Raw genomic sequence first — 143,710 nt, forward strand, 5'->3', positions numbered from 1 at the left:
ATTCAGAAAACGAAGATCATGCCATCCAGTCCCATCACTTCATGGCAAGTAGATGGGGAAACAGTGGAAACAGAGATTTTGTTTGGGCTCCAAAATCACTCCAGACAGAGATTTTGTTTGGGCTCCAAAATCACTCCAGATGGTGGTGACTGCAGCCATGAAATTAAAAGATGCTAGCTCCTTGGAAGAAAAGCTATAATCAACCTAGACAGCATATTAAAAAGCAGAGATATTACTTTACCAACAAAGGTCTGTGTAGTCAAAGCTATGTATGGTTTTTCCAGTAGTCATGTATGGATGTGAGAGTTGGACTATAAAAAAAGCTGAGTGCCTTAGAATTGGTGCTTTTGAACTGTGGTGTTGAAGAAGACTCATGAGTCCCTAGGACTGCAAGGAGACCCAACCAGTCAATCCTAAAGGAAATCAGCCCTGAGTATTCATTGGAAGGACTGATGTTGAAGCTGAAACTCCAATACTTCGGCCACCTCATGCGCAGAACAGACTCATTGCAAAAGACCCTGATGCTGGGAAAGATTGAAGGCAGAAGGGGATGACAGAGGATGAGATGGTTGGATGGCATCACCGACGCAATGGACATGAGTTTGAGTGGGCTCTGGGAGTTGGTGATGGACAGAGAAGCCTGGCATGCTGCAGTCCATGGGGTCGCAGAGAGACACCACAGAGCGACTGAACTGAACTGACTGCTTATTACAGCCAGAGGCCCAATGTTTTACGCCTTTCATCACATTTACTCCCAGGAGAGGGCGCTAACAGTGTTTACCTGGTCCTGTTTTCACAAAATTTGAAAATATTTCAATTGCTACTGGTTAAGATCCGTTTATAACTCTGGGGCTTCACTGGTGGTGCAGACGGTTAAGAATCTTTCTGCAATGCGAGACGTGGGTTCCATCCCTGGGTTGGAAAGATCCCCTGGAGAAGGGCATGGCAACCCATTCCTGTTCTCTTGCCTGGAGAAATCCCCACGGACAGAGACAGGCAGGCTACAGCCCACAGGGTTGCAGAGTCGGACATGACTGAGCGACTAAGCACGCACATTTAGTGTTGCTACAGTGACCACAGGTAAGTTACAAAGCAAGTTGGGGAGATAGTTGGATTTAGGGATACCTATTCATATGTATTAACATGTTACTGCTAGACCTCCTGTTTTAGGAATCTCTCCCAGGAATACTCCCACCACTCCCTAGTCATGACATGAAGGTGCAGGTCCAAGTTAAATGAAGGCAGGATTCGGCACTGGGATACAGAACCTTGTCCGCTGGTAATCTTAATCGGAGGACTCAGCCCTTGTGGACTCCTGCTTAATTTGGACGCTCTCTCAAGAAAACACTGCATTATGTAGCATACAGACTTATAAACACACTTTATGAATCCTTTTACAGTGGTAATTGAACACAATTTTTCTTATTTCCCGTTTTCACGGTATGATATGCAGATAGCATGTCCATCTCTGAAATCTGCATACCAGCTATCAAAAAATAATTTCACATCTCAGTATTCCTAATTATGTACTACTTTTCTTAAAAGAGAGCTCCCTGAACTATACAAGCATTAAGTCCCACACTATAGAAACAGTATATTAAATCTTTAGCCTCCTTCTGTTCACACCTGTATTATCAGTACAAAATAAAAAAGGAACTTAGAATTGGTCACCTTCCTGTTCACTTCTGCACTTGCATATGTCAGGTTACAAAACGTGAAAATGTCCCAGTGATATGTACTAAAGAACATCCTTATTATATAACAGGATACCTAGATTTTCATAGTATTTACACACATTTATGCTAGGTCTCTAGGCCCTCCTGTGCCTGTGCAGCCTCGGATTGGTCCTCCCGGCCACCGGCCCTGGCCTCAGGCGTGGGTGGCTCCTCCCAGCTGCCACCTCTGGCCTCGGGTTCGTGGTGGCTCCTCAGGGTCACCACCCCTGGCCACGGGCGTGAGGTGGCTTCTCCCGGCTGCCCGACCTCGGACGCGGGGTGCCTCCTCCCAGCCGCCCCTGACCTCGGACGCGGGGTAGCAGGCACAGGAGGGCCTAGAGGAGCTATCCCACGTTGAAGGTCAGGAAAGGTGGCAGTAAGGAGATACCCCTCGTCCAAGGTAACGAGCAGCAGCTGTGCTTTGCTGGAGCAGCCGTGAAGAGATACCCCACGGCCAAGGTAAGAGAAACCCAAGTAAGATGGTAGGTGTTGCAAGAGGGCATCAGAGGGCAGACACACTGAAACCATACTCACAGAAAACTAGTCAATCTAATCACACTAGGACCACAGCCTTGTCTAACTCAATGAAACCAAGCCATGCCTGTGTGGCAACCCAAGACGGGCGGGTCATGGTGGAGAGGTCTGACAGAATGTGGTCCACTGGAGAAGGGAATGGCAAGCCACTTCAGTATTCTTGCCTTGAGAACCCCATGAACAGTATGAAAAGGCAAAATGATAGGATACCAAAAGAGGAACTCCCCAGGTCATTAGGTGCCGAATATGCTACTGGAGATCAGTGGAGAAATAACTCCAGAAAAAATGAAGAGATGGAGCCAAAGCAAAAACAATACCCAGTTGTGGATGTGACTAGTGATAGAAGCAAGATCCAATGCTGTAAAGAGCAATATTGCATAGGAACCTGGAATGTCAGGTCCATGAATCAAGGCAAATTGGAAGTGGTCAAATAAGAGATGGCAAGGGTGAACGTTGACATTCTAGTAATCAGTGAATTAAAATGGACTGGAATGGCTGAATTTAACTCAGATGACCATTGTATCTACTACTGCGGGCAGGAATCCCTCAGAAGAAATGGAGTAGCCATCATGGACAAGAGTCTGAAATGCAGTAGTTGGATGCAATCTCAATAACGACAGAATGATCTCTGTTCGTCTCCAAGGCAAAGCATTCAATATCACAGTTATCCAAGTCTATGCCCCAACCAGTAACACTGAAGAAGCTGAAGTTGAACGGTTTTATGAAGACCTACAAGACCTTTTAGAACTAACACCCAAAAAAGATGTCCTTTTCATTATAGGGGACTGGAATGCAAAAGTAGGAAGTCACGAAATACCTGGAGGAACAGGCAAATTTGGCCTTGGAATGCAGAATGAAGCAGGGCAAAGACTAATAGAGTTTTGCCTAGAAAACGCACTGGTCATAGCAAACACCCTCTTCCAATAACACAAGAGAAGACTCTACACATGGACATCACCAGATGGTCAACACCGAAATCAGATTGATTATATTCCTTGCAGCCAAAGATGGAGAAGCTCTATACAGTCAACAAAAACAAGACCAGGAGCTGACTGTGGCTCAGATCATGAACTTCTTATTACCAAATTCAGACTCAAATTGAAGAAAGTAGGGAAAACCGCTAGACCATTCAGGTATGACCTAAATCAAATCCCTTATGATTATACAGTGGAAGTGAGAAATAGATTTAAGGGCCTAGATCTGATAGACAGAGTGCCTGATGAACTATGGAATGAGGTTCGTGACATTGTACAGGAGACAGGGATCGAGACCATCCCCATGGAAAAGAAATGCAAAAAAGCACAATGGCTGTCTGGGGAGGCCTTACAAATAGCTGTGAAAAGATGAGAGGCTAAAAGCCAAGGAGAAAAGGAAAGATATAAGCATCTGAATGCAGAGTTCCAAAGAACAGCAAGAAGAGATAAGAAAGCCTTCTTCAGAGATCAATGCAAAGAAATAGAGGAAAACAATAGAATGGGAAAGACTAGAGATCTCTTCAAGACAATGAGATACCAAGGGAACATCTCATGCAAAGATGGGCTCGATAAAGGACAGAAATGGTATGGACCTAACAGAAGCAGAAGATATTAAGAGGGGGCAAGAATACACAGAACTGTACAAAAAAGATCTTCACGACCTGGATAATCATGATGGTGTCATCACTCATCTAGAGCCAGATATCTTGGAATGTGAAGTCAAGTGGGCCTTAGAAAGCATCACTATGAACAAAGCTAGTAGAGGTGATGGAATTCCAGTTGAGCTGTTTCAAATCCTGAAAGATGATGCTGTGAAAGTGCTGCACTCAATATGCCAGCAAATTTGAAAAACTCAGCAGTGGCACAGGACTGGAAAAGGTCAGTTTTCATTCCAATCCCAAAGGCAATGCCAAAGAATGCTCAAACTACCGCACAATTGCACTCATCTCACATGCTAGTAAAGTAATGCTCAAAATTCTCCAAGCCAGGCTTCAGCACTACGTGAACCGTGAACTCCCTGATGTTCAACCTGGTTTTAGAAAAGGCCGAGGAACCAGAGATCAAATTGCCAACATCAGCTGGATCATGGAAAAAGCAAGAGAATTCCAGAAAAACATCTGCTTATGCTTTGACTATGCCAAAGCCTTTGACTGTGTGGATCACAAGAAACTGTGGAAAATTCTGAGAGAGATGGGAATACCAGTCAGAACTGGACATGCAACAACAGACTGGCTCCAAATAGGAAAAGGAGTACATCTAGGCTGCATATTGTCACCCTGCTTATTTAACTTATATGCAGAGTACATCATGAGAATCGCTGGGCTGGGAGAAACACAAGCTGGAATCAAGCCTGCTGGGAGAAATATCAATCACCTCAGATATGCAGATGACACCACCCTTACGGCAGAAAGTGAAGAGGAGCTAAAAAGCCTCTTGATGAAAGTGAAAGAGTGAAAAAGTTGGCTTAAAGCTCAACATTCAGAAAACGAAGATCATGGCATCTGGTCCCATCACTTCACGGGAAATAGATGGGGAAACAGTAGAAATAGTGTGACTTTTTTTGTGCTCCAAAATCACTGCAGATGGTGACTGCAGCCATAAAATTAAAAGACGCTTACTCCTTGGAAGAAAAGTTATGACCAACCTAGATAGTATATTCAAAAGCAGAGATATTACTTTGCTGACTAAGGTCCGTCTAGTCAAAGCTATGGTTTTTCCTGTGGTCATGTATGGATGTGAGCTGGACTGTGAAGAAGGCTGAGTGCCGAAGAATTGATGCTTTTGAACTGTGGTGTTGGAGAAGACTCTTCAGTCCCTTGGACTGCAAGGAGATCCAACCAGTCCATTCTGAAGGAGATCAACCCTGGGATTTCTTTGGAAGGAATGATGCTAAAGCTGAAGCTCCACCTCATGTGAAGAGTTGACTCACTGGAAAAGACTCTGATGCTGGGAAGGACTGCGGGCAGGAGGAGAAGGGGACGACCGAGGAGATGGCTGGATGGCATCACGGACTCAATCAACGTCTGAGTGAACTCCGTTAGATGGTGATGGACAGGGAGGCCTGGCGTGCTGCAATTCATGGGGTCACAAAGTCGGACAAGACTGAGCAACTGAACTGAACTGATGCTATTTACCTCTTTGCTACTCTGGTTCCACCTATTTACTTACAAGCCATAGTTTTAAAGTTTCTGCCAAATCAACACGGCTTCTTCAGTTTCGATTTAACTTTTAGAAGTTTATCAGCTATCATTAACTATGTTTGCCTACTTAACACATGCACTTCATTTAAAGTGTGCTTTATTGGTTATAAATATTGCTACATATTTAATTTTAAAATCACTGCACCAGTTTTTAATAAAAACTAATTTTTTTAGTCCCTTATTGGTTGGATGGCATCGCTGACTTGATGGACTTGAGTTTGAGCAAGCTCCAGGAGTTCGTGATGGACAGGGAAGCCTGGTGTGCTGCAGTCCATGGGGTCAGAGAGTCAGATACGACTGAGCAACTAAACTATTGGGCCCATTACAAGAGGACTAACAAGCACTTAATCACAACCAGTGATGTGACATTCCTTACTTAACCAATGCCCTTCAAATGAACGTTTCCCAATTTTTAAAGTATCTCAGTATAGGCTTCCTTGATGCCCTCTCCTGTTTCTGAATATGGCAGAATTGCTTACCTCTGAACTGCTACCTGAGGATATGTAAAGCTCCGTTTTACTTAACAGAATATATTTTTAGGGGTCCTTCTTAACAACACTGTAGAATCTAAAGTATACTGTGCTTAGAAAACACCTTAGGATGAGTGATAGACATAAAAAATATAGGACGTGCTGAAAAAAAAGGGGAGTGACGGTGGTGGGAACAGTCAATATTCAGTTTGAAGCCATACTTTATTTTTAATGTAGCTAGAAATATCCAGTAACTATGTATTTTTAAGCAGAAAAAAATTCCTTTACTTTTCCTTTTTATATAGCATCATTGGCACAAGAAAAGGACATTTCTGGTTTAGAAATGATGATGTTGAGTTCCTACTGAAACAAAGTACGTACTTTATATTAACCTAGAAATCTAAAAGCACAGGATTACATTTTCAGAAAAACAATTTTACTTTTACGCACTTATGTTAGAACACACTTAGGTAATGTATAAATCAAATAAAAAATCCAGCAGTAGCTGGTCCTGAGGTACTCACAGCACACACTGGAAATTTTGAGAATGGAGAACACACATTAACAAAAGGAGCATCAGCAAGCTCATTAAGGTGTATATGCTGAGTATTTCTAAAGGGTTTAAAATGCATGCTCAATCAGCATAGTTTTTTCTCACTTCACTGATGCATTTCTATTTGCTTGTATACAGCAAAGGGTGAGAACCTGAATTAACTTATGATTTCAATGTGTTCCATGGAATTTACATCACTGCTCCTACCACTGATTCCTCAAAGTATAGGGGGTCTCATCCCTTGAAATTTCTGTTCAACACTGGCACTTTAAATTGAAAGATAGCTAAATAGAAACCTAGCAATTCTTGTTAACAGTGCTTGGACTTAAGTCTCATGTAATGTAAGAATTGGATGTACAACAGAAAATCATTTTCTTTATCCTTGGAAGAGAGGAAAGGGGAGTAAAGAGAGTTGCAGTATTTAAAAACTGAACAGAACAATGAATCTTTCACAATGCTGACAACTCCACAATGAAGAATCATCGTGAATCTTGTTAATTCTTTAGTGATTAGGAAGTCAAGTTTCCTCTTTGTGTATCAATTAATTCAAAACTCTCCAAAGATTACTACTACAAGATAAACTCAAACTGCAATAGGTATTTCCTAAGTAGGAGACCAGACATCAAAGGGAATCCCTTCTTTCAAGGTCCTTTGATATGTTACGATTTCACCAAAGAGAAAATCTAACACTTAAATATGAAATCTCTTTGCCAAGTAAGAAACTGAAGCTATTACGGGTATTACCCTACATAGTCACTGTTTGTATTAAATATTAAACCCAGCATTAAATATGCCTGCACAATTATGCTATGAATGATGATAGCAATGATGTTAGTCAAAGAGGACCATCTTTAGGAAGAAAAAACTGAAAACGAGCAGAAAAAGCAGACAAATTGGGCATTTTCTGATGTGAAAAGGACATTTTTAAACACAGAAATACAAAAAGGAAAACATTCCCTTATTTCCCCTATGTGGAAATACGAAACATTTATTTTAGGTATCAGACAAGAACAGAGCTAAGTAATGCAATTTTACTGCAGCATTATAAAAACCATCCCTCCACCAGTGTAAGATTTAACTGCATGTGCGCAAGGGGACATGTGATATAAAATGTAGTATGATGGCTACTGCCCTGCCAAGTACTTCCAGTCCCTCCCCAGGCCCTACTGCAATACTGGTGATCCCAAGAGTTCCAGAAGCAAATCATTTAAGATAGTAACAACAAAGCAATTAAAAAGACAAATCAAAATGCCTCAGTAACCATATGTCCAATTCAAACTTTATCTATTTAAATGTTGTATTTGTCTCCCACTAACAAATCTTTATTTCACTCAAACTTGGAACAATAAATCTTCCACACTGATGTATCTTACTTGCCTAATTAATTCAAAGGAAAAAATAAAAATCATTAGTAAAGAAAAATGTAGGGGTTAATACACCTTTTTAAATATTTTTAAGGTTTAAAAATTGCTTAAAGTTTTAAATTTCTAGTAAGAAAACATTATCTGAATGAATACCCTAATGGCAAACCGCTGTAAAATGTTTTCAGCTGCATCTGGGGCAAAGGGGTAGGGATTATCTTCAAAGCACCCCAGCTTTCTTCATGAGAAGGTCAGAGGTACACTGGTTTGTATTATTGCAACATCCATTAGGTGATCTAAGTTGCTTTTCCTCCAGCAGGGCTTTATGTCAGAAGCGCATTATGCTTGACCTCCAAATTTGGCTGACAATTTACTGATGAGATTCATAACCTTTGGGTTGCTCTGATATTTTGACATATTTGCTGGGTTCTGGGCCACATCCTGGAAGGCCACCATAACTTCTGGATCCTGCAAAGAAAGTTATATGTATATATATTTTTAGTATTTAAAAAATATTCTATGGGTCATCAATTTTATTATCCTAAACCGTATCTCTTAAAGACCTATAGTTCTGATATACGGCAGAAACTGACACAACACTGAAAGCAATCATCCTCCAATCTTCCTCATGGCTAAATCAACTCAGATTTGGACAAACCCCTGAAGCATAAATATCATTAATGCACACTTCAAAGTCAAACTCGACTATGTCACCCAAGACAATTGAAAAAAGAGGTATACAATTTTGATATAAAGATAAGGGCAACTGGATATAATTACCAACTATTGCAGAGTATTCCCTATAGACTGCTTTTTAAAAACTTGAACTACTCATTCTGAAAAACAGAAAATGAACGTCACGACTACATAATAAGCTACTGGGTAAATTCAGCTCAGTAAAATATGGCTATCAGAGTAACCTTAATATGTTCCCACATGGAATTATGAAAGAAAGGTGTTTAATGATATAAAGTTCAACTTTGTTCTTCCAAGTCTTACCTGCATGGCTGCAAGGACCTCGGGATCACTAAGAATTTCATTGAGGCCAGGCATTCCTGGCATTCCCCCTCCCATTCCAGGCATTCCTCCAGGAAAATTACCAGGCATTCCCCCAGGAAAGCCGCCTGCAAGAATAAATGAGAGATCTGTATAGACACCAAACATATTCCCACGTAGTCTGGGAGCATATTATTTCCTCTGATAAAAAACATGTGCATGCACAAAGAACAAGGCTGCTGCTGAACACTAAACAGTCTGAACATTCAAACTGGATGCTACAAGATGTAATTTTTATCATCAAATTTTCTCTTTAAAAATAAAGCTGTAAATACTTTTTCCCTAGTAACAAAACTAGAGAGAAAGCTAATAGTCCCTTGGAATTATAAAACTGTAAAGTCTAATGTTGATATTGGAGAAGGAAATGGCAACCCACTCCAGTATTCGCATGGGAAACCTGTGGACAGAGGAGCCTGGTGGGCTATAGTCCATGAATTCGCAAAGAGTCAGACACGACTGAGCGGCAGAATACACACCAATGTTGATATATGGCAGAAACTGATACAATATTGTAAAGCAATCATCCTCCAATTAAAAATAAGTATTTTTTAAAAAAGAAGAAATACAATTAAAAAGTGTAATAAGTCATCTTGTATTTTCTCAGTCTTTAATATTATTCATCTGTTTCAATTTAAAGTCGTGTTTTTCTTCTTAAAAACAATATTCTTCTAAGCAGTTATTCCTTCAAGAACTACCCTAAATACATGTTATAAAAAGTTGTGGATTTTTGGAAGTTCCCTGGTGATCTAGTGGTTAGGATTTGATGTTTTCATTGCCGTGGCCTGGGTTCAATCCCTGGTCAGGGAACTGAGATCCTTTAAGCCACACAATGTGGCCAAAATTAAAGAGGGAAAAAGAAAAAGCTGATGGATTTTTTAATCTTCACCCAAATTGCATCAAAATTTCTGAAAGTGAAAAAAAAAGTTCTAACAAAAAACAATCTAATTCTAGTATATTTTTAGATTATAAACTCAAATTTTTCTACTCAATTTTTCATTACCATTAATCTTTACATTCACTGGAGATATTCTAAAGTCACAATTAACACACTATAATAATATAGGGACATCCTAAAGAGAAATACAGGTAACATTAACATATTCCATGGATCAAGTCACTACAAGTAAAGCTAAAGAAGAAATATATACAGCAAAGTGATTTCCGTCTGTCTCAACAATTCAAACATGCCCATAAATAACTAACAATCACAGATAAGAAGACCTAATCAGATAAGGAGACCTGAAAACACCTTCTAGCTTCTTACGCTGCTGTGACTTTTTAAAACTAGTCTCCACAAAAATTACTGACCCAAGGCAACAACAGTGAGACAGCCTGCTTGTCAAATCCATGTAATAAAGCCCATCATACAAAAAATTATCTCAAGTGCTAGCCCACATTAGTGGTCATTTTCTAAAACAAGCAACCTGATACGAGGTATTAACTTATAAACAAAAAGTAAGCCATGAGCTAAAATCTATTTTCTTGCTTTTGCTCCAAGTCATCCCCACCCCCTTTTCTAGTTGCCGGCACATGACCTTTCACAACAGCAGCTACCTTTTTCTAGCCTCTGATCACGTAAATTCTAAGTAGAGAGGTGGTGTGTACCTGCCTCTATAACCCTTCACAAGAAAGCTAGTTACTCTGAAGCTGCTGATTCCCCATTACAATGACAAACTCAAAAAAAAAACAAAAACACTCTTCATCTTTACATAAAAGTCACACTGCCTCAATTCAGAAAGTATCCAAAAATATACTGAGTACCTTTTTAACAGCTCTTCTACCTATACTGCAGAGGCCTCTGCTAGTGGCTCAGACAGTAAAGAAGGTAAAGAACCTGCCTGCAATGTAGGAGAACCAGGTTTAATCCCTGGGTGGGGAAGATCCCCTTGAGAAGGAAATGGCAACCCACTCCAGTACTCTTGCCTGGAGAATTCTATGAACAGAAGGAGCCTGGCGGGCTTCAGTCCATGGAGTCGCAAGGAGTTGGACACCACTGAGTGACTAACACTTTCACTGCCAGTATTCAATGCTTATAGGAAAATAATATACTGTATTTCCAATAACAAAATTTTACCAAGAATGAAACTTTCCCAGGGACTAATGGTACTAAATACAATATACACACCTGAGCCCCAAAATGAGAATAATCCCCAATTATCTACAATATTAGGAATTTTAATTTTTCTTTCAAAATACCTGGAAAAGAGCCATACTGAGATCCTGATTGTCTTCTGGCTTCTTCCTCCTTTAATACGAAAAGGAAATAAATTACATAGTAAGAAGTCTGCTGTCCATGCCTACCTTATCCATACAAACCATGAAAAAACCATAAAATAAACTAGCTAGAGGAGGTACAAGAATGACAAGTTTCAAAAGGCAATACTGGGCTAAAGACAACATCCCATCCGTCAAAAAACCAATTTTCAATTGGATTCTCAATGAGGAAGTATTACTTTTGGTGGGCTTCCCAGGTGGAAGCTAGTGGTAAAGAACCCGCCTGCCAATGCAGTAGACATAAGAGCAGGTTCAAACTCTGAGTTGGGAAGATCCCCTGGAGGAGGGCATGGCAACCCACTCCAGTATTCTTGCCTGGAGAATCCCACGGACAGAGGAGCCTGGCAGGCTACAGTAGTCCACAGGGTCTCAGAGAGTTGGACATGACTGAAGCAACTCAGCGTAACTTTTGCTAATGATTTTAAGTAGTATTTTGGACTTGGAACTAAAACTAAAAAATAACGAGTCAATTTTAAATAGCTATGAATTCACTACTAAAACAGAAGGAATCATAAAACTTAAAATCAGGGCATGCATTCTGAACAAAGCAAATAATACTGGCAAGTTTTAAATTAATTACCTGGCCAGGAAGAAGTCTTGATTTTAGGAGAACACAAGCAAGGATAAATTGGTGCCATAAAAACTCACTTAAGAACTTGAAGACTAAGCAATGAAGGGAAGGAAAACCTCCTTTTAAGTAGTATCACTATCCTATAGAACTGCAGCCAGCTCTTTTTATTTTAAAAAAGCCAGGAATTAGAATGATATCCAAAAAAGTCTAATCTACTATATTTCTCTTTAATGGTTTAGGTACAGAAATCTTACCCTCTGGGCTCTCTCATGTTCTTCCCGAGCCTTCTTAACCCTTTCTATTCTTTCTTTGATCTCACGCTCTTCACGTTTTCGCTCATACTTTCTCCGATGTTCAGCAATTTTCTGGGCCTAGGAAAGAAACAGTCACAGAAAAATGTCTTCTCTGAAAATGGAATAAGGTCAACACAAATCAATGGTTTTGTTAAAGAATTATTTTTCTTTGGGAAAAGATTAAACTTAACACAGTTCTGAAAAATTAATTAGGTTTATCTTACAGAAAAAGACCCAACTCAGCCACAAGCAGATGGTGGATAAATTTTGGGTTAATGAGGCCATCATTAAAGGATGTGAAGAGGGAACCATGTCTGGGCAGCTACAGTTCACATGCAGGCAGCAGATCTTAGAGCTACCACGGCCAAGCAGTGAGACTCAGAACCTTAATGATGACATGAGTGGGCTTCTCTGGCAGCTCAGCTGGTAAAGAATCTGCCTGCAACATAGGAGACTCCAGCTCGATTCCTGGATCGGGAAGATCCCCTGGAGAAGGGACAGGCTACCAACTCCAGTATTCTTGGGCTTCCCTGGTGGCTCAGACGGTAAAGAATCCGTCTGCAATGCGGGAGACCTGGGTTCGAATCCTGGGCTGGAAAGATTCCCTGGAGGAGGACATGGCAACCCACAGCATTCCTGCCTGGAGAATTCCCATGGAGGGAGGAGCCTGGCGGGCTACAGTCCACAGGGTCTTAAAATTTTGAGTCAGACACGACTGAGTGACTAAGCACAGCAGAGGCTTATCAATTGTGACGCAGAGAAAAGAGGCTGGGATTTGAAGTTAGAGCAGTGTTAAAAATTTCAAACAATTAACTAGTGCAAAGATGATAAACAGATGTCAAATTGCATGGCAATTCTTGCCCGATACCTGCCATGGGAAGGCAGGGACTGGGAACATATATATCAGTTATTTCCCACAGTTTAATTATACTTAAGTTTTCCTCATCAGTCAAATGAGGGGGCAAGGAAGAGAAGTATGTTAGTTTTAACTATAAGAATCAACCAGGCACTAGTACAGAGTACATGTCAAATACTTGGAATCTAGCATTTGTTCATAGAATAGAAATCTAAGATTCATATTCGACTGTTACTTTAGCTTCTTCATGATTATTTAAGAATTTGCGTTCTAGAATATTTCACTCAATAACCTTGTTGATTTAGCCCTGTTACAAAAAGAAAGAAAATCAAATCATCTGACAGATTAAATTTAATAAAACTTCCACTATCTTAAAAGTCTTTGAGAGTAAATTCTTCAGAGTGGAATTTCACACAAAAGGAAAGATTTGCCATATAGATGCACTAAGTTATTTTAACTAACAATTTTAGACAGAAATACAGACAAGCCAGACTCAATCTTGTGTCACATTTTCTAGATTTTCTGTTTTCTCCTCTGCTATAAAGTTGATGCCCCCTTTACCATTTCTAACTTTCTGGTTATAACTTTGCAGGCCTGCAAACAGAGCTTGCTGTAAATAACTGAATGAGAAATTAAAGCATGAAAATTCAATGAGATTTCCTGAATTCAACACAAATTTAAGTGATTACAGACTGTAACTTCTAATGGTTGTTTCTTTGCATCTGCAGTAAATTTACTGCCAAGGGTTAAGTAACAGAGCCAAGGAGTATCACCGTAATGACTTTCCCTTCTTTTACTTTAACATACCCTTGGTTGAACTTCCTTCAGCATTGCACTAGCATCTTCATCATAATCCAGCTTACAGGCAAGGGCAAGATCATGGGCAGCTTCTTCCCAATGGCCCAGAAGTCTGAAACAGATTTAAAGTAATTTTTGGAGGCCTTTATCCATATTCATTTATGTAGCACAGTGTCTTTCTTATAAAAAAAGGACTGTAACAGAACAGGTTTAAGTTAGATAAGAAACTACAAATTTTCATGAACTAATTATTACATTTCTACTCTATAAAAATTTAGTATGAGTTTATTTCCTCTATGGTAACTGGGAAGCTGTTTTACTAAAAAACATTTAATAACTTAAAAAAAATTCTTTTTAATTCAGAATATATTTTTTAAAATTATCTAGAGCCACAATTTTCAACTCATCAAAAACAGAGTTAAGGGGTGTGGGGTGGCTCTGGGGCTAGGGATGGCGGCGGTCGCTGTTGCGGTGGCTTCAGAACCAGCAGGAGGAGCCCAGGGAGCGCCGTAAGATGGGCCGGCTCCCAAGACAGTGGGGAGGACACTGCTTCTTATTACAGCTGCTCAGAAGCCCCGGAAGCTCAGATGTGGGCGCTCCAGCCAACAGCACAGGGGCGTGCAGGGCAGTCACAAAGAAGCCCCTTCTGATGCCCCAAGGAGTAAACCAACCTTTTCCAGGATCCAGACCACCACAAAGCAGTATGAAATCTGTTCATGAGAGGAGTCAGGAATGCCTTCCACCAAAAAGAGACCTCCCCATGACCAACGAGGATATGGGGAGAACCACCAGCTGCTCAACTAACCACACACCCTCCAGTGATGCCTCTGAATGGTCCCCAGGGGTTGTGGTGGCCGGGCAGAGCCAGAGTCAGCCTGGGGGGCAATGGAGCTGAGGCCACCACTGGTCTGACCGTGGACCAGCATGGCATGCTGTATAAGGTGGCTGTGCCACCTGCCACCTTCTCCCCAGCTGGCCTCCCATCTATGGTGAACATGAGCCCTTGCCCCTTAAAAACAAATAAAAAACAGTTAACATGATGTGTATTTAACATGCTAACCATATGAGATAGGAAACAATACATGTGTACACATTTTATTTAAAATAGAAGATGAATAAGAAACTAAAGTTTGGTGAGTGAGTGAAGTCGCTCAGTTGTGTCCAACTCTTTGCGACCCTGTGGACTGTAGCCCACCAGGGTCCTCCGTCCATGGGATTCGCCAAATGGAGTAGAGGATAGCAATGGAAATGAGACTTCTCTGGGTATACCTATTAACTCAGTTTTGAGTCTTTAAACATGCAAATGTTTCACATACTCAAATAAGAACAGACAGAAATAAAACAAGCCCTAACCCTGAACACAAGCAGAAATAAAAAGAGGCTACTTGTTTATCACATTGACAACATTAACCATGCAGGAAAAATTTATGCAAGTAATTTTTTAAATAGCATTTTGACTGTATCTTAAGTGAGATGTATTCTAAGGATAAGAAAAAACTACCAAAAAACCAAAAAAAACCACTTAGAGCACATATCACTTTTTAAGGCATGATTATAGAATACTGTCAAAAAATACAAAAGGGAAAACATTTAACGCTGAATTTTAATTGAAAATGTCAGTATAAACTCAAAATTTTAAAACTTTTCACCCCAAGAACATTATATTTTTAAGTTAACTGAAATGACAGTGATGATATCCTGGAAACAATAAACATACCTAAGTGGCCAAACTTCAGTTTTCCACAAAATAGTCCCACTAAGACAAACCATGATTTCTTGGAGAAATGGTCTGTTCCAAGTCAAAGTACAGAATGACTTCTTGTACCAGTAGACAAAAGAAATGCTAAAAGACAAATGGGGTCTTCAAGACAATCCACAGCAATGCATGATCTTTCGTATACCCAGAGAGCATTAATAACAATTTTCCAATCTTTTACCTGTATCTTTAACATTGTCTTCATAATCTTTAGAGCTACTTTACTGAGTCACCTAATATAACTGCCAACATCCGCTGGATCATCGAAAAAGCAAGAGAGTTCCAGAAAAACATCTATTTCTGCTTTATTGACTATGCCAAAGCCTTTGACTGTATGGATCACAATAAACTGGAAAATTCTGAAAGAGATGGGAATACCAGACCATCTGACCTGCCTCTTGAGAAATCTGTATGCAGGTCAGGAAGCAACAGTTAGAACTGGACATGGAACAACAGACTGGTTCCAAATAGGAAAAGGAGTACGTCAAGGCTGTATATATGCAGAGTACATCATGAGAAACGCTGGGCTGGAGGAAGCACAAGCTGGAATCAAGATTGCTGGGAGAATTATCAATAACCTCAGATATGCAGATGACACCACCTTTATGGCAGAAAGTGAAGAGGAACTAAAAAGCCTCTTGATGAAAGTGAAAGTGGAGAGGGAAAAGTTGGCTTAAAGCTCAACATTCAGAAGACGAAGATCATGGCATCTGGTCTCATCACTTCATGGGAAATAGAAGGGGAAACAGTGGAAACAGTGTCAGACTTTATTTTTCTGGGCTCCAAAATGACTGCAGGTGGTGACTGCAGCCATGAAATTAAAAGACGCTTACTCCTTGGAAGAAAAGTTATGACCAGCCTAGATAGCATACTGAAAAGCAGAGACATTACTTTGCCAACAAAGGTCCATCTAGTCAAGGCTATGGTTTTTCCAGTGGTCATGTATGGATGTGAGAGTTGGACTGTGAAGAAAGCTGAGCGCCGAAGAATTGATGCTTTTGAACTGTGGTGTTGGAGAAGACTCTTGAGAGTCCCTTGGACTGCAAGGAGATCCAACCAGTCCATTCCAAAGGAGATCAGCCCTGGGATTTCTTTGGAGGGAATGATGCTGAAGCTGAAACTCCAGTACTTTGGCCACCTCATGCGAAGAGCTGCCTTATTGGAAAAGACTCTGATGATGGGAGGGATTGGGGGCAGGAGAAGGGGACGACCGAGGATGAGATGGTTGGATGGCATCAATGACTCGATGGATGTTGAGTCTGAGTGAACTCCGGGAGTTGGTGATGGATGCGTGCTGCTATTCATGGCGTCGCAAAGAGTCGGACACAACAGCGACTGAACTGAACTGAACACAATAGGTCCCAAGCATGTTCATCTCCATCTGCACCCGCCCTTGAAGCACAGAACTTTTCCAATCCAGTAAGACGTAAACAGCACAGGACATTTCACCCCAAACCACAAAGACTTATCCATATATTAAACTTTGCTTTCAGATATGATTACTAATCTGGGTGAAATTCATTTATTTTCCCCCTTATCTGATAGTTCATGTTACCAAGCAGTGATTGAAGTAGTTTCAAGTTATTGTATTCCTTCTTCCATAATATACTGGTTGTTTAATGTTAAGTTACAATGACAAAGTCTTAAAATAAGAGAAAGTTTGTAAGACACTGATATAAAGTTACTCTCTTTTCTTAGAGACAACTTTGAGAAAAATCCTTGGCTACATGTGGCCAAAGATGTTAACACTGATATTCATTGAATGGAAGAAGTAAAAAAGAATTCTTATTTTCTTACTTGTTCCATATGACATAGAGTCTCTCAGTTTTACATATTGAGCATACACCACATCAGGTTTTTCTTTTTTTTTTAATAAAAAGACGGTATACTAAAATACCAGATTTAAATTTAAAGAGCTCTGAAAGTAACTAGGTTCCGTTATTTACCTGTGCGCTTTCCCTCGCCACTTGTATGGCTGAGCTGAATCAGGATTTATTTCAATAGCTCTGTCACAGTCTCGGATGGCAGCATTTGGCTTCTGTAATTTGATGAAGACACTAAAAAATAAGTTTGGTGTTAAAAAGTATTCATTTCAAACAACATCTTTAGGATTGGCATAGAAGCAATTCTATCTAAACAAATAAGCAGAAATTAGCTCCTTTATTTAGATTTCTCACCTGGCTCTCTTGGCATACAGAATAGCCAAACGAGGATTTAGCTTGATGGCATCTGTGAACAAGTCAATGGCTTTCTGTAGTTCACCTAAAGTGAAACAAGTTTATTGAGAAATAGTGGATAAAAAATATTAACTGTTTATCTCTTTTATTAGCCTTTCACATTCCCCTTTTAGTCCAGTAGAAGACTAGTTTCTAAATTAATACACAAAAGTAGCTCTTCAAAGCAAATCTTTACCTATACTGTAAGTCACCCAAGACAAAGAGAATTTTGGGGAACACAACCCCCCTTAAAAATATCAGAATACCACACTCTTGGTAGGACTTATTGACTTTTTAAATTAAGATAAAATCAAAGGCTAAGACAATTTTATTCCATTAATTTTCTTTTATCCATTAAAAGGATAAAATTAAACTTGTAAAGGAAAAAGTACCCATACTACGTTCATGAGGCTGATATAGAAATTCAAAAAAAACTAAACATATCAGAGACCAATAAATTATACATATCAGAGACGGTTCAAAAGCCAAAAAAAAGGGGGGGTGGTGGTGGACTAGAACTGATGAGAGACCATACCCGTATTTTAAATTCATTTTCAGTATCCCATTCTCGTAGTTGGCTTTTGTTTATTAGTACCTTCAGTAAAGTCAGTTAATAAATAAACATAATACACAGGAAACTAGTGAGACAAAACAAAGAGTTTTAAAGTAAAGGCCACAATTCACTATGAAAAATATTTACCCAGTTAACTAAAGTGTTAAGGACCTTAACAGACTCATGAAACAATGCAGAAAAATGTTGTCTTATCAGTTACTCCTACAGATGCCTATTAGAAGTTAGATTTGGATGTCTAACAAGCAATTCACATCTACCACGTTCAAAATGAAACTCTTAATTCCTACCGCATCTCCAAATTTATTCCCCTACCCTACATTCTCAACTAAACACTTTTTATGTATATAATAGGATAACACAAGTAAATATATTAGAGACAAAGATTTTGACTTTACAAACTAAATGGCTCCTTCGTTCAGTCTAGTTTAGAGGTCAGCAACATTTTCTAGAAAGGGCAATTTAATAATTATTTCAGGCTTTGCAGACTAACAATCGTAACTATTCAGCTCTGGAGTTTTAGTGGGAAAGCAGCCTCCAACGAAACATAAATGGGTGTGGCCCTGTTCCACCAACTCTATAAAAACATGAGGTTGCAGTTTGGAAACTCCTGATCTACCCTCAAGCCCCAAATCTTGCAGTTATTCTTGACTGCACAATCTGAAACCAAAACCCCTCTGTCTCTACTTTTAAAATATATCTAGAATCTAACCACTCCTCATTCTGTTAGGTAAACAGAAATCCTAGGGGGTAGGGCTTTTAAGAAAAGATTAGTGTGGAAAAGGAATGGTCAGGAAGAGAAGTGGCTGGGATGAACTGCTGGGTACAAATTAAAAGTTGAAATAGGTGAAGACGACCTTTATACAGAAGCAGTAAAGCATAAGTAAAGGAACACTGAAGGAAAGTGAGAATGGAAGATTAATATTCAAAAAGAGAACAAGGCTGGGACGGCAAATATGGGATCTGACTCTAGCAGGTCTAATGCTACAATTATCTTCAAAACGTATGCAAAAGTTAATTGCAGGTTACAAGCAAAGAAGTGTGTAACAATAAAAACAAGTTCTAAGTAAGAATAACCTAGGAACAGTGATCAGAAAGCAAGAGAGACATTTCAGGTAGACAACCGATTAAGGTAACGGCAATCATATATAGGAACCTGAGTAACAGTCAACACTGAACTCATTCTAGGGCCTTCCCTGATGGTGTGGAAACCATTGTAAAATAAAACTTTTGGTCATCTTCTAAGTCGATGGATGAAGTCCAAATGCACAACAGCATCTATTCAACAATGGCATTGTGACACTACACCACAGTTATGACGGGGTCTGCTTAGTAACCAGTTACTAAATAATTTGTTGTTATACATTTTAAGTAATTAAACAATATACTTATACTATCAGCACTCTCCCATTCTGATAGGATTTTCTGAAGAGGTTCTAACATGCAGAGACTAGAACAAGACTGTTATGTCAATGGACGGTATTTGTTAAGGGTTTTACTATGTAAAAAGTTGAGGATCACTGATCTAATACCCTTTGGGGTGAAGTCGTCCACCTTTTAAAAGCCTCTTGTCAGGCGAAAAACACTCTAGTCAGGAAAGCACAGTCTTGGAGTGACAATCAGGATCTGTCCACACTCTGAGGCAAGACAATGATACTTGAGTGCTCATTCCAGCCTCTCTATCAATGGGCAAGAGCTGAGTGGAGAACAGGACACTTTCTTCTCCAGCACAAAATACTCAAAAAATTTAAATTCCCTTTCACTTTCCCATTATTAACAGTTACTGTAGCAGAAAATTAGAGAAGAGAATATTCAGACTACTACAGAAATACAGCGAAGAGAAAAAAAAAGAACACTCACCATCATTTAGGGCATCAATGGCAGCCACTTTTTTATCATTTGCCTGATCCATCATCTCCTCAGTTATCTAGGGGGAAATTGAAGATCAACTCAGAATTAGTAGAAAAGCAAAGAGAAAGAGGAAACAATTTGGATTTTCTTAGGGGTGTAGTAATCACAACTCCCATTTTCATTCATTCGTCTCTGGTCTTCAGGGAATAAAGAGGATAATTAGTAAGAAATCGTACAAGATACATTTTAATCTTTCATACTAAACAATAAATTTCACTCCCTGTATACTCTGCCCTAGACATGATTTTTGCTCCCCTCCATCCTGATCAGAGCAGGTTTTTGCCAACCTAGTTTTTTCAAATCTTTTCTAGTTATTCACAAGTATAGGCATAGCTTTTTAAAAATTGTACTTTGCAAAGAAACACTGCACCTTTTACAAACTGAGGGGTTTTGGCAACCCCAGGAGTCTACAGAAGGTATTTTTCCAACAGCACTTGCTCACTTTGTGTTGTATTTGCTATGGTGATCTGTGATGTTACTACTATGACTTGCTGAAGCCTCAGATGGCCAATTTTTTTTAGCAATAGGGTACTTTTAAATTAAGGTATGCACATTTTTAAAGACATAATGTTATGGCACACTTAACAGACTACAGTATAGTGTCAAGATAACTTCTTATATGCACAAAAAATTTGTGACTCACTTTATCCTAAAGGTCTGAAACCTAACTCACAATATCTTGGAGGCATGCCTGTACTATAAAACCCGGTCTCCTCACAAGTGAAAAAGTTAGTTCCTAAGAGGCTTGAATCTACACGAGAAAAATGTCCCATTCTTTTGGTCCAATAACCATCCATGAGCACCTATACTAGACAGAACAAGACACTGTACAAGATGTTGACACTACAAAGATTATTAATGACAAAAACATAGCAAATGTCCTACAAGAAGCAATTTAACAAAAAAAATCCACTCTATCACCATCACTATAAAATATGCTGGCTAATTCATTAAGAAAATGATTTGACAGATTTAAAAACTGGAAGGAAAATACCAAGCTGTCTTTGTACCTAGAAAACCCAATAGAACTGACAAGTTATTAGATTTGCTATGACAACTGAATGAAGTTCTCAGAAACAAAAGCTACATAAAAAATAAACCCAGAGTTCTTCCACATCTGTAGAAGTCAATTCTAAAATACAATAGAAGAGGATACCATAAAATTCTATTAAAGGACACAGATAAACACTATGCTCATGAAAAATCTATTGACTACATCAATCTTGCCAGTGGTCATGTATGGAAGTGAGAGTTTGGACTGTGAAGAAAGCTGAGCACCGAAGAATTGATGCTTTTGAACTGTATTGTTGGAGAAGACTCTTGAGAGTCCCTTGGACTGCAAGGAGATCCAACCAGTCCATTCTAAAGGATATCAGCCCTGGGTGTTCTTTGCAAGGAATGATGCTGAAGCTGAAACTCCAGTACTTTGGCCACCTCATGCGAACAGTTGACTCGTTGGAAAAGACTCTGATGATGGGAGGGATTGGGGGCAGGAGGAAAAGGGGACGACCGAGGATGAGATGGCTGGATGGCATCACCAACTCGATGGACATGAGTTTGAGTGAACTCTGGGAGTTGGTGATGGACAGGGAGGCTTGGCGTGCTGCGATTCACGGGGTCGCAAAGAGTCGGACATGACTGAGTGACTGAACTGAACTGAACCTTAGGTTACTCAGTAAATTCAAAGCAATTCCAACAAAAATTCATACAAGTTTTGGACAAACTAAAAAACCCTTTTAAAAAGAACAAAGGAAAACACACTTGTCAGATAGTAAGACATCCTGCAGAGCCAGGATAATTTGTAAAAAGATGACTTCAGTTTATGGCAATACGGTACACACGATACTCTGAACAAGTCTAAAACACACCTTTCAAAAGCCATCTATGACCTAAGAATGTAGAAATCCTCAAAGAACAAGATTAAATGAAGACATGAAATTCAGCCAGGTGCCAGGCACTCCATCTGCTTTTAACACTGTGGAAGGTATCAAACCTGGTGACCTTGCAATTCTGTTTTTGAACATAGTGCAGGACACATGAAACAAAGTCTAGATTCAGGTGACACAAATGTATGCTGCCTACTCAGCCTCCAAAACCAGTCGGGAACCCCAAATGCCTATTCCAAAAATAAACCTGTGCAAAGAGGGAGGGCTGTGTAGTGAGAAGAAAAAGAAAGCTCCACTGAAAATTCATAACCACAGTCACATTACTTGTGTAGTTAAACATTCAAGGAAAAAACCATGAAAATTTAAAGTGGCCCTTGAGTCAGTAGCACCAAATCAGAGTGTTGATGGAAGCAAACATCTCTCTCTCCGGAGAAACACCTATTTAGGCCTCAAAAACTTTCCATAAAACATCCACACACACGCAGTCTCTCTCTCACGTGAACTACAATAAACAAAGTACCTCAATGAACAAGAGTCAGAAAATATAACACGAGAATAAGACCAGCAAAACAATCTGATAAAAGAATTTAATGTGTTTTAAGACTATTAAGAAAGATCTGAAAATGAGTAAGGAGCAAGACACTTATAAATAACCAAGTCATCTTTAAAATAAAAATCAAAGTGAAAATATCTAAATGAAAAACAAGCATTCAAATTCCAACTTCGATAGAACAGCTGATTAGACAAAGAAAGCATATGTAATTCATCAGAGTGTTAAAGAGATGGAACTTAATGATGAAAAGGTCTAATGTGTATCTAACTACGGCTCCTGAATGATAGTAGAGAGAATGGGAAAGAAGCCATTTTTGAAAGAGATACTAGCTATAAATACTCCAGAGCTTAAAAAAAAAGTTAATCACCCTAGGATCTAAGATGCCTAGTAAATCCCAAGTAAGATAAATACAAAGTATTATAAACCTAGACACACTGAGATGAACACCACCATTTTATGCAGTATGGCAATGATGAAATAGGACAATATTAAGTAGTGATAAGGGCCTGGACCCATCTTTTAAGCTATGATTAATATATTACACTGTTTCTCAAGCTCCATTTCATTATCAATCCCCAAGAAAGGTTACTAGGCATTTGGCCCTTACTTCTCACCTCCTCCATTTTAATTGTGCAGATATACTCCATACATGTTAATGTGTTATGATCTTTGGAATACCACTAACCACAGTAACACCTAAAGGTTTTTGTCAAGACCTGCCTCCCAAGAATCAATTTTCACCACCTTGAGATTAATATAGTGTGTTGTGACAAAATCATTTTAGAAAACAACTGGTACTAGATATCCCATTAAGAGGCAATTCCACTTGTAGAAATAAATGTGAGGTGAACTCTATAGTTTTAAGAGCAGATCAACCAGATGCAAAACTGAAATAGGTTAACAGAAAACAAGCATTTTTTTAGAGTATGATTAAAAATACAGGGAGTTTTCCCAAATATTTTAAGTAATAAATGCTTTCCTAGACGCCTTAAGTCAGAGTAAGATTTAACATGCCCTTTTCCTAGGAGAAACACGTCATAAGATAACTGGAACAGGTAAGCTTTCACAGTCCTGACAGCAAACAGAAAATAAGCCATTGACTTTACCTCTACATTTTCATCTCCCATTTCTTGAGGTGCATCAGTGTCTGGTTCAATCACACCTTCATTGTCAATTTCTGTCAAAGTTAAGAAAATGACAGTAAGAGCTGTGCTATCCAATATAGTAGCCACTGGCCACAAGAGGCTATTAGAAACGAACTAACCTTGGCTTGTGTAACTGATGAACTGAACATTTTACTCTAGATTAACTTAAATATTTTACTTTGTTAGTTTTATTTAAACCGATATACTAAAATATTTCCTTGTAAAACACAATCCTATTGTTTTGGTGAGATTACATTTCATTTTAATAGGCACATAATGTATGTTATCACACTGTAGTAGGTACCCTGCCAAGAGCAGAGTCTACACACTATTCCTAGTACGTATTACACACAGACACACCACTGATTTAGTCAATGTCAACAAACCGATTCAATGCAAATACTCCGTTCTACATACCAATACACTATACTTTTTTTTTTTTTTTTAATTTTACACAGATAGCACAAGTTACTGTGAAACTCTGTTGTAAATCGTGGTAAAATACTTAACTTAACCATTTTCTGTCTTTGAAAACAGCACGGATAAATTTTAAACTCAAGGTATACTACTGACAGGGCTTCCCTGGTGGCACTTGTGGTAAAGAGCCCGCCCGCCAATGCAGGAGACAAAAGAGATTTGGGTTCAATCTCTGGGTCAGAAAGACCCCCTAGAGAAGGGCATGGCAGCCCACTCCAGTATTCTTGCCTGGAGAATCCCATGGACAGAGGAGCCTGGAGGGCTACAGTCGCAAAGAGTCAGATACAACTGAAGTGACTTAGCACAGCAAGTACTACTGATACAGTATTAGGAAACATATTTAGCAAAGTGAATTTGATAAAAGCAGTTTCCTCTAAACAGTCAAAAAAGAATGAAATCAGAATTAGCTACCTGAAATCAGAATTCACATCCAAAAAAGAAAAATTTAATTCATTTTTAACAGGAACTGAGCTTGTGTGTGCACTCAAGCTTGTGTGTGTCTGACTCTTTGCAACCCCATGGACTATAGCCCACCAGGCTCCTCTGTCCATGGAATTCTCCCGTCGAGAATACTGGAGTGGGTTGCCATTTCCTCCTCCAGGGAATCTTTCCGATCCAGGGACTGAACTCTCGTCTTCTTCACTGCAGGCAGATTCTTTACCTGCTGAGCCAACAGCTTAATTCAAGCACAAAATGCTTAATTTTTTAGAAATGATTATAGTCATGGTAATTTTCATAAAACTGTAAGACTAAAAACTATTTTACAGTAAGTAAAAGATCTGATTAAGCCCCCAAACAACAAGCCCTTTCCAACATACCAAAGATTAAGAACCAATTCAAAATTTTAAAAATTTTAACTATTTTTTTTTTTTAGCTTTTAGATAGGTTCTATGAATTAAGAGACTATCCAATTAATAACTAGGGTATATATTTATAGTCTCAAAGGACCTCCAAATTTATGAAGAAACTTATCAGTTTGTAGTCTGAAAAAACAAAACCAAATAAAACCCCAGGCCCATGACACATCAATTCTTCTAAACTGAACCAATATTACTAACATAGATGCAGATACTAAAGGAAAACAATTTTTTGGTACTTGATTCAGTTATTTGTACATTTTTACACACATCTAGAAACACCTGGGTATGTGACCCAAGTTTCTCTACAAATTTTTTTTTAAACAAAAAAAAATTGTTTTGTTTTTTTTTTTTTACAAATTTCATGAAGTCTGAATACTGATTAAGTATTTCCAACAAAAATGTAACATCTGCATTGAGATATACTATAAATATTTAAATACTCTGAATTTGAAGACCTACTACGAAAAATGGAAAAACAGCTCATTAACAATTTTTCCATACTGATCACATGTTGAAATGCTAATAACATTTTACATATTAGTCTAAATCCATTATTTGAATTAATTTCAACTGATTTTAATTTTTAAAATGTGGCTACTAGAAAATTTCAAGTTTTATATGTAGTTCATGTTATACTACTATTGGCACTGATTAGTCAATCTAGTAAAAAAATCAACACGGGATCATATTATAGTGATCATATTATATTATCAAATACATACTAACTACCATCTCCTCACCTAGATCACTTTCCTCACTTGATGGTTCGTCTGTCTTTATGTTTTCCTCCGCCTTCTTACTATCTGTTTTTTCTTCCTAGCAAAGGGAAGGCAAACAACGCTATCAGCATTTAATAACACACCCAATATATATTCTATTAATTTATACAGATTTATATATATATACTATTCACATACATTATATTTCAGTTGTTAATGTTCTATCTTGTTGTGTTTTAGTAAACTACTTTAGTTTTCTATTTTTATTGCTCTTTTTAAGTATAGGTCCACTCCCTTATCCAAACCATTTAGACAATGAGTTTTAGAATTTTAAAAACGTTAAGATTTTAGGAAGCTAATAAAGTGGATATACCACATATTATGCCTTACCAGGCACTATAGTCCACAACTCCCCATAATCAAACACATTACTACTTTTGCAAAATAAAAAAGTTTTAGCAGAGATACACGTTAAACACAATTTTATCTTCATACGTATTTATCATATGCCAAAATAGTCTATCTAGGGCTCAGAATCTACCAAACTGACAAATGACTCATCTAAAAAAAGAATTAACTATTTTTGGAGCTTTTACTTCTCTCATTTCGCCCCTCAAAGATAATGTTAAATAATAAAACAGCAAATTTTCTCATCAATTTAAGACAGCTAACAAGAAAATTCTGAGGAGGGGAAAACCTTCTAGACGTAGAGGCACAGAGTAACAGAAAAAAGAATCCTGAAGAGAGCACTCTTCCCCCACCCTCATTTCTAAACTTTAGCTACAACCTCCCCCACGACTGAGTGACTTCACTTTCACTTTTCACTTTTCACTTTCATGCATTGGAGAAGGAAATGGTAACCCACTCGTGTTCTTGCCTGGAGAATCCCAGGGATGGGGAGCCTGGTAGGCTGGTGTCTATGGGGTCGCACAGAGTCGGACACAACTGAAGCGACTTAGCAGCAGCAGTAACCTCCCCCAGCAACCTCCCTACTGTACACACCTTTTTGGCAAATATGCTAAAGCAACACCCTGAATCACACTCAGAAATACCCCTCAGGGAGTAGGCAGAAAAAATAGAGCACAACAAACTTGGGCTGTTTTTTCATTTACTTTCCAAATATTAATAAAGTACCTACAAAAATACTATACTACATGCTAAAAAATGATGATAATTATGAATGGGAATTCCCCAGAGGCCCAAAGGTTAGGATTCACTGCAGTTCCAGGTTTGATCCTGATCTTCAGTGGGGAAGTTAGATCCAGCAAGACATGCGGCATTGCCCTCCCCCACCCCAAATGATGAAGACTACAAACGCACACAATGACAGAGCTTACCACTTACAGCTCATGCATGTAACATGCATCCAGCGTTTATTCTCACTTATTTTACAACACAGTGAACATTCAACCCCACATTCTAAGTGTCAAATCAGATTACAGAGATTTGACCGCAAAATAGAAATCTTATCGAGATCTTATTTCCAAATGATTTCTTGGAGAAATCAGGGGTGGTAATTAGAGGGCAGCAGGTGAAAAACATTCCTAAGAAACCTTATAGTACTTTATCACTAAACACACAAACGAAATTCGTAACTTACCTTGGTATTTTCTTCCAATTTAGTTTTATGAGCAGCAGGTGGTATTTTACCCCCCATGCTTGAGGAAGATGAGAAAAAAATATATTTAGAAAACTAGAATTAAATGTGCACCTTTCCCATTCTATTTAATGTGATAGTTATCAAAAAGAATCTTCAATTACTCAGTATCTTTGATACTGATAAAGAAAAATGGCTCCTGTGTACCAATCACTAAATCATTACATAATCCAAAACACCTAAGCACGCAATTCAGCAGAGTGAAGGGATTTAATGATAAGGAACAAGCATACAAACAGGACAAAATTCTTTAAAAATAACTTTTCAAAAGAACATAGTAATCAAATGTGAGTTCTTTTCAGTTAAATTTTAATGAAGACACTAGAATTCTTAAACTAAGTAAGTTTCAAAATGCAGCATTCCAGAATGTATTTAGGATGACATCCAAATACAGTCCTAACAGTTTAATTCATGTTAAAACCTTGGGAGAGTATGGAAAAAACCACTGCAATATTGTAAAGTAACCAGCCTCCAATTAAAATAATAAAAAAAATAAAAAACAAAAAACCTTGGGAGGTAACAGTCCTGTCAAGTAATGTATTAAACAAAATCTAACCCTAAGGAAAGATGAGACAAACCCAAATTGAGGTTAAGTTCTATAAAACAACTGGCTCGTAATATTAAAAATTGCCAAGGTCATGAAAATCAGTGAGACTGAAGTACTATTTCAGAACAGAGACATGACAACAAAGTGCAACATGTAATTCTGCAGACTAGGTAATATTAATGCATCAGTTTCCTGAGCTGATGACTGCACTGCAAAGGACAGTCCTTGTTTGTAGAAAACACACACTAAATGGCACTGGGGACACAGTGTTGAAAATAGTTCAGGAAAAAAGTTCTTCATACTACATTTGCATTGTTTGCAAGCTAGAAAACAGTTTCCAAAAAATTTAAAACTTGGGAGGAAAACCCAAGAGGGTTTTATTCATAAACTAGATTTAGAATTTCTCACACTCCAAATTCTAGTTAACTACTGGAAGGTAACACCAATTTATAGGTACAGAAATTTTATTTTATGCTTCCAAGATTGAAAACAAGCTAGTTCCCTGTCAAAACTGTGAACTGGACTTTATCAATACAGGCGTTTACGTAGGACTAGTGCAGAGACCTTCTCCTGGGGGATCACAGAAGACTTCAGTCCTAATTCTCTTACTTTGGCAACATTCAGTCTACTCTGGTATAGTTACTGACACACATGTACAAAAAACTGGATGCTATATTCTAAATTCACTGACAGTGCAAATGCATTCGGTTCACTTCATTTAAAGTATCTGCTGAAACAAAGCTTTACTATATAGCACAGAGAACTACTGGAAAAGGAAATGGCAACCCACTCCAGTATTCTTGCTTGGAGAATCTCATGGACAGAGGAGCCTGAAGGGCTACAGTCCATGAGGTCATGAAGAGTCAGACACAACCGAGCAACTAACACATAATGGAAAATAATTTTGAAATATACGTATAACTGAATCACCTTGCTCTTCACCTGAAACTGTATTTCAATAAAATAAATATATATATATTTTTTTAAAAACAAAAAAAGAGTATTTGCTGAAGAGCAACAGTCCATGTACTATGCTGGAGACCAGAATACAAAGATACTCCCTTTTATCTTAAATTACCATAAAATGAAAGGATAAAAAGCACCTACAAGATAGAATGTAGACCGAGTTGTCAAATAGGAGAAAACAGCTTCAGAAAACACTTCTGCCTCTAGAAAAACAAAAATACTCCAAAACATATTTCTGGGAAAGAATGTAGCCTCCCCAATTCCCACTAGCTACAGAGCCAAAATTTTTTTCTTCATATTTCTCTTTGTCCAGTATATTAAACTTACAAATTCTTAAAACTAAGTGAAGTTTGAAGGTATAAATAATGGTGGAAATTATGGCAAATAAGCAAACAGATTGTCTAAGCCGCGGTATCCATGACTAATTTAGTACCGGAGTGGAGGAAAACCTGAAATGGAAACCTGAAGTAGCGTTTAGGAATATTCTTAGACCTTGCAAGTCTCCACATTCAGCCTAATCTACTATAACCTTAGACTGCTTTAAGAAGGGTGATATGAAGGCAGAAAAGAGAGGAACTGAAACACTTCAGAGACCGCAACCATTTAAGTTTTAATTTAGATGGAAATAAGTAACAAAAGCTTGTAGGTTAGTACCTCAGCTTAAACGTTCAGAATTAGGTGTGTACACATGCCAAGACCCTTCATTCCATACTTAAGCCAACCAAAAGAGAAATATGAACAGAACCAGAAGAAAAACTGGAATTACCTACTGGAAACATTAAAATAAGACACAAGGTTATCTTTTTTTTTTTTAACGACACCTGAGAGTATTTTTCAGACCTTAAATCAGAATTCTCTTACATAGCGACCAGCTCTCCGTGATAAGTTAACAATGTTCTCAGATATGTTTTAACTTTTCTTCAGAGTCCTCTCTACCCATCTAGTGGTGGAACAAACCATGTATCCACTGGGTATAACGTTCACTTTTGATGCCAGTTATTTCTTTCTGCAGTATAGGTCCCTTTTTCCTGCAATTTTAAGAACCTGAACTAACTGTAGGCTCTTTCCTCTAAAGAATGGATAAGAGGAAAGCACACAAATACCTTAAGTGACACTTTTGGATCAAGTTACGCAATGAACAACTAAAATCTAGATCTCAGTTTCTAGTCCTGAAAATCTAACTGCAGCTCTTACGGGCTTTTTTCTGTCAAAAAGGAGAATTTGCAGAATAGCATTCTTAACTGTTAACAACTGTTACTAAGCTACTACAGTAACTAACTGTAAGTGTGCTCAAATTTTTACATAAGTATCAGGAGCAGAAATCTTACAGTAGCGAGAAAACTGGTATGGGTAAACAAGGACTGAGAAACTTAGAAAAAAAAAGACTATCCCACCACAAATAATGTTGATGGATTTGAACTTAAATCTCTTCATCAGAACAAGCTCATTGGAAGAACTAGTCTTGCAAATGTTGGCTAATCGTTGGTGCAGCTTTCCCTATAAAAATATTACTGAAGTAAACAGATCAATGTTTAGGGTAGTACCTTTTAAGGGTCTCGTTTCTTTGTACTGTCGCTACGTATCACCGTGAGATACAATTTTGTATGTCATCTCTTTCAAATTCCTCACCAGAGGTATTGATTTTAAAAAAATCATCTCGGGGAAGGGTTCCCTTTCTTCCTTAAGTTCCCCTCCAAAACGCAGAATACTAACCTCTAAATATCAAAACGAGTTTCTGTGTTTATTCATTTGTATTACTCAATAGATTGTTCTCATACTGTTTCATAGCTAGCATCTGGCACAATGCCTGTTCAATTAATTTCACGCTCGTAGCGACGTACTCTGGAGTTACAGATAACAAGAACAGACGGTGTTAACAAGCGGGTTCTTAAAAAATCATTTTTCTTACAGTGTTTGAAGTGATGGAACTGCCACTACCAAAGGACAAGAAGTGATTCCCAAAATAATTCTACGCACTTAGAATCGTAATCACATACAGCTATCACTTGTACCGTAACTTATTAACCACACCAATTTTCAAGAGCATAGCGCGTGTAAGAGTTGCTTTGTGTTACTGCGACTTCAACAGGACACCAGAGACGGCAAGAAAAACAACTCCACGGTAAAGAGCAGTCTTGCCGCCCTCCCCCTTCCCGTCTACAGTGTCCAGGTCCCCGCAACACCCTGCATCTCCGTATTTCGACGAAGACACACCCCTGGCCACCTCAGGGTGCAGGAAACCCAGCTCTGCCATTTCTTTCCGTGCCCCTGAACCATCTAAGCGTCCCGATCCTCCATTAGCCCCTCGAGGTGGCCCTCCAGGGAGCGAGCCCCGCCGCCGAGCTCCCCGCTCCTCTGCCCCGCGCCAGCTCGGGGCCCAGCACCCGCTCCGGCCGTCCCTCTTCCCTCCCCCCAACGGTCCTCAGGCCCGGGTCTCACCTCTCCACCCACTCCCTCAGGAAGCGCATTTCCTCGGTGTGCAGAACGCTGGGGTCCTGCTTACACATTTTCACGAAGGCTCGAAGCTCGCTCACTTTGCGGGGGTCCATAGTCTAGCGGTGGCGGGAGGCGGCGGCGCGGCGGAGGCGGCGGCCCGATTCCAGGCCCGGGCGCTACTTCAGCGTGACCGCGTAAAGGGGGCGGCTGCCGCGAGGCAGAACAGACTAGAACCTCCCTGGCCGCTGGCTCCGCCCACCCAACGGTCTCGTGACCCCGGGTCCTTCGCCTGTTCATTCCCACTCCCTCTGCCGCTGCCCTGCGCACTGCTCAGAACCTTCTAGAAGCGTGGCTGTTCGTGCTGTTGCCTGCCTCTCCATACACTCATTCTTATATTAACGCTAGAACTGGTGCTTTAGAGGGATCATCCTCCTATCCTGTGCTTTCAAGGAGGCGGAAGCTGTTAGACTCTGCAGGTAGTCATTTAGAACAGAATAGTCTCTTGAGTGTGACCATTAAATAGAACAGGATGCCATGACGCCACCAAGATGGCCCTCCGGCCGGAGCGTCCCTCACAGCTCTGGGCGTGACGTAAGCATACTGCGCCGCTGTGGGTGGAAAGCCCGGCGAGAGGCGCCGGCCGGAAGGGGAGGGGCGCCTGGTCAGGTTTCCTGGCGACGCAGCCCTGCTGGCGACCGCTACTCCGGCAGGTTTCCTCGTTTTCTTCGTGACGCCTGAGCGTGGCAGTTATGCCTTGGCTACTCTCTGCAACTAGGCTTGTTCCCGCGGTAGCAAGCGTCCGCAGCCTCTCAGGTTAGACTTAACCTCCCACAGTGTCCCGTCCGGAGCTTGCTCTACGAAGCCTGAGGCGCGCCAAGCGGGATCCAAGTTGGTCTCAGGCGACCCCTGCTTCGGCGGACCGTTCTGCCGGGACTTCCACGCCCAAACCCTCTGTGCACTCCTCGAATTTCTTCTCTTCCTCCTACGGGTGGGCCCGGTGTTCTTTCTACCGTTGAGGTATTCTGGGAGTTGAAATGACTGCAGAGAGAAAAGTGTGTGCTGTCTTCCCCGAGGGGCGAAGTCATGCGGACTCAAGAAAACTTGTGTCAGTTATCACACTTGTTCTGGTGACAAGGTGTCTCTCATCAGGTAGCTCTTGTTAGGATAACCTAATAAGTTTAGGATAACTTAAAATCGTGTTTTCGTGTTTTCAAAGAGCTGACATGAGAGCTGGCTCTCACGAAATGGAAGTGAAACGTTACATTTAATCATACAAATCCTTTGAGTAATTCCTCTTGGAAGAGGTGATGTTTGGAAATACTCCTGAGGCTTTATATGTCTGAAAGTTTTGCTTGTAAAGGCAAGGTAGAGTATTCTGGGAATATGGGGGGGGTATTTTTAGGGTGTATTGTATCGTAAGGAATTAATGCAGTGAACATGAAACTTGATCAGTGAAGGCTGAATTGTCTGCCTTTCAGGCAGATCTGCCATTGGGTCATATTTTAGTTTTCTGGGGCGATAGATGAACAGTGTGTGCATCAGAGCATGTGGTCTGTGACACCAAAACTGTGTCTTGGCATTTGTTTGTTATGTTGCTATACTTGAATTTATTGACACTGGGATGGTAATTATCAAGACTTACTCCTAACTCTAAAATATAAAAATAAAAAGTAATAATTGTCCAGTGCACAGAACTTGCTCTTTGCTTATAATAGCTAGGCTGCAGAAATGTGTCCCTCTCCATGGAGAGTAGGTGGATAGATATGCTGTTAGTCTTGAACACAAAGGCCATAGCTTATGATTTAGAGCTGGAACCATTGATTTACTTGTGACTTTTCTTCTTTTTTTGTGTTTGTTGAGGCTTTGTGTGAAACCCGATTAATCAAGGTTTAGGACAAGGTACTGGATTACACCAGGGCTTCCATGGTGGCTCAGCTGGTAAAGAACCCACCTGCAATGCAGGAGACCTGGGTTCGATCCCTAGGTTGGGAAGATCCCCTGGAAAAGGGAACGGCTACCCACTCCAGTATTCTGGCCTGGAAAATCTGATGGCCAGAGGAGCCTGGCGGGCTGCAGTCCATGGGGTCTGAAGACCATGGGATCTCAGTTGACTTAGCGAGTAAACAACCACCATACATATACAGGCTTTCTGAATGAATGATCTCATTGGATCTTCACAAGTCCAGTAAGTTAGAGCAAATATTTTACTGATAGGGAACTGAAACTAACACAGTATCACAAGTAGCAAATCAGGAATGTTTTGTGATTGCCATATAGTCCTTTTCCTGTTACACTTGTGCTAGGTCTTTCTCTAGCTTAGTAGAGTTCTTTTGGAACTTTTTATTGGGCCAGAATAACTTCAGTCAATAACTTCTGAGTTAGGGAGTCATTCCGGATGAATCTCCGCTTGCCTAGAGTTACAGTCTAGTCAGATGATAGAGAAGCAGCAGTCAAGTGAGAATATAGCAGAGAACGGTGGGTAGAGTCTTGACTCAGGTGACATGGGAGCTCCAGAAAGGCAGTATTGTCAAGTGGCCAAGTTGTGTCTGACTCTTGGCAACCAGATCTTAGTTCCCCAGCTGCTCCCTGCAGTGAAAGTGTGAAGTCTTAACCACTGGACCGCCAGGCAAGTCCTACTTACAGCTGCCATAGTAGGCCTGTTGAAGTGTATCAGATTATGTCACTCTTCTGCTCAGAGCCTCCAGTGGCTTCCTGTCCCAAATGTTATGCCATAGTTTATAGTGTGATCTGCAAGTCATTGCATACTGTGGACTTGTGTTACCGTTCATACTGCATCTACTTGCTCTCAGAAAGGGCCATGCAGATCTCCTCCATGTTCCTCACGCACCTGACACAACATGCTTTAGGGACATTGGACTTGCTAGTGCTGCTGCCTGGAATCCTCTTTGATCAGATATCCACATGGCTGACTCCTTCATTTCATTGAAATCTTTTCTCACACGTAACCATCATTTCACCCTGGCTACCTTGGCTGAAATGTCAACGCTCTTGCTCCAAAACTTGTATGTCCTTCCCCTGATTTTTTTTCTTACACCTGTGACTAACATATTTTACTTCGTATTTGTTTATTGTCTCTCTGCAGTCTAAGCTCTGTGGCAGCTAAGAGTTTTTTGTTTGTTCATTATTGCATCCCAGGTACCTAGGACAGACCTGGGTAACCTAGGACTACCTCACAAATAGTGGGTACTCAGAAAATACCACTGAATGAGTGAAAGAATAAATAGGATGAAAGCAGTGTATTTTGAAAATGAAATAATTACAGGAAGCTAAGAAGTAAGGGTGTTGAAATTAAATTCATTTAAAGGAAGCAAATAGATAAAAACATTGAGCTCAAACCAGTTGCTCAATATCTGATATATCTCTAACTCTGAAACTCATCTGTTTTTCTTCCATCATAAGCCTAGGTTGCGATGGCTAAAGGTGGTATTTTAGAGTAGTGTATTTTTATATCCTGTGTACATACTCAAAAAATTAGAAAGTTTCCTATCTGGTAAACGTCACTGATGGCCACCCCTGCATGATACAGTCACATTGCTCTGAAGAATCCAGGGTAAGTCTGGCTTTAAAAGGAAAAAAAAAAATGTAAAATACGTGCATGCATGCTGTCACTTTAGTTGTGTCTGACTCTTTGCGACCCCACGGACTGTAGCCCACCAGGCCCCTCTGTCCATAGGATTCTCCAGGCAAGAATACCGGAGTGGGTTGCTGTTCCGTTTTCCAGGGGATCTTCCCCACCCGGGGATCAAACCTGCATCTCTTAGGTCTCCTGTGTTGGCAGCTGAGTTCTTTACCACTAGCACTACCGGGGAAGCCTGGTAGCCAGTTAAAAGTCTGTCTGTTGCTGCTGCTGCTAAGTCGCTTCAGTTGTGTCCGACTCTTCGTGACCCCATGGACAGCAGCCTACCAGGCTCCTCCGTCCATGGGATTTTCCAGGCAGGAGTACTGGAGTGGGTTGCCATTGCCTTCTCCATGTAAAATACATGTAACATCAAATTTACCATGTTAATAATTTTAAACAGTTGTGAAAAGATCTCCAGAACTTTTTCATCTTGCAAATCTAAATATGTATCCACTAACAGTGCTTTCTCCTCCTCCCTGCAGCCCCTGGTAACCGTATTTCCACTTTCTATTGCTATGAATTTGACTTTAGATACCTCATATATGTAGAATCATAATGTCTCAAAGTTCATCCATGTTGTCACATGTGACAAGGTATCCTTACTTTTTGAGGCTGAATTCAGAATCTGTGTATGCCTATATATATAAATATTTTACTTATCCATCCAACTGTCAATTGACATTTGGACTGGCTCCACCTCTTGGCTTTTGTGAATAAGTGTACTATGAACATAGACGTCCAGATATAAGTGTAGCTATTTTTAACTTAAAATGCTTTTATACTTTCATTTTTAATTTATACTGTCTTAAGTTGTGTATGAAGTGCTCTGTGATCATTGAAAAAAGTCATCTCATTAATAACTATGTAGACTGAACCCATGTGTTTTAATACATTTTTAGCTGCTAATGCTTTATGTATGTCAGAAGTCTATAATGTAGCTTTAATTAGATCAAAGGAATGATTATAGATTATAGACTTGACTAAAGAAAAACTTCATAATATATAAGCGTGTATATGATATATATAATATATAAGCATTGCAGGCAGATTCTTTACCATGTGAGCCGTAAGGGAAACCCAAGAATACTGGAGTGGGTAGCCTATCCCTTGGGCTTCCCTAGTGGCTCAGAGGTTAAACCATCTGCCTGCAATGCGGGAGACCTGGGTTCAATCCCTGGGTTGGGAAGATCCCCTGGAGAAGGAAATGGCAACCCACTCCAGTATTCTCGCCTGGAGAATCCCATGGACGAAGGAGCCTGGTGGGCTACAGTCCACGGGGTCATAAAGAGTTGGACACAACTGAGCGACTTCACTCACTCACTCATGCAGCCTATTCCTTCTGCAGCATATCTTCCCGACCCAGGAATTGAACCAGGGTCTCCTGCATTGCAGGTGGATTCTTTACCAACTCAGCTATGAGGGAAGCCCATATAAGCATATATCTCGAAAACAAAAAGTAAAATAATTGTTGCTGTTTTCTAAACTCTTAATATCACTGTTACCACAATTCATCTTTTTCTAACAAATCTAATCCAAACGACCACTCATCAGATGTCTACAATCCTGCTAAGCATGTTAAAAACATAATTTTAGTGTAGTATTAAACAAATATTATCTACAAAACTGATTAACAGAAATACACACGGAGTTGTGTTCAAATGTTATATGAACATAATGTGTCTGAAGAATCAGTTTAACGATTCCTTTTAGTTGACTTCTTCTTCTGTACTTCTTTATGCTTCTTTTTTTTCCTTTTACCACTTTCTTTGAATCCTGCTGAGAAAACAGAGGGATTCCAGTTACTGGTGACCCAAGTTATACCCTGCTCATCATTGTTTGCATGTTTGGGGCTGCAAGATTTTGGTGAATAATTGTTAAATGACTGTCTTCTCCAACTGCATTCCTCAGCAAAGCCCTCTTCACCTGCCACACCATTTGAAAGAAAGAACTTCAACTCACCATCGTCTTCATCTCTTTCTAGGTCATCCTTGATAATTATTTTTGTATTGGTATTTCTGCCATTAACAATCTTACCTGAAGTTGTAACAGTAACGTAGTTATCCATCCCACTATCATCAAATGCCAGGGAAGAAAATAAATAAAGTCCCTCATGGCCCAGTGAACCAAATGGTGTATAGCTTGTATCATATGAAGAAAATCTCTCAAAAACTAGGTATTCACTGGATGTAGGGAAAAAGGATCTTGCACCTCTGTTTCTGCTTCCATCGGAGCTCCTTGAATTACTTAAAAGGTCTTCAAGTGAGTCTTCAAAGAAATGAAATGAAAATGGGTCCCTTTCACGAAAAATTTCTTTGAAGACATCATCTGGCTTACGGAATGTGAAGCCATGTTCAGAAGAATCATCGAAATCACTTCCACCTCCACCATTTAATCCTTCTTTGCCATATTTATCGTAAATGTCCCGTTTTTCATCATGTGATAATACCTCATATGCCTCAGCTACTTCTTTGAATTTTCTCTCGGCTTCTTCTTTGTTTTCTGGATTTTTATCCGGGTGCCATTTAAGTGCCACTTTTCGATAAGCCTTTTTAATATCCTCAGGTGAAGCATGTCTCTCCAATCCTAGAACTTGATAGTAATCCACCATGTTTTTAACAGATGGTTGGAAAGGGCTGCTCTAGGGGGTGAGAACTGTAGTTTCCTCTCAGCTCAGGCTCTGCTGGTGCTGGTGGTAGAGGCAGTGACTGTAAATAGGCATTTTTACATTGAGGACAATGTTATTACCTTGGACCACTGCTAGGAGACGTTAGGATACTGATTATGTGGCAAGCAAGCTTACAAGCTTATGTCAGAGGGCTGCATTGTGGTGTCACTCTGGGCTTGGTGTAGGGACCAGACCTTCTAAATGGAGCTAGTCCAGAGTCAAACCAGACCATCCTTAACCCTCTGGACTGTTTCTCCCATGTTTTCCTAGAAGCCTCAAACAGTGCCCCATAAACCAGTGGAACCTGTTGTAGTATGGCCGCAGCATGCCCCTTGCATAATATGACCTCTGGGTTACTGAGCTTTAATAACCTACTTCTCAGTTCTTCCATGTTTTGGTTTGGAAAAATGAAGAATTTGTGAACTCTGAAAAAGTACTCAAGCAGTTGACATACTTATTTCAACCTTAGAAAGTCATCGTATTGGTTTCCTGAGACTACCATAACAAATTAACACGAACATGTCTGCTTAAAAGAGAAGAGGACTTCCCTGGTGGTCCAGTGGATAAGAATCCCCCTGCCAGTGCAGGGAACATAGGTTCGATCCCTGGTCCAGGAAGATTCCACATGCAATGGAGCAGCTAAGCCCATGTGCCACAAATGCTGAGCCCAAGTGCCACAACTGCTGAAGCCTGTGTGCCTCGAGCCCGTGCTCCACAACAAGAGAAGCCGCCCAGTGAGAAGCTCACACACCACAGCAGAGTAGCCCCCGCTCTCCACAACTGGAGAAAACCCACACACAGCAACGAAGACCCAGCACAACCAAAATTTTTTAAAAATAAATACGTTAAAAAAAACAACAACAACAAACGTAGAAATGCATTGTCTCCCAGTTCTGGAGACCAGACGCTTGACATCGTGTGTCAGCAGGGCTCCATTCCTTCCAGAGGCTCTAGGAGGGACTCCATCCTTTACGTCTCAGCTTCTGGTGGCTCTGGGTATTCCTTGGCTTGTGGCCACATCACTCCTATTTCTGCCTCCGTGGTTACATTGCTTCCTTCTCTTCTGTCTCTCCTCTTCTGCATTTCTCTTGTAAAGAAGGACACAGGTCATTGGATTTACGACTGACCCAGATAATGCCGGATGATCTTTTTATCTCAAGTTCCTTAATCTAGTTCTACATCTGCAGAAACCTTTCTTCCAGATTAACAGTCACAGGGTCTGGGGATTACAGCATAGGCATATCTTTTGGGGGCTACCATGCAAAATATTGTAGTGATAAAACCTTTTTAGTGCACTGAGACAAACTTTTTTAATGGAGTAGGGACTAAAAACAACAATCATAGGAAGAATAGTGTTCAGTGAAATTTAAATACATACACCATCATTCCTACTTTATAATCCCTACTAGAACCTTTAACTTGATGTAGACTTTGGCATTTTGCTGTTGAGTGATTGTATGTTCACGGAGATTGTATGGCATAGTGTCACTGGGAATTTGGCAGAGAGGACTTAGCTGAGTGGCAGAGTGGAGGGGAAGGAGCAAAGATTTTGAAGTTAAAACTGAGTTTAAATCCTAGCTTTCTAAGTACTGCATGAGAAAGTGGAAGTGTTAGTTGCTCAGTCATGTCTGACTCTTTGTGACTGTATGGACGATAGCCTGCAAGGCCCCTCTGTCCATGGAATTCTCCAGGCAAGGATACTGGAATGGGTTCCCATTCCCTTCTCCAGGGGATCTTCCCAACCTGGGGATCGAACCCAGGTCTCCTGCATTGCAGGCAGACTATTTACCATATGAGCCAACATTGCACAGATTACTTCAGAATCTAATTCCTTATTTTTTTTTTTTAAGCAATAACGCCAATCTCGTGACAGTTAAAAATCTAATTCCTTAGTTTGGTGTACAAAGCCTTTAGTTGTCTGATCCTTATCTTGCTGATATTTTAACTTTCCCTCGAGCAGCAGCACTGATCTGAAACTCTCTTTCCGTCCCTCTTCCCTTAGTAAGCACACACGCGCACATGTAAGCACAGTGTCTTCTCTGCCTTCCCTTTCGTGTCTCATTCATGATACCTTCCACTCCCCTTGTCGCTTTCACTTGACCAGTTCCTGCTCAGAGTAGGCGTTAGCTACTTCTGCCAGCCCCACAGGAGCCCCGTTCGTGTGCTTCTCTGTTGCCCAGAGCTCTGTGCCTGTCTTTGTCACCGAGCCTTCCCACAGCATTGTTTTAGACTTTGTGCTCAGAAACCTTGTGTGTGAATCCATCACTGTGCTCACCATGTGGCATTGCTCTGTCTCACATCCACTAGACTCTATATTCTTTTAAGACCAGGGCCGATGGTCTTATGTTATTCTTTTGTTTTTTCCAGCATGTGCCAGTCACACACTTAATAGATCTCACTGAGTACTCAAGTATTGAACTCTAGTATTCAGTACTAGTATTGAAGCTTACTAGCTTCCTGTGTACTAACGGTGATTAAGCATTTTTCATACATTATTTCATCTAGCTCTAACATTCCAAGATTAAATGAGATAGTATGTGCATATTTTCCCAGACTTCACATATTCTCAGTAAAAACATTCACTTTTTCTGAATTTTAGGGCACAGCGTAACACTACTTCAATGAAATGCTTCCTGCCCCTTCCCCTGCTTTTGTTTGTTTCCTTTCTTCTGTTCCCTTAGTTCCTTATTCATATGCTAATCATACTGTGTGTATATATGCCTCTATTATGTAATAGCAGACTAAAGTCACTCAAGGTAAAAATAATCTTATTTCTATATCCCTGAGGCCCAACACAGGCTCTGGCTGCCTCAGAGGAAGGGCCATGTAAATGTTGAAGGAGATACTGACTTACAGTTTTCTAAAGCAAGCCACTGCTGAAGATAGATAAATGTGGATATACTGTGAGGGCTAGCTAAATGCACTGTTCCATTTCATCGTCCTTATTTCTCCTTCAGGATGCTTGTCATGTTCACGGCGAAGATACTCCCTGCAGCCCATCCCAGAGAGGAGGATACCAAACCGATACTTAGGCCAGCCCAGCCCCTTTACACACCCACACCTCCTCAGACCAGGTAAGGCCTTTGAACTGTGATGACCATCTCTCTCTTCAGATGCTTTGTCTAGAACCATGCCATCCAGTAGAATTTTTTAATTAATGTAAGTTTAAATAGCTGTAGGGCTAATAGTACTGTTTAGACAGCACCATCTAGGGGAATAAATATGATTAGGCTAAAATTCAAAAGTATCAGTGAAAAAAATATGTATTTCAAGATGTTTTTAAAGAAACGTTTCCTGAAACATAATTTCTAGAACTGTGTTCTGACTATCGATTCATTGTGAACTGTATTAAAGACACACTGCTGCTGCTGCTGCTAAAGTCGCTTCAGTCGGTCTGATTCTGTGCGGCCCCATCGACGGCAGCCCACTAGGCTTCCCAAGATCTCCAGATGTGATTGTCCCAGCTTTGAGAGGTGCTAACAATGATAAAGGTGATGCAAAAAGTTGATAAAAGTTTACTCCACTGACTCTTATAATAAATTGGTAAAGGTTTACTGCACTGATTGTTTTTCTACTTTATGATTCCAATATTGCTGCTAGAAGATATGTCATTTAGTTGAGTTCAGTCGCTCAGTTGTGTCGGACTCTTTGTGACCCCATGAATCACAGCACGCCAGGCCTCCCTGTCCATCACCAACTCCTGGAGTTCACTCAGACTCAGGTGCATCGAGTCAGTGATGCCATCCAGCCATCTCATGCTCTGTCGTCCCCTTCTCCTCCTGCCCCCAATCCCTCCCAGCATCAGGGTCTTTTCCAATGAGTCAACTCTTCGCATGAAGATATGTCATTACTATCGTTCAAATTCATACCTAAGGTTTCTTTGTTTTGTTTTTTCAAAGAGACAGTTAAGTGATGAGCTATGATGAATGAATATCATCCCAAAGAGGTAGATAGGATGAAACCAGATGCTTTGTAGAAAATGCAGTCAGGTTTTCCCAGGCTTCTGCCATGGGAAGTTAAATCTGTATTTACTGTGTAAGCCTAGATTATTAATACAGTCTGAATTGCCTTTGGAAATATGTTGCTGTTTCACTATCTCCACTCAGTGAATGATACCAGTGTGTCTCTCAGTGAGGGCTTCCTGTTGCTGATTCTTCATCAGACTAGAGTTCCTGCTGGGAAGTCGGCTGAGACTCAGGAAATGCAGCTCACCACTGAAACACACAAGAAATCAGAGTTTTTCAAAGCTGTAAGGTAAGCTTTGTAGCAGTACAGTTGGTGCTAATTTAACTATTTCTCTATCCAGTCAACCTGCCTGTAGCTTCAGTTTGATATTAAGTTTTACCAGCTTTGAAAATTACTGATTTCTCGTGGTGAGATGCTTTTACATGGTGAGCTGCATTTTCCAGGCCTTGAAACTAGTAATCATATCCTCAGGGTGATGGCCTCTGTGTCTAGACTTATTTCTGTCACGTACATGGTAACTATATAAAAAGTGAGTATGAATAAATATACACATACAAGTTTATATGTTCATATAAACTATGGGGAGAAAGGAATACACATCGTGATCTTTATTCTCCTGGACAATAAGGATTGGTGTAAGTGAGAAGGGATAGAAGAAGTAGATGCAACTTGAAAAGAGAATTATCATTGTGAAAGAAGCCATCACATACAGTTTCCAAAGCATTAATCACTTATCTTCCACCATGTAGAGATGCAGAACTTATCAAAGTGTTAAAATAATTGTGGGGTGTAGGAAAAGTCAATTATTAAGAAAAATGAAAAGACATGTAATCCTTTTTTTAAAATCTCTTTTATAGACCTAAAGTCAGTTTGTTTGAAATATAAAGTTATGTTTCTATGGTATGTTTTGCTCCCAAAGATTTCGTGTTTGGCATGTTTTCCCAGTACTTGCCAGTACTTTAAACTTCTGGAAAACATCTCAGTCATTTTCCTAATTATTATACAAGTTCTACATATATTATAGGCAAATTAAAGAATACAGATAAGCATAATTTTTTTTAAAAATTACTCATAATTCCACCATTTAGAGAAAGCAACTATTGAGATGTTAGTGCTTTATTTTTCTAGACTTATTTCTTACATAGAATTGTGTGTGCATGTATACACACTCTATATACTGATCAATTATTTCCTTAAAATAAATTCTTGGTGGGACTTCCCAGGCAGTCCAGTGATTAGGACTCAATACTTTCACTGTGGTGGCCCAGGTTCAGTCCCTGGTTGGGGAATTAAGATCCCACAGGCCATGTGGCAAAAAAAAGAAAAACCCCAAATTTTTAGAAGTGAAATGACTGGATCAACCCCTGAATTTTGAGTTTTCCTGGATTTCTTTTGGCCATACCTATGCGTTTCCTGAAGCAACAGTAACTTGGAAGATATTAGCAGAAAAACATGGGCGATAAAGGAGTTCTGTGTTGGCTGTGCTTACTACTTCTTTAGATGGAACTAAAGAGTCAGATTCACTCCCCCAAGTACTCTCAGTGATTTTTAAAACTTGTCCTTTGCTTAAAGAAGTCTGAGCATTATAGGCTATTTCTTCTTTTTACGACATTGCCATCTCTGTGTTAAGAACCATGACAGAAATGTCAGTTCATCCTCCTTGATCATTAACATGCCTTCTACTTATTATCTATCACCAGGAAGAAAAGGGATTCCATGAAGGAAGGCAAGTGGCATTCTGAGCTAAATACCATTACGAACCATGAGTCTGCTTTTACAGTATCTGTACAGGAAAGACACTTAGATAGTTCCTTGACATTGCAAGGTGTGCAGCTTCATCAACAGTTCCCTTCCAGAGGATAGGAAAAATTAGTGCCTAATTAAGTATTATTTACAAAAACCTATATTTCTAACATTTTTATGTTCCTAAGCAAAATTAATTTTGGAATATGTGATATAGTTTGGAGCTTAAAAGGGGGTTATTCAAAGAGTTGGGCTTATCAGAATGACTTGTCTGACCTATGCAGAACCACTTCTTGGTTTTCTTTCAACTACAGCAATGACTAGATTCCCTGGGACATAATCAGAACACAACTGTGTGGCCCAGAATTTGAGGGAATGCCTTTACCATGAACTTTTTTGTTCCTTATCATCAAATAATGGCTAAGACTGTATGGTTATTGTTAAGTGTAATATTTAAAATGATGAAAAGAAAGGTTCTAGAGTGGATTATACAAAATCATTCCCAAATCTTCTTCACTTAAAAGTTTCAAAACCAGTTAGTTATCATCTTTAGTTTAGTGATAGTTTATTTGTAGTTCTGCCTTAAGCAAGGGGTGTATTTTTTTTTTTAAGTTTTGTTAAACATGGTTGACTTTAATAGTATCTAAAAGATCAAGATTTATTTCAGTTGGGTGAGATTTTTATACTATTATAGATACTACAGAAACACCTTTGTGCATATTTCTTGTCCATACCAAGAAATTCTCTGGGGTAAAGATTAGCATGAATCTACCCCAGGAAAGAATTGGAAATCTTCTAAAGAACTGAATTATAAAAGTCTCCTGAATCACTCAAAACTCATTCTTATCATTGTGCAAGAAAGCCAGATAATTTGGCGCTTTCATGTAAAAACAGTTACTTTTATAAGGATAATGATTGTCCCTATACCTACATACAACAATATATCTCATACCTCATTCAAGATATAGAACATTGCCATCACCCTAGAAGGTCCTCGCATACCCTTCTAGTCAATCCCACCTCCATCCTTAACCACTGGTCTCGTTTCTATCAGAGTGATTGTTTTGCCTGTTCTTGAGTTTTGTGTAAGTGAAATCATATAGTATGAACCCTTTTTCTCTGGCTTGTTTTGCTCAGTATATGCAAATAAAACCCATTTAGAGATTTTTTCAATTATTTGGTCATTTCATTTTTCAGAGACATCTGTGTTTTACATTGTAAAGGAAATGTTTGTTAACTTTTTCTTTATCCCCATTTTCCAACTATATAGTAATAGATCATTTTATGCACTTCTTTCTTATTACACAATAAAAGCTACCTAATATTAAACAGAATTCAGGGACACGTCTTCAAATCAGACCATGTTAAAATCTTAACCTAGGGACTTCCCTGCAGTTCAGTGGTTAAGACTCCTCTCTTCCACTGCAGGGGGCACAGGTAGAGAAACTAAGAACTCACATGCCACAAGGCACAGCCAGAAAAGAAAAAAATCGTAACCTAGTTAGTTTCAGGAAGTAATTAAAATACATACCTAGACTGTAGCAAAGACTTGCATCTTTCCATCCATATTCAGTCTTAGTAAAACTTACTTCTCCGGGTTTTCTGCCTGGCTGATAAAATATGAGGAACATTTTTCTTGTCTTCAGAGGCCCAGTTCTCGAAATCCTGGAAGAGCTTTTCTTCTTGGCAGCTGACTCTCAAGACTGATTATGAGACTTTGCTATTTAGAGTCCAGATTGTGACATCTAGGCATTTGATTGGCTAAATAAGCTTGTTCGATTAGTCCCTCTATCCTTAATTGACTTCACGTGATAAAATACTGACTGTGCCTTTTAATACTTTACAGTTTGATGACATTACCCATAAAGTCTATTCAGATACAATTTTATCTGAAGAAATTCAGGCTACATTGACCATAATGGTTAGTTCTGAGATCAAAGGCCATAACAACTGTCAGGTTTACCTCTAGAGTTAAAGTTCATTGCGTTATCACACTTTTACCCCCTCCTTCAATTGATAAGAAAAGGTATGTTTTTCCTTGGATAATTTTTCTGTTGTGACCAAGAGTTCCTTGAAATTTCATAAGTTTAGAAGCATTTAGTTAATAGTCACTCTATAGTGTTTATAATTAGTAAGCTTGGGGAAATGTAGCCAGTGTTTTAAATATTTCTCATATAGTCATTTGTATGAAATTATGTTCAAATGATGAATGCTTGAAGGATGTGAAAGATGGTTTTGCAATCCTGCTTTGATTTTTAAATAATTTTTATCTTTTTTCAGAAGTTACTTTCTAATACACTATGTGTATACTCCGTTATTAATGAAAATGAGATACATTCATTAATTACTATTACTGTGAGTTTTCTTTAAAAAATTTTTTTAAAAACACAAAATGAATTGATTTTTTAAGTTTAGTTTTATTACATGGACTAAGGCTGTGAAATAACCCAAAGTGAAGCACAGTAAAGGGACAAAGATAAAACAAAAAAAGGAAAAGTTGGATAATTCACTTGTTATAAGCAGCCTCTGCTTTTAGAAAAGAGTATGTGCTGTTTGTGGTAAACTGGGACATTTCCAATATTGAGTAACAGCAGCAGAATTAACATGAATAATTATCAGGGAGATAAATAGTTAAGCTATTCTTAGGCTCTAGTACAAAGTTCAGTATTCTGCAGTGGAGCTCTAGGGTACTCTTAGCCAACTTAATCCTGAGAGAGAGAAATGTGATATGTACGAGCTCTTCTAGGACCAGCTCTGTTACTTGGCCAATTCAAATTGTCACAAGACCCCTCATTTATCTATCTCGTTTCTCCCCAATTTCGTTAATAATAATGTCAATGTTTCTATTGTAGGTAAATAAAAGTTAAAAATTATTAATGGGATACAGCTACAGGTAAATCAACTAGACACTTCCCAAATAATCGGAAACAACTGAGTTGCATGTACTGGGCATGAGTACCAGGAAAACTCGAAGAACGCTGATCCACCAGTTTCTCCCCTGGGACTATCCCACAGAAATGAAAGCACCAGTGTACATAGGGCAGGAAGGCACCCTGTGGATATAAGTATAAAGATATTTATTATGATAGCAGAAAGTTACATGAATGCCCACCAGTAGGGAAATTAATCAGGAAATTATGATACAGTGCCCCAAGAAATAATATGGAGACATCAAGCAGATTGAGTTGAAGTTATGCCAGATGAGTTGGGGGGAGGGATTTCTATGAGGTATTGTTGTGTTAGAAAATCAATGTGAAGAAAAGACTGTGTGGTGTCCCATTTGTGTAAAACACTAGGGACTCATAAAACCCTAAATGTAGGCAATACGTATGCATTTATGTGAATATTGAGAAAAACAGGATTGTTCAGTCCCTAAGTCCTGTGGTGGTGGTTGTTACTAGGTCATGTCCAACTCTGTGATCCCCTGGACTGTAGCAGGCCAGGCTCCTCTGTCCTCCACTATTTCCTGAAGTTTGCTCAGATTCATGTCTGTAATTGCCTCCGCTCTTCTCCAGTAGCATCTTTGACACCTTCCAACCTGGAGGGCTCATCTTCCAGTGTCATATCTTTTTAAAAAGCTTTTTCATACTGTTCATGGGGTTCTCACAGCAAGAATACTGGAGTGACTTGCCATTCCCTTCTCCAGTAAACCACGTTTTGTCAGAGCTCTTCATTATGACCGTCTATCTTGGGTAGCCCTGCACAGCATGGCTCATAGCTTCATTGAGTTATGCAAACTCCTTCCCCCGTGACAAGGCTATGATCCATCAAGGGGAAGTTTACTTACTAGTATATAAACCATGGGGGTGGCTCTAATGTGGGTAGGAGGGAAGGGGAATGAGGGCTCAAATAATGAAGAAATGGTGGGAGAGGAGAGTATGATGTGATTACATTTATACACAACTATAAGATGTATATATGGAAAAGAAATAGTTAATTTTAAAAAAAGTAAATCAAAGGAACAAATGAGCATGAACAGGGTTAATTAAGAAAGTGTTTTGAATGAGAAGGGTCTAAAAGCAAACATCTTGAGCTTCAAGTCTTGGAGTGGAATTGCTTTGGAAGGAGAAGATATTTTAGAAAAGGGGCACGTTGTAAGCAAGGTATTAGGGAAAGAACAAGTTGGACTTGAGACTTAGAAGTAATTAATTTCACAATAATTGGAGGAATACTAAAAAAAGTTCACGTCTCCAAAGACCACATATTGTGTAATTTCATTTATGTGAAATCTCTATAATAGACAAATCCATAGAGATGGAGAATAGCAGTTGTCAAAGGCTGGGGTAGATTCAGAGGAAACAGAATGACCTAGGCTAATTGGTGTGGGGCTTCTTTTTGGAGTGATGAAATTTTCTCAAATTGTTTTGGGTAATGGTTGCACAAATCTGTGAATATACCAAAAAGCATTGAATTCTGTACTTGTAAGTGGGTGAATTGTATGGTATGAAAATATTTCAGTAAAGCTGTTACCAAAAGTGTTTGCCAGATAAGTTGAAGTTACCTGGTAGAGAACATTTATATGTTAATATTAAATATAAGTGTCAAAATAGCTTAATTGTTTGAATTTGATCTAATGGACAATAGAAAACCATTATAGGTTATGAGTATGGAGTGGACTGTCCATGGTTTCCCTTTTTTACCCTCTTTATCTCTTTATTTGAGATTTTAATTGCAAGAGTATATACTCACTGAAACAAAATTCAAATAATATAAAAATCATGTTAGAGAATTTCAGTTTATCTCATTCGCCATAGGTTACCACTATAAAAATTGTGATTCTTTCCCAAATTTTTATAAATTCTTTTTTTTCTCCTTTAAATTTTTTTTTTAAATAATGGGAACATATTGTCCATCTTGATATTTAACTTCTTCTACACAGCAGTGTTTCATGGCCATTTTCTCATACCTGCATATGGAGACTGGCTACCACAGGGAATAATAATTAGTTTCCCACATCACAGAGTCATTGTGAAGATTAAATAGGTTGATTGTTGTTGTTCAGTTACTAAGTAGTGTCCAACTCTTTGTGACCCCATTGAACTGTAGCCCACCAGGTTCCTCTGTCCATGGGATTTTCCAGGCAAGAATACTGAAGTGGCTTGCCATTTCCTTTTCCAAGGGATCTTCCCACCCCAGGGATTGAAGCCGCATCTCCTGCACTATCAGACAGATTCTTTACCACTGAACCACGAGGGAAGCCCAAGTTGATACATGTAAATAATTAGAATAGTACAGACGCATAGTAAGCATTCGGTAAGCATTAGATGTTGTTTTACTCTTAATATTGTTAAGTGTAGGCTTAGGAAACAACTGTTTTAGTAGCTCTTTTGTTTGAGAACCTGAAGTGAAAGCAGGCATAATTTCCACTCAGAAGGGAAACATTCACGCAGGCATCACTGGGCTAGCAGCCAGGCAGTCTTCTAGGTACTAGTATTAAGAATTAAGACATAACCCTTCAAAGGTTCTTAAAATGGCTTGTTTGGGTGAGCTTAAAGGAATCTGAGACTCTTGAAATTATATTTCAAAAGTTTGTATGTGCCTACACGGAGTTTAGTAAACAGAATAAATCCATAGCTTTCACTCTCTAGGGCATCTTCAGGTCTTTAAGAACCACTTACTTTATCAGATTTGATTCTCATGACAGCCCCAAGAGGTACATAATATTACTAGAGTTCAAAGGCCTGCTATATTCCAGTTGTTATTCTGGGCCCTGAGAATATAGCATTGGGCAAATAGACAAAATTCAATGTCTTCAAAGAACTTACATTCTTTTGGGGAAGTCTTACACAGAAAATGTGATCCTTCTCCTCACCTTGTATATTGAAACTTAAGGGCACCTTGGATTGTGTCCCTGAGAGTGCCTTCTGCATAATAATGTTTAATAAATATTTGAGCGAATGAGTGAAAGAATGAACCAGAGAGCTGGAAAAGATCTTAAGGGGTTGTGATCCCAGTTTTCAGGCAGGACCACATTTAACTATCATTTCTTCCAAATTTTTGCAGTGGAATAGGCATTTGAAACCTGGGTTATCTCCTTAATTTTGCCATGTGCTGTGAGGAGATTGGGCATAAATTGAAGAAATGAACTTGAGTGTCTCCATCTAATATTAAACTATATTAAGTATCGATACTCTGCCACTATAGAAATGAGAAGCTTCACTGTTGTCTGTCGTTTCTAGGGGAGGTGACGCCAGGACTATCCCAGGTGGAATATGCCCTTCGCAGACACAAACTAATGTCTCTGATCCACAAGGAAGCACAAGAGCAGAGCGGCACAGACCACACAGTGGTAATGCTCTCCAACCCTACGTACTACATGAGCAACGACATCCCCTATACTTTCCACCAAGACAACAATTTCCTGTACCTGTGTGGATTCCAAGAGCCTGATAGCATTCTGGTCCTTCAGAGCCTCCCTGGCGAGCAGTTACCAGCACACAAGGCCATGCTTTTTGTGCCTCGGAGAGACCCCAGTCGAGAACTTTGGGATGGCCCTCGATCTGGCACCGATGGAGCAATAGCTCTAACTGGAGTGGATGAGGCCTATACACTGGAGGAATTTCAACATCTTGTACCAAAGCTGAAAGGTAACAGATGGGAGCAGAAGTCAGATCACAGGCCAGGTCGGGACTGACACCTTCTTGCCCATTTGTTCTTCATTTGCTAAAACTATTAGCATGGCAGCATTTCCCTTCACTGTGAAAGAATATAAAGCTTTCCCATAAGACTTTAAGGATTTCATTTATTCATTTGCTAAATCTTCATTAGATTATTCATTCAGAGACTGTCTGTTCTAGTGTGAAATCCCAGAAAGAGGATTTTAATGTGGAGGATGGACATGGGCCACTCTTCAAGATTACTGACCAGTCTGTTGACCCTTGCCTACTACTTACCGTACCACTTTTGCCAACTCTTCAAAAACGGGCAGTATTCTCAAAGAATGATTTATCATTCACCAGCAGCAGAAACACCTGGTGATGCATTATAGAATTACAAATGCAGAATAGATACTGGAAGTGAAAAATCTGGCCCCCATTTCATACCTTCTAGCAGAATCTGCATTTTAACAAGATTCTCTGGTGGTTTATGTACACAGTTGAGTTCATGCCCCTTGAAAAACATCTCTATGTTTATTCTGGTAGAATTGTGATCACTCAATGTTTTGAGATTCCTTTTCTAGAACTTTTCAGAATGTATACTACATTATAAACTATCCTTAGTGATTCTTATACATCTACAGCTCCAGGAAGTATTTTATTTTTTAAAGTGTCCAAAAGTCACATAGAGCCAAATTTGGTAAATAAGATAGATGGTCAAGTTATAAACTATTGATTTTAGACAAAATAAGGTATTTGATTGTAAAATTTCAGTCCGATATTCTTGTAAGATTTATAAACATTTCTGAAGTCATTCTCTAATTAAAAGAGGATTTCAGAATTGCTTCCAACAATCCTGGATTGAAAGTTTAAAATCTAAAAAGGTTTTAAAAGCCTAAAAAGGTTGGCCTATGATTTTATAAAATGATGGCAAATAGTCATAGTTGTTTTACTTTTTAAAAATTACAACAACTAAATTTCTGTTGAAAGTAAGATTAAAGTTTTACATGTAGTCTATATTTAAAATCGTTTTTATTTTAAAAAGTGAAAATATTTTGGAAATTGTATCACTAATGCATACCCAATCAACATTTTTAGGGCTTTTCCCCCTCTTCTGTCCCAAGTCCATTGTATGAAACATAGAAATCTTCAGATTTAAATTGTTCGAATACTACTCATAGGTTTCTGTCAGAAAATAAAAAGGGGGGAAAACAAATAGAGACATGGTCTAAGCGGAAAAAATTTTCATGGTGTGCCTTATCTTATGTCTCGAGCAAAAGTCAACCATTTCCTTGGGTCTGCAAAGTGAAAAGGTGAACTGTGGTTATCTGTAATGAGAACACATGGCAGATGAAGGAAGACAGGTATTCTGGATGAATGTGGATTATCCGCTGTGAGACCCCCTCTCACCAGTACTGAGACTGTTTGAAACTAAGGGACAGAGCACTTTTAACCATGAGGTTGTGAGCTGAGTACTTTTTCGGTCCTTCTGTGTTCAGTTATTTAATAGTACCTCTAGCTGACTTGTGGTGTGGAGAACAATTGTCAGAATTTTTCTTAAACAGTTAATAAATAATCAAAGCTTGAGTAAAGCTCTAGTTTCATCTTTTGTCTTTACAAAAAAACACTGAGGTTTGAGGGTGGAAAAAGCCGTATATCCAGTCTCAGAATATCTTGCCATTTTCAGGAAGGGCCTCTAGGTCCTGAGAGAGTGTGTTCAACCCTTTAGAGTTTATACTACACATTTTGAAATAGTTTTGACTCTTCAAGTCTATGACAGGTGGTATTTCTTGTTGCTGTCTTATTTTAAATCTGTTTTAAGCTGAGACACATACACTGTGGTATGACTGGATGAGGCCTGCTCACAAACAACTCCACTGTGACTACATGCAGCAGCTGGCAGAGGTCAAAGCCAGGAGCAAGAACAAGGTTCGGGCTGTGCAGCAGCTGGTACAGCGCCTCAGGCTGATCAAATCTCCTGCAGAAATTGAACGGATGCAGGTTGCTGGGAAGCTGACATCACAGGTATGGCTTCCTACCAAAAAAGTTCTTCCCCAATTGAAAAAGTCCAGCTTTTAGGGTTCAGTGAGCACCCTGAGGTTGTGTACCCAGGGCAGTAGTCTCACGGCACATGGACATACACCTGCTTTGCTGTTTACCGAGTGTGTCTAGAGACTTGTGCAGTACTTAGGAAGGCAAATTAGATATCCTTCTTGTGTCTTTTTATCCAATATCTTAGTTGTTTCTCTTTGGAACAACATAAGTTAATTCATTTTATTTCCTTTCCTTATCATAATTACAGTAATAGTGGCAGGGCTTATCAAAGTAGATTCATGGGACCTAAAATGACCATGCTTACAAATTAATCAGTTTATTACAGAAGGGCACAGTTTACCAACAGCATTAATGTGAGAATAGCTATCACAGCCAATGTCTGTCTCACAGCCGTGTCCAGAGAAGCTGAGTGCAGGCTCCTGTTGTGCTTCCCCAGTAAGGACCGGGCAGGGTGCATTTTCTCTGGGGCTCAGGAACCACAAATGCATGCATAGGACACCTCGGAACCAGGAAGCCCCAGGAATCTCAGCTAGGGAGTTTTGGATTTTGGTCTCATTGGCATATTCCTGCTCTGTAACAGCTCTCACAGAGACCAAGTATAAACCTTTGATCTCATCAACATAGAGTAGATGACATTCTACCATCATATTGTGGTACCTCTTTTAAACCATCATCACAATTGATGACTACATAGTGTTCATTTAGACTATTATTAATCAGTGTTTTTCAGGTTCAACCTGTTAAATATTCCCGCAGTTTGCTTCCCAACATAGCTCCTCTATAATAGATCCATCCTATGACGTGAGAATCAGAAACAAAAAAAAAAAACCCAAAACTAGCTACATTTGTATTGTTTCACATAGTCAAACACAGAGCTCTCTCATCTCTTGTCCATTTTGAGAACGTATGTTCGCTCTGGGAATCTGGGAAGTGTGTTTGTTACGTTGGCTATTGTGTAGCTCTGTTTTAGGCTCTTCAAAAGAGGAAGAGATTTCATCAGAGCCCTCCACCCCAAGGCACTTCCGAGTCAAGGCTAGGAGAAATAGTATTGTCTTGCTTTAAGCATCTCTTGAGGCACAAAATTACATTAAGTTTTCCCTTTTATGTCACCCGTTGATTGCTCCCTTGAAACTGTTTTCCATAGTGGCTTCACCATTTGACATTTCTGCTAGCAATATACAAGGGTTCCAATTTCTCTGCATCCTCACCAACACTTATTTTTTGGTTTGGGGGTTTTGTTTGGTTCGTTTGCTTTGATGATAACCATCCTAATGGATGTGAAATGGTGTCTTTGGCTTCCTTATTGTTCCAGTGGTTAAGAATCGTCCTTACGGAAATAAAAGAATCTGCCTTGCAATGCAGGGGACATCGGTTCAATCAGTCCCTGGTCCAGGAAGATCCCACATGCCCCGGGGAAACTAAGCCAATGAACCATAACTACTGAGCCCACGCACCGCAACTGCAGAAACCTGGGCACCCTAGAGCCAGCGCTCTGCAACAAGAGAAGCCGCTGTGATGAGTAGCCCTCGCACCACAACTAGACAGCGGCCCCCACTCGCTGTAACTAGAGGAAGTCCACACGCGGCAAAGACTAGAGCAGCCAAAAATAAATAAATGATTTTCACACACACAAAAGAATGGTATCTCATTTTGGTTTTGATTAGCATTTTCCTAGTCACTCATTGAGCATCTTTCTGTGTGCTTATTGGACCTTTATATATCATCTTTGGAGACATGTCCATTCAGCTCTTTTGCCTGTTTTCTAATAGAACTATTTATCTTTTTGGTTTTTAGTTGCAGAGTTCTTTACATAGTATTCTGCATACTAAACCTTAAGAGATAAGGGTCTCTGATTTTTTTTTTTGTCCTCCATCAGACAGTTTACCATACCTGAATTATCTTAGTTGTAGTGTGTCTCAGAAGCCTCACTGGTTCATTAACAGTGGCGCAAGTTTCTTTGGTTAGAGCTCCACCTGCTGCCCAAAATGAGTGAGACTCGTCTGAAGAAGAGTGAGCTTTGTCAGACTGAAGCCATCCATACCTGCCCTCAATTTGCGATTCCTTGCCAATCCATTATGCTAGCTGCTAAGGTTCAGATTTATCTTTTTCAGATTCCACTGATTTAAAAGCCAGTACTACTTCAAACCAGCAGTGGTTTGGCAGTCACCCAAGCTCAAGAGTTTTATTTTCATCCCTCTTATCAGAATCATCCTTTTTCTTTCAAAATAATTCCTTAACCATGTATTTTAAGAATAATTCAAGTATGCTGGAACACTTGGGTGTCCACATGTGCAGTAACGATGTTGGACCCATACCTCACACACATATACAATGATTAACTCAAAATAGATCAAAGACCTAACCTTAAGAGCTACAAGTATATAAAGCTCCTAGAAGAAAATACAGTGCTGGATCTTTATGAATTTGAATTTATTAAATATGACACCAAAATAAGCAACAAAAGAAAAATAAACTGGATTTGATCAAAGTTAAAAATAGTTGTGTTTCAGAGGGCATTTTTCAGGAGCGTAAAAAGGCGACCTCCAGAATGGGAGAAAATGTTTGCTGATAAAGGTCAAGTATTCAGAATATGTAAAGAATTCTTGCAACTCAAAAAAGGAAAGCCCATGATAGTCCAGAGGTTAGGACTCCACACTGTCAATGCTGAGGGTGATGGTTCAATCCCTGATCAGGGAACTAAGATCCTGCAAGCCTCTTGGCACGGCCAACAGAAAAAAAGGACAGCTCAATTATAAAGTGAGTGAAACTTGAATAGACATCTCTCCAAAGATATACAAATGACCTAAGCACATGAAAAAATGTTTTAAATATCATTAGCCACTTGGGAAATGCAAATCAAAATCAGATACCACTTCATACCTAATAATATGCCTTATTAAAAAATAACAAATGTTGAGCTTCCCTGGTGGCTCGGTGGTAAAGAATCTGCCAGCCAGTGCAGGGGACATGGGTTCAGTCCCTGGTCAGGGAAGATCCTACGTTCCTCAGGGCACCTAAGCCTGAGCACCACACTGCTGAGCCTGTGCTCTGGAGCTTGGGCATTAAGAGAAACCAGCACCATGAGAAGCCCGTGCACCGCAGCTAGAGAGTAGCCCCCACTGGCCGCAACCAGAGGAAGCCCGCATGCATAATGAAGACCCAGCACAGCCATAACTAAATAAAAATCTTCCTTAAAAATTAATAAGTGTTTGCAAGGATGTGGAAAAATCGGGACCTTTGTACATTACCCTGGTGGCTCAGACAGTAAAGTGTCTGCCTACAGTGTGGGAGACCTGGGTTCAATCCATGGCTTGGGAAAATCTCCTGGAGAAGGAAATGGTACCCACTCCGGTATTCTTGCCTGGAAGATCCCATGGTCGGAGGAACCTGGTAGACTACAGTCCATGGGGTCGCAAAGAGTTGGGCATGACTGAGTGACGTTTACTTACTTACTTGTACGTTACCAGTAGAAGTGTTCAGTCACTGTGGAAAATACTTGGGGGTTCCTAAAAAAAAATAAGTATTATATGACCTGACAGTTCTTCTCTTAGGTATATACCCAAAAGAATTAAAAACAGGTGCTCAAACAATGGTGGTGGTGGTTTAGTCACTAAGTAGTGTCCAATTCTTGCGACCCCATGGACTGTAGCCTGCCAGACTCCTCTGTCCGTGGGATTCTCCAGGCAAGAATACTGGAATGGGTTGTCATCTCCTTCTCCAGAGGGTCTTCCTGACCCAGGGATTGAACCCAGATCTCTTGCATTTCAGGCAGAATCTTTACCGACTGAGCTGTGAGCGAAGTTGAGTCACCATTGACAATAGCCAAAAGGTGCAAACAACTCTTATGACCATCCATTGATGAACGGATAAGCAAAATGTAGTGTTTATATCTATACATACAGTGGAATGAATACTGGTCAGCCGTAAAGAGGAATGACATACTGATACATTCCACAACATTGATGAACCTTGAAGCCATTATCCTAAGTGAAGCAGACCAGACACAAAAGGCGACACGTTATGTAGTTCCGTTTATGTGAAATAGCCAGAATATGTAAATCCATAGAAACCAAAAGCAGGTTGATGCTTGCCAGGGCCTGGGGTGACAGGGATATGGGGAAAGTAACTGCTTATTTGGGTAGGGCGTTTCTTTTGGGGTGGTGAAAATGTTTTTAAACTAGACAGAGGTGGAAGCTGCCTAGCATTGTCAGTAGACTAAATACCACTGAAGTGTTCACTTTTTTTTTTTTTTTGGCCACGAGGCGCAGCATGTGGGCCATTAGTCCCCCAACCAGGAGCCAAACCTATGCCCCCTGTGGTGGAAGCACAGAGAATTCCCCAAATTGTTCACTGTTAAATTGGTTAATTTTATGTAATGTGGATTTCATGTCGGGTTTAAAAAAAAAAGGAATGAATGAATTTAGATGCCAGATGTACTAACAAATGGCAGTTAAACGGGTCAGTTGTTAAAGACAGTGGTAGTGCTCCCCAGTCTCGAGTTACCAAAGGAGAGGGTACAGCGGGTCGAGAAGCAGCAGAACTGGACTTGCAGCAGTGGGCTGTTCAAAGTTGGGAACGGGGCACGCCAGGGCTGCATATTGTCACCCGGCTTATTTAACTTATACGCAGGGTACATCATGCAGAACACTGGACTGGATGAAGCTCGAGCTAAAATCACGATTGCGAGGGGAAACCTCAGATATGCAAATGATACCACTCTTAATAGCAAAAAGTGAAGAGGAACTAAAGAGACTCTTGATGAAGGTGAAAGACGAGTGAAAAGGCTGGCTTGAAACCCAACATTCAAAAACTAAGACCATAGTATCCGGTCCCATTACTTCATAGCAAAAGGGGGGAAAGTGGAAGCAGGGACAGATTTTATTTTCCTGGGCTGCAAAATCACTGCAGATGGTGACTGCAGCCATGAAATATAAAAGACGTTTGCTCCTTGGAAGGAAAGTTATGACAAACCTAGACAGAGTATTAAAAAGCAGAGACGTTACTTTGCCGACACATACGGATATGAGAGTTGGACCATGAAGAAGGCCGAGCACCAAAGAACTGATGCTCTCGGATAGTGCTGAGAAGACTCTTGAGTCCCTTAGACTGCAAGGAGATCAAACCAGTTAAAATTTTCGATTGATTCAGAAAATCAACCCTGACTGTTCATTGGAAGGATTGATGCTGAAGCTGAAGTTCCAGTACTTTGGCGACCTGATGTGAAGAGCCAATTCATTGGAAAAGACTCTGATGCTGGGAAAGATTGAAGACAGAAGAAGGGGGCAGCAGAGGATGAGATGGTTAGATAGCATCACCAACTCAACAGACATGAATTTGAGCAGACTCAGGGAGGTTAGTGAAGGACAAATTAGTGAAATGTGCCTGGCACACTGCAGTCCATGGGGTCACAAAGAGTCAGATACAACTTAACCACTGAACAACAATAACCCATCAGCCAGGTCTAGAGTACAGGCTCCTGTTGTCCTCCTCAGTCAGGACTGGGGAAGATGAACTTTCTCGGAGGCTCTGGAACCACAGATACACACACAGAACACCTCGGAACCAGGCAGCCCCAGGAATCTCAGCTAGGGATCCTAGGGTTTTGATTGTGTTGGTATATTCCTTCTATGAAGCAGCAAAGCCCTTCAGAGGTCCCAGAGAATCCAAGAGCAAACCAGTAATTTCACTGTTATCAATACTGATAAGCTGATAACAGACTGCTTGGAAACTCCTCTCAGCACTATTAACCAACATAGTTCAGACCTTGACTAGGGTCAGTGCTAGGCAATGTTGTCCTGAAATTTAGAAGGAAGAAAGTGGAAGTGTCAGTCACTCAGTTATGTCCAGCTCTGCGATTCTCCAGGCAAGAATACTGGCGTAGGTTGCCATTCCCTTCTCCAGGGGATCTTCCCAACCCAGGGATCGAACGTGGGTCTCCCACATTGCAGATGGGTTCTTTACCATCTAAGCCACAGGGGAGCCGTCTTAGAAGTATCAAGTCTGGTAATTCCTTTATAATCTACCAATTTAGCAATGACAACAGAGAATTTGCCCTTATTTTTCTTAATAAACAACTTCTAGCTATCAGTGATTATATTCCTTCAGAGTTCCCAACATTCTAATCTAGAATGTTTCTATAAGACTTTTGATATTTGGGCAAAATAGTTTCCTTAAGAATAGTTACACTAGGGCTGGAAGGTGGGAGAGAGGGGTTCAGGATTGGGAACTCATGTACACCCGTGGCTGATTGATGTCAATGTATGGCAATACCAATACAGTATTGTAAAGCAAAATAAAGTAAAAATAAAAATTTTTTAAATGAATGATAAAGAAAAAAGAATAGTTACGCTAACAAAAGGGTTAAAAAAAAAAAAAGAATCTTACAGAAAAACCTGGACCAACTGTTTGGCCGACCCAGGAATCCCCTGTGATAGCTGCACTGCATGTGTGTCGTGTTTCCTATCTTTGTAAACATCCGGGTCTGCAATTCCTCACTGGACCTCATTTCAAAAAGGATTTTGATTAGCTTACATGGATACATAAAATACAAGAGAGCATAAATTCATGGTAGAGTTGAAGAAAAGCAACATTTGAGGGGAATGGAGCTAAAACAAAATAAAAACCAAAGGCACATTGTGTAAGATGTCACAGAAAAACCCGAATGAACTTATTGGCCAATAATTAAATTACTGATATTGTAGGCCGGTGGTTCTCAACTGGGGGCAGTTTTGTGTTCCCTAGGGGACATTTGGCAACATCTAATTATCACAGTTAGGGAATGCTACTGTCATCCTGCATTGAACAGGATAGCCCCCAAAGAATAACCTGGCCCAAAATGTTGATAGTGCCAAGGCTGGGGAACCCTGCTGTAGGCTCTACCAGTGAATCCATAATTGCATATATTCTAAGGCTGTAGAATCATTTTGAAAGATAAATGACAAATGTGTTTCCCTGCCGCTTATTCTAGCATACAGTGTATATTCTAAGTGGGAAGGTTGAATGCCCTTCCACTAAGTCTGTCATCAGCCAACTATTCCGGAAAGCAGTATTTTCCCCTTTGGAAAGCTGTATTATCGTGCCCACAAAGCCATAACTTCAGGTCAACAAAGTTGGGGAGAACCGTGTTTTTCATTTGAGCTCCAGTATTTTGAATGTTAGGATAAGCAACGTAGTTAAAATGGGACTATGTTCTTTTCTTCCTTCCTTCTCTTTGCAGGCTTTTATAGAGACCATGTTTGCCAGTAAAGCCCCTGTGGAAGAAGGCTTTCTTTATGCTAAGGTGAGCTTTAAATGCCTGGTGAAGTTTTGTCAGAGGCAAATGTACTTTCTTGATTTGCATATGGCATCCAGTTGGCTTTCATGGACATGACTAGGGTATCCATGAAGAGGATTTGGTTCTTAAATGTCACTGGTAATTTATTAGATGAGTCTAAAATATGTAGAGCTACCCTGGTAGCTCAGATGGTAAAGAATCCACCTGCAATGCAGGAGACCCAAGTTCAATTCCTGGGTCAGGAAGATCTGCTGGAGAAGGGATAGACTACCCACTCCAGTATTCTTGGGCTTCCCTGGTGGCTCAGCTGGTAAAGGGTCTGCCTGCAATGCGGGAGACCTGGGTTTGAGCCCTGGGTTGGGAAGATCCCCTGGAGAAGGGAACAGCTATCCACTCCAGTATTCTGGCCTGGAGAATTCCATGAACTATGCCATGGGGTCACAAAGAGTCGAACACGACTGAGCTACTTTTACTTTCTTTCACAATTAAATGGAGAAAATTGAAAAGAACAGATAAAGAAGGAAGGACTTTCACAAGTGGGAGTTAAGAAGAATCATAGTATTTAGGTAAATGTAAAGGCAGAGAATCCGAGGCGGTTCTGTGGATAGTAGCAGATACGAAACAGCCTCCAGCTTCGTCCTAGGACATAACGAAATTAGAATTTACCATTTGCCTAGCATCCTTTTTCAAATTTCCAGAGCATGTAGGTTGGTAGCTATTTGGAAGGTTGAAATTGGAAATTTAGAGCTCTTGTTAAAAATGCAAGTTGTATTCCAGTGTTTACCTAAATAAGAAAAAAGTAACATGTAAAGTGTCTAGACTATATCTTTGTACTCAGCCTGATCATAAGTTTTCTGTTCTGTCTTCAGGACTTAACTGTTTGAAAATCATAGGAAAGTTAGAGCACTTGGAAGAAAAGAACAGATTTAGTAATAGCGTTGAATAACAGTATTGGGGTGAGAATAAAAGTAATGGACTGAAATTATAGCATAAAACTTTGGTTAAAAAGATGTGATGGATCGTTTTCTGGTATTGACTTAAGTACTTGACTGGAGGTATGGGCTGTTGAAGAGAGACTAGGCTAGGGCGGCCTTAAGGAAATCCTTTCTTCAGTCCTGTATTGTCAGACTTTGCTGCTGTTTTTCAGTTTGAGTTTGAATGCCGGGCCCGTGGTGCAGACATCTTAGCTTACCCACCTGTGGTTGCTGGAGGTAACCGGTCAAACACTTTGCACTATGTGAAGAACAATCAGCTCATCAAGGTGCGTAGATCCCCTTCAGTGCTACTACCTCTGGGTTCAGATGCCTTAGTAGGAAACAGCTGTAGCCTCACAGCCCCTTAACCTTCAGCTTTCACAAGCTAACTGCCGTTTATAAAACCTTTTGTTTATAAAATGCTTTTATAGACATGCTCTCCTTTGATCCTCACATTAGCACTATGAGATAAGAGCAGTTATTAGCATGCCTGTTTAACAGAAAAGAAGCTTTAGGTAACTCATTAATGCAGAGCCAAGTATTCTAGTCTAAATCCTCTGCTCATTTCATGTGGTAAAACTCCTTCACTGAGGTCTTGTGCCAACAACAGGCCAAGCTTATTTTGGGAGCAGGCAGATTTTACCAATAGCTTATTAGCTGTGAGGGAACTTATATTTTATGGTTTTCTTCCCAAGTGATTTATAAGTAAAGAATCTTGTATTCCTTTATTGAGTCTACTTTTAATTATCTACTTAAATTTACAGTAAATTCCAAAAAATGAATATAGCAAACATGTAAATTACACATTTTTTTTTCTAATGAATACCTGTGAACCAAAGACTCAACTCAAGAACATTGCCAGTATGTTCAGTCTTCTTACAGACCCTGATGCTCTGCCCTCCCACAGCCTCCCTCCCAGAGGTCACTAAGCAGTATCCTAAATGTTTGTTTGTCATTCTCTTGGGTTTTTTAAAAAAATAGTTTTATCATATAGACATGATTCCCCAAACAATATTAATTAGTTCTGCCTCTTTATGAACTATTTAAAAATTACATACTGTTATATGTAGTTTTGGGAGCTTAGCTTTTCTTTTTACTCAAGCAGGATAAAATAATTTTTTTCCCCATGTATTTGTATCTGTTTACACTCCTGCCAGCATATATGTATAGTTAATTCTGTTGACCATATTCTCTCTATCCCTTGCTACTATCAAACTTCTTAATTTCTATCATTTTAGTTGGAATAAGACATTGTGGCCTTAAATTCCGTTGCCTCTATTCCCAATGAAGTTAAGCATCTTATCTTGTGGCACAACTGGTTCCAACTTGCTCATGTGTTGTTTAGTATATTCTGATTTGTGTACATGAGTGAGATTGTCTTATAATTTTTCTCTTGCTGTCTTTCTGGTTTTCACATCAAGGTGTCAAACAGTTTGTTTTTTAATATTATAGAATGATTTGAATTAACGTTCCTTGAAAATTGGTTAGAACGTCCTGTGGAATTATTTGGGCCTGATATTATCTCTTACGGGCCTTTTAACTGTGGTTCAATTTCATTAATATACTGAGACTTTCTATTTATTTTTACATATCTTAATTGTAAAATGCACCTACTGGGAAAGTAGTTAAACCATAAAGGAAGAGTTTAATGGATAATTTTAAAGACTCGTGTAACCATTACCCAGATCAAGAAATAAAACATACCAGCAAGCTGTAGCTTGCTGGCCCTCTGGGCCAAATCCAGCCTTCCACTTTGTTTTTTAAATAAAGTTTCATTGGAACACAGTGATTTCTGCTCCCCTACCCCCACCCCATGGGCAGAGTTGAGTAGTTGCATCAGAGACAGTATGGTCCACAAAGTAAATATCACTAGCCCTTTACAGAAAAAACTTGTCAGCCCCTGAAATAGGGCCTTACTGTGCCCCCCACCCCCAAACAGCTTTTTCTCCATGCAGTCTTTGCCCTGCCTATGATAGCTCCTCCTCTCCCTGATCGGGTAACCACTCTGCCAGTGTTGATAGTGATCGTGTCTTTGCTTTTCTTTTTATTTTACAATTAGTAAATAATGTAGTTTCACATTATTTGCTTTGGTTTCAGTTATGTTTGAACTTTATGTATTTGAAATACTATGTGTGTCTTCTTTCATATAACAGTATGTTGTTGCATGCCACTAGTTTGTTCATTGTAATAGCTAAAGTGTGGAATAGCAGTTGAAGTGTGGTTTATGAAGTTAAATCTATTTTCATAAGAATGCTAAGATGTTACATGCTCTTTTTCACTCTTACTGTCTCTCAACTGTACAGTTAAGTATCCCAGAGGTTTCATGACATGAAACATCACTTCAAATTGAATGCAGAAGCAAATATGAGGAGACTCTAGCTGTCTTCTATTTTTCTATGCTAAATAGAGATTTGCAAAAATGTAAAGCAGTGCCACTTTTCTAACAATAATTTTTAGAAAAAGTTATTTTCATTAAAAATGTTATTTTAGCATGTAATGAGTGGGTTTATTATTATTTTTAAATGAATGAATATTATAAACTTTTCTGTTTTAATTTCTTTCTGTGATAAATATCCATAGATGGACATTTATATATTTTCTGGGTTTTTACCATTATGAAGAATATTCTGTGAACGGTATATGTTATCAAGATTGCCTAAGGAACACCTAATAGTGGAGTTGCTGAGTCATAGGGTATGCATATTTGCAACTTTGGTAGAAAATGCCTAGGACATCCCTGGTGGTCCAGTGGTTTAAACTGCGCTTCCATTGCAAGGGGCTCAGGTTTGATCCCTGATTGAGAAAGTTCTGCATGCCACGCAGTGAGGCCAAAAAAAAAAAAGAAACTGCCAGACGTTCCCAAAGTGACTTTATCAATTTATATTTCCATTCTTCCTGAAACAGTTTTGTAGATTATATTTTTCTAGTATTTCGTCCAAGTTTTTAAAATTATTCATAGAATTATCTTACGTTTTAATCTTTTGTGTTTGGAATTAATTACACTTTTACATTCTTTTTCTTTTCTTTTGTTTTTTGTTTATGTACCTTTTTACAGTCTTGAACTATTTTTGCCTTCTCTTTTTTTCTAATAAAACTTAATAGTTTCTTTAAAAGTAAATATACATATCCCTATGAACCAGCAATTTCTTTTGTAGGTACTTTTCCAAGAAAAATTAAAACATATATCCCCAAAATGCCTTGTACAAGAATGTTGATAGCCAGTTTGTAACTAGGATATTAGATGAAGACGTTGCCATGTGGTATATCCTTACGAGAAAGGAGCAAACCACAGCACTACCAAGAGCACAAATGACCTCAAAAGGAAAAAATTGCAAGCTATATGATTCTACTCCTGCGTTCATGTGGAGTTCTGGAATAAGCAAAACTCATCTATGGTGATAGAAATCAGATCAGTGGTTGCTTCTGATGGGGCGTTGACTGGGTAAAAGCGTGAACATACGGTTACCTGGGTATATACGTTTGACAAAACTTAGTTCTGTACACTTCAGATCTGTGCAAAGAAATCTCAGCAGAGGTTTGCGGGTTTTTATTCGTCTGTGAAAGTCAGCTTCACATACCATTAATGCTATTTTGTCTTTGCTTATTATCTTACCACACTGTGTCCTGGCCTTTGTTAATTTTACTCTTCTCTCTCTATGTTCATTCTCTTCTTCTTTTTCTAGCTTCTTAAATTAGGTGCTAAACTCTTTTTTTTTTTTTTTTTTCTTTTTTTTACTGTGACATGTGACTTATAGGATCTTAGTCCCCTGGCCAGGAATCGAACCTGGGCATTGAAAGCACCTGGTCCTAACCACAGGACCACCAGGGAATTCCCTAAATTCATTAATTTTCATCCTTTTTTCCTTTCTAAGCATGATTATTTAAGAATTAATATTTCACTTTCACTATATTCCATGTATTTTCTTAAAGTTGTCATATTTGTCAAATGTTATAAACAATAAATATATTGTACTGTTTAAAATAATAATAAAATGAACCACCATGTATCCACCATCAAGGATAGAAAGAACACTGCTTGAACCTTAGAAGCTTCTAGGCAATCCCATGCACATCTCCCTTTCTATCTCCTATCATCCTAACAATTATTTTAACCATTTTTTGGTTTTTCTTCATAGTTTTACCACCAGGGTACCTGTTCCTAAACAATATAGTATTCATTCTTGGAAAACTAGAGAATAAGCACAAATCTAGCCTTATAAGGCAAGAAGACGTATCGCTGTTATTAGAGCAAGTAAGAAATAAGGGAAAATGGTCGAAAACCTATAGGTCATAGTCTAGCTTTGGTTATCTAAAAGTTTTCAATTCAAGTTACCGGGCAAGGTTATCAACAAACCACGAGAAACGCAGGGTATTGGAAGGGCTCTGCTCTTGACTGGCTAGTAGGAGCCTGGCACAGTTGTGGTCAGAAAGACCGCAGGCTGCCCATGGTTCTGCCTCAGGGCTTACCACAGCGACGTGCAGCTGTCAGGAAGAGGTCACAGCAGAGGCTTTAAACAAACTTACCTGCATGTTCATCTTCCCTTCTTAGCTCTTAGACGGCCTTTCTGGGATCACCTTCCTTCCACCTCAGCTTCCTTTAGATGAAGGTATATAGCTGATAAACTTGTTCCACCTTCGTTTAGCCAAAGCAGCTTTATTTCATTCTCATTCTTGAGAAATGGCTATGCTGAGAAAACCATCCTAGATTGACAGTTATTGTTAGTCATCAGTTTTAATATATTTTTACTCTCTTCTGACTTTTTGCTGATCTTAGAAAAGAAAATAATTATTATTTTACTTTGGGAAATTTCTTTTTGCTACATTAAGATTTCTTTTTCTTTGGTATGTCTCAGTTTTATTGTATTTCTAAGTACAAATTTATTTTTACGTGTCTCATTATGATACCTTCTGGTTCCTGAATCTGTAGATTTGTGTCTTTATCAGTTCTAGGAAATGCTCAGACATTTCTTTAGATATCACCTCTTCCATGTCTCTGTTCACTCCTGCAAGGACTTCAGTTAGATGTGTTGATAGGTTAAACCTCTGTTCTGTTTCCGGTAAGCTGACTTTTCTTTCATGTTTACATTGGTTTTGTCTGTCTCTGTCATATTCTAGGGGATTTTGGTAGGTCTGTCTTCTAGGAAACTAAACTTTTTCATTTGTCTAACCTACTCCTTCAGCCATCCACCTAGTGTTTTATTTCAGCAGTAATTTTTATCTCCATTCCCTTCAAATCCACATGGTTATTTTTTAGTTGTCACTTGTTGCTTGTTAACCTTATCTCTTTAAACATTTCATGACAGCAGTTATGTCATGAATTCCAGATAATTCCATCACCTGGAATTCTGGAAGACCTGAATTTGGTATGTGGTGTTCCTGCTGAGTCTCGCTGACTGGGGCCTACTGTCTCATGTGCTTGACAGTGACAGCCTCTGGTTGTGAGCTCATGTGTGCTTGTTGTTATTTTGGGGAAATTGTGAAGTCCCAAATTTGGGAGCCATTTCCTCTAAATATTATTCGCATATGCTTTTGTCAGAAGTGAAGTGGGTTCTGATGACCCAGAGCCCTGTTATCCCCTGTGAATGTCCTGGGTTACTGAAGGAAATCTCCTGCTCATCTTCCCCACTCTGCAGACACTTTCCTTCCTATGTACTGTAATACTTACTTATCACTCCCAGCCCTAGTTTCAGTTCTGGGCTGTCTTTATTCAAGGAAAAAAAGTCTTTAAGACATCTCTTACATGATGTAATGTCAACATTTCATAGAATCTATTTTTATCCAGAACTGAGTTGTTTTCTAAAATTTAGTCTATATTTTGCCAGAAGTAAAAACCACATTCATTCTTCTTATCATTATTATATATGTATTTATCTGACCATTATTCTAGTGTGTGCCAAGTTCTGTGCTTATTTAGATATGAATGAGATATGGCCCGTCTTCAAAGACAGAAACAGAAAATTTCAGTATAACATGACAAGTGGTAAAACAGAGATTTACGCAAAGTGGTTTTTTTTTTCTTTTTTTGCTCCCACCAAATGTTCTGATGGAGAGCAGAAGAGGGAGTGATATTCTAAAGTTAAATGGGTAAGTTATATGTGAATAAAGGCCTTGGATACCGACTTACATAGGTTTTTTTTTTTAATTAATAGTGACAGAAGTAACATTTATGATGTGCTGATGTTCACATCTAGTAATTCAAACCCAAGCACTATGGTTCCAGAGCCAACACACTTAACCACTCAACAGTGCTGTCTTTCTTGACCCAACATGAATTCATATGAAACACTTAGATGCTGTTTCTTGTGAGAAGGAACCAGAGATTAGTCTCCTTTAAATTGGAACTTTTTTTTTTCTTAATGAAAGGCATAAAGAGTTTAAGTTAGAAGATACAACTGACAGTCACAAAGTCACCTTTGTTTACCTGTCTTATTCTTGTTCCAGGATGGGGAGATGGTGCTGCTGGATGGAGGCTGTGAGTCTTCCTGCTACGTGAGTGACATCACTCGTACCTGGCCTATCAATGGCAGGTAGGGCTGCTACAGATCCCACTGCTTCTTAGGAATATGAGTTAGAAAATGGATATGTTCGGAATAAAGGACTAAAATATACAGGGTCCCTCCAGCTCAGGTTAACTGCCTTTACAAAGCTCCTGATTCTTTTCTGAGACTGCTTTATTCATCATATGATGAATGAGGCATGTAAAGATACCTAGTTAAAATGTGCACACACTTTAAAAAAAAATAAATTTAAAGTTTTTACTTTTCTGATGGCAAAAATAATATTTAGGTTTTGGTAGAATAGTTTGGCCAGGTTAACCCTCCACAGATAATATAGAATCTGGACAAAATATTGAAAACAGCATTTAGAACTTCTCTGGTGGTACAGGGGGTAAGAATCCACCTGCCAGTGCAGGGCACACAGGTTTGAGCTCTGGTCCGGGAAGATTCCACATGCTGTGGAGCAACTAAACCCGTGCACCACAACTAGTGGGCCTGCATGCTGCAATTACTGAAGCCCGTGTGCCTGATGCCTGCACTCCACAAGAAGAGAAGCCACCGCAGTGAGAAGCCTGCACACCGCAACAAAGTAGCCGCCACTCTACAACTAGAGAAAGCCAGCCTGCAGCAACAAAGACCCACTGCCACCAAAAATAAAAAAAATAAAAATAAAAACAAGTGTCTGAAGACACCAGAGAGCTTTCTAAAAGCTGGCAGCAACTGCAGCTATAAGTCTGTCCTTGAAAGAAAAGCTGTAATTGGTAAGATGTAAGTGGTTAGAGTTTTCCTCCATTACTGCTAAAGAAATGATTATTCTAAGGACATGCAGAAACTAGTAAGTTACTAGTAGCCAAAGTATCGACTAGTTTATCCCATGACATCTGCTTTGCCTGTAAGAAGTAGATCTTTAGACAGTTTTTTTCTTTGGTTGGTTGGTTGGTTGACTGGTTGGTTTTGTTTGTGTTTTGTGTTTTTTTAATGGTTAAAAAAAAATGGGAAGGATCAAGGTTCAGCCTGATCTGGCCCTCTAACTGCATTCATGGCTGGGTGCATCTTCTCACTTCACCATGTCTATCTGCTGACCGTTGAGAGTTTTTCTAATCAAACTTAGAAGAAAACTCCCTGCAATATCAGGCTGTTCCAAATTCTCATTCTTGGGTTTCCCTGTCACCAGGTTCACGGCACCTCAAGCAGAGCTCTATGAAGCTGTTCTCGAAGTCCAGAGAGATTGTCTGACCCTCTGTTGCCCTGGAACCAGCTTGGAGAATGTCTACAGCATGATGCTGACATTGATAAGCCAGAAGCTAAAGGAGTTGGGGATCACGAAGAACATTAAGGAGAAGAATCCCTTCAAGGTATTTCACTTCCTTCGATCCCAGTTCTTCAGAACACCTGACATGCTGCTTGGGCTTTATCCTATGAAAAGCTAATTCGATTTAGAAACAGGAGTTTGTGATTCTTCTGTAAGAGGGACTTCTTTGAACATAGAGGAAGACAAAAGGCGCAGTACTTCTTTCTCCCAGAAGATGGCGGCATATGCCGTTCATTGCATACTGTGTGACTAGCTCAATCTTCAGAAAACATAAAATGAAGTCTGCTATAGACAAGGTGGAAAAGGACAGAAAAGGGAGGAGAGGTTAACTCTTCAATTCTTTTTTAAAGATTTTGAAAAACTAGGGGTCGAAGGGTGAAGGTGTGTGTGGCTTCAGTAGCATTGCTGAGACTTTTAACAGTATCCTCACTTGCCATGTCTTTAGGGAATTTCATCTGCATCCAAAGTGTGATGGTATTGAAGAAAACTTTAAAGACTCAGTTTTAAATTAAGATGCCAGGTGGTCAAGCCAGACAGACCAGTAAGGTATCTCTTATCTCCAAGTTAGACTGCCAGGGCTTCTTATATCAGTAGGGAAGAAGCTGTAATTCCTCCTGTTCATGCCAACAAATCTTTAATTAACAGAAGTACTCAGGTTGGTAAATGCCTCATAATTACTGTGTTATATGACATTTCCTACCTACCCCGCAAGCTGCTGTGAGATACTTAGGGTCTCCAGAGAAGGCTCCCTGAGAGGGATGTGGGCATAATTATCTCCCCTCCCCGCCAGAAAAGAAATTTTCACTTGCCATTGTCATTGCTGGGGCGACCCCAGTTAGCATGTGTGTAGTGTGAAGTAGTAGGAACAGAAATGTGGATTCGTTACTAACAGAATGCCATTGGCAGAATTACACACAAGAAGTAGCAGTTTCAGTCTCTTAAGCATTAGCCCAAGGATAGATGACACAGGCGGCGGAGCTCAGGGCAGGGGGCAGTATTGACACATATCTCATGGATTTACACAGGCCCAGCTTTTCCCCTAAGGGTCATTGCTCTGATAACACTGTGGTCATATCATTTCCAGGCTGCTCGAAAATACTGCCCCCATCATGTTGGCCATTACCTGGGGATGGATGTCCACGACACTCCAGACATGCCCCGCTCCCTCCCTCTCCAGCCCGGTATGGTAATCACCGTGGAGCCAGGTAAGGGGAGGTGCCCACAGCCTCCCATCCGCTGGGACGCATAATCCTAGTGTTAGATAGAAGGGCAAACACTTTCTTCTTATGTGAACCAATGTAATTAAATTGGAAGAAACAGGAATATGAATCTCTCCAGTATAGAAGGGAACTTTATTTTAGATCCTCCTTGAGCTTTTTTATTTAACATCACACAATTTGTTTAATTTGACTTCTCCAATAAACAACAGATGGGGAATACTTCCTATCAGTAGATATTAAGAAATAAATATTTATTTTAACCCTGCCTTTGCCAGGACCAGTTTGTACTGGTCTTCCTTTTGTGGTGGGCTGCTGACGCTTGTGAACCCCTGGCACTTTCCTTCAGAGATTCTCAGATTCCCCACATTCACAGTTGCAGCTCCTCTGCAAACTGCATGGAACTGCCTGCATTATTCCACTCTTCAGTATCCAGACCCTTTCTCCTGGGCTTCAGAGAGAGCGGGCAGTCTGATGGTTCCCCAGCCTGAATGATGGTAGGCGTGGGGCAGGAGAGAAGTAGAGGCCGTGGTGGAGTGTGAAGATGGAGACTACAAGTTAGTTTTAAACACAGATGCTGTTTCTCTCATGAAAGCAGATCTCAGTCTTAAATTTCGAGTGTTTTCACATCTAAATTATATAGGTTATAGCTGGGACACGCCTTTTAAGCTCCCCTTTGAGCCCAGGTGTATGTTGCTATCTGTGGCCTTATTTACCATTTAGTCCAATCAAGTTGCCACTTCCTTAGACTTTGACTACACTTTCCTTTGCTGATCCTTTTCTTATCACAGAACAGCATCTGTGAGTATAGAACAGGAAATTTACAGTTTCTTAAAATGAAAAGACCTGGTGTCTGTCTGATTTTATGATTAGAAAGGGAAGCTTGGCCTTTTAGAATTTTTCAGATGTTCATTAAACTCTTCCTTTTTCCCTCTTTATATCACGTGCATCAGTTACACTTATGACTTATTTAAGTATTTCTGCAGCTTCTCGTTGTTGAGACTAATATAAGTGTTTTTTAAATACATGATAAAATTCTATATGTCCTTATTTTTGATAAGTGCCCTTCTTCCAAGGGACTGTTAGGCAAAGAAAGAATGCATTTATGTAATCTATTAGTTCCCAGCATATATTGACATACTCATAAAGTAACTTTAGTGGCCTATTTGAGCCATTAGCACGTGACAATCATGATCAACATTATTGTAGTTGAAGAGATCTTGAAGACTAATAACATAAAATAACTACAATAATAGTTCTAGTAATGTTCAGTTCAGTTCATTTCAGTCGCTCAGTCGTGTCCAACTCTTTGCGACCCCATGAATTGCAGCACGCCAGGCCTCCCTGTCCATCACCAACTCCCGGAGTTCACTCAGACTCACATCCATCGAGTCAGTGATGCCATCCAGCCATCTCATCCTCTGTCATCCCCTTCTCCTCCTGCCCCCAATCCCTCCCAGCATCAGAGTCTTTTCCAATGAGTCAACTCTTTGCATCAGGTGGCCAAAGTGCTGGAGTTTCAGCTTTAGCATCATTCCTTCCAAAGAAATCCCAGGGTTGATCTTCTTCAGGATGGACTGGTTGGATCTCCTTGCAGTCCAAGGGACTCTCAAGAGTCTTCTCCAACACCACAGTTCAAAAGCATCAATTCTTCAGCACTCAGCCTTCTTCACAGTCCAACTCTCACATCCATACATGACCACAGGAAAAACCATAGCCTTGACTAGACGGACCTTAGTCGGCAAAGTAATGTCTCTGCTTTTGAATATGCAATCTAGGTTGCTCATAACTTTTCTTCCAAGGAGTAAGCCTCTTTTAATTTCATGGCTGCAGTCACCATCTGCAGTGATTTTGGAGCCCAAAAAAATAAAGTCTGACACTGTTTCCACTGTTTCCCCATCTATTTCCCATGAAGTGATGGGACCAGATGCCATGATCTTCGTTTTCTGAATGTTGAGCTTTAAGCCAACTTTTTCACTCTCCTCTTTCACTTTCATCAAGAGGCTTTTTAGTTCCTCTTCACTTTCTGCCATAAGGGTGGTGTCATCTGCATATCTGAGGTTATTGATATTTCTCCCGGCAATCTTGATTCCAACTTGTGTTTCCTCCAGTCCAGCATTTCTCATGATGTACTCTGCATAGAAGTTAAATAAGCAGGGTAACAATATACAGCCTTGACGTACTCCTTTTCCTATTTGGAGCCAGTCTGTTGTTCCATGTCCAGTTCTAACTGTTGCTTCCTGACCTGCATACAGATTTCTCAAGAGGCAGGTCAGATGGTCTGGTATTCCCATCTCTTTCAGAATTTTCCACAGTTTATTGTGATCCACACAGTCAAAGGCTTTGGCATAGTCAATAAAGCAGAAGTAGATGTTTTTCTGGGACTCTCTTGCTTTTTCAATGATCCAGCAGATGCTGGCAATTTGATCTCTGGTTCCTCTGCCTTTTCTAAAACCAGCTTGAACATCAGGAAGTTCATGGTTCACATATTGTTGAAGCCTGGCTTGGAGAATTTTGAGCATTGCTTTAGTAGTGTGTGAGATGAGTGCAATTGTACGGTAGTTTGAGCATTCTTTGGCATTTCCTTTCTTTGGGATTGGAATGAAAACTGACCTTTTCCAGTCCTGTGGCCACTGGTGAGTTTTCCAAATTTGCTGACATATTGAGTGCAACACTTTCACAGCATCATCTTTCAGGATTTGAAATAGCTCCACTGGAATTCCATCACCTCCACTAGCTTTGTTCATAGTGATGCTTTCTAAGGCCCACTTGACTTCACATTCCAGGATGTCTGGCTCTAGATGAGTGATCACACCATTGTGATTATCCAGGTCATGAAGATCTTTTTTGTACAGTTGTTCTGTGTATTCTTGCCACCTCTTCTTAATATCTTCTGCTTCTGTTAGGTCCATACCATTTCTGTCCTTTATCGAGCCCATCTTTGCATGAAATGTTCCCTTGGTATCTCTAATATTCTTGTAGAGATCTCTAGTCTTTCCCATTCTGTTGTTTCCCTCTATTTCTTTGCATTGATCTCTGAAGAAGGCTTTCTTATCTCTTCTTGCTATTCTCTGGAACTCTGCATTCAGATGCTTATATCTTTCCTTTTCTCCTTTGTTTTTCGCTTCTCTTCTTTTCACAGCTATTTGTAAGGCCTTCCCAGACAGCCATTTTGCTTTTTTGCATTTCTTTTCCGTGGGGATGGTCTTGATCCCTGTCTCCTGTACAATGTCACGAACCTCATTCCATAGTTCATCAGGCACTCTATCTATCAGATCTAGTCCCTTGAATCTATTTCTCACTTCCACTGTATAATCATAAGGGATTTGATTTAGGTCATACCTGAATGGTCTAGTGGTTTTCCCTACTTTCTTCAATTTGAGTCTGAATCTGGTAATAAGGAGTTCATGATCTGAGCCACAGTCAGCTCCTGGTCTTGTTTTTGTTGACTGTATAGAGCTTCTCCATCTTTGGCTGCAAAGAATAGAATCAATCTGATTTCGGTGTTGACCATCTGGTGATGTCCATGTGTAGAGTCTTCTCTTGTGTTTTTGGAAGAGGGTGTTTGCTATGACCAGTGCATTTTCTTGGCAAAACTCTATTAGTCTTTGCCCTGCTTCATTCTGCATTCCAAGGCCAAATTTGCCTCTTACTCCAGGTGTTTCTTGACTTCCTACTTTTGCATTCCAGTCCCCTATAATGAAAAGGACATCTTTTTTGGGTGTTAGTTCTAAAAGGTCTTGTAGGTCTTCATAGAACCGTTCAACTTCAGCTTCTTCAGCATTACTGTTTGGGGCATAGACTTGGATTCTTTTTTATATCTATTATCTCACTTTCACTCCATATTTTTATTGGTAGGTACTGTTAGGATCCTGGCTTTACAGATGAATTGTAACACAAAGAGGTTAACTTAGTTGCCCCAAATCATCCAGTCACTGCCATTTCTGAACCAAACATTCTACTTCTTTTTTCTACTTCTCAGGAATTTATATTCCGGAGGATGACCAAGATGCCCCCGAGAGGTTCCGTGGTCTTGGTGTACGAATTGAGGATGATGTGGTGGTGACTGAGGCATCCCCGCTCATCCTTTCTGCAGATTGTCCCAAAGAGATGAAGGACATCGAACAGATATGCAGTAGGGCCTCTTGACCCTCACGGCAGCCCGCGTGGGTCTCAGGTGCAGGAGGGGTAGACGCAGGCATCTGTGCGTGTGTGCTTTCCAGGGGTCTCTTTGTGGACACTTGTTCATGTGTTCCATTGGGGAGTGCTGCAGCTGTGTGAGTCTGTGTGATTGTGTGTGTTGTCTTTTGTGTTCTGTGGCTAGAAATTTGGAATAATTGCATTTTTGGACTGTATGTTACTGCAACTTTATTAACATTAATTCTGTAGAAATAATGACCGAGACAAGGTTAATGTTAAGATATAAGGAAAGATGTTGGTTACATATGTTCATGCATTCCAGTTGGCACTTGTGGAAAATTCTCTCCTCTCCAGGTCCTTTCTCTTCTGCACTTTTCCTGAGATCTACCTAATATCATAAAATTTTTGTGTAATGCTTGTACTTCGAGCTAATCACCAGAGTCTGCCTACATTGAAAGCCACCTGTCAGTGATTGTGGGTGGCCAGGATGTACCTTCCATAATACCTGCCTTACCTGTTCAGGAGCCCACGTGAGCCCTCGGGGCACTGGTGTTCTCCAGCCCCATCACTGAGCCACAGTCCAGAGTCTAGCAACACTAGCTATCGAACAGAACATTTTTGAGCTTTTCTTACTATTTGGTTGCCTGGGACCTGGAAGGCGTTTAGAGTCTTGATAAGGAAATGGAAGAGAAAGAAAAGTATGTATGTGTCTGCTCTAGATCCAGACCGCCATCTGTCTGTTGTCAATCTAAAGAGCACTCCTTTCCCAGATATCCTTGCTGTCTGCATAGACTCTTACCACACCAATCCTCAGAGCACAGCCTTGAAGCTGCCTCTCTGGCCAAGGGCAGATCCTCTGCTCACCCTGTTAAGAGTCAGGGGAACAGCACCCAGTTATCATTCTGTGATTTCCTCTAGCGCTGATAAAAGCAAACCATGGAACCCAGCCAGTAGCTGTAAATACCCTCTGATCCTTTCCTTCCTTGGACGTTAGCACTGGACGGGCAATGGGAAAGGCTAGCATTTCCCTCCATACAGCATTGAATGCAGTTATGTTAAACTCAGTTTGCAGAGTGAATGGGGCTAGACCCTTGCAGATGGTTTATTTGGGAGTTTCAGTCATAGGGGGCTGCTTTAGGAAATAGTGTATTCACCTCCTTTAAACTTGAATATGAACCCAAGATGTATAAAACATGCTGTTAGAACATAAATTTAAGAAAATAATTGCTTTAGGGAAGAACAGGCTAGGAGAGGAGCATTGTTGCCTCTCCCACATACTTTTATGGCTGTGAAAGTATTCGGGAGTCGCTATTTTTCCCTGTGATAAAGAAACTGTGACTATGTTTCTTTAATTTGAAACACAGCAATTAAGAAGTAGAATAATAACTCTCCTGTTCGCATAGTTGTACCCAAGTTAGGAAGGTACCTCTCATGGTGACTTAAAGCTGTCTTTGTGTGTCTTCTTTCAAAATATTGTTATCTTTTCATTAACTTTCGTATGGTCAGAAAAGGAAAACTCCTACTATAGATATTATATATTAATTGGGTTTAAAAGCCATAAAGTAAGTTAAACCTCCAGATGAAGACACTGTATCTCATTAAAATTTTAAAAATGGGCTTTGTTACATATTTTAAGACATACATAACCAACATCCTCCTTAACTTTCTTAATAATAGAAAGACTGCAGACATGATGCGTGCGTGCTGCCTCTCCTGTCCTGTGTCCATGTCAGATCACAGACACAGCACAGCGGCTTTTCACCAGCCCAGCTGTGCCTTCAGAGTCCTTCCAGTAACTGCTGTCAATAAAACGAGTTGGGCTTTGAGTTAGCCTCTGTTTACCATCCCTCAGCTGGCATATGATCAGCGATCATGTAACTTATTTTTGTATGTATGTTAGAAAGTACATGAGGGCTGGGGTGGCAGCATAAAGGACATCTCTTGGAAGAGATTTTTATGGTGTGGTTCTATTTTTTATTTTTTTTTAGTTTCCTGAAGTGGGATCTGTATCCCAGAATGTAAGCTGATAAGGGTGTGTTTTAAGCCTGAACAAATATACTTCAAGCTGAAGTGCTTAATAATTCTAATATGAGAACGTGACTGTATCATTAAGCCCTAGTGGTAGAGCAGAATTCCACTATCACAAAGCATATGGGTCTTCCTGGCTGCTCTCACCTCTGCCTGTGTGTCCCTGAGAACTCGGGGTGAGCATCAGTATTATTCAGGTCAGGGGTCTCCACTGAAACCCAAGCCTTTGGGGGTTTGCTTCATGAGGAGCTGAGGGAACTGCAGTCTTTGTGAGCATTTCTTAATGCTTTGTTTGACTTTTGTGCAATTATATAAGTTCAATTTGGACAAAATGCTGTTACTTTTTAAGGCGCTATTGACTGAAAATACATTATTCCCCAACAAGGGAAGAGCATTTGTTACTGTCATTTTAAAAATAAACTATAAAACAATATAAGAATGTATGGTTGGTGTTTGTGTGTTATTTTCAAATCTAAAGTTCACAGCTTTAAATGTAACTTTTGTTTTACAAAGTATTTTGTTTTACAAAGCATTCATTGACGACTGTCACAAAATCATGTTGGCAAACTTGGAATAATCTTATCAGTCATAGAAGGGGGGAACCAATGGATTAGATTTACTCAAGGATGTAACATATGACATGGTGACTGTACTTGATAACATTGTATTGTAAAATTGAAATCTGCTGAGAAAGTAAAACCTAAATGTTCTCACACACCAAAAAAAGAAATTTGTGAGGTGATGGATGTGTTAATTAACTCGATGGGAGACATCTTTTCACAGTATATATGTGTATCAAATCATTAGGATGTAGACTTTAAACATCTTACAGTATTGTCAATTACAGCTTAAGCAAACTGGGTAGGCAGGGGGTGGGCGGGGTGGGGGCAGCCTTCTCAGGTGGCTCAGTGGTTAAGAATCTGCCTTCCAATCAGGAGACACTCAGTCCCCAATCCAGGAAGACCTCAATGCCTCGGAGACACTCAATCCCCAATCCAGGAAGACCTCACATGCCTCGGAGAAACAAAGCCCCTGCACCACAACTGTTGAGCCTGTGCTGAGTCACTTCAGGCGTGTCCGACTCTTTGTGACCCTATGGACACAGGAGTCTCCAGACAAGAATACTGGAGTGGGTTGCTGTGCCATCCTCTAGGGGATCTTCCTGAACCAGGGATCGAACCCGCATCCCATATCTCCTGCATTAGTAGCTGGGTTCTTTACCACTGGTGCCACCTGGGAAGCCCCATCTGACCATGTGACTGGTTAAAATCCTTCGGTGGTTGCTCATCACTGCAGATAAAGACCAAAACTCTTCGCATGGCTCTACCAAACATCGCATGCCCTGGTTCATACCAGTGGTAAATGTTGATCAATTGACTCTAGGAGGATAAGGGAATCCCCAGCTGTAGCATTTGCCAATTTCCATGGCATAAATAGGACAATTATGGCCAATTTCAAGATACCAACTTACGGATCTGGGAAAAGAGGCTAACGATTGTTGTACATCTTTGCAGACTCGTATCCCACTGGTTCTCTTCATGTTTGAGCCATTCCAGGCTTCCTCACTAGTGTGCTATGCGTTCTATGCTTGCAGCCCCTTCTGTATGCCGTTGGCTCTTCCTGGAATAGCACCTTCTTCCACATCCCTCAGTGTGTGTGAGTGCTGGAGCCAAACTGCCTCAAGTTTGCAGGAGCAATTGTTAACCTTTTGAGAATTTTGCAGTCTGACTGCTAAAGCTACAAATCAGAACTTTATTTTTTTAAGAACTGGTTTTGTTTGTTTTTAGTATTTATCCATTTGGCTGTGCCAGGTCTCAGTTGTACCCAGGATCTTTAGTTGCAGCATGCAAACTGTTAGTTGTGGCACATGGGATCCAATTCCCTGACCAGTGATTGAACCTGGGCCCCCAGCATTGGGTGCTTACAGTCTTAGTCACTGGACCACCAAGGAAATCCCAAGAGCTGTTTCATTTTATTTACCAGCATACCACTGCATGCAGTCTTCTTTGTCTGGCTCTCCTTCAATCTCAAACCATTTCCTCTAAGAGGACTTCCTCTACCTTCCAGGCAGTCTTTCTGCTTCAAGGCACCCTTTACTTCTCCTTTGCTAAAATTCACTGGAATTATCGTTAACTGACTATTGCCTCTCTTCTACATATGGTAAATTCAATGATGAAAAGGGACTTTTCCAAGTTCTTAGAATATCAGATACCTTTTAATCTAAAGCAATATGGTATAGTTGACACACAGCAGGTTCTGTGAATATTTTAGGAATATTTGTTGAATGAATGAATGGGTGGATCAACTAACAGAGCTAAACTGAACAGCCCATTGCATTGTAAACTAAAATTATGAAGGGTAAGAATCTATATGGGGTCTACAAAAAGCTGATGCAGCAGGAGCTAGTATACAGAAAGACATGGCCAATCATCACAGCCAGGAAAATATCCAAAGGAGAGATCAGTACATGAGGCTTTCATAGCTTAATGGAACAGCCCCACCGTAGCTCTTCACAGAGCAAACAACTTGCAAACTGTTGCTGCTTCCTCTCCTGTATCTCTACAATACCTGCTTCCAACAAAGTTTAAAATTTTTCAAAATTCAAATAAGATTAAGTCACTTTTGGGCTTCCCAGGTGGCGCAGTGGTAAAGAATTCATCTGTCAATGCAGGAGACACAAGAGACTCATATTAAATCCCTAGGTCGGGAGGATCCCCTGAAAATGGCAACCTACTCCAGTATCTTGCCTAGAAAATCCCATGGACAGAGGAGCCTGGTGGGCTACAGTCCAGGGGGTTGCAAAGACTCAGACACGACTGAGTACATGTGTGCACGCACACATGTCACTGTGAGTCCCCTCCCTTACACTGTTCCCCTCCAATGCCTTCCAATAACATCTACAATAATATCCCCACCTGATCTGACCCCTACCTGCCTGTCTCACATCTCTTAACCACCCTTGCTCCATAAGTTTCAAATTTATTCAATCAACACTTAGTGGGCAAATACAACGGACCAACCACTGTTCTAGGAGTATTTGTTATCAATAAAGAAAACAGTAGGGAATTCCCAGGCTAGGATACCAAGCTTTCACTGCTGAGGGCCCAGGTTCAAACCCTGGTCGGGAAACAAAGATCCCACAACCTGCACAAGGCAGTCAAAAATAAAGAGAATAATAAAATATTCCTTCTCCTGGCCAGACACACAGAAGCAATAAATCTAACAAATGAGTAAACAAAAAGTGAGAAGGTACATGTACCATTAAAGGAAAAAGTTCAGTAAAATGAACTGGAAGCATATCATACAGGGTCTTTTAGGCCCTTGCAAGGAATTCAGCTGAAATGTTACTCCTCATAGGGGCCTTATCTAATCACCTATTTTAATATTGCCTCCATCTCCCCTCAGTCTCGACTTTTTTTGACTTATTGATGCCTGCGATTTTCTGATATGTTTGTTGACTTGTATATTATTTCCCATGAGGTGTTTGACTCTGCATCACTGTATCTCTCCCATTTACAACAGGACTCAGTAAACATTCAATGAATTTGTTGAATGAAGATATTGCTAACTCACTTCAGTCGTGTCCGACTCTGTGCGACCCCATAGAGGGCAGCCCACCAGGCTCCCCTGTCCCTGGGATTCTCCAGGCAAGAACACTGAAGTGGGTTGCCATTTCCTTCTCTAATGCATGAAAGTGAAAAGTGAAAGTGAAGTCGCTCAGTCGTGTCCGACCCTCAGCGACCCCATGGACTGCAGACTTCTAGGCTCCTCCGTCCATAGGATTTTCCTGGCAAGAGTACTGGAGTGGGGTGCCATTGCCTTCATATGCCCTCAATACTTTAATTTACTCTGGTTTTCCAATACTCCGGCAAGAAAACAAATAACTGAATTCCTAAAATGGAATCATTAATTTAAAAAAACTTGCTTTGTAAGGTTTCCTCGCACACAAATTTTCTATATTCTAGTCTGGTTAAAGCTGTGGTGGTGTTTCCACAGATTTGTTGTTCTTTACGATTAAGACAAGGAAACAAATCCTATTTCTTCTGGTTTAACAGTGGAGTCAACACAATCCATCACTCTTCAATTTTCTTTTAAGAGAAAACATGAGATTTCAAAAAAGTCTACACAAGATTTAAGAGTGATCGAGCAGAGTCATACCTCTGCAGGATTAGAGATGAAAAAGTGGAGCCTGGTCTAGAGATGGGAAGGTGACAGAAAGTACAGGTGCTTTTGCGGTTAAGGAATGATCAGTAAGAATAAGTGACAAATACCTCACACAAATACTTGAAAAAGTGCAGCGACTTCAAATGCGAGGATAGCGCAGCTAGAGGAAAGAGGGCCGAAATTAAGGAGAAAGATGAGCACTCGTTGAGGAATGAGAAGAGTGTGCTCAAGCGAGTGAAGATGAAATCGTGCACTTGAACCACAGACCCTTCCAGGGCGGACTGGTATATTTGGGGTAGGCTGGGGCCGGCACTTCCCAGGCTCCTAAGCCTCCTCCGGCCCCCTCTTTCAGGTGGGCAGGTGAAGGCAGGGCTGGAGAATGCCTGCTCAGTTCAGTCCTGGGGAGGACACTGGGCAGGAGGGAGAGACCATCTTCCCGCTGAATCCTGAGGATTTCCCGAATTGGAATCAGGAACTCGAACGGCCTTTCAGGGAGGGTAAGCACCTCCGCCGGGTTCAGAGCCGATCTGTATCTGGAAAGCCCAGTGTGAGGTTTCAGGTTTGGCGGCAGCAGGAGGCGGGACGCCCACCCTTGCTCCTTCCCCGGAAGAACGCGACGAGGACCGGCGGGCAGTGGGGGCCTGCGCGGCGCCGGGGAACGAGAGGCGGAGCCGGTGCTGCAGGTCGCGGTGCAGGCGAAGGAAGCAGCCGCCGCCCCAGCTGAGAGTGTGGCTGGGGGCTTCCAGGGGGAAGGGCAACAAGAGCGAGTCCTTTCGAACGTCTCCACCCGGCTCGCTCGCGTCGGCCAGCCCCGCCCCGCCCCGCCCCGCCCGAGCCACTCCGGCCTCCGCCTCCTCCCGGCCAACGCGGGGTAGGTGTGTGAGGAGGGGTAGAGTAGGGGGGAAACTAGCGCCAGCGCCTTTAAGGGGCGTGGCTACACGCTCCGCCCCTACATGCCCCTAGCGCGCCAGTAAGGGGTGGGGTGAGGGAGGCGGTGCCAGGGTGGGAGGGGAAGCGAGGCGTGCGCTGGCGCGCAGGCGCAGTAGCCGGCCGACAGACTGTGTGTTTCCAAAATGGCGGCAGCGATGGATGTGGATACCCCGAGCGGCACCAACAGCGGCGCGGGCAAGAAGCGCTTTGAAGTGAAAAAGGTTGGGTCTCGCCAGCGCCTTCCTCGGGGAAGCTAGAGAGACGCGGATCTGGCTGGCAGGCCCGAGGATGACCGAAGCGCGGAGGAAAGGGCTTCATTTCAGGGCGTTCCTGGGACAGGGTACCAGGAAAGGAAGCCGGGGGGCGGGCCTTAGGATTGATCGGCGTGGCTGCGGCCCACTGTCCGGGGCGGTGTTGGTTTCGTTCAGAGGCTGAGGGGCCAATCACGGAAGTGCTTATTGAGATAGTGCGGTTGCGACTTGACTGCAGGAGCCAAGCGCCTGAGCTGTCACTGGAGTGGCGGAGGGGTGGGGAAAGAGCGGGTGGGGTGGGTGGAAGGGGGGAGTCGGAGCCTTGCGGCGGGTGGAGGATGGGGGCAGTGCGGCGAAAGCCGGGAACCTGAGGTCCTACCGCATTGGAGGCCTCTGAGGACCCGGGCTGGACATCTCCGTGCCTTGCCTCTGTCTGAAACTTGGAGTCCCTCTGACGGACCACGACCTGGTCTTCGCCTAACCGAGGCCTCCATTAGCCCTCTCCGGTCCTCGCCCCTGCCAAGTTAAAAGTGTCTCGAGTGTAACTCTTGGCTCTTCTGAGAGGTCTGTAGGTTTGTCACAAAGCTGCCCCGAGTCCTGCGGTCATATCCAGAAACCCCCTGTCCAAAAAAACAAAGCATGGTGGAATTTGTTAAAATGTGAGCTTAAACCTTGTGTCATTTAGCGAGAGTTGAGTACTAGTTGCGAACGACCTGGTAGAAATGGAAAAGCAGAAATGTGTGGAACGTGTCTATTTGCATGAAATGCCTTACGGTTGTTTGCAACTATACAGTTTGGGAGAAAAGTGCCGATTCCCAACTAAGGTAAAACAAATATGTACAAAATGAAGACTCTGAAATAGGGAAGATGTTCTAGACCCTGGCAGTATTCCCCCTCCTGGTGCTTTTTGTCGTTTCATTGTGGGCACTGCATGCTCAGGTACAGCCAGCAGCCATATTGAAGAATAGAAGTAGGATTTTTTTTTTCCTCCAAGTTGAAGCTGTCGTGTGAAAAGTACTGAAGAAGTTACCAGACACTGAGAACTAGGCTAGAAAGGGATGAAAGTTTAGGAAGTGGCACCAGATTCGTGGATGAAAAGGAGTTTCGAAATATTTATAATTGCAGAAGTCAGAAGGTTGAGTTACTTAAATGCTACTTTTAGATAAACTCTTGCGGAAATTAAATATAACAGTCTAAGCAGATAGGAAACAAAATTCTAAAGTTTATTATGCAATTATCTTCTAAGATTTAAGAGATGACCTTGGTGTGTACTGACACTGGGTGATTGGTTATCCGCTTATCCCATGATTACCCGTTTTATGATCCAATCATCATCTTAGTTCATTCTGTTCCTTGCTTTCCCCGATTCCTGCTTCCAGAGTTGCCTTGAAGAGCAGATACTCATTTATGCAGAAATTGAGCTCTCCTGCAACTGGGTTTGCAGGAGAGCCTGTGCAGTAGTTCACGTTTGTGATTATTAGACCTAAACCAGACACTTATACATTATTCCTGATTTGTTTGCATTGACATGGCCACCTAAACAGTAGGTAAAAATTAAAAGATGACCTTCATTTCTGTGTTCATTTACTCGACTGTTGGGAGAATGGGTGTGCATAGTGTAGCTCTTGCTCTCTGAAGTACTAAATGAGAGTAATGTACTATCCAGCAGCTCTTTTGTTTAGTGGTCCTTGTAGCCAAAAAGATGGTAAGTGCAGCATGAAATCCTAGAGTGTGTGTGGTTTATGTGTTGTTTGTGTGTCCTTGTTACGAGGAGTGGAGTGCATTGTTCCCTGTTTTCTCTTTGCAGTGGAATGCAGTAGCCCTCTGGGCCTGGGATATTGTGGTTGATAACTGTGCCATCTGCAGGAACCACATTATGGATCTTTGTAAGTAATTGAAGGAGGATGGGGGGAAGTTGAGAAGGTTACAGAGATTGCGGCTATCCTGATGTGACCAATTTTCTTCTTCACAAAGAAATATAGTCAGAGCATTTGGGGCCTTCTACCTCTAGTTTCAAATAAAGTAGCTTTTTATGATATCCTGCAGGCATACCCATCTCTCAGGATAAATCTGCTCAACCTAAAGATGGCAGGGCCACATTTAGAATGAACTGTGGACCCGCAGGTCCTGTTGGCTATATCCTATTTCCCATCACGTAACCACACTCAAAGACAAAAGCAATGAAAGAAAGCTAACTTTGAGCTAAAACGTTCTGTCCAGCACTAGTTTTTGCTGGGGAAAATTTATGAAGAAAAGAGGCCCAAGAGTGGATTTTCAGTGTTAGCCCCAAATGTAGTTAGAGGGCATCACTGCCGACACCTCAGTAGTCAGTTCATTGCTCTAAAGAAATTTCATTTCAATTTCCACATATTTCATTACACATAGTGGGCAGCACATAGTAGGTTTGGTTCTAGTTCTTGATGGAAGTTAGTATCCTTATAGTAATAGGGGCCAGAATGTTGATCACACCAGGAACAGTCATTTTTTCATCCAGATACTAAAATGGTTTGATTGAAATCAGAAATAGCACAAAGAATGTGCAGCTTTCTAGAACTGAAGTTATAACTTAGTTTTCAATGACTTACCTGTCTCTTTGTGTTTCTCTTGAGCCGCTGTCCTGCTTTACTCTGGTAGTTCCTCTGATTTTCTTTCCATTCTTGAGGTGCCTGTGCTCTTGTTTAGAACCTTTATATATCCTGTTGGAATCTTCTCCATCTCTTCTCTACCACTCTCCCCCTATCTTTATCTGACTCAGCACTAAGTGTGAGTCAAAAATGCAGGCACGTACATAATTTAACCTTTTCTGATACTCATATTAATAAAGTTAAACAGATGATTTGTATTTTATCCTATATCCAGGATATTTTAAATTTCAACATGTAATCAGTATTTTAAAGCAAAATATTTTCCTTTTTTTTGTACTAAGTTTTCAAAGTGCGTTATACACTTCTAGTGCATCTCATTTCAGACTAGCCACATTTCAGGTGCTCAATAGCCATACGTGGCCAGGGCTACTTATTAGGTCATGCAGCACTAACCCCTAGTTGGTCTTCAGATCTCACCTTAAACTTGCTCAAAGATGTTTTCCCTGACCATACTTACATACACACAAACACAAGCTAGAACAGTTCTGTTCAGTATTTCCAAGATGTCTTATAGTTTCCTTTGAGATTCTGTGGCAGTCATTTAACTTAGTTGGCTCTTCATAATTCCATGTTATTTACAGCTGTGTTCTAGCATCTGGCATAGTGTTCTAGTGCATAATAGTTTCTCCCTAGGTGCTTGCTCTGTGAAGAACAGAAACAAAATAGGGGGCCAGTCTGTGATCACTGCAACTTGGAAAGCACAAATCAAATATTTTGTGTTGGAAAGTAGTCTTGGTCTGTGTTGGTCGTTTACTGCCCTTGGTTTCTTTGAGTTTTGACCCTGTTTTAACACTTTTTCACACAACAGTCAAAGCAGATCAGCAGCTACCATGATGTTTAATGGAGATAGAAAACACCCATCACAGAAAAACACATGCACGGTTTTCCATGTGCTTGGGTGGGGTTTTTGATTACATGCTTGCCCTTTTTTTTTCTTTTTTTTTTTTGGGCTGTGCATTTTTACAAGGAGTTGTACCCAGAGAAAATTTTACTTTCTTGAGGCTCTCTTCTATAAATACTTAATGATTTTACATAATCCTGACTTTTTTTTTTAACTTCTTGTGTTTAAGTCATTGTGCATCTCTCTGGTTGCAAGAGAATGTTCTTTTTGAGAAGACAGTGACAGACAAAGTCCATTGATATTGTCTTCTCTTAGTGTTGAACACTTGAGGGGTTGATGTGGGCTTTTAGATAGACACCTGAAAGTGAAGTCGCTCAGTCGTGTCCGACTCTTTGCGACCCCGTGGACTGTAGCCCACCAGGCTCCTCCATCCATGGGATTCTCCAGACAAGAATACTGGAGTGAGTTGCCATTTCCTTCTCCAAGATAGATGCCTGCTTTATCATATATTTTAAATGTCAGATGCAGAAGGAGAGCACTAAACTCCTATAACAAAGTAATTTCACGTCATGTGTTTTATTCATTTGATGAATATTTACACCCTGGGCGTTTTGCAAGGCTCCAGGATAAAACAGTGACTGGGCTCAGGTCTTTACCCTTATGAAACATACCCTTCTGCCTATTACAGACATTAAAGAGAAATCTGGTCACTGCAACTGGACTTGTCTTCCTTTCAAAAATGAATTATGGTTCTTGTAAAAAGACTTTTCGTTAAAGATGAAAATAAGAATCATGATTTAGCAGTGGCCATTTTCTAACAAATTCTGGCCTGGTGTAGTTGTAAATAAGTGAGTAATTATGGCTGAGCTCCAGTTGAACCCACCTACAAAGCATTCTTGGTGTGAAGACTTCCCTTTTGGCATCCAGATTGATACTATATGTCCTACTTACAGCCTCAGACTTCACTTTCCATTACCCTGCTTCTTGGTTCTTTTAAAGAGTTGCTGAAAAATACAATCTGCTAGGTGTCATTTTCTCCAGTACCTCTGGTAATCTTGTCCCAGATGAAGGGTTGTCCAGAAGTGCTTAGACCCAGCCTTTGCCCATAAGTTAGTCTTTTCCTAAAACCACAAAAAAGATCCATCCGTGTTTTCAGAGGGTGAAATCTCTTCACTTCCGGGAAGAAGCTATTGCTTCTTTAGCAGTCCTCTGGTGGTGATGGCCCTTGTGTTAAAGTCCTCAAGCTTTGTAAGAACACTTGTGCCTTTGCAGGGGTCTGATAAGAACCTGGTGCGTGCTGCCTTTTTGTCTGCTTTAGGCTGACAGTGAGCAATGTCTTCCCCTGTTTAAGCAAACGACTAAACCCCTGTGCTCGTTCTCTGAACCAAAAGCTTGAAAACATTTTATCTTTGAGAACACTTAGAGTAATTTTTCATGCCTTATCCCCTTTTATCTGGCATTCTAGATTGCAGTCCTATTTCTGATTTTTAAAATTATTGTTAAAGTGTAGCTGACTTACAATATTTTATTAGTTTCAGGGGTACAACATAGTGATTGAAAGTATAGCGTATAGTCCCTTTGAAGTTATTATAAAATGTTTGCTATATTCCTTGTGCTGTGCAGTTTATTTTTGTTCTTTCTTAAGAATTTTCTGATAAAGAATAGATACATATTTGGCGCCCATTCTCTATTTATAGAAGTCATTTTTGTTTCCTTATTCAAGTACTGAGAGCCTACTTTGCAGTTGCCATAGAAAGACAGCCCCCTAAAAATATGTAGACCTAGAAAAATTTAAACACGGTAATATACCTTGAAACAGTTTCATTATTAAATAATAATTGTGCCTCTTACTTAGCTGATTTCTTAATACACAGTCCGCATCTAAGTGAGAGGATTCCACTTGAAGAACATCAGATTTTCTTTTCTCTGCCATCTCTTTGGAACAGGGTGCATTCACAGCCCCCGTTCATTCTTTTTTTTTTTTTAATATTTTAAAATCTTCATTTATTTATTGGGCTATGCCAGGTCTTAGTTGCAACATGTGGGATCTAGTCCCCTGACTAGGAATCAAACCAGGCCCCCTGCATTGGGAACAAAGTCTTAGCCACTGGACCGCCAGGGAAGTTCCCCCTATATATTTTTTAATTTATGACATAGACCCTAGCTAGGTTCTCTACTTTTTTCAGAAGGAAAACCAGTTACTCTCTTTAAACTGTGAATCTGGGTAGCAAAGAAGTTCTGTGATTTCAGATCCTTTGCCATTCATTTTCTTGCAGGATGGGGAAAAGCATTATTATGTTATATGTCACTTCCCAAGACCAAGTTAACATCTCAGCATTATTTTCTTACAGTTTTACTATCTTCCACCTATTAAAGTATGAAATAATTGCCTCCTATTATATAGACTTTCCCGAAGCTTTTTATTCCTCAGAAAGAAGACTCCATTTAGTTACCACCTTCAGAGAAAGCAAATTACACACTAGTAATTCTTGTTCTTGGAATATTTATCCCCAATCAAGCTTTACTCATCCTTTCTTGATCTCAGTCAAATTTTCATTCCATTTAAGTTCCCTGCCTTCCCCCTCTGAAGTGGATATTTGGGTAGTTTGCAGTAATTTGTTCCACTCACTGGTCAGAAACGTCTCGGGGCAGTAAGCATCACAGCTGGTGACCCCCAGTTCTCCAAGCTGTCGGCCTCACAAATTTGCTGTGTTGTCGGTGCTTTGAGGACCTGAGTTTTGATGTCCTCGCGCAGAGCATCCACAGCCCTCTACACCCCCTTTAATTTGCTCTGTACCAGCTCAGTATGTCTGCCTGACTCCTTCAGGGACTGGAGCTTGCCAATGAGGCTTTCATGTGGCAAACCTGGGTGGTGGTAGGGCCCAAGAGCAAACATTCACCCCGCACAGAGAAGATGCCAGTTCTCAGAACACCAAGAGTTAGGAGGTGGCTTTAAGAATTTACTAAATTTACCACATTAGGAGGAATCACTGTCATTTGGACAAGTCAGGTCACGTTCAGAATTAGAAAGCACCCTTTGCTGCGTTGCTCTGTGTTTGAATCAGGGGAGGAATTCTTTGCAAAGCATGCTGTTAAGTCATAGCTCTGCCTTCTCTGTTCATCACCCCTTTCCACATTCATTAAAAAAGAATTATAACTAATTAACCACTTGAAATTCTGTTCCAGTTGAGGCCATCACCACCACCCCCTCCCCTGTCATGTCTTCGCGCGTGGGTAGAGCCACTGGAGGTCAAAGGTGGTTACTCGTGGGGGCCAGTGATCATGTCGCTCTTGTTCCCGCAGGCATAGAATGTCAAGCCAACCAAGCGTCCGCTACTTCTGAAGAGTGCACCGTGGCATGGGGCGTCTGTAACGTAAGGCAATATCTTTTCCTCCCAGCGTGGCTTGTAAACATAGTACTGCTTCTCCTTCTTTGCCCATCTTGTAACTAACTAGAGAAAAAAAGACTAGCCCATCTTTCTCCCCAAAGGTACACAGATAGAAAAAAAAAAAAAAGGCATTTAAAACCATTGTACTATTCACCCGTAAAAATTATTAGTTATAGGGGCAGTAGTTTGTCTCAACTATGAAGTATACCAGCATCGGCAGCAACATTGTTGGGCTTCGTCTTTGAGAATTGCCTTCAAAGCCTACGGCACAATCATTGGAACATTCTGTTAGTGGACATCTTTACTTGCTTATCAGATTTTCTTAAAGGCTGAGTGTCTTGTGGAACTAAGTTAGGTGAATAAATTGAGCATTCCTGTGTGTGTTGCTGGGGGGCGGGGTGGGGGGGGCAGATGTACCAAGTTAACATTTGGGTTTTTTTTTTAATGTGCTTCGTGACAGAAATGTTTTGTGCAGCATCGTTGGACTGAATGTACAGCCTTCCAGGGAGTGACAGCTGTGAAGGATAGTAGACATCAAATATGTTATTTCCAGCACGTTAAAAATTCATCCTTCTAGCCATGTAGTCCCAGTCATATGAGCTAAAAATGTCCTGTCCGGGTGTCCTGTGCCCAGGGGACAGAGAGCTCCCAGCATGACAAGAAGCCACACTCGAGTCAGACCACCACTCCCTGTCTCTGTGACTGACTTGTTAGGCAGCTGCGGGCAAGGTATTGGCCCCTCTAAGCTTCACATGAAATGGAGCTGTTAGTAGACTGCTTAGCATCATAATCAGGATGAAATGATTTTATGTTTAAAAAAATGCTTAGAGGAGTTCAGGGTTTGAGTGGGGCATGAGCCACCCATCTCCTTGCATGACCCTGCAATAAACCTTTTTCTCTGCTCAAATAAAAAAATGCTTAGAATACCTCCTGCAAGTCCCTTTGGCAGTCTCACAGTAGCCCCTGTTGGTCAAGGGACTGTGCCATCTTCGAGGATAAAGAATAAAGCATATCGGGCTCTTGGCTCTCCGTGGCATCCAGGTGTAGAGTGAGAACCATGTCACTTTGTGGTGGAAGGAAAAGGAGTGCGCTGCTCCTTAAATTTGACTCAGGAGAGTCACACTCGAGAGACCTGCCACCACGAAGAGCAGCAGGTATGCCTGAAGCCTTTGGACTAGTCCTGGGCTCCCGTGTTGGGGACTGGCTCCGTGAATTAGGCACATCACTTAACTCATCTGGGCTTCAGTTTCCTGTCTGTAAAATGAAGATGATAATACCCGTCACGCTTGGCGGGGTTGCTGCAGGCTCCAGTGAGGTAATAGGTGTTTATAGCCCACCTGTCAAGTGTAAAGCCCTAGGCAGTGCGTTCTGAGACTGCTGGGTATGTCCATTGATAGGTCTTAGATTGTTCGCAGGAGGAAAGCTGGGATCGAGGATGTTCAGGGATGCTGTCCCGGCCCAGCAGCCTCATTTGCAGCCCCTCTTTCCCTCCGTCTTCAGGGTGGGGCGCAAGTACAAGGACCCTGAACCGCGGCAAAGAGCCTAGTGGGGCAGCTGGGAGGGAGAAGGGGCTCCTGAATGCCCTTAGGTGAGCCTGTCCCCACTGCCTGGGGATTGAAAAAATGCCTCCACTTTCTGCCCTTTGGAAATGTTGTTTTTCCTCTTTTTCACCGTAAGTTGGGTGAGCATCAGGACTAAAAGGATCTTGCAGAGGGCCGTCGCCCTGGGAGTCTTTGTCCCTCCGAGTAGCCCCAGTGCACTGGTGTGGACTCTAGTCTTCATCACTGCATTCTGTGTGTGTCTTTGTGGAAAGTCGGTTTCACAGATGATAATCCTCATTATGATTCTCTAAGTTCCATGCATGTTTGGGTAGACACACTGACCAGGTTTCGGGGCTGTAAGCCAGGCCTGCCCAAACTTTCATTGTGTATTGGGGTGTCAGCACTTCTCCCTAGGCCTCACCTCAGCCGACCCGTCGTGGCTCAGATGCAGGGACCCTTGCTGCTCCATCCTGATGCTGCTCACACGAGCAGGGCTGAAGGATAAGCATCATTGCAGAACTGCATCTGCACGTCACTAACACACACAGACTGCTTTTCCCCAAATGCAAAGGCCAGCTCCTCATTCCCTGTTAGCACCAGTGTTCTTGGTACTTTTGCCCTTTTACTTCCCATCTTGATCATGGAACTAGCCCTTTGATGCTCTTCCAGCTGCTTGCATGCAGCGTGCCCATCACATTGCTTCCTCTTACCCTGATTTTTTTATCTGATTCCTTTTTTAAGATCCTGGAGAAGGAAATGGCAACCCACTCCAGTGTTCTTGCCTGGAGAGTCCCATGGACAGAGGAGCCTGGTGGGCTACAGTCCACGGGGTCGCAAAGAGTCGGACACAGCTGAGCGACTTCACTTCACTTCACTTTTTTAAGACAAAATCTCACCGACTACTAGAGGCTTGTTGAGTACCAAGCTTTCATAATAGCAATGCCTCTGTGAGCAAATCTGCAAATAGAGTCCTTTGGGCAGTGTTGAGCTGGGTGTGGAAGGTTGGGGACGTGCCTGTCACAGTTCTGGGTGGTTGGCGGGAGTGATGCACCGCCACGTGCTAAGGAAAACCCTCTCCTCCTGGGGTTGCCTTCTCCAAGACGGGGAGGGATCTGGAGACCAAGAGTGGGGAATTTGAAATGTGCGGATGATTGAGGGCCTCCTTTTGCCTGTGTGTGAGGAAAGCAAGCCTCCCCTCCAGGCCGACTAGACCCAGGAAGCCCCACTCCATCTTACCTTAGGCAAAGGGGAAGAGACCTTATTGCGTGAACACCCGCCACGCTTCCTAAATGTGTTCTTCATTTGGTAGGAACGAAGCCTCTCACAAATGTTTCATGGGCCGTGGCCTGGCACCTAGCCGGGTGTGACCCCTTGTAGACCTTTTGTCTCCCATTGTGTGCTGCCTTCCATGATTCTTCTCCAGCCGCTGTGTATCACCACCCTGCTCCCCTTGAGATATATTGTCCGTAGACGGCTGAGCCTGCACAGAATTGTTTCTAATAAAATGCCTCTTTTCTTCCAGCATGCTTTCCACTTCCACTGCATCTCTCGCTGGCTCAAAACACGGCAGGTGTGTCCGTTGGACAACAGAGAGTGGGAATTCCAAAAGTAGGTGTCCCCGGCTGTTTCGACACCATATGTAAGGTTGGGCTTTGTGGTCAGTGCTGTTCTTGGACCCACGTCAAGCTGGAGGGTGCACAGTTTTAGAAGATGAAGACATAGAACATGGCTGGTGCATAAAGTAGCTTTCGGTTAGTTAGATGAGGACTCGTCTCTGTGGAAAGTGCATAAGGTGAACCAACATTAGAAACTTGCAGCCTAGAGTTTCCCAGCCATCTAGGTAGGGTCTTTGGAAGTAGTAGTAGAAGCTTGCAAATTCTCATTTTGCAAGCTATTAAATATTTCCACAATCACATCAAGAATAAGGCTCCAGGGGCTAACTAATGTCATCTGTCTTTGCTTTGGGCTAGAATTATATCATGTTTCATTGGTTTATCTCACAGGGATTCATTCTGATACAGCATCTGTGGCTATCTCAACTAAATCATTATTGTTGCTGCTGTTAATTGTAGTAGCGTGTAAATAATACACGGCGTGCAAATTTTCAAAACTTCAGATGATCAGTCTGTACTAGTAATTCCTAAAAGAGGAATTTCTGGTTTAAGAGTATGTATGTTTTTATTTTTGATAGTGTCAGATTTTTTTCCTTTCCCAAGAGTATGTACTAATTCACAGCCCCTACCAACAGTGAAGCAGAAGACTTCCTCCTGCATTTCTTGCCAGTGCTTTGTTATCAGACGTTTTCATCTTAGCTACTGACAGGTGAAAATTAGTTTTCAATTGTATATTTTAAAACTTTGAGTAAAGTTGGGCTGCTTTTCATATGTTTTTATGCCTGTTGTATGTGTCTGTGAAACGCTTTTTTATCTGTTGAATTTTCAGTTAATTTATCAAATTTTTAATGGAAAGGGGGATTTTCGAAGTTCTCAAGAGACCTTTGTAATTGACTGTGCCGTGGAGCATGCTCAGGGTGCCATTTTGGATCAAAACTGTCTCACGTAGCCCATACACGTGCCCAGGGCTGAGCCTAAGAAGTTGGGGGGTGACGAATCCTCCTGCTAGGCTTTGACACTGTCGCTTTATCCAGCTGGTGACTTTGCCTGGCTGTGGTTATGAGTGCCCTGGGAAAACAAATTCATAAGAAGCAAATTTCATTTCAGCATGCTTTAACCTGATGGACAACTTCCAGGTTATTCTCACTAACAAGCTGGAGCTCTACCCTGTGAGGACTTTTTTAGGGAATTTTTAAGTGAATTTCTTATAAGGAGTGCTTAAGAAATCTAGCAGCCCTTCAGGATGATGGCAACAGTGATGCAGAATTCTGGTGCCCTGGTCTCCATCTGTGTAGCAAAGTATTTTCATCAGAGGCGAACTACCCACTAAGAACCATGGCCAAAGATTAAGATAATGGATTCTGTGTTCAAGAAATCTTACATGTGGAAAAAATGTCCTACCATTGGTTATTCTGGAGCCAAGTTTTGGCCTCTGAGGAAATCAGAAAGGACCTGAGATCCATAGCTAGTTTCTCGACAGTTCTTTCGGCGGTGCTCAGCAGACTCAGGGCTGTAATTGGAACTGGTGATAGATTTTGACACTGAAGACTGTTCGGTTACTATCCTCTGTAGGGGTCTTACCCTAAACTAGCCCAAGTACGGGAGTTGAGGGGAAGAGGCGGCCCACAGGGAAGGGGGCGGAGGATTCAAGCTGTCTTAGCTGCTTACTGGCCATCAAGTGCAGCTCCCTTTCACAGCCATCAGCCGTGACTCCTCCCTGTCACTGCCCAGCATCTGCCTGGCACCAGGAAAGAGTCAGGTGGGTGCAGTTGAGTGGGGGACCATCACTATGAAGAGGGTGGTAGGGACAATGTTACAGGAGGCCGGTAGGCTGAAAGGGGCAGAGACCAGGGTTGAAACCCAGTCTTCAAAGTTTTAACCAGATTGGTGGATATATTTTTAGCAGGTGTTAAAGTCTCAAACAGGGAATCGCGATAAGGAATGAATTAATAATTTACTTTGTCTTCCAGGTATGGGCACTAGAAAAAGAACTCTTCCATCAAGCTCAACTGTTTTTGTTATCCACTGAATGACTTGCCCTCCTGTTACTTAATTATAAATTAGATAGAACTGTGTCTCTTCTGCTTTGTCTTTTCAGTTTGCTATTCCGGCAGCCATACTGTATTCTGTGTCAAATAAAATCCAGTTGGATTCTAGAACAGACGCTGTCTTTTGTGTATGTGCAAAAAGTGAACACAAGTAAAGGGCCTCCCGCCCCTTTCTAGGGTGGAAGGCCAGGTTTTGAAAGTGAGGTGTTTGTTCATCAGAGCCAAAGCAGGATCGTCCTGTGAGCACGTCGCTTGGTCTTGAGGAAGCCTGGTCCACAGCCTGGCTGCTGCTGATGATCTTGGGCGAGTGGTTTGTCTGCTCTGAGCTCTTCCTCCTCCGTGAAGTGGCTGCCAAGGACTAAACAGGATCATGTGGGCACAGAAAGAGGCCTTATAAACTGTGAGAACGCTGTACAGGTGTTAACTTTGTGTACGACATGTTGCTTTCTCATTTTAGTTTAGAAAAGTTAATTTGAAAAAAAATTAATATGTCATCTTGGCTGGCGATGGAGTAATCTGTGAACTCAAATTGGAAATCAGTGTCATTTAGAGTTAACAGGAGAATTCAGGTTTCCCTTCCTCACCACCACCCTTTCTAATTTGTTTAAGATGCCTTGGCTGTGGACAGAACTGCCAGTTCTAACACTACTTCAATCTCTTAGTCTTTAACTGAGAGGCGGGTTAATTTACTGCAGTGATTCTCAAGGTGTGTGCTGAGGACTTGCGGGAGTAATGGAAACACTTTCAGGAGGTTCACGAAGTTCCTTTTCCGGCTGCATGTCTGTACAAGGCCAATTTTTCTTTTTTTCCTTCAGCCAAAGCAACGTATTGAATGAAAAAACAGAGCAGTGAATCCAGCTGTCTTCTGCTAAATCAGATATAAAAGATTTGCAAAAATGTAAAACAGTGCCACTCTTCTAACTTTTGTTTTGAAAACTAGTTACTTTGAATAAAAATATTTATGTTAACGTGATGGGTTTTGTTCTTTTAAATTCTTTTAAATTTCTGTTTGATTTCCATTGTGGTAAATATCTGTGGATGCAACCCCCATAAAAACTCTGGTTTCTTCAGTGTGTAAGATCATAAGGGGATCCTGAGACTCAAAAGTTTGAGAACCTCTAGCTTAGTAATAAGAACTTTGAGGTCCAACCTGGGTGGAACCCAGCTTCCCCACTTGGCCGCCAGTAGTGCAGTCGCTCAGGGCCAGGTGGCTGCTGCCGTCGATGTTCCTTCCACCCTCGGCAGAAATCACCTTTAAACCCCTTTCAGGTGGTCATTCACACTGCAGGAACACTTCAGCGATGCAGAAGAACAGTTTTCACACAGCTGGCGTCACATATTTGCAGAGTTCTGCCTGGGTGTTCATAAAGACCCTTGGTTGCAGAGCAGCCGACTCCAGCTTCTGCTTAGGTCACGGAACGTTTGTGAGGGCTAGGGGGCTGTGTCCTTTGCAAGGAGTAAGGGACACAGAAGGGGCTGGACCTAAGAATGAATGACTAGAACCAGGGCATCCCTTCTGGGATTCTGTCGCTCTTTCACAAAGACTAGCTTCTCTTTTGCTGGCTACGCTTATAGCTTGTGGGATCTGGAGTCCCTGACCAGGGATCAGACCTTCACCTGATGAATGGTGGTGCAACCCTCCCAATTCCTGAAGCCGCAGGCATTCAGAGGCATCTGAATCTAAGTAGTCATTAAACTCCATTCACCCGCTGCCCTCTCACTGCAGCCTGTGCCCTCTTCTCCGTTCCCATCGCCACTGACAGAGCACAGGCTGTCTTCATTTTCCTCTAAAACAATTGCAGTTCTCCAACTGTTACCATTAGTCTCCTTGCTACAACCTGAAACAAATCTTTAATTTGACTGATGCCCCTTCCACTAGCTGCGAAATCTCTACCTTGATGGACAGAGCTCACTTCCCATCGTAGACGAGCGTGCCTCATCCCGGCTCCTCTGGCTTCCAAGCAGCTGGAGAGGCAGGGTACCCCCACCTCCATCAGAGACACTCGGCCTGCCATCCTCTGTGGCTATGGGCAGCAGCACTGACCCAAGGCCCAGTGCAGACAGCCGAATGGGTTGTGGCAGCCGGTGTTTAATAGCCTAAATAGCCAGCACTTTCCGAGACCAGTTCTGTGGCATCATTTTGGCCGTGGTCCCAGTGGCTGCCCATTTTCTGAGCCTGATTCTCCAACATGGCCTGTGCTGCGGTGAGCTCTCCAACATCATTTCTTACGTATCCAGTCTGCTGCAACGATAGCCCAGGCCTTTGGTTCTCAACTGTCATCATTAATCCCCTCCTGCCCCTGCCAGATACGTCTACACTGTTTTCTTATTCATTCTCAGAACATTCCTAAAAAGCCCATCATTTTATGAGAATGTCATCTGACATTTTTTATTCACCTCTTCAGCCAACAGAACATTCTTCTAAAAGAGTCCTTTGCCTGTGTTTTCTCTCCTCAGTTTTTGTCCCCTATTTGATCAGTTTCTTTTTTCGCGGCACTGCTTGGCATGTGGGATCTTAGTTCCCTGACCAGGAATCGAACGCCTTTCCCTGAAGCAAGGAGTCATTAACCATTAGACCACCAGGGAAGTCCCTCTAGTGATATTTTTTCCTTCAATGCCTTTTATTTTCATCCTGCTTGGACCAATTTTTCAGCCTACTGTTGAAACACCTTTTGAGGGCCTCCTGTCCCCACTGAGCCCACTGTCCTGCCCTCTTACTTGGGCCTTCACCCCTTGACATACAGAGCCTCACATGACCTGTAACCTCAAAGCACATCCCCATCTCTGTTCCTCTCTTTCCAGCCTGGCATGAGCTCCTCTGACCTCATCCCAGTGCCATGCGGAAGCTTCAGCTGGATTTGCTTGAACCCCCTGTCCTTCCAGGAATATCTCCTGCCCAATCCAGTCCACCTCCCTCCTCCCTTGTCTCGGTGTGAATTACCTGAAAGGCTAGCCCTCCCCAAAACTCCTCTAAACAGGGTCAGGACCCCTGCCTCCCTTTAGGGCCTCCAGCATCATGGTGTTCTCTTTTCTCCAAACTTTTTGAAATCTCCCCCAAAATGAGGCCATATTTCTAGCTAAACCCAGGCTATGATGAGGTCTGAAACAGCGTGATGTCTTTCACCAAAGGGTCCCCTTTCTTCTACTTTCTTCAGAGCAACCTCAGAGTAGCAATTTTTCAAACTAATTGTTTCTACATTTTTCATTCTGAGACATGAAACTAACCATTACACAAAAGTAGAGCCTATCATCCTATACTTAGCGGAGAATGGAACTATTTTCAGATGCCTTGATAATTATTCTATGTTCTGCCAAACAAACTCCTCCTGGAAGTAACAGCCTCTATCTTGCTCAGAGACACTGATATCCAGGCAAACAGTCTAGAAACATTAAACTCATCTTTAATGCCACCTCAACCCTCATCCCAAATATCCATGTGGATACTGTGTCCTATTATACTTCAGTTTTGCATCTCTCAAATCCACTTTTGTCCACTCTGTCTCCACTATTCAGGCCTTGATCATCATCTGGATTGTTGAAATGTTTTCATTATTCCCTTCACCTACAAGATTTAGGAGCCCTTATGATAGAAAGTGTCTTCCCAGGTGATGTTAGAGATAAATAACCCTCCTGTCAATGCAGGAGACTTAAGAGATGCAGGTTCGGTCCCTGGGTCAGGAAGACCCCCTGCAGAAGGAAATAGCAACCCATTCTAGTAGTCTTGCCTGGAGAATCCTGTGGACAGAGGAGCCTGGCAGGCTACAGTTCATGGGGTCACAAAGAGTCAGACACGACTGAAGCAACTTAGCAGGGATTCACGGGGCTTCCCTCATAGCGCAGTTGGTAAAGAATCCACCCGCGATACAGGAGACCCCGGTTCGATTCCTGGGTCGGGAAGATCCGCTGGAGAAGGGATAGGCTACCCACTCCAGTATTCTTGGGTTTCCCTTGTGGCTCAGCTGGTAAAGAATCTGCCTGCAATGCAGGAGACCTGGGTTCAATCCCTGGGTTGGGAAGATCCCCTGGAAAAGGGAAAGGCTACCCACTCTAGTATTCTGGCCTGGAGAATTCCATTGACTATGCAGTCCATAGGGTCACAAAGAGTCAGACACGACTGAGCGACTTCCAAATCACTTCACTTCACTTCATGCACATAATAGAAAGGATCATGAGAGACTAGTCCAAGGACTTCCCTTGGTTTATTCGTCCAGTGGCTAAGTCTTCACCTTCCAGTGTGGGAGGTACCGGCTCGACCCCTCGAGGCCAAAAAATCAAAACATAAAACGAAAAGAGTAATGTAACAAATCCAATAAGACTTTTTAAATAACCCACATTAAAAAAAAAAAAAGAATAATCCAAAAGGTCCAGTTTTATGTTGTCTAAAGATTCTGTCCCTTCAACAAACTCATGTTCTCTGACTCTTCTGAGCTGTATTCTCAAGAGTCTGCATCTTCATTCATTCAGAACTGTTGGGGAACAAGGGAAACATGAAGGAGCATACATTTGCCAACAATTTCTTTGTTTACACCGCTAATGTTTAAATCTCACCGAATTTCAAAACTTCACAAAAATACAACTGCCTAGAAATAAACATGTAGACATGCTCTAACACTAATCAAATGGAATAATAATTGTACGATGGGACTTTAATAGGGTAGAATATTTTCTTTAATTGTGAAAACTGATAAGAAAGACATAAAAGCATTTACTATGTGATGCCGAAAGGATTATTATGGGCATCGTGATTGTCCATGTAGTATATTCGACAATATACTCCAGTAAAAAATATAGACAATATGCAAAATGAGATTGCAGTTAGGCATATTAAATTGTGGATCATTTATCACCATGTTTCGTTTATTTTTGCTATGTTTCCTCTTGCATTTGAACAGGAAATAATAAGGAAAAGGGGGGGCTTCCCTTGTGGCTCAGTGCTAAAAAAAAAATTGGCCTGACAATTCAAGAGACTCAGGTTTGATCCCCAGTCCAGGAAGATCCCACGTGCCGCAGAGCAACTAAGTCCGAGAGCCACAGCTGTGCTCTAGCATCTGGGAGCTACAACTGCTGAAGCCCCCGTGCCTAGAGCTCTGAAACGAGAGAAGCCACGCAATGAGAAGCCCGAGCTCCCCAACCGGAGAGTAGCCCCCGCTCACAAGCAAAGAGAAAGCCTGAGCAGCAACAAAGACCCAGCACAGCCAAAAGCAAAACAAACTTAAAATATTTTTTAAAAAAATAAAATAAGAAAAAGAAGAATTCCCACTCCCCCTCCCCCACCAAGATGCTAAGGTGTCTTCAGACTCCGGAAGGCTCCACTTACCAAGATCAGTGGCTCAAACTGCTGAAGCATGATTCTCAAAATTCACGACTTCCATCATGTTCTCATATATACAACCTCCTCTGATCTTCCTAACCGCTGCCTCTCTCAGATCTTTGCTTCTGAACCAAGTCAGTGGCTGGGTTCCTTGTCTGCACTCCCATCCCAGGGCAGCTTGGAGACACCCGAGACTGTGTTCAGCTCCCTTGTGTCACACTGACAACCCCATTCTTCATTGCTTACCTGCTGGGTGCTCCTATAAAAATGGCAGATGCTGTAAAGCTCAGGAGCCTGTCTCTCTCCTTGCTTTATCTGAGTTGCCAAGCTCCTCTCTGCTGTCATTATATCTTCCTCTGTTATATCCCATCCTCTTGAGTATACAGCATTATCCGTATTTTCACACTCCTACTCAAATTTCTCCCTAAGGCCTTCTTGATCTCCACTGCCTTCCCATAGTGAGGGGTCAAATGAGTTTAAGCTAAAAGCCTGGCTCTGCTACCAACACGAGGTGACTCTGAACAAGGTTCTGAGCTTAGGAGCCTTATCTTTAAAAATAGGTATAAGGGATACCATGAAAAGTGAGAAATAAAGAAAATTAGATCACCTGCTGAGATTAACATCGAAGAGAGCCGAGCTGGGATTACAGATAGGCAGACAGAGGAAAAGTGGATCCCAGGCAAGCAAGAAAGGACCGCGAAGGGATTGATGGCATTAATACATCCAAATAAATAATATGTTGACTTCTAAAGGGGCTTAATCTCAGCAACCTAAAACCTGAGCCTCACTGAGTCAAAAGTAAGCAGGGCCCATCCCTACTCCCTGCAGAAGAAGCAGCCTTGGCTAATAGACTTTGACTAGTAACAGCCATTGACAAAGCCAACCTCCCTTTGGAAATCTGTGTCTGCTTGATAAGTTTGTTTTGTTGGATTTTATTATTTATTCACGTGTTTGTGGCATGCTTTCTCTAGCTGCGGCGAGCGAGGCTCACTCTCTCGTTGCAGAGCTCGGGCTTCTCATTTCAGAACTCAGGCCCTAGAGTTAAGATTCCAGAAGACAAGCTCTAGTTGTGGTACACCACCAGCTCAGTTGCCCTGCGGCATGTGACGTCCTCCCAGACCAGGGATCAAACCCATGTCCCTCACGTTGGCAGGCAGACTCTCCACCACTGGACCACCAGGAAAGTCCTGCTTTAAATATCTGCATCATCTAATTAACTTTAAAAAGCTCTTCCTTGGCTTTCCCATTGAACTTAAATTGAAACTTCTCACCCACAGCAGCTCCTTCTCAGGTGAACTGACCCCTGCCTGCCTTACCACATCTAAGAATGTCATTCCCTCTGGTATTCACAGAACTCCAACCACCTACCTGACCCCCACCTCTCTGCCTCAAGGGAGCCAGGACCTTGGCCTGGGGCTCCCCCACTTCTCAGCACAACTGGCTTTAAGTCTCAGAGCTCCCCTTAATTGCCCTGCCCCAGCAGGACTTCCCTGCCACCCGTTCATTCTATCACATCAATCCATTTTATTGTCTACACAGTACTTGGTGCTATTAAAATCCTCTTGGTCCCTTACGTGATCACTTGTTTTACCTGGTTCTGAAATTTCAGGAGAACAAAAACCTCACCTGTCTCATTCACCCCTGACTCTCCAGCACCTACCAAGGTGCCTTTGCTGATTGAAAAAATAAACAGAGGAATGAGAGATCAATTGACTCTTTCATTTATTTAACTTAAGTTGACCAAATCAACTGTGATCCGGGTTTGGTGGTCTATTGGGAAAGAGTATTAAACTGACGGTGGACATGTAGTTTTCTGATTCTTGTAATAGCTATGGTTCACTTTGAAATTAATGTTATCTTTTTAAAGTCTAAGGGTTTGGTAATTATTGTTGATGTCTATATTTACCATTATTATTATTCATTACTGTTAATGACGTGACAGCCATCAATGAGAACTTTATCATCCACTGAGTCTTCATGAAAGTAGAATCTACAAGATTAGTGCTGTTACTGGTTCATGTTGCAGATTAAGAAACTGAGGCTCAGGGAGCTTAAGTGACTGTATAAATTCTCACTGTAGGGAATGGCAGAGGCAGATTTTAAGTTGAGGTTGAAAATGAAAGTATTGATCACTCAGTTGTGTTCAACTCTTTGTGACCCCATGGACTGTAGCTCTTCAGAATCCTTTTCCATGGGATTCTTCGGGCAAGAATACTGGAGTGAGTGGCCACTGCCATCTCCAGGGGATCTTCCCAACCCAAGGATTGAACCCAGGTCTCCAGCATTGCAGGTTGGTCTGATGCAAAAGCTGGTGTGCTCATCCCAAGGCCCACAGTTGGTGCTGAGCTCTACCTGCCCTGCCTCACCCAGGGGATTCGACTCACCCTCTCTCTTGGTCTTTGGTGATGATGACTCCCCCTCACCCTACACCTTCCAGAAGCCTGGCCCCTCAGTGTGCAGCCACCCATACCCAGAGTTGTCAGTCTTTTTCTTTTAAATTGTGGCCAGATACAACCTTTAGGGAAGGAGTGAAGATGCGACCTGTTAGTTTTTTGTTTGTTCACATTGTTTTTTAATTTATCTTTTAAAGTCTTTATTGAACTTGTTACTATATTGTTTCTGTTTTATGTTTTGGTTTTTTGTTTTGGGGGGTGAAATGTGGAATCTTACCTCCCCAACCAGGCATTCAGTTCACATCCCTTGCATTAAAGGAAGGCAAAGGCTTTTTTTTTTTTTTTTTTTGGGGGAAGGCAAAGTCTTAACCACTGAACCACCAGGGAAGTCCCTGCTCTGTTTTTTTAGAAGCTCAGTTCTTAATATATTGAAGGTCAGAGTGGAATGTACAAATCAGTAATAATAATAATGCTGTTCATTACACTGGTGCTTGGGAAAACAGCCATATTCTCTGTGTTTTTTTTTAAAGAAGTAATTTCTTTTTCTCTTTTAGTATTTTATTTATCTATTATTTATTTATTTATTTGGCTCTTCCAGGACTTAGTTGCCAGCCTGTGGTATCTCGTTCCCTGACCAAAGAGTTCCCCATGTTCCCTGATTGATAAGAAGGCCTGACATTTGTGCAGCCCTAAAGCATTTACAAAGGGCTTTCACTCCGTTATCTCATGTTTCCCTTACACTAGCCTTTCCCAGAAGAGGCTACGTGGGCCAGTAGAGAGGAGGTGATCTTAGAAAGAGATAAACCTGGGTCCCCTCCTGGCCCACCACCAAGGAGCCATGAGACCTTGGGCAGGTCACTTGATTTGAGTCCCTTTTTAAAAAAAAAATTATATATACAATATCTCATTGTAGTTTTGATTTCATTTCAGTTCAGTTCAGTTCAGTTCAGTGGCTCAGTTATGTCCGACTCTCTGCGACCCCATGGACTGCAGCACACCAGGCCTCCTTGTCCATCACCAACACCCAGAGCTTGCTCAAACCCATGTCCATCGAGTCGGTGATGTCATGCAGCCATCTCATCCTCTGTTGTCCCCTTCTCCTTCCGCCTTCAATCTTTCCTAGCATCAGGGTCTTTTCCAATGAGTCAGCTCTTCGCATCAGGTGGCCAAAGTACTGGAGTTTTGATTTACATTTCCCTAATGACTGATGACTCTTGCCTGGAAAATCCTATGGATGGAGGAGCCTGGTAGGCTGCAGTCCATGGGGTCACTAAGAGTCGGACACGACTAAGCAACTTCCCTTTCACTTTTCACTTTCATGCATTGGAGAAGGAAATGGCAACCCACTCCAGTGTTCTTGCCTGGAGAATCCCAGGGACAGGGGAGCCTGGTGGGCTGCCGTCTATGGGGTCACACAGAGTCGGACGCAACTGAAGTGACTTAGCAGCAGCAGCAGCAGCAGCAGCAGCAGCAATGACTGATGTTTAGCACATTTTCATGTACTTATTGGCTATGTGTATGCCTTCTTTGGCAAAATGCCTATTCAAATCCTTTACCCATTTAAAAGATGTATTTCGTCATTTTTGGCTGTGCTGCGTCTTCCTTGTTGTTCAGGTTTTTCTCCAGTCACTGCGGTGGTGAGAGGGTGGGGAACTGCTATCCAGGTGCAGCGCGCGGGCTTCTCTTGTTACAGACCGCAGGCTCTAGGGCACGTGGGGTTCAGAAGTTGTGGTGCACTGGGCTTAGTTGCTCCACGGGGATCCAGGGATCGAACCTGTGTCGCCTGCATTGGCAGGCAGATTCTTTACCACCGAGCCACCTGGGAAGCCAGATCTTCTGTTTCTGCAGTGCTACTGTCTGAATTCACATCCCCCCAAAGAAGACCCCGAGACAAGAACTCCAGAGCTTATTTCGGAGGAGACTCCCGGAAGCGCAGCAAAGGAAAGGGAAAGTGAAACGGAAAGTGAAAGGAGAAGAAAACAAGGACGTGTCTGTGGGCAGCGGGGCTCCGCCTCACTGGGAGGAGCCTCGCCGAGCTCTCAGCGCAGGGCTCGCGGGGGTGTGTCCGCCCACTCCCACCGCCCTAGACGTTTCACGTCTCCGGCCCTTCAGGGCTGCCCGGAACAAAGGGCTGAGCACCGAGAGCTGGAGGTAAAGACTGCATGCAGGGACATCCCCGGCCGTCCAGTGGTTAGGACTGCGCTTTCGCTGCAGGGGGTATGGGCTTGATCCCTGTTCAGGGAACGACGATCCCACATGTCACACAGCATGGCCAAATAAATAAATAAATAAACAAAACTGCATGCAGAGAAGCATCTCCTGTACCTGCAGGTAAACTAAAAAGGACCAAGGAGTGATGGGGCAGGGTACCAACAGCCTCTTCAACCACCATCGTCAGCCCGCTGCCTCTCAGCCCTTACTGCTTCATCAGTCTTGCCTGCTCAGAGCTTCCTCTGGATCAGACTTCTACTCTTGCCTTTAATCTCCGTGCATCTCCAGGTTTCTGTGTCACTCTGCTGCCCTAGTCTCTGTGGAAGCCTCACACTTAACCAGTCCTCCAGAGAAGCTTGGATGGCCCCTGGGGTCACCGACCTGACTGGGCGGGGCTCTCCACACCCGCCCGGCTCATCAGACCCGGGCCTCCAAAGCTGGCTGCCCTGACCACAGGCCCTGACCTTCTCCCAGTCCCTAGTTCTGAAGTCCAAAGAATAAAACAGAACAACTCGTTCACAAGAAGCATTTCTGACTCCTTTTCCAGTCCCAGGTCTCCCAGATCGTTCATCTGTATCCCCCTCTGATGCCAAGAGATCATGATTGTTCATCAGGATCCCCCTTTGCAAATGAGGATATTGCGGCTCAGAGTGTTTAGCTAAGGGCACACAGTCAAAGGCAGGCATGCACTTGCACGAAGTCTCAGTCATTTTATCTCTTTTTAAAAACCTCATTTGCTTACAGCTGCGTCAGGTCTTAGTTGCAGCAAGAGGGACCTTTCTTTGGGGCACATGGGCTTCAATAGTTGCAACATGTGAACTTAGTTGCTCCCCAGCATGTGGGATCTCAGTTCCTCGACCAGGGAACCTGAGTTCCCTGCATTGCAAGGCAGATTCTTAACCACTGGACCACCAGGGAAGTCCCAGTTGCCTGGTTTTCTATTGAGTTGTTGATCATTCCTGTTTCTTTCAATATCTTCTATATTTTCAATGACGAATATATATGTATGGCAAAGTTTGCTCTCAGCCCATCACACACACCGTAACTTCTGTTTTGGTACCTGCATTGATTCCTGTAATGCCAAACTCCCCAGATTGCCCTCCTGCTCTCTGGTTCAGCGTCTGTCCTTCTCCCTCTGCCTCTTCCTGTGAAGTCTTCCTCATCACATAAATGGCACCATGACCATCTAGGCTCCGGTAACAAAGAGAGGGCTTCCCTGTTGGATCAGTTGGTCAAGAATCCGCCTGCCAGTGCAGGAGATGCAGCAGACGTGGGTTCCATCCCTGGGTTGGGAAGACCCCTGGAAAAGGAAATGGCACTTCTCCAGGGGAGAAGTGAAGGAGCAAGGAAGCAATACTGGAGCAATACCCACTCCAGTATTCTTGCCTGGAGAAGTTCACGGACAGAGGAGCCTGATGGGCTACAGTCCACGGGGTTGCAAAAAGAGTCAGATACAACTTAAACCGCCACCAAGAAATATGGATGTCTCTCTCTAATTTTTTTTTTTTTTTTCCAGCTTGGCTTGCAGGATCTCAGTTCCCTGAACAGAGACTGAACTTGGGTCACGGCAGTGAAAGTCTGGAATCCTAAGGACTAGACCACAAGGGAACTCCCTGTGGGCATCTCCTTCCATCTTCCTTCTCCCTCATCTATATTTGACTTATCACCAAGCTCCATCAGCTTAACCTCTTAGTTCAGTTCAGTTCAGTCGCTCAGTCGTGTCCAACTGTTTGCAACCCCGTAGACTGCAGCACGCCAGGCCTCCCTATCCATCACCAACTCCCAGAGTTTACTCAAAGTCATGTCCATTGAGTCGGTGATGCCATCCAACCATCTCATCCTCTGTCATACCCTTCTCCTCCTGCCCTCAATCTTTCCCAGCATCAGGGTCTTTTCCAGTGAGTCAGTTCTTCACATCACGTGGCCAAATATTGGAGTTTCAGCTTCAACATCAGTCCTTCCAATGAATATTCAGGACTGATTTCCTTTAGGATGGACTGGTTGGCTCTCCTTGCAGTCCTGTCAAATCCATGCATCTCTCTCCATCTCCCCCACCCGGTCTAAGGCACCATCACCTCTTACTTAGACACTCGCCAACAGCTTCTCTGGTTTCTCTACATCTGCTCTGCCTCCTCCAATCCATTCTCTCAGGATCTTTTTTGACCCAGACTGATCTTATCACTGGCTGGAGCCACTTTCTCCCTCGAGAGACTCTCCCCAGCTCCCAGTGATATCAACCTTCAGAGCAAGTCTTCCTTGCTCCTTATTTGCTGGAGACCTTTTCCATTCACATTCTTTCTCTCTTGAAAGCTACCATCCCCACTCCGTATTAATTTTCTCAAGCAGGAATGACCTTTCTTCCTCCCTCAAGTTCAAGTAGAGTCTCCCTCATCCTCACCAGGGTTCAGCCAGCTGAACGCTGATGTGCAGCCCCCTGGACTCTGAAATGCAATCTACCAGCAGGAGTGGAGGTCAGTGTCTTCTTTTCAGAGACAAAGCAGGGTAACACCATGGAAGGCAGAGCATCAGTCAGTTCAGTTCAGTCCAGTCGACTAGGAGAAGGTATCCCTGGAGCAGAGCCCTGAAGGTGAGGACAAGTCTTCCAGGCAAAGGCCCAGGCTGGGGACAGACACAGTGTCTGAGTGAAACATGGAGGCTGGCACAGCTAGGGTGACACCAGCAAGGGTAACACAAGCCAGGGTGGGGTGTGGGAGTTGAGGGGGTGTGGGGGGTGGGGGAGTGGAGTGAAGGCGGAGAGCAGCCAGATTCCGAAGTCATGGATTTGGAATTCTATCCCAGGGCCTTAGGAAGCCAAAGGAGGGGAGTCACTTGCTGTGATATATGTTTTAGAACATTCGCTCTCAGTGCTCCATGAGAATAGACCATAGTGGGGCAGATGTGGTGATGGGGGCGCTGTGTGGGACCAGGGGGAAGTAACCATCAAGGGACCAGGACTGAGCGTGAAGGCCACGAGTGATGCTGGGTACAAGGTGGATTTAGAAGCAGGTGCTTTTAGCACTTGGTGATGCGTTGGACAGAGCTGCTGCTGCTGCTAAGTCACTTCAGTTCAGTTCAGTCGCTCAGTCGTATCCGACTCTTTGCGACCCCATGAATCGCAGCACACCAGGCCTCCCTGTCCATCACCAACTCCCGGAGTTCACTCAGACTCACGTCCATCGAGTCGATGATGCCATCCAGCCATCTCATCCTCTGTCATCCCCTTCTCCTCCTGCCCCCAATCCCTCCCAACATCAGAGTCTTTTCCAATGAGTTAACTCTTTGCATGAGGTGGCCAAAGTACTGGAGTTTCAGCTTTAGCATCATTCCCTCCAAAGAACACCCAGGGCTGATCTCCTTCAGAATGGACTAGTTGGATCTCCTTGCAGTCCAAGGGACTCTCAAGAGTCTTCTCCAACACCACAGTTCAAATGCATCAATTCTTCGGCGCTCAGCTTTCTTCACAGTCCAACTCTCACATCCATCCATGACCGCTGGAAAAACCATAGCCTTGACTAGACGGACCTTTGTTGGCAAAGTAATGTCTCTGCTTTTCAATATGCTATCTAGGTTTGTCATAACTTTCCTTCCAAGGAGTAAGCGTCTTTTAATTTCATGGCTGCAATCACTATCTGCAGTGATTTTGAAGCCCCAAAAATAAAGTCTGACACTGTTTCTACTGTTTCCCCATCTATTTTCCATGGAGTGATGAGACCAGATGCCATGATCTTCGTTGTCTGAATGTTGAGCTTTAAGCCAACTTTTTCACTCTCCTCTTTCACTTTCATCAAGAGGCTTTTTAGTTCCTCTTCACTTTCTGCCATAAGGGTGGTGTCATCTGCATATCTGAGGTTACTGATAATTCTCCCGGCAATCTTGACTCCAGCTTGTGCTTCTTCCAGTCCAGTGTTTCTCATGATGTACTCTGCATATAAGTTAAATAAGCAGGGTGACAATATACAGCCTTGACGTACTCCTTTTCCTATTTGGAACCAGTCTGTTGTTCCATGTCCAGTTTTAACTGTTGCTTCCTGACCTGCATATAGGTTTCTCAAGAGGCAGGTCAGGTGGTATGGTAATCCCATCTCTTGAAGAATTTTCCACAGTTTATTGTGATCCACACAGGATCCACACAGGCTTTGGCATAAGTCACTTAAGCACAACGCAAATAGAGGTTTCCACGGTGACTTCTAGGCTTCTGTTCTAAGTGACAAGGTGAATGCTAGTGCCATTTACTAGGGGGAGAGAGGGCTTATCGGTTCACCTCTTCCATTTCTATGTATACATATATATTTGGCTGCATCAGGTCTAAGTTGTAGCATGCGGGATCTTCATTGAGTCATGCAGGCTCTCCAGGGTGGCGCTCGGGCTTAGGTGCCCCGAGGCATGTGAGATCTTAGTTCCCTGACCAGGGATAGAACCTAGGCCCCCTGCATTGCAAGGCAGACTCTTAACCACTGGGAAGACCACCAGGGAAGAGTCCCAAAGCTTCCATTTGGGAGGGTCTTTTAAACAAGTGGAGATGTCCAGCAGACCGTCATGCCAGGAACCCTACAGAGAGGCTGGGGGTGAAGCTATAATTGGGGCTTCACTGGCAGCCAGTGTTCCAAGTGTGGGACTGGGATAGGGCACCTGGGGAGTGAGTTCAGGAGAGAAGAGAAGGGGTCCAAGGAACAGGCAGAGGACATGGACCCATCACATTTCACATCGTCCAAAGCCAGCTCACCCCTCACCACTCGGACCCTCAACCTCATATGACTCTGAGCAGCCCCTAATCTGTCCGTCACCTGCACTTCCTGATCAACCAAGTGCTCCCACCGTGCTCTGGAATTCACAGCCTGCCGTCAGCAAAACCCTGTCTGTCTCCACGACTTCTCTGCTAGCCTGACTCTCCCCGGACACTGCTTCCTCTCAGTCCTTAAATGGGGAGTGTTTCCTCCTCGGGACTCCCTGGACCAAAGGGCCGGAGGCGGGGTGAGCCTCCTCCATGCTCCTGTTTCCTCTCCCCCTCTGTCCCTCTCCCCCTCTTCCCTGACGCAGTCACTCTCCTTTCCTCAGATGCCTCTTTGGTGCACAGGCCCTTAGAGGAGGTCCCTGCTCTCTAAACACTCCCCTGCCTTCCTCCCAGGTGCTCCGCATCCACCCCAGGGCTCACTGCCTCTCTCTCCACCTCTACTCCTTCCCGCCTTCTTCGTGAATCCTGCATCCACGGGTTAGACCACCCATCGAACCCCCAGGCTCTTGGTCTCTGCGCTGCCGAGAATCTGTTCTTTGGCCACCATTGATCTTGTCATGCCCCAAACCTTGTCACTTGCAAGAACAGCCCCATTTCCAGACCTTCTAGGGCTTCCCAGGTGGCTCAGTGGTAAAGAATCCACCTGCTGATTCAGGAGATGTGGGTTCAGTCCCTGGGTTGGAACTATCCCCTGGAGGAGGAAAAATGGCAACCCACCCCAGTACTCTTTCCTGGAGAATCCCATGGACAGAGGAGCCTGGCCGGCTACAGTCCGTGAGTTACAAAGAGTCAGACACAGCTTAGTGAGTAAACAGCACTGCAAACAGACCTCCCAACGCCCTAGTCTGGCACTTCTACTTCCCACTGCGTTTCCTCCCTTTTAGTCTCCTGGGACTTCCTTATAGCTCAGATGGTAAAGAATCTGCCTGCAATACAGGAGACCCAGGCTCAATCCAGAGAAGGAAATGGCAACCCACTCCAGTATTCTTGTCTGGAGAATCCCATGGACAGAGGAGCCTGGTGGGCTACAGTCATGGGGTCGCAAGGAGTCAGACACGACTAAGCCACTAGCCCACACACATGTTTGGGACCCCTGAGCTACCGGCTGTCCATCTTTTAACTGCCCGTCCCTGCCTTTCCCATCTTCATGTCTGTTGCCACCCAGGTTGGCTCCATCATTGTTTTAATCCATTCCTTGCTGATCTGCTGAGTGTCCTTGGGGGGATAGCACCCATCTGAGGTGGAGCACGGGCTCTAGGTGCAAAGGCTTCAGTAGCTGGGGCACACGTGCTGAATGTTCTTACTTTGACTTTATTACATGAAAGTGAAAGTAACAACATTTGCTGGGAAAGATTGAAGGCAGGAGGAGGAGGGAGTGACAAAGGATGAGATGGTTGGATGGCTTCACCGACTCAATGGACCTGAGTTTGAGCAAGCTCCGGGAGATGGTGAAGGACAGGGAAGTCTGGTGTGCTGCAGCCCATGGGGTCGCAAAGAGTCGGACACGCCTGAGCGACTGAACAGCAGCAACAAAGGGCCTCCATGCTGCTCAGCAACCACCCTCACCCACAACGTTGGTCCTTTTCTTTTTCCTCCCATCTCTCTCAGAGATAAAGTTATCCGTACTAAGTAGAGCCTCCTTCTCAGCACTGGTTCTGTAGGCATTTTGTCTGGATGATGGGGTAGAATGTCAAGGGCAAGGAGATCTGAGATCTCCCCACCCATCCTGCTGAGGGCATGCCGAGTGTTGGGACTGAGAGCCAGAGCTTTGATTTGCGCCGGCTGTTTTTTTTTTGACTGAGCTGGATCTTGGGTCTTCCTTGCTGCCCGCAGGTTTGTTGTAGGCGTGGTGTGCAGGCTTCTCATTGCGCTGGCTTCTCTTTTTGTGGAGCGCGAGCTCCAGGCACACAGGCTTCAGTTATTGCAGCACTCCGACTCAGTAGTTGCGGCTCATGGGCTTAGTTGCCCTGCTGCAAGTGGAATCTTCCTGGACCAGGATGGAACCCATGTCCTCTGCACTGGCAGGCGGATTCGTTTCCACTATACCATCAGGGATGTTGCTATAGTGGTTTTGAGACTAGAGGGGCAGCCCCTATGACAGGGAAGGACACGGTATTTATCCAACAACAGTAATTTGGAAAGCAAAGAGATAAAATGTTCAGCTTCTCCTGGGGTGGGAGGAGGAGATTATATCTGGGGTTAGAGGCGGGAAAAGAGAGTCGAGAGGAGTTTGGTGGGGCCTTGCTGATTCAGGAGAAGAGCAGGAGTTTACTCCTGTAGTCCAACAACTCCTGGGACCGTTGGAAACACCCACCGCTTAAGCGGGTCCAGCAGCCCACCTATCACCTACATCCAGGATGGCGGAGCTGTGTGTCTCGCCCACCCCACTGGTGGTCTAGCTGGCCAAGTCCTTCTGCCCTGAAGCCTCGCTCAGTCCATCCAAAGCATCCATGAGAATGAAGAAGACCTTGTCAACAGCCACAACATAGGTCAGCACTCTCTGGACACTTTGGGGGCTCGTGGTAGTGGAAAGCCCCTGGCATGTGTTCTGGGGAGGATCTATCCAGAACTAGCTTGGGATTACTCCCCTTTGTGGATCAGTGGTGATACCCACTCCCATTGTCCTAGCTTTCAGGGATCGTGCTTTGTTCTGGGGTGGCAAGGGGAGGAGGAAAGGTGCCTGGTCTATTGAATCTCTCCTGGAGTGGCTGTGGCCAGGAAGCTTTCTAAGTCCTGTCTGTGCCTACAGGCTCCCTAGTCCACTCACTTAGCTCCATCCTCATTGCCGCTTACCTGGTTATCTATCCTCTCTCAGAGATCACTTTCTGATAAGTCTCTTTGGCTTACTCACTCCCACTCTGCCCCATTATTCTAAAATCCAGTTCTGGGACTTCCTTGGTGGTCCAGTGGCTAAGACTTCGAGCTCCCAGGGCAGGGGGCCCGGGTTCAATCCCAGGTCAGGGAACTAGATCTCACGTGCTGCAAATAAGAGTCTGCATGCTGCAATGAAGATCAAAGATCCCATGTGCTGCAACTGAGACCCAGTGCAGCAAAATATAAACAAATAAATGTTTATTTAAATAAAAATAAAGCCCAGTTCCTGAGACTTCCCTGGAGATTCAGTGGTTAAGACCAGGTGTTGCCAATGCAGGGAGTACAGGTTCAATTCCTGGTTGGGGATCCTATATGCCATGCAGCGTGGCCAAAAGATAAACAAAAAATAAAACTCAGTTCTCATCATGTTGTTCCCGGGACTTCCCAGGTGTCTCTACTGGTAAAGAACCTACCTGTCAATGCAGGAGATGTAAGAGACATGGGTTTGATCCCTGGGTCAGGAAGATCCCCTGGAGAAGAAAATGGCACCCCACTCCAGTATTTTCCTTGCCTGGAAAATCCCATAGACGGAGGAGCCTGGAAGGCTACAGTCCATGGGGTCACAAAGAGTGAGACACAATTGAAGTGATGTAGCACGAAGGCAGGGTTGGCAAATTTCAGCAAGAAGGCCAAATGCAGCCCACTGTCTGTATTTGCATAGCCTGGGAGTTAAGAATGGTTGGAAAAAACTCAAAAGACGAATAGTTTTCTTTTTTATTTATCTTCTTATTTTTTGGTCACGCTGCACACCTTGAGATCTTAGCTCCCTGACCAAGGATTGAACTCTCGCCCTTGGCAGTGAGATCTCGGAGTTCTAACCACTGGGCCACCAGGGAATTCCCAAGAATAGTTTTTCATGACACATGAATATTATATTAAATTCAAATTTGTGTCCATATTTTTCTCTCTCTCTCTTTTTTTTTTTTTTGTGCAACCCACAGGCATGTGGAATATTAGTCCCCTGATCAGGAACTGAACTCATGTCCCTTACAATGGAAGGGTAGGAATCTTAACCACTGGGCCACCAGGAAATTCTCCTTTCATTTTTCAAAAAGCCCTTGTGTACCTTTGGGCTTCCCTTGTGGCTCAGCTGGTAAAGAATCCACCTGCAATGCGGGAGACCTGGGTTTGATCCCTGGGTTGGGAAGATCCCCTGGAAAAGGGAAAGGCTACCCACTCCACTATTCTGTCCTGGAGAATTCCATGGACAGTCCATGGAGTCGCAATGAGTTGGACCCGACTGAGCGACTTCCACTTTCATTGTGTCCCTTCTCCACTTGGCTGAGTTACTCATCTTCTCCCACTGTGCTCTGAGGTCACCTCCTCCAGGGTGCCCTGTCTGGCCCCCTCCAGGCTGGATTAAATGTCAGTTGAGTGTGTTCCCCCAGACCCCTCCACCACATCACCTGCTGCAGGGCAGACCCCTGGGCTGTTAGCTGCTCTGAGAAGCCCAGGAAGCTAAGAACTTAGAAGTGCCCTTGATTGAGCAAGGCGGAGACTGGTGGGGCCTGCAGCAAAGGGTTCAGTGGAACTGTGAGCAGAAGCCAGGTCATTGTGGGGATAAAGGGATGTATGGGGAAACTGAAGCAGTCAGGGGAGACAACTCATTCAAAAAGAATCGGCTTAGGAAGGGAAGAGGCTAGTTGTTAGGAAAGGACACAGAGGGGAGGAGAGAGGCAGGGAGGGAGGGAGAGACATGAGGAGTTTGGTTTGCTCTTGGCAAAGAGTGAGAGAGCCCACAGAAGCCTGAGGGGGCATCCAGGAGAGGAAAGTGGGATTTGGGGTGTGAGAGCCAGCACAGTGGGGAGGACTGGCCTTCCATGGCGTCTTAGTCCGTCCAGGCTGCTATAGTAAAATAGCGCAGACCTTGATGGTTTATGAATAATAAACATGTATTTCTCACAGTTCTGGAGGCTGGGAGTTTAACAGCAGATTTGGTGTCTGGCGCTGCCTCGTGTGATAGACGAGGCTAAGGTTGGCTCCCTCTGGAGCCTTGTTTATATGGCATGAATCCTGTTCATGGAGTGACCTCATCATCCCCAAAGACCTCCTAATACCATTACATTAGGTGTTAGGATTTTTTTTTTTTTTTTAATTTGGCCATGCCATGTCAGTTGCAGCATGTGGGATCTACTTCCCCTACCAAGGATCGAACCTGGGACCCTTGCATTGGGAGCTCGGAGTCTTAGCCACTGGACCACCAGGGAAGTCCCAGGTATTAGGGTTTAGCACATGAATTTGGGGGGGACAAACATTCAGATGCAGCAGATGGAAAAAGGACACATATTCCCTTCAGGAGGCAATCAGGTGGGCTCCTCAGTGGCAGGATATTGTGGGGAGATCCTGTCTGAGGGCCTTCGGTTTCTGTGTGGAACAGGTGAGGTCAGAGGTAGCCTCTGCAGAGGGTGCCAGGGTGAGCTGACGAGGACCCAGTGACAGTCACCATCCGTGAAGCGATGGCGACAGACCCTGTGGTGACCCGGCTTCCTCCAGCAAAGCTCAGGGCCCAGGCGCTCCCCAGGAGAGGAAGGGCAATCAGACTGACACCGAGGTGGGGATCCCAGGCAGGCACAGCAGGGAAGTGTAACAGGGAGAAGAGGATGTTGTCAGGAGAGCAGCCACGGTGGGGAACTGTGGAGTCCGCGAGGGAGGGGAAGGGAGTGAGGACAGGCGTGGAGTCAAAGACGGGCCTGAGGTCCAAGAACAAGAGTTCAAGCCACCAAGAGCTGGAAAGGAGGGGCTCATATGTGGGCACGAAGGAAGCAGAGCAAAAGAGGGGCTGGAGGGGAGACGAAGATAGAAGCTGAGCTGTCAGTGAATGAGCACAGCTGAGACGGGGACTTCAGAGGAGGAGGGAAGGACGAGGGTCTGGAAGACTGCGGCAGGTGCAAGGAAAGGAGGGGGGACGCTAGAGCGAGGGAGGGGTCCTGGGAAGGGGTGACCTCAGAGGAGAGCATGATTTCTGTTCCAAGGTTCCAAACTGGTGGCCTACAGGCCAAATCCTACTTTGCTTTGCTTGCTCGAAAATTAAGTCAGTAAGGGAATTCCCTGGTGATCCAGAGGTTAGGACTCTGCGCTTTCACTGCTAGTGCCACGTGCTTGGGGAACGAAGTTCCCACAAGATGCGTGGTGCGGCCAAAAAAAAAAAAGAATTTAAGTCAATATGAAAAACATCAGGTTTCTCACAATGATCCAGATTGTTGGCCTCTTTCTCTTTGTTTGTTTCTGAGATATAATACCCATACCATAAAATTCACATTTTAATATGTACAATCCAGTGGATTTTAGTACATTTGTAAAGGTGTATAGTCATCATTATTACCTAATTCTGGAACATTTTCATCATCTCCAAAAGAAAGCCCATACCCGCTAGTAATCACTCCCCTCTTCCCTTCTCTCCCAGTAACCACTTCTCTATGGCAAGTCTCTATGGACTTACCTACTCTGAACATTTCATACGAATGGAATCGTACAATTAGTGGCCTTTTGTGTCTGCCTTCTTTCACTTAGCATGTTTTCCGGGTTTATATTGTAGCATGTGTTGGTGCTTAGCTCTTGTAGCGGAATAATATTCCATTATATGAATAGACCACATGTTGTTCATACATTCATGCCTTGATGGACTTTCAGGTTGTTTTGATTTTTTTTTTTTAACTTTTTGGCCACACCTGAGGCATATGGGATCTTGGCTCCCTGACAGGGGATTGAACCTGTGTCCCTTGCATTGGAAGCACGGAGCCTTAACCATTGGACCACCAGGAAAGTCCCTAGGTGATTTTTTTGACCAAGAATCAGCTTTCCAAAGGAAAAAGGGAAAAAGTTTCAGAAGGTGGAGAGCAGAGGGCTGTTAAAACAAGACGGGAATTACAGAATGGTGTGGAGAAAAGAGATGGCCAAAACAGATGATATCTGGGGCAGTGACTGAGGATTAACACGTCGACATTCTAGGAATCAGCGAACTAAAATGGACTGGAATGGGTGACTTTAACTCAGATGACCATTATATCTACTACTGCGGGCAGGAATCCCTCAGAAGAAATGGAGTAGCCATCACGGTCAACAAAAGAGTCCAAAATGCAGTACTTGGATGCAATCTCAAAAAGGACAGAATGATCTCTGTTCGTCTCCAAGGCAAAGCATTCAATTTCACAGTTATCCAAGTCTATGCCCCAACCAGTAATGCTGAAGAAACTGAAGTTGAACGGTTTTATGAAGACCTGCAAGACCTTTTAGAACTAACACCCAAAAAAGATGTCCTTTTCATTATAGGGGACTGGAATGCAAAAGTAGGAAGTCAAGAAACACCTGGAGTAACAGGCAAATTTGGCCTTGGAATGCAGAATGAAGCAGGGCAAAGACTAATAGAGTTTTGCCTAGAAAACACACTGGTCATAGCAAACACCCTCTTCCAACAACACAAGAGAAGACTCTACACATGGACATCACCAGATGGTCAACACCAAAATCAGATTGATTCTATTCTTTGCAGCCAAAGATGGAGAAGCTCTATACACTCAACAAAAACGAGACTGTGGCTCAGATCATGAACTCCTTATTACCAGATTCAGACTCAAATTGAAGAAAGTAGGGAAAACCGCTAGACCATTCAGGTATGACCTAAATCAAATCCCTATGATTATACAGTGGAAGTGAGAAATAGATTTAAGGGCTTAGATCTGATAGATAGAGTGCCTGATGAACTATGGAATGAGGTACGTGACATTGTACAGGAGACAGGGATCAAGACCATCCCCATGGAAAAGAAATGCAAAAAAGCAAAATGGCTGTTTGGGAAGGCCTTACAAATAGCTGTGAAAAGAAGAGAGGCAAAAAGCCAAGGAGACAAGGAAAGATATAAGCATCTGTATGCAGAGTTCCAAAGAATAGCAAGAAGAGATAAGAAAGCCTTCTTTAGCAATCAATGCAAAGAAATAGAGGAAAACAACAGAATGGGAAAGATTAGAGATCTCTTTAAGAATATTAGAGATACTAAGGGGACATTTCATGCAAAGATGGGCTCAATAAAGGACAGAAATGGTATGGACCTAACAGAAGCAGAAGATATTAAGAAGAGGTGGCAAGAATACACAGAACAACTGTACAAAAAAGATCTTTACGACCCAGATAATCATGATGATGTGATCACTCATCTAGAGCCAGACATCTTGGAATGTGAAGTCAAGTGGGCCTTAGAAAGCATCACTACGAACAAAGCTAGTGGAGGTGACGGAATTCCAGTGGAGCTGTTTCAAATCCTGAAAGATGATGCTGTGAAAGTGCTGCGCTCAATATGCCAGCAAATTTGGAAAACTCAGCAGTGGCCACAGGACTGGAAAAGGTCAGTTTTCATTCCAATCCCAAAGAAAGGAAATGCCAAAGAATGCTCAAACTACGGCACAATTGCACTCATCTTACACGCTAGTAAAGTAATGCTCAAAATTCTCCAAGCCAGGCTTCAGCAATACGTGAACTGTGAACTCCCTGATGTTCAAGCTGGATTTAGAAAAGGCAGAGGAACCAGAGATCAAATTGCCAACATCCGCTGGATCATGGAAAAAGCAAGAGAGTTCCAGAAAAACATCTATTTCTGCTTTACTGACTATGCCAAAGCCTTTGACTGTGTGGATCACAAGAAACTGTGGAAAATTCTGAAAGAGATGGGAATACCAGACCACCTAACCTGCCTCTTGAGAAATCTGTATGCAGGTCAGGAAGCAACAGTTAGAACTGGATATGGAACAACGGTTTCAATCTAGATCAGCACTATTCAATGAAAACAGATTATGAACCAGATGTTATCAAACCACTGTATTTTTTTAAAGAAGACCTTATTTTTCTTTTAGGCTGCCCTGGGTCTTGGTTGCTGCACAGGCTTTCTCTAGTTGTGGCGAGTGGGGGTTACTCTCCAGCCGCAGTGCACAGGCTCCTCACTGGGGCTCTACTCTTGTTGCTGAGCACAGACTCTAGCGTGCACAGGCTTCAGAGGCCATGGCTTGTGGGCTCCGCAGTGAGGGTTCAGCAGCCATGGCGCCTGGGCTTAGCTGTCGCTCGGCACGTGGGATCTTACCAGACCAGCGATCAAAGCAGCGTCCTCTGCATTGCAAGGCAGATTCTTAACCACTTATCTTTGCCAATCCTTGAGTCTAAATAGCATCTTGTTGTTGTTTTAAGTTTACGCATCTTTTTCCGGAGACGGCAATGGCAACCCACTCCAGCACTCTTGCATGGAAAATTCCATGGACTGAGGAGCCTGGTAGGCTAAAGTCCATGGGGTCGCAAAGAGTTGGACACGACTGAGCGATTTTGGGCTTACCCGGTGGCTCAGTGGTAAAAAAAAAAAAAAAAAAAAAATCTGCCTAATACGCAGGAGATGAGGAAGATGTGGGTTCGATCCCCAGATCGGGAAGATCCCCTGATTGGGAAGATCCCCTGGAGGAGGGCATGGCAACCCACTCCAGTATCCTTGCCAGGAAAAATCCTGTGGACAAAGAATATGGACAAAGTCCATGGAGTTATGAAGAGTCAGACAAGTCTGAATCGACTGAGCACACAAGTATCTTTTTAACGTATTTAAGAGCCATGTTGATTTCCATTTATGTGAGCTCTTTGTTCATATCCCGGGACTATTTTTCTATAGGATCTTAGCTTTTTGTATTTTGAGATATGAGTTGTCTTTATGTTACAGAAATTTGTCTGTTACATGTGTTGCATAAACTATTTCTTAGTTTGTCTTGATTTTCTTATTTTTTTCCATGGAAAATTTTGAAAGTTTTATTCTGGCCGAAGTTGATGACTTCTGAGTTTTGTGTCATGCTTAAGTAAGCCCATCCCACTGCAAGATTATAAATTTTTAAAAATTTGCTACTTTTATGGTTTCGTAGTTTAGATTTACATCTTTGAGCTATTTGCAGCTTATTTTAGTGAAATGGCACCCCACTCCAGTACTCTTACCTGGAAAATCCCATGGGCGGAGGAGCCTGGTAGGCTGCAGTCCACGGGGTCACTAAGAGTCGGACACGACTGAGCGACTTCACTTTCACTTTTCGCTTTCATGCATTGGAGAAGGCAATGGCAACCCACTCCAGTGTTCTTGCCTGGAGAATCCCCGGGACGGGGGAGCCTGGTGGGCTGCCGTCTATGGGGTCGCACAGGGTCGGACACGACTGAAGCGACTTAGCAGCAGCAGCAGTACAAGAAGGATACAAATGTATTTGTTTCCAAATGGCTACTCATACTCCCAGGAAAACTTCTTACATAATCTATGATTTCCTGTGTGTATTTAGGTCTGTTGCAGGATATTTTTCTCTGTTGCTCTCTACTCATGTTTCCATACAGAAGTCTTTTAATCACCATAGCTTTATAATATGCTTTAATATCCAGTTGGGCTAGTTCCTCTACTTACTCTTTTCAGGAATTTTCTTAGCTCTTAAAAACTAGTTTTCTTTTTCTCTGGGGAGAGCCCATGTTACATTTATAAATTAGTTGGGAAAAAAGTGACATCTTTCTAACACTGATTTACCTCCTTTGGATACGCAAAGCCAGCATGATTTAGAGTCTATTCTGCTCCTTGCTTTTTTCCACTAAACGGTATATCCTGGAGATCTTCCCATTTCACATCACAGAGAGTTTCCTTCGTTTTTTGTATAGCTGCATAGCATTCCATTGGTAGATGTATTTTGTTTAAACTGGTTCCCCATAGATGAATATTTATTCTTTGAATCTTTTGCTGTTACACACACGACTCATGTGCACTCATCAGGCATAATCCCACCCTAGGGACTTTGTGCATGCCCCTCCCCAATGCCCATATTCACATGGCTCAGCCCCTTACCTCCTCCATGAGGCCTATCCCGACCACCTAGTACGCCCAGTCTCCCTATCCTGATAGTAATCTTCTAACACATTGGATCATTTACTTTTAAAATTATGCTTATTATCTGTTTCCTACCACTAGATTTGGAGAAGGAAATGGCAACCTACTCCAGTATTCTTGCCTGGAGAATCCCATGGACGGAGGAGCCTGATAGGCTACAGTCCACGGGATCTCAAACAGTCAGACACGACTGAGCGGATTCACTTTCACCACTAGATTTAAAAAGTGTTTGTTGTTATTTGTTTTGTTTTTGTCAGTTTGCTTGTTTATTTGCATTCTTGGCACTCGGAAAGCTATCTGATATGGGATAAATAAGCATTCAGTAGTAACTGCAGAATAAATGAATGAATGTACGCACAAGTAGGACTTCCCTGGTGCCTCAAATGGTAAAGCGTCTGTCTGCAATGCGGGAGACCCAGGTTCGATCCCTGGGCTGGGAAGATCCCCTGGAGAAGGAAATGGCAATCCACTCCAGGACTATTGCCTGGAAAATCCCATGGACAGAGGAGTCTGGTAGGCTACAGTCCATGAGGTCACAAAGAGTCGGACACGACTGAGTGACTTCCTGCACAAGTACGTTGGTAAGATAAATTCCCAGAGCTGGAATTGCTGGGTCAAAATATAAGTCCTCTGGGACTTCCCTGGTGGTCCAGTGGTGAAGACTCCGTGTTTTCACTGCAAGGGGGATGGGTCCGATCCCTTGTCAGGGAACTAGGAACTGGCCGAGAAAAAAAAAGTCTTCCATTATATTTTCAAACCAATCTTTTTATATCTAGTAAGGCTATTGATTTTTGTATATGAAATTTGTACGGAGATGCATTACTGAATTGTGTGCTACAATTTTCTAGTTGAATTTTGTAGGCTTCCTAAAATATAATTGTATCATTTCACCTGTAAATAATAATTATATCACTTTTTCCATCTTTATAACTGTTTATTTAATTACATTGGTAGGTGCCTCTGGAACAATTATAAATAAAAGTGATGGTAGTATATATACTAGTTTTGTCCTGACTTTAATGAGAAGTCTTTTAGGCTTTTTGGCTTGAGGTATATACATATGTATTTGTATGAGTGTGCGTGTTGAGGGAGGTGGCGGTGGGGCGTAATTGTACATTAAGGATGCATTTTTCCCATCCTCTTGTTAAGGAACTGTCTTAAGAATCAAACATGGATTTTTGAACTTTTTCAAATACCTTTTCAACATCTCTGAAATAATCAGACAATTTTTCTCCAATGATTTGTCAATATGGTGAATAATATCGATGGTATTCCTGATGTTGAACTGTCTTTTATCCCTGGTACGACCTACTCAGTTGTAGTATATAAATTTTGTGTGTGCTCCTGGATTATATTTGCTAGTATTGGGTTTACAGTTTTTGCTGTTGTGTTCACAAATGAGATAATCTGTGGTGTTGCTGTCTTGTGCCATCATTGACAGATTTGGTTATTGACATGTAATATTCATACAAGTAATCTGGAAGAGTTGACCTGACATAGTGGTTCAGAGTGAATTCTGGAGCTAAACTCAACTGGGTCCAAATTAGGGTCTGCCACTCACTAATTGTATCACCCTGAACTACTTATTGACTCCTTTTGCCTGTGTTTTTTCATCTCTAGAGTGAGAACAATAATTTATCTTTAAACAGAAATAATCCTCTATTGTGAGAATTAGATGAACACAGCACTCAGAACTGTGTCTGCCACTGGGACTCTACAAATGTAGCTGCTTTCTTATTATCACTTCTAGGGCCGTGAACCATTTGAATGGCGTTTTTACTCATCACTTTATAAAGTTTGGTTGAATTCACCTGAAGTCTTGTTTGGACTCAGTACTTTTTTTCCCCTTTATGTGTGGGAGAATAGCTCTTTAATAAACATTTTCATTTTCTTATGTAATATTTGGTCTGTTTACAATTTGATGGTCTTTAAGGACTGATTTTTGTAATTTATGATTTCCTAGAAAACCACCCATTTAGTTCAGGCTTTCTCATTTACTTGCATAATCATCACAATTCTTTTAAGGTTCTTTGTAGCTGTGATTATTTCCTCGGTCTCACTTCTGGTTTTGTTTAGAATGGCCTCAAGAAGCTATTTCCTATATTTCAGAAAGTCCAAACCCTGCAGGCATGCACTACTTAACAAAACTGTGGAGTTTCTGACTTGGGGCTAAAATACTATCAAAGCTCGTGAGGGGATGGTTATCTCCTGAAGCTCTGATGGCAGTTCTGTAATTGTTGATGGAGAAAGAATCAGGCTACAGTTTAGTTACCACTTATGGCAAGTGTCCTCGGTAGATATCATTTTTTTAAACTATGGGTCTGTAGTGAAGGTGGCGGTGGTGGGACAAACATAGGGTCCTTGGTCAACAAGGATGGTCAAGAGCAATAAAGGTATGACTTTATTGTCATCAGGGACTCTCTCCTCTTTGCTGCTTTGTGTTAACCTTTGTCGGCTCGGACAGAAAAGCTGTAATTAGTGCAGAGAGAGAAGAGTTCACTGGTTTTGTCCTGGATTGCCTGAAGCACTTACTTCTAAAAGTTTGGTTACCGTGGCAACCGTGTAATCGCCCCAAGGGTCTGTTAACTTTGATCAGGGTGAATCTGGATGGAGGTGTGGGAGACTGGAAAGAGCTTGGTTCCTTCATTCATTCCCTCGATGTTGGGGAGACACGTGTGAACCAGACAGATTAGCAAGAATTACAGATTATGGGAATTCCCTGGTGTCCAGTGGCTAGGAGTGGGCACTCCCAGGGCAGGGGGCCCGACTTCAATTCCTGGTCAAGGAACTAGTTCTCACATGCCGCAACTAAAAAAAAAAAATTCACATGTCCCCATTGATTCGGTGGACCGCAACTAAGACCCACTGCAGCCAAATAAGTAAAAATAAATATTTTAAAAAAGAAAAGAATTATAGATTATAAGAGTCAGCTAGACCACATTCAACTGCCAGCCCTGCCTCTTCATCGCTGTGTGATGTCGGCGGGGTGCCAAATCCTCCCTGAATCTCCTCTGCAGATGGAGCGAAGACGACTTCTGCGAGGCTCTTGGACGCGGAATAGGTGCCGAACCCACGTTGGTTCCCTTCCTCCTAGTCCCGACTCAGCCATTTACAGGCGGCGTGACTTGGGAGAAGGTATTTATCTTTCTGGAGCTTCCGTTTCTTCAGAGATGATCCGTAAAAGTCCCTTCCGTCTCGGGAGCCTGGACCCTGAAGGGTTAAATACAGCCGCTCGGCGGAGCCTGATTGGCTGCGGCCGCTCCTTCCTTCCCAACCGGAACAGACCCGGAAGTACAGGTTCCCTAGGACGCCAGCAACACCCCGCAGCCACAGGCTTTCCAGGGCAGGGCTGATTTCTGATGCGAGTTCCGTGCTTGCCAGACCAGATTCCCTGGTCTGGAGTTTGGGAGATCCAGTAGCCCGGAACTGACCTCGCAGGGAGACATCCCTTTGTCTCGCTGGGCTGCTCTGCTCAGAAAGGGGATGGAGGACCGGTGACAGTCCATCACAGGCTTCAAGGAAGCTAGCCCCGGGAGTCACCGCAGGGCGCTGGGTTCTTCATAGAAGGAGTGTTTTCTAATTGAGATTAAAATTCACAAAACATGATTTGAACCGTTTTAAAGTGTAAAACCCAGTGACATTTGGTCAATTTTCGGTGTTGTACAATTATCACCCCTACCAGTAGTTCCAAAACACCTTCATCACTTCCAAGGGAGACCCTGTGCCCCTTAAGTAATCCCTCCCTATTTCTCCCTTTCCCCAGCCTCTGGCAACCACTAAGCTTCTGTCTCTATAGATTTAACTATTCTGGATATTTCATATCAATAGAATGATAATACGTAGTCTTTTGTGACTGACTTCTTTCACTGAATATAATGTTTTTGAGGTTTATCCACCTTGTAGCATACATTGGTCCATCATCCCTTTTTATGGCTGAATGACATCCCATTGTATGGGCCTCCCACATTTTACACATCTGTTCAGCCACTGATGGACACCATTGGACTATTGTGAATAGTGCTGCTATGACAATTCATGTACCAGCATTTGGTTGAATACTTCTTTACAATTCTTTCAGGTATATACTCTGTAGAGGTTCCATTCTGCCAAATTGGGGCAATAATCCCTGGCCTGCCTTCCTCACTGGCTAGTGTGAGGATTGGGTGTAAAAGTGAAGGAAAATATTCGTAGTAGGGCTTCCTCGTAGCTCAGTCAGTAAAGAATCTGCCTGCAATGCAGGAGACCTGGGTTCGATTCCTGGGCCAGGAAGATTCCCCTGGAGAAGGGAATGACAACCCACTCCAGTATTCTTGCCTGGAGAATCCCAGGGACAGAGGAGCCTGGTAGGCTACAGTCCATGGGATTGAAATAGTTGGACACGACTTAGTGACTAAACCACCACCACCAGTGCTAACAGCTCTGTTTTACATCAACATCCGTTAGATATCTCCATGCACATGTCTGACATAGATCTTAATACATCCACATTGACGTGGATCTCCTCCCCAAAACCTGGTTCACTTGCAGCCTCAACCATCTCGGTTGGTGGCAACTGATTCCTTTTGTTAGTTCAGGCTCAGCATCGCCATCATCTCCTCTCTCTTTCTCACACACACACTCCAGATCACAGCCCTCAGGAAACCAAGCTGGTCCCAGCTTCAAAATACACCCAGAATCTGATGATTTCTCATCACCACCACTGCCCTACCAGGACCTCTGCACCGGTTCTCCCAGCCTCACTCTGCACCTCCTTTTAAAATGTAAGTCAGATCATGTCGTTCTTTTGCTCAAAACCTTGCAGTGATTCCTCTCCACCTGGAGTAAAGGCCAAGTTCACCATGACCAGCACTGCCCCATGGGATCTGGCAGCCTGACCTGTGACATCATCTCTCTGCTCAGTTTCCCCAACCGCCCCCACCCCCAGCCCCGCCAGGCACGTTTCACTGGGGGAGCTTTGCACGGGCATGTTCCTTCCGTGCATTCTTCCTCAAGATACTAGCACGTCTGTCTCCCTCACCTCCAGTCTTGGCTCAAATGTCACCTTCTTTTTTCTTTTTCTTTTAATGGGTCTCCGTTTATTATTTTTCATGATAAACTTTTCTCTCTTTTTTTTGGCCATACCGACGGGAACTTCCCTGACCAGGGATTGAACCTGTACCCTCTGTAGCATAGTAGGTGCTTGATGCCTATTTGCTGAATTAGTAAACAATACTAACAACAATAGTGACAATTTATTAAGCCTATTAATGCCACATCCTCTACAAAGATGCCACACTAATTTCATAAACAGGGGCTTGCCTGGTGGCTCAGTGGTGAAGAGTCCTGCATTGGCAGGAGACTTGGGTTCGATCCCTGATCTGGGAATATCCCACATGCCACAGAGCAACGAAGTCTGTGCGCCGCAACTATTGAGCCTGCGCTCTTGACGCCGGGAGCTGCAGCTTCAGAAGCCCACACGCCCTGGAGCCTTTGCTCTGGAACACCGCAACTAGAGAGAGAAAAATCCTCCGCAGCAACAAAGACCCAGCACAGACAAGAGTTTTAAAAGAGAAGAAGAAGGTGTTGTCTTTTAAAAAAAAAAATCATAAACAAAGTAGAATTCTTTTGCTTTCATTTTACAGGAACCTGGGGTTCAGAACTTTTTAGGCAACCTACCCCAAGCGACTGTTTAGCACTTTGGCAGAGAACAGATTGGAACCCAGATCTGACTGCAAGACTCTGGAAATTCTTACTCTTTTCTACTTTGTCCTGTGGTCACTGCAGTGTATTTAACATGGTTCACCCACTCATTCGTTCAGCAAATATTTCCCAAGCCTCTTGCACTCCTCCTCTCCTGAAATGCCAGGCCCTTCACTGCAGACTGGGGACCCTCACAGAGATGGGTCTGGATCCTGGGGGAGGAGCTCAGGTCCTAAGTTCTGGGCAACCTGTCCCCTGGGTTTTGTAAACTGATCAAGGGGGCTCTGTCTCCCTAGCCACTCATGAGCTCTACTAAAGGGGAGACCATCTGAACTGATTGACCCCCTTTTACAGCAGGAACAAAGCAGCTTTCCACACCATAGCCCTGGCGGTCAGGCTGAGTGAGGCCTGAAGGAGCACATCCCACTGCACCTCACCAGGTGAACAAGCCAAGAGGAGGGCCGTGGGTGCGGGTGCAGGCCCAGGCCGATGGGCCGAGGGGTGGGAAGACAGGGAGGAAGTGTGGGCGAGGGGGAGTGCTGGCTCTGGAGCAATTACGATTGCCACACGGGGAGATGCCAGCCCCAGACTCCCTCCCAGGGCTTTGTCCCCGCTTTCTCAAGCCCAGAGACTCACTGAGCACAGTGTGGCCCGGAGGGGCCCTTCCTCTGGCTCCCGCTGCTTTCTCCTGCCCAGAACCCACATGCCTCCTCCGGGCTGTCCCCTTGCGGTTCACCCCCTTATTCCTTCCTCCTGAGCCTCCCAAGGAAAGCAGGGGGCGGGGGTGTGCGGGGAGGGGAAGACACGACAGTTTGTCCCACTAATCCTCAATTGCCTGGCACTTCATGTTGTAAAGCCTTGCTGAGGAGTTGGTTTTGGGGTTCTGGGTTTGATTAAACACACACACACACACACACACACACATACACACACGCACACACACACTCTGGGTCCTGCATGCCCCTTAGCTTTTCTTTCCTGTTTAGCCAACACACATTTATGAGAGCTTCCTCTGGGCGGGACCCTCTGCCAGGCGATGGGGGGCCTGAGGGGTCCTGGGGAAAGCTAGGAAGGGGACTGCTAACCACATTGCAGCCACAGGCAGGGGCAGGGCAGCTCTGGGGCCCCCCGAGGAGTTCCTGATGCAGCCTGGAAGGCAGGGACACTGCCTAGAGAAACAGGCGAAGGACAAGAAGGCTCTGAAGTGGAGCTCAGAAATGGAACTTAAGTGCCCAAACTCAGGGGACACTGTCCTCGTCTCCCTTTCAAGGGAGGCCTGGGCAGCGGAGTGAATATTCTGTCCTTGAAACTACAGCTGGGAGGTGGAAAGGGCGCTCCCATTATAGAGAGGGGCAAACTGAGTCACCGGGGTGTGTTTGCACACTCCCCTAGATCACAGGCTGCCTTGGAGGTGGGAAATCAGGCTTGACTGCAGCACCCAGGGTGAAAAATACTTAAAAATTATCCACGGGTAGGGTATTTACTGGTACAGCAGTGTATTATAGAAATGGATAAATAGGATTTTATGTAGTATGATCCAAATTTTATAAAATACACATGTATGCACACACATTTTTTAAGTTGACACTGGTAGACTATAAAATGTTAATAGTTGTTATCTCTAGGTTGTAGATTGCAGATGTTTTTAAAAGACTTTTGATTATGCTGAAATATGCTGGAATATTATGGAAATATGCTGAAAAATACAATAGGGTAATGAACCATTGTTGCTGTTCAGCTGTTCAGTCGTGTCCGACTCTTTGAGACCCCATGGACTGCAGCACGCCGGGCATCCCTGTCCTTCACCACCTCCCAGTGCTTGCCCAAACTCATGTCCATTGAGTCAGTGATGCCATCCAACCTTCTCGTTCTCTGTCATCCCCTTCTTTTCCTGCAGTCAATCCTTCCCAGCATCAGGGCCTTTGCTAATGCATTGGCTCTTCACATCAGGTGGCTTCAGCTTCAGCATCAGTCCTTCCAATGAATACTCAGGATTGATTTCCTTTAGGATTGACTGGTTTGATTTCCTTGCTGTATAAGGGACTCTTGGCGTGCTGTGATTCACGGGGTAGCAAAGAGTCGGACACAACTGAGCGACTGAACTGACTGACAGACTAAGTTTGTCATGGAAATTCCCTGGTGGCTCAGTTGGTAAAGAGTCTGCCTGCAGTGCAAGAGACCCGGGTTCAATCCCCAGGTCGGGAAGACCCCCTGGAGAAGGAGATGGCAACCCACTCCAGTATTCTTGCCTGGAAAATCCCATGGCCAGAGGAGCCTGGCAGTCTACAGTCCATGGGGTCGCAAGAGTCGGACACGACTGAGCGACTAAACCGCCACCAGGTTGGTCATAGCTTTTCTTCCAAGGAGCAAGCATCTTTTAATTTCATGGCTGCAGTCACCATCTGCAGTGATTTTGGAACCCCCCAAAAATAAAATCTGACACTGTTTCCACTGTCTCCCCATCTATTTGCCATGAAGTGATGGGACCAGATGCCATGATCTTAGTTTGCTGAATACTGAGTTTTAAACCAACTTTTTCACTCTCCTCTTTCACTTTCATCAAGAGGCTCTTTAGTTCTTCTTCACTTTTTGCCATAAGGGTGGTATCATCTGCATATCTAAGGTTATTGATATTTCTCCCTGCAATCTTGATTCTAGCTTGTGCTTCATCCAGCTCGGCATTTCTCATGATGTCCTCTGCATATAGTTAAATAAGCAGGGTGACAATTAACAGCCTTGATGCATTCCTTTCCCAGTTTGGAACCAGTCCTTTTGTTCTATGTCTGGTTTTAACTGTTGCTTCTTGACCTGAATACAGGTTTCTCAGGAGGCAGGTAAGGTGGTCTGGTGTTCCCATCTCTAAGAATTTTCCACAGTTTGTTGTGATCCATACAGTCAAAGGCTTTAGTGAACTGTTGTCAGCCCCATAACCGACCACCCATGCCTGACCATGCTCCATCCACCCCTCTGTGATGTACTCCATGGCAGTAAATCCTACAGATCATATCTCTTCTCTAAATAGTTCAGTGTGTATCTCTCAAAAGAAGACATTTAAATATATATGTGTGTGTGTTAGTAGCTCAGTCGTGTCTGAGTCTTTGCGACTCTATGGACTGTAGCCCACCAGGCTCCTCTGTCCATTGGATTCTCCAGGTAAGAACACTGGAGTGGGTTGCCATGCCTTCCTCCAGGGGATTTTACTGACCCAGGAATCAAACTCCCATCTCCTGCGTCTCCAGCATTGAAGGTGGATTCTTTACCGCTGAGCCACCTGGGATGCCCCCAAATATATGCACATATATATGGCAACCACGATACCATTACATCTAAGAAGATATACAATTATTCCTTAATATTATCAAATGGCCAATCTGTGTTCAGATTTCCAATAGTGTCACATATGCATAGGTGTCTCCAATTTACAGTTGCTTTGAAGAAAATCAGGATGAAAATCATGACCGCTTTATGTAATTAGCTGATATACTGTTTAGGTATCTTTTATCTACAGTGTCCCCCTTCATCTCCTTTTATGTTCTTCGAAAACACATTATTTATCCTAAAATAGCTGACAGTTTGCTGATTGCATCACTGCAGTCTAATTTAACAAATTTCTCTGTTCTTTGTATTTCTTGTAAAGGGATAGTTTCACCTAAAGCCTGATTCGATTCAAATTAGAGTTTTTTTGACAAGACTAATTCAGAAGAGATGTTGTGTATTTTACTAGGAGGCAAAAAATGTCTGGCTGTCTTCCTTGATGTGACATGAGCAGCCTTGTCCTGTTGAGGTCCCTAAATTCATGAGGAGTTGCAAGATGAAAATCATCTAATTGATCATTCTCTCTGGAATGAGCAATTCCAGAACACCTCTGTGAAGAGAAACTTCCTCTCACCACCTGTCTGATTCATCTGAGCTATCGATCTCAAAGGAAGGGCATGACAAATGCTTCAATCTCACCCTTTATTCACCAGTCTTCAAAATAATGAGTTTGTTCACCAGCATCCACCAAAGGCCTATGGAAACCTCAGCTCAGGTCCTGAGTCCTTTGTCTTTTTTTTTTAGCAAAAACATATACATATATATATGTTTTTAACTTTTTATTTATATATTTACTTTTGTCTGTGCTGAGTCTTCGTTGCTGTGAGAGCTTCTCTCTAGTTGTGGCCATCTTGGGCTGCTCTCTAGTTGCAGTGAACAGCCTTCTCGTTGCGGAAAACTAGAAGCAGTGGCTCCTCTTCCTGCGAGCACGGGCTCTAGGGTGCACGGGCCGCAGCAGTTGCAGCACGTGGGCTCAGCAGTTGCAGCTCCGGGACTCCAGAACACAGGGTCAGTATATGTGGCACACGGGCTTAACTACTCCGAGGCGTGTGGATCTTCTCAGATCAGGGGTTAAACCTGTGTCTCTTGCGTTGGCAGGTGGATTCCTGCCCACTGAGCCATGAGAGAAGCCCACGTGTGTATGTATTTGCTTGTTTCGACGTTTTGGCCAAGCTGCCTGTGGGATCAAACCACTGCACCACCAGAGGAGTCCCACACCCTGTAAGTCCTGATAGCCTCTTTGCTAGCTGGTGTTTCCAGATCTTCCAGAATTCTCTGGGGTTCAGATCTAGAATCAGCCACTCTCGAAGGAGCTCTGGTTCCTCTTGAAGGCAATTGTGTTTAGAGACCATAAGCTGAGTCCTAGGGTTATAATTGGTTTCTTAAATTTTTTTTCTTTTTACTTTTTATTTTGAAATAATTTTAGACTTACAGAAAAGTTGCAAAAATAGCACCGAGAGTTCCCCTATATCCTCTTGCCCAGCTTCCTCTCAAGTTAACATCTTACATAACCACAGTATAATGATCAAAACCAAGAAAATAACATGGGGACAATACTAATAAATAAAATTAACTGCAGACTTTATTCAGATTTCACCAATTTTTCCACCAATGTTCCCCCACGCCCACCCTATTTCTAGGATCCCATTGGATGGCACGTTAAATCTACTCATCAGGTAACTTTAGTCTCCCCTCCCCTTAAGGGTCCCTCAGTCCTTCCTTACATTAATTGTGATCTTGAAACTTTTGAAGGGTACTGGTCAAGTGTTTTGTAGAATGTCCTTCACTTTGAGGGAGGTTATGCCTTCTGGGGAAGTATAACGGAAGAAGAGGACTTCTTTTTACTACATTAGGAATACCTGATGTTCATATGTCTTCTTCCTCAGATATGCGGCTTAATCACTTGGTTAAGATGGTGTCTGCCATATTTTTCCAATCTTCAGTTATTATTTTTTTTGTAGTTAATAAATACCTTTTAGACAATGCAAAAACACTCATCCTCCTTAAACTTTTCCCACTAATTTTTCCATCCATTAGTGGATACTGGCTGCCATGATTATTATTATGGTGTTCTAATGGTGAGCCCCTATTTCCTTCATTCCTTCTGCATTTATTAATTGGAATCCTTCTGTAAAAAAGAGCTGTTCTTTCCTCTCCCGTGTTTCCTCATTTATGTATTCATTTATTCATTCACCCACGTACATCAGTATGGATTTGTGGATATTTTATTCCATGGGTTATAAGCCAGTTCTGTAGCTAGTATAACAGGCTGTGAATAAATGTTTCTGGAAGAAAGCAAGGCAAGCACAGAAAGAGAAAGAAAAGAAGAAATTGATAGGGAACTTGTCTTAATCACCTGTATGCAATAAATCTTCATCAGAACACAGCATACAGGTCAAGTAAAGTGTTCCAGTCCATCCGTGTGTGCTGGTCGGAGGGGCTGTTCTACAATGCAGGTCTGACTTGGTTGGGGGACACTTCACTGCCCTGGGAGCCCCTGGGAGGGGGGCTGTTTTTCTCTCTGTCCTCAGGACTCTGCCTGGCCAGGGCAGGTGTGGTGAATGCTGGTTTCTTTAGTTTTGCCATCTCACTCAGAGCAAAAGCCTAAGGTCTTGCAAAGCTCTGAGTCTCCATACTCTGGGGCCCCCTTGTCCCTGCCCCCCTTTCTTCTCTCTGTCCCTCCTTCATTCAGTTCCACTCACACTGGCTGTGCTCCCTGAGGCAGGCTCTCTGCACTGACCTGGCCTGCTCTCCCCCTAGGTGTCGCTTGACCCTCTCTTCCTGCAGGTCTTCTCCCGGGAACTCCCCTGACCGCCCCCCACCCACCCCAAACTGCCACCTCTCTTCCCACACTGCCTCCCTCCTCCTCCCATTGCACTACATATTTTTTTCCTATGTGTTCTTTCATTTTCTGTCTCCCTCCCCTTGAATCTAAGCACCTGAAGGAGCAGAGGGACTGACTGCAGTGAGGCAATAGGAGTGCGGACAAATACAACACGGTGTGGAAGCCTCGAGGAGTGGCCAGGGAGGGCTTCTTGGAAGAGGAAGCCTCTCAGCTATGGAGCCAAAGGTTGTTCAGGTATAGGTGAATGGAAGCATGTTGGGAAGAGTCTTTTAGGAAACAGGTGAGAGGGAGCAGGTCACTCGGGGCATTGTGGGTGCTGCAGACGGCTGGCAGAGAGAACCTCAGCATCTGCACAGGGTCTCCCACGTGGCAGGTCGTGGAGCCACTCGGGGTCCTGGGGGGTGGGGCGAGTGGCAAACAAAACAGCTCCTGCTGTCACCAGGGAGACTGGAAGGAGTTGGGAGAAGGGAGAGGAGGTGGGTCCTGAGGACAACTGTCTGGTCCACAGGAATATTCCTGGACCATTCTCGGGTGAGAAAAGCTGGGCAGCAAAAGCCAGACATCAGAGAGATTGAGGTGGAATGTGGGGCCCAATTTTGCTAGAAAACATGGAATTTGGTCTATATCCCCAGGACAGAGGGCCACGGGGGCATTTTAAGCCTAGAAATGGCACCATCCAGCTTGTATTTTGGGAAAGATTCCGTCTCCTCCTTTCTGAAGAAGCCTCGACTCCACTCAGCAGTGTCTACTTCGCTTCTTTTTAGTAACCTTTCTTCCTTCAGCATGAAATCTCCTTTTCCCTAATTCCTACTGTTGCTGTTTTTTTAAGTTTTTTTTTTTTTTAACGTGGACCATTTTTAAAGTCTTTATTGAATTTGTTACAATATTGTTTCTGTTTTCTGTTTTGGTTTCCTGGCCAAGGGATCTTAGCTCCTCAAGTGAAAGTGAAGGTCGCTCAGTCATGTTCTGCTCTTTGTGAGCCCATGGACTGTATAGGCCATGGAATTCTCCAGGCTGAAATAGTGGAGTGGGTAGCCTTTCCCTTCTCCAGGGGAATCTTCCCGACCCAGGGATCGAACCCAGGTCTCCTGCATTGCAGACGGATTCTTTACCAGTTGAGCCACAAAGGAAGCCCAAGAATACTGGAGTGGGTAGCCTATCCCGTCTCCAGCGGATCTTCCCGACCCAGGAATCGTCCAGGGATCAAACCCGGAGCCCCTGCACTGGAAGAGGAAGTCTTAACCACTGGACCGCCAGAAGTCCCTCCCTTTCCCTAATCCCTGAGTACTGAATACTCGTGGCCTGGGCAGGAGACCCTGAAGCTTTCACCCTCTCATTCTACTGGCTCCCACACGTGTCCTTCAGGTCCATTTTCTTGCTTTGCATTTATTGTAATTAATAATTTCATATTTGTGTTGAGTGTTTACATGTTTATGGGCTTCCCTGGTGGCTCAGACAGTAAAGAATCTGCCTGTAATGCAGGAGACCCGGGTTCAATCCCTGGGTCAGATCCCTGGGTCGGGAAGACCCCTTGGTAAGTTCTGGGCCACCAACCACTGTTTTGACTGTGGAGTACACACTTCCAATGGTTTTCAACATAATTTTAAGGTGTTAGGAAGAATGCCTAACACCTATTGAGTGATTACCTTGTTACATGCATCGTTCCCATCATAGGAGCAGAAACTCATTTCATCCTTACAACAAGCTTATGAGGTCGCACTATTTTATATTCTCATTTTACAGATTAAAAAAAACAGTGAGAACTTACAGACTTAGAAAACAAACTTATGGTTGCCAGGGGGAAAGGATAGTTAGGGAGTTTGGGAAACTGCTTTTCAAAATAGGTAGGTAACCAACCTGTGGCACCTACTATGTAGCACATGGAACCGTTCAATCTTATATGCCAGCCTGGATGGGAGGAGGTTTGGGGGAGAATGGGTACATGTATATGTATGGCTGAGTCCCATGTATGACTGTCTCACCCAGTCCTCCCTTTTTACAAAGAAGAACTAGGCTAGAAGGTGTTATCTGGAATCAAGTCTATCCTGGTAAGCCATGGTGGGGTAGCCAGGTTAGGACTAGGACAAAGTTGGGACTTCCCTGGCCGTCCAGTGCTTAGGCATCTGTGCTTCCATTGCAGGGGGCACGGGTTCGATCCCTGGTCCCTAAGATTCTCAATACCTTGAGGTGTGACCAAAAAAAAAAAAGAACCTGGACAAAGTTGTTACCTCCCCTGTTGCCCTCAGTGGGCCCTGTATCCATTGCCTGCAGTGTAACGTGTATGATACCCTCTGGGCTCCCGCTCTGCCCAGCCCTCAAGCCTCCCCCACATCTCTCTGCCCATTACCCGTTCCTGCCCCCTAGCTTCCCTTTTGCCTTCTGGTCATTTAGGGGACACCTGAACCCAGCATGACCGGTCTTGATAATGGCTAATTGTTGGTGTTGTCTGCATTGCTGGACCACCAGCTCCAGGAGAAGAGGTCTACTTTGCGGAGCCCCCAGTTCCAAGCACAGCCTCTGGCTAAGACATACATGTTGAGCAAATGGATGCTTGTAGTGGGAGAATAAGGGAGAAATTATTGCAGTGGTCAAGGTGAAACTTAAAGTAGGTCTGCGCTAGGTGTGTGTGTGGGTCTGCTCAGTCGCTCAGTCCTGTCTGACTCTTTGCGGCCCCATGGGACTGTTGCCCGCCAGGCTTCTCTGCAGTTTTCCAAGCAGGAATACTGGAGAGGTTGCCATTTCCTACTCCAGGAAGATCCTTCGTGGCCCAGGGATCGAACCTGCATCTCTCGAGTCTCCTGCAGTGGCGGGTGGATTCCTTACCATTAGCACCACATGGGAAGTCCACGTGGGGGGGGCAGGGGTTGTTAGGAGAGGGAGAGGGACAAGATGGGAAAGGATTTACAGAGCTAGAATTTAGGTATTTCATTTTTTTGTTTGTTTGCTGTTGTTGTTTTTGATGTGGATCATTTTTAAAGTCTTTACTGAATTTGTTACATATTGCTTCTGTTTTTTTCTTTTTTTATTGCTTCTGTTTTATGGTTTGGGGTTTTGGGGGGGTTGCTGGCGGCTGGGAGGCACGTGGGATCTCATCTCCCCGACCAGGGTTCAAACCTGCACTCCCTGTGTTGGAAGGCCAAGTCTCAACCACTGGATCACCAGGGAAGTCCCACAGACGTTTGTTTTTAATGGTGAGAAAACATTATCGCCGGTCCACACCCTACTCATCCCAGAGGGGTAAATCATGGCAGATTATCTGAAGCCACTGAAGGCTTTTGAGCAGAAAAGCGATTGTTCCACAACCGGCACTGTTCTGCACGTTTTATATTTTGTAAGTTGCCTCCGTCTGACACAGTAACAGCGCCCCTCGCCCCTGGGCCCACCCTCTGTGGCTGGCCCCATTCACTGCCCCGGAACCCTAGCAGGTGCAGCCGCTGGAGTGCTGCCTGAGCTTCTTAGGCGATGGGAGTGCTAGTGAGGCCGATGGCCTGTCGGCGACATCAGGGTTGCTGCAACAGGGCTCTTGTCGTGCTAACAAGGTCATGCGTCTGCAGGTGCCCTCAGTTGCTGCTTCTCAGCCGCACTGAGAGGGAAAGAAGGCCAGCTTATCACCAGGTAGCCCATGGCCCCTACAAGCCAGTGAACAGAGAAAGGCCCACCTGTTTATCCTAAATTCAAATCATCATGGAGTGAGACAACCTACAATCAAATCCCGGCGCTGACACTCTGCGTCCTCACAAGTTACTGAACGTCTCGGTGCTTTCATTTCCCCAACTGTACGATGGCTATGTGAGGAGTAAATGAAATACACATGGAAAGCCTTTCACACATCCCTGGCGGGTGGTTATAAATATTAGTTAATGTTAAATCCCATCCCTCCTATCCTCTATAGAAAAATTCGACAGAAAGCCCAGAGGCCTCCTCACGCAGCAGGGCTGGGGTGTGATGAGGGACAGTTTTCTGGGACCATCCACTGGTGGCCTGAGGTGGGGGAGGGGCACGCTGGCCCTCCTACTGGGCCTCAGCAGTGCCCTGTGGCAAGGCCTAGGGCTTCCCGGATTCAAAGCTCCCACCCTAGACCTGCCCTTGGTATTCTCTGTTGGGTGGAATGTAACCAGATTAGGGTTATTTGCTTGAAGTGCGTCTTGGAAACTCACTGGAGCCCATAGGGACAGGCTGGTCCCATCTGCAGCCCCTTTGTTCACTTAATTCTCTGTTTTTGGCTGTGCCAGGCCTTACTTATAGCATGAAAGATCTTTAATTTTTTGCAGCATGGGGGATCTAGTTCCTTGACCAGGGATTGAACCCAGGACCCCCTGCATTGGGAGAGCAGAGTCTTAGCCACTGGATCACCAGGGAAGTCCCTCATTCACTTATTATTCATTCGCCTGAGCACACACTGTGCTGTGCTTCCCAGGTGGCGCTAGTGATGAAGTCAATGCAGAAGAAGCAAGACACATAGGTTCGATTCCTGGGTCGGAAAGACCCCCTGGAGTAGGAAATGGCAACCCACTCCAGTATTCTTGCCTGGGAAATACCATGGACAGAGGAGCCTAGCTGGTCTACGGGGTCTTAAAGGTTCAGACATGACTGAGCAATTCCACACACACACACACTGTGCTGGACATTAGGGAGTCTGTGACGTCTAAGCTCCCTCTAGGGAGTCCTGTCTCCCTCTAGGAGCTCACAGTTCTTGCAGAAGAACCAAAAGAGCCAAGAGGCAGCTTCGATCTGGCAGCATCCAGACCACTGGGCCCTGCCTGGAGACACAGGTGTGGATGGTGGGAGCCCAGGTGGAAGGCCCAGCTGAAGCCAGGCAGGGAAGTGAGAACTGGTTTGTTCTGCTGTTATCGGAAAGCCTGCAGTGGGGTGGCTGGAGAATAGGTTAAATATATGGCCCAGAGCCTCATAACTTCCCCCCAAAATGTGGCAAAAGGCCTGCTCCCTGGGGTTGTGTGTGTTAGTCACTCAGTCGCGTCTGACTCTTTTCGACCCCACGGTCTGTAGCTCACCAGGCTCCTCTGTCCATGGGATTTCCCAGGCAAGACTATTGGAGTGGGTTGCCATTTTTCTCTTCCAGGGGATCTTCTGGACCTAGGTATTGAACTTGGGTCTCCTGCTTGGCAAGCAGATTCTTTACCATCCGAGCCACCAGAGAAGCAAGAACGGAATTTGCTTTTTCCAGAAGATGGAGGGTCAGGATGGGTTAAAAAGGGAGAACCGGCAATCAGAGGGGAAGGGTGCTCTGGATGATGGTCTGGGGACTAATGGTGAGACCCAGGCAGATGGGAGGGACACTGAGGGGCAGAATCAGTAGGACCTGGACCCTGGCTGAGCCGACAGTCCTGCAAGCTTCCAGAATGGCAGCGCAGGCCCCCGCACTGACTTCAGTCCCTGCACGAGGAATGCCAGGCCGCTCTGACAATGGAGTTGTGCAAGTCTGTGCAGCTCAGCTGAACAGGTGGAGCGGCCCATTGCCTCCAGAATCTGTCCCATGCCAGCATCCAGCTTTGGTTTGGCTGAATTACCCAAGTGACCCGTCCATGCCCCCTCATAGGAAAGCATGAACTCAGCACTTAGCATAGAACCTGGCACAGCACAGACACTCAGTAAATGGTAGGTGGGATTATTTATTAAGCCTTGGTAGGGAGCACTTGGGGCTTCCCTGGTGGCTCAGTGGTAAAGAACCTGCCTGCCAACACAAGACACGTGAGTTCAATCCCTGGGTTGGGAAGATCCTCTGGAGAAGGAAATGGCAACCCACTCCAATATTCTTATCTGGGAAGTTCCATGGACAGAGGAGCCTGTCAGGCTACAGACCACGGGGCCGCAAAAGAGTTGGACAAGTCTTAGCCACTAAACACAACAGGGAGCATGGGGGTGTGGGTGGAGGTGTGGGAACAAACGACTTCTTCCATTCACTCAGTACTCACTTACTGAACAGTCTGGGGACAGGCCCTGGACAAGCCCAGCTAAGGCGCTGTGTCGGAACTGACTGAGGGATAGCCTGAGGCCCTAAGCACTGCGGGACGGAGGAAAGCTGAGAAAAGGGGGTTCCTTCAGAACTCTTCCTAGTGCAGAGGTGGCAAGAGAAAAGGATCTCTCAGCCTACTGAGGGGTCAGGGTCTGGCTTCTCAGAGTCTACACCTAGTATCTTACCATCTAGAAGCAGTGTTCAGGTCACGTGGCCTTTCTAAAAACAGGCCAAGGAGCAAGCAAGTACTACAAGTGGCTGGCACTACCTGGAGAGCCTAGGCCTGGCACACAGAAGGGCCCTGGGCTGGCTGACTTCCCGCAGCTTCAGGGGCCCACCTTCTGGCCGGAGGGAAAGTCTCCTTTATTGGCTTCTCCAGGCCCAGCCCACTGCCTTTATCACTGCACCCTCCCGCCCAGCACAGGCTTGGTGCCAGAAGCCTCAGAATATTTAATGGGGTGTTGTTGTGTGTCGGGTTCTTGGCAACCCCCATGGGCCGCAGCAGCCAGGCTTCGCGGTCCTTCACCATCTCCTGAAGTTTGCTCAAGCACATTGAATCGGTGATGCCATCCAACCCTCTGGTCCTCTGCCGACCTCTGTTTTAATGGGAAGTGAAAGTGAAAGTCGCTCAGTCTTGTCTGACTCTTTGCGACCCTATGGACTATACAGTCCATGGAATTCTCCAGGCCAAGGAGTGGGTAGCCTTTTCCTTCTCCAGGAAATCTTCCTCCACCCAAGGATGGAACCCAGGTCTCCCGCATTGCAGGCGGATTCTATCCCAGCTGAGCCACAAGGAAAGCCCGTTTTAAGGGGAGGAAGGAGCCCAGACCTGTGTAACTGGGTTTGTCCCGCAGAAGCGGAGGGGCGCTCAGCCCAGTCCTGCAGGTGGCGCGCACAAACGCCACTCCCATTAGACAGACCAGGAAGCCGAGGCCCAGAGAGACGGCTTGCCGAGGTCACACGCAACCCGTGTGCCCGCGCTGCCTGCCGCTCGGGCTCCTGTCAATCCCGTCCCCAAGCCTGCGACCCCCGGCCCCCTACAGTGCAGTGCCCGCCTCCTGCTCTGCGGGGTTTCTTTGACGCGGGCGCAACCCCCAGGACATCCCCGCCACTCCTGCCAGGGCCCTGCCTGCCTGCCGCCCAGGCCCTCCCACCCCCGCCCAGCCCCGCCGCCGCGCTGCGGCCCCCAGGGCCGCGCACCTGCCTGGGGTGGGGGTGGGGGGACCGGCCGGGCTCGGGGGCCGCCCCACTTCCGGAGGCGGGGTAGGGGTGGCGACGCTGCGCGTCTAGTTTTCAGCGATGCAGCCTCGGCTGCGGCCTCCGGATGCCCGGGCGGGGAGCAGGGTGGGGGTGGGGTTGGGGGAAATCTGAAAAGGGAACTCGGACGCGACAGCAAACCAGTGGCGGTTTCGTTCGCCCAGATCCGGACACAAAGGCGGCCGCGGGCGGCTCGGCACGGGCAGGCGGTCCCGAGACCCCGCGGCCGCCGGGGCCCCGGGGGCTTCCGCGGAGGAAGGAGACCCGGGCGGCGGCGGCAGGCTCGGTCCGGCCACACCCCGACACCTGGGCCCGGGGCGGGGAGAGCCGCGCCCTAGGGCTCCGCTCTTTCCAACCTTTGTTCTGGCTTCAGCGCGCGATCCCCGGGCCCCTCCACCCTCGCCGCAGGGCTCAGGTGGACCTCGACCCTTAACCTTCGCTGATCCCCGGGCGGTCCCGCGGTCTCGGTCCCGGGCGGGGCGGGGGTGGGCGCGAGCGCGGGGTCCCGGCGGCTGCACGTGCCGGGCCTCAGGGGGGACGGAGCCCCGTTCTCGCTCCGCTGCCGCCCAGGTGTCCCGGCCGCTGGCACCGAACCAGGGGTTGGGAGCTGCGGAGGCGAGCCCCTGGAGCCCCCTGGACCCCTGCCCTGGTGGAGATAATAGGATCTGGGCCACGCTGATAGCAGTTAGTGACAGTCAGCCCTCGCTAAATGGGTGAGACCACAGCCACAAGGGCAGACCCGAAGAGCGGGGCTAGAGTTCCTGTCCTTGAAGTTACAGGAAAGTTGGTAATCTTGGATTTTCTGTTTAATCATTATGGAGGATTTTTTATCATACGCGAAAGTCATGGTGGTAAGATGAGCCCCCCAGGTGCGCGGCACTCAGATACAATTATAAGCAGGTGACCATCTGGTTCTGCCTGACCCTCACTCTCCACCCACGGCCCCGACCTGTCATTGTGAAACAGATCCTTGGCATCGGGTCAGATTTCAGTTGTGCCCCCTGAGACACTTAGTGGCTTTTGATGAAAAGCCCTTTGTTTAGAAAACATTTTAAAAGCTGAACAGATTAAAACATTAAGGAGTGGAGATAAACATGAAGATAAAGGAAACTGAACAGTGGAAGGAGTGGAAAGACTGAAATGATGAGTGAAAGCCCAGAAGCCCAGGCCGTGCTTTCCGCGTCGGGGTGCGGGTGTGGGGTGTGGGGTGGCAAATTAGGTTCCCAAGGTGAGAGCTTGAGCAGAGAGGAGAGAGGAGCCAGGGAGAAGAGGTGTGATTCAGGACAGCAGTCGAAGGTAGAAGTGACCAGATTTGCTGATGGATTAGACAGGAGTCTTGAAGGAGAGAGGCTTTGATGACTGGAAGCTAGGAGAAAGGCAGTGCTTTGAAATGCCTTGAGGAAGACTAGGGGAAGATTTGGGGGAAACCAAAGTGGAGTTTGGTATGTTACACCTGAGCTGCCATTGAGATATCCAAGTGGAGATACCGTGGGGAGGTAGGTATTTGAGGAGAATTCCCAGGGATGGGAGCAGGGCTAGAGATTCCAAGAGTGGAGTTTTAACCACTGGACCACCAGGGAAGTCCCGAGGGCTAGAGATTGAAATCCTGAAGTGGAGAACCTGTAGTGTATTTAAAAATCACAGGACTAGAATAGATAGTGGGCAGTGAAGTTGGAGGGAAATCAGGAGAGTGGTCTCTCAGAAGTCAAGGGAAGAAAGTGTTCCTAAGAAAGAGAGAGGGATTGACAGTGTGGAATATCATGGAGAGGTCAAGGAACAGGAGGACAAAGAAAAAGTGACCATTTAATCTCACAACCGGGACACCCTTGGTGAAGTTGGTGGGAGAAATTTCAAAAGAGCAACATAGTTGAAAGCCAAACCAGAGGGACCTGAGAGAGCATGAGTGAGGGAGGGATTAATCTTTGGAGAAACTGTGATATGAGCAGAAACTAGAAAAATGAGGCCAAAGAAGATACATTAAAACAAAATGAAATGACATTTTAGTACAGAGAATTTAAGACTTACTAGAGAGTAGAATAATATAATGAACCCATACCCGTCATCTAACATCTGTCTTTATCCACATACAATTTTGTTTCAGCCATACCTGCCTGGTTGCTTTAAAGCAAATCTTAGAATTCATTCTCTTTCAGTCATAAATGGACTTCAGTATGTATCTCTAACAGGGAAGGATTCAATCTTTCATAGTTAAGAACTTAGTTTTTTAACATAACTGCAAAATAATTTTCATACCTAAAAACAAGTAACAGTAATTCCTAAATAATTATCTAATAGCCAGTCACCAGTGTTCACACTTTCCTGATTATCCCATAAGTGATTTTCTAATAATTTCTGTGTTACAGTCAGGATACAAATAAGTTCATATTTTTGCACTTGATTGATTTGTCTCTTAACCTTCTTTTAATCTATAACATTTCCTCTCCTTTAAAAAATTTTTAAGAAACCAGATCATTTGTTTTTTAGAATTTTCCACACTGAGTTTTGCCGATGGCATTGCTTCCACATTGGCTCAGTGGTAAAGAATCTGCCTGCCAATGCCAGAGACACAGGAAATGAGAATTCAACCCTGGGTCGGGAAAATCCCCTGGAGAAGGAAATGGCAACCCACTCTGGTATTCTTGCCTGGGTAATCCCATGGACAGAGGAGCCTAGTGGTGCGTCCAGGAGGTTGCACATGATTTTGCAGCTAAACAACAAAAGCAATGTCTTTCTAATCATGCTGGGAACTTCCTGATGCATCACAAAAAGCCTCATTTTCTCTTGGTGATTGATCAGGTGTTTTCAGCCTGATCCTTGTATTATAAGTTCCCCATCAGCCTGTCACCTTACAACCCTAATCATGAGTGTTCTTGAAAAAGCAGTGGTGAAGAGAAATCCTCCCATGGGGTGAAACTGGAGTAGTGTATGTCTTTGTCTACATGGTCTAGACTTGGGGATGACCTGAGGTTAGACTTACAGGCCGTGACTAACAGAGGCTTGAAGGATCAGGACTGGAAGACGAGTAACCAGAAAACTGCTGCTGCTGAAGTCAATTTAGTCGTGTCCAACTCTGTGCAACACTATGGACTGCAGCCTGCCAGGCTCCTCTGTCCACGGGATTCTCTAGGCAGGAATACTAGAGTGGGTTGCCATGCCCTAACTCCAGGAGATCTTCCCGACCCAGGGATCAAACCCGGGTCTCCTGTATTGCGGGCAGAGTCTTTACCACTGAGCCACCAGGGAGGTCCAACAAGGAAACTAGGGAAGAGCTATGAAGATAGGGTGCTCAGAACAGGCAGTGTGGACCTATTTGTGTCCTATTTGAATGCTCTTCACAGGAGATCTGTTGCAGAGGAGGCTCTCAATATTATCAAGTGGACAAAATGACACATTCCATGGCTGTCAGTCAGCCTCTTTCCCTGGCCACCCTGGTTCAAGTGGGTCCATGTGGCAAGGATGAAGATAATATGCACAGCTAAGAAGGCCCTTCCCTCAACAAGCTGATCTGGCTTCTGCCGTTCCTGAGTGTATAACCTCCCAAAGCAGAGACCAGCACTCACCTCCTTAGCCCTGCATGCCATCATCCCCCAGGGGCTAGCCACTTGCTTGTAGGCTGGTTACACTGGACCTCTTTCATCATGGAGTTGGCAGCAGTTTTCTTCTCTAGAAAAAACATACATTCTGTCATCAGTACTTCTCCCTGCATCACCATCCATAGTCTCTCATAGTGCCTTTTGCACTTTCATAGTATTCCACGCAACAGCACATCCAATCAAGGGACTGGCTTCCTAGCAAAAGAACTGTAGGTGTGAGCATGCGTGCATAGAATTCAATAGTGTTACTATGTACCCCATAACCTAGGGGCAGCTGGCCTGAAAGATGGTGGAATGACCTACTGGAAGTTCTTTTCTGATGCCAGTTGAGAAGAACACCCTGAAAGGATGGGAGTCTGTCTTATATGTGCTTTCTTGCACGTGTGGTCAATATGTGGTGCTGTTTGAAGGTCTAGACCAGGAGCAGCACCTCTCACTGTTACACCTACTTTCAGCTCCTTCTCCCACACCTTTAGCTTGATGGGAGGCCTCAGTTCCCAAAGGAGGAATTTGTCCTACTATTAGGGGACACAGCTATGGTTTCATTCAGTTGGAATCTGGACATTGGCACTTCCCATCTGGTAAAGAAAGAGGTTACTCTACTAGCTGGAGTGATTCACTCGAATTCTCAAAGCAAATTGTTACTTACAAATCTATCACATGCTCAGTTGTATCCAGCTGTTTGCCACCCCATGGACTGAAGCCTGCCAGGCCCTCTGTGCTTGGGATTTCCCAGGCAAGAACACTGGAGTGGTTTGCCATTTCCTTCTCCAGGGGATCTTCAAGACCCAGGGATCAAACCCATATCTCCTGCATTACAGGGGGATTCTTTACTGCTTGAGCCATGGGGGAAGTGTCGTTACTTACAAAGGAGGCTACAAAACTGTGTCTGGAATCCCAAGGAATCTTTCTTCACTTTCTCTCAGTGAAGGGGAGGAGCCAGTCCTGCTGTCCCTGATGGTTATGGTGAATCTAGGTGTTTAAGGTTCTCTTAAAACAACAGACTGGCTCCAAACAGGAAAAGGAGTACATCAAGGCTGCATATTGTCACCCTGCTTATTTAACTTATATGCAGAGGCAGTGGCACCCCACTCCAGTACTCTTGCCTGGAAAATCCCATGGATGGAGGAGCCTGGTGGGCTGCAGTCCATGGGGTCGCTAAGAGTCAGACACGACTGAGCGACTTCACTTTCACTTTTCACTTTCATGCATTGGAGAAGGCAATGGCACCCCACTCCAGTGTTCTTGCCTGGGGAATCCCAGGGACGGGGGAAGCCTGGTGGGCTGCTGTCTCTGGGGTCGCACAGAGTAGGACACGACTGAAGCTATTTAGCAGCAGCAGAGTACATCATAAGAAACGCTGGGCTGGAAGAAGCACAAGCTGGAGTCAAGATTGCCAGGAGAAATATCAATAACCTCAGATATGCAGATGACACCACCCTTATGGCACAAAGTGAAGAGGAACTAAAAAGCCTCTTGATGAAAGTGAAAGAGGAGAGTGAAAAAGTTGGCTTAAAGCTCAACATTCAGAAAACGAAGATCATGGCATCTGGTCCCATCACTTCATGGGAAATAGATGGGGAAACAGTGGAAACAGTGTCAGACTTTATTTTTTTGGGCTCCAAAATCACTGCAGATGGTGATTGCAGCCATGAAATTAAAAGACGCTTACTCCTTGGAAGGAAAGTTATGACCAACCTAGATAGCATATTGAAAAGCAGAGATATTGCTTTGCCAACAAAGGTCTGTCTAGTTAAGGCTATGGTTTCTCCTGTGGTCATGTATGGATGTGAGAGTTGGACTGTGAAGAAAGCTGAGTGCCGAAGAATTGATGCTTTTGAACTGTGGTGTTGGAGAAGACTCTTGAGAGTCCCTTGGACTGCAAGGAGATCCAACCAGTCCATCCTAAAGGAGATCAGCCCTGGGTGTTCACTGGAAGGACTGATGTTGAAGCTGAAACTCCAATACTTTGGCCACCTCATGTGAAGAGTTGACTCACTGGAAAAGACCCTGATGCTGGGAGGGATTGGGGGCAGGAGGAGAAGGGGACGACGGAGGATCAGATGGCTGGATGGCACCACAGACTCGATGGACATGAGTTTGAGTGAACTCCAGGAGTCGGTGATGGACAGGGAGGCCTGGCGTGCTGTGATTCATGGGGTCACGCAAAGAGTCAGACACGACTGAGCAACGGAACTGAACTGAAGGCATCTACTCAATGTCACATCCAGGCCTCAGAGCCTCACTCCTTCTCTTTCTAGTCCCTAGCAGAGGAGATTTGCTGGGGCTGTGAGTTCGGCCTTCTTTGTTACTCATAAATAAAATCTTGGGCCTGATTTCCAGCACTGTCTGTCCTCTGGCTGCAGGAGATGAGGGTATCTTTAGACGTCACCATGGTGACTTTCTGGCTTCCACATCATGCTCTGAGTTGATTGTTGACTGACTTGAGCCAATTGTTTTCTTCCTTTTGGGTTCTTGTGGCAGTTATAACAGCCAACTAGGGACCTCCCTAGTGGTCCAGTGGCCAAGACGCCGTGTTCCCAATGCAGGGGGCCCAGGTTCGATCCCTGGTCAGGGAACTAGATCTCACACGCTGCAACTAAGACCCAGCGCAGCCAAATAAATAAACATATTTTTAAAAAGCCCCCAAGCGCTTATAATACCCCTGCCCCTGGTGTTTTTCATGCAGTAGCATCGTCGCAGATGCCAACACAGCATCTTCTACCTGTACCGCATCCCCATCAACCAAAGAGGACAGTCTTAGTCCTT

At 43.3% G+C, this 143,710-nt stretch overlaps 4 protein-coding genes across 8 annotated transcripts; 2 read left to right on the forward strand and 2 right to left on the reverse strand.

Moving 5' to 3' along the window:
* Positions 1 to 6,123: 6,123 nt before the first annotated feature.
* On the reverse strand, positions 6,124 to 31,882 carry ST13 (ST13 Hsp70 interacting protein). Of its 2 annotated transcripts, XM_052639939.1 has the most exons (13): positions 31,360 to 31,882; positions 27,351 to 27,408; positions 25,772 to 25,847; positions 23,656 to 23,726; positions 20,060 to 20,126; positions 17,590 to 17,674; positions 17,359 to 17,469; positions 13,666 to 13,768; positions 12,388 to 12,441; positions 11,964 to 12,080; positions 11,061 to 11,109; positions 8,808 to 8,932; positions 6,124 to 8,276 (listed from the first exon to the last, which is right to left on the reverse strand). In XM_052639939.1, the coding sequence occupies exons 1-13, from the start codon at positions 31,467 to 31,469 to the stop codon at positions 8,148 to 8,150; spliced, it is 1,155 nt and encodes a 384-aa protein (XP_052495899.1). In that variant the 5' UTR covers positions 31,470 to 31,882; the 3' UTR covers positions 6,124 to 8,147. The 2 variants fall into 2 exon arrangements, with proteins under 2 accessions (XP_052495899.1, XP_052495900.1); XM_052639940.1 differs by lacking the exon at positions 12,388 to 12,441 and having other exon boundaries at positions 6,126 to 8,276; positions 31,360 to 31,868.
* Positions 31,883 to 32,043: 161 nt separating this feature from the next.
* On the forward strand, positions 32,044 to 75,867 carry XPNPEP3 (X-prolyl aminopeptidase 3). 2 transcript variants are annotated; one of them, XM_052639716.1, is made up of 10 exons: positions 32,044 to 32,169; positions 40,619 to 40,735; positions 49,550 to 49,957; positions 51,789 to 51,991; positions 59,238 to 59,300; positions 60,442 to 60,555; positions 66,710 to 66,795; positions 67,940 to 68,120; positions 69,162 to 69,282; positions 73,277 to 75,867. In XM_052639716.1, the coding sequence occupies exons 1-10, from the start codon at positions 32,106 to 32,108 to the stop codon at positions 73,441 to 73,443; spliced, it is 1,524 nt and encodes a 507-aa protein (XP_052495676.1). In that variant the 5' UTR covers positions 32,044 to 32,105; the 3' UTR covers positions 73,444 to 75,867. The 2 variants fall into 2 exon arrangements, with proteins under 2 accessions (XP_052495676.1, XP_052495677.1); XM_052639717.1 differs by lacking the exons at positions 32,044 to 32,169; positions 40,619 to 40,735 and adding an exon at positions 41,799 to 41,915.
* DNAJB7 (DnaJ heat shock protein family (Hsp40) member B7) lies at positions 36,690 to 37,604 on the reverse strand. The gene has a single exon (XM_052639718.1). The coding sequence runs from the start codon at positions 37,602 to 37,604 to the stop codon at positions 36,690 to 36,692; it is 915 nt and encodes a 304-aa protein (XP_052495678.1).
* A 4,770-nt stretch (positions 75,868 to 80,637) lies between the features above and the next one.
* RBX1 (ring-box 1) lies at positions 80,638 to 93,852 on the forward strand. Of its 3 annotated transcripts, XM_052639719.1 has the most exons (5): positions 80,638 to 80,777; positions 82,615 to 82,693; positions 87,597 to 87,667; positions 90,746 to 90,831; positions 92,807 to 93,852. In XM_052639719.1, exons 1-5 carry the CDS (start codon positions 80,700 to 80,702, stop codon positions 92,817 to 92,819), a joined length of 327 nt encoding a protein of 108 aa, XP_052495679.1. In that variant the 5' UTR covers positions 80,638 to 80,699; the 3' UTR covers positions 92,820 to 93,852. The 3 variants fall into 3 exon arrangements, with proteins under 3 accessions (XP_052495679.1, XP_052495681.1, XP_052495680.1); XM_052639721.1 differs by lacking the exon at positions 90,746 to 90,831; XM_052639720.1 differs by lacking the exon at positions 87,597 to 87,667.
* The last annotated feature ends 49,858 nt before the right edge of the window (positions 93,853 to 143,710 follow it).

This window comes from Budorcas taxicolor, chromosome 5, assembly GCF_023091745.1.
Source record: "Budorcas taxicolor isolate Tak-1 chromosome 5, Takin1.1, whole genome shotgun sequence".
Lineage (NCBI taxonomy): Eukaryota > Metazoa > Chordata > Mammalia > Artiodactyla > Bovidae > Budorcas > Budorcas taxicolor.

Excerpts from the sequence above, each read along its gene's own strand:
- XPNPEP3 (XM_052639716.1), top strand. The coding sequence starts at position 32,106 with ATGCCTTGGCTACTCTCTGCAACTAGGCTTGTTCCCGCGGTAGCAAGC. Across the intron at positions 49,958-51,788 it reads TCTTGTACCAAAGCTGAAAG|CTGAGACACATACACTGTGG; the intron begins GTAACAGATGGG and ends ATCTGTTTTAAG. Across the intron at positions 69,283-73,276 it reads GGTAATCACCGTGGAGCCAG|GAATTTATATTCCGGAGGAT; the intron begins GTAAGGGGAGGT and ends TCTACTTCTCAG.
- ST13 (XM_052639939.1), bottom strand. The coding sequence starts at position 31,469 with ATGGACCCCCGCAAAGTGAGCGAGCTTCGAGCCTTCGTGAAAATGTGT. Across the intron at positions 23,727-25,771 it reads AAGTGAGGAAAGTGATCTAG|AAATTGACAATGAAGGTGTG; the intron begins GTGAGGAGATGG and ends TAACTTTGACAG. Across the intron at positions 8,933-11,060 it reads TCAGTATGGCTCTTTTCCAG|GCGGCTTTCCTGGGGGAATG; the intron begins GTATTTTGAAAG and ends TTATTCTTGCAG.
- RBX1 (XM_052639719.1), top strand. The coding sequence starts at position 80,700 with ATGGCGGCAGCGATGGATGTGGATACCCCGAGCGGCACCAACAGCGGC. Across the intron at positions 80,778-82,614 it reads AGCGCTTTGAAGTGAAAAAG|TGGAATGCAGTAGCCCTCTG; the intron begins GTTGGGTCTCGC and ends TTCTCTTTGCAG. Across the intron at positions 82,694-87,596 it reads GAACCACATTATGGATCTTT|GCATAGAATGTCAAGCCAAC; the intron begins GTAAGTAATTGA and ends TTGTTCCCGCAG.
- DNAJB7 (XM_052639718.1), bottom strand. The coding sequence starts at position 37,604 with ATGGTGGATTACTATCAAGTTCTAGGATTGGAGAGACATGCTTCACCT.